Here is a 140312-nt window from a genome sequence, read left to right as displayed (position 1 = left end):
GATGGGAATTTTTAACTGGTACTCGAATTGGCCATGAAGGCTAATGTTTTTCCCCCCAGGGCTAGATATATAAGAAATAACCCCTTTTATAGGTCACAATGGTGGGTAGTGCAAAAGATAAGGGTTAGATGAGTTCTGAAGAAGGCACCCCTTCTCTCAGGAGGACAGCAGCAGAGGTTTCACTGAGGGGAGGGGAAGCTGGGGACCCCAGGGGATGCCAAGCAACTGCAGTTAGGAGGCCCGGATGGGGCAGACATGGGGTACCACAGTGGAGAAACGGAAGTGTGCTGTATGGTGGGACAGCGCGCTTCTGGCATAGGAACTTGATTGGCGGTCTGGACCAGAAGATCAAGGTTGTCGCTGGTTACAGACCAGTTTGGTGCACTACAAGAGGCCCCATTGTAAAAAGGGAAATTGGAGTAGGCATCCTTCAGTCTCGAGAGACTATGGTATCGTGCTCTGTATAGAGGTCTTGGAACAGTGTCTTGTGTGGCTGAGAAGGCCAGTTCGAAAATGACAATCCCTTCCACACTGAGGACAAATCCAATCTGTCCCCTGTCCAGCTCCCTGGTTTTGCTTGTTTCGGGACTGCCTCTTTGCCTCGGTCCGCTGTACAAGTGTCTCTTCAAATTGGGAGAGGCCATGATACACCGCCTGTCTCCAGGCTGAACGCTCAGACGTCAAGGTTTCCCATCTGTTGAGGTCCATTCCTAAGGCCTTCATATCCCGCTTGCAGATGTCCTTGTAACGCAGCTGTGGTCTCCCTCAGGGGTGGCTTCCCTGCACTAATTCTCCATACAGGAGATCTTTTGGAATCCAACCATCAGCCATTCTCACGACATGCCCAAGCCAACGTAGACGGCGCTGTTTCAATATTGTATACATGCTGAAAATTCTAGCTCGTTTTAGGACTACTCTATTTGGAACTTTGTCCTGCCAGGTGATACCAAAAATGCGTCAGAGACAACACATATGGAAGGTGTTCAGCTTCCTCTCCTGCCGTGCACAAAGGGTCCAGGAATCACTACAGTACAGGAGTGTGCTTAGGACACAGGCTCTATAGACCTGGATCTTTGTATGTGTCGTCAGCTTCTTATTGAGCCATCCTTTCTTTGTGAGTCTAATGTTAATACAGTTGTGGGCCTAGTTAACCCATATATCTGTGTCTGTCTCTTTATCCTGAACTGGGCGGGCAAAGAAGAAAAGTGGAAGATGGCAAAACAAACAAAAAACAAAACAATGTGGCTTCACAAAAAGCTCAGGGAGGATGGGGGCAGTGGGGAGAACCCATATAGGAATTGGAAGGAAGGCCAGGCCACCGAGGAAGAGTACAGACAGGTAGGAAATAATTGCTGACATGACGTTAGAAAGGCAAAAGATGAGAATATGCTGAGGTTATCAATGGATTCTAAAAGCAACAGAAAAACAGTCTTTTCAATGATATGTGTAGCAAAAGACAGAGAAAAGAAACAGTGGCTCAGCTATTCAATGGGGATGAAAAAATTATAACAAATGACAAAGAAAAGGCGGAAGTGTTCAATTCCTGCTTTAGCTTGGTCTTTTCCCAAAATACAGTCTATGACCCTCCAGGCAAATATGAAGTACAAATGGAGGGCATAGGTTTGGAGCTTGAGATTGATAAATAACTAATCAAGGAATGGCAAAGTCCCTTGCCTGTGGAAACCTCCATTCTTGCAAACTGGAGTCATCACTGTAAGCAGTTAATTTAAGGAAATACTTGTGGCAAGAAACAAGGAGAAGAAAGAAATAGGAAGCATATCGGTTGAAAATGGCATAATGTGGAACACCCATAAATGTAAGACTCTGTGAAATTACATAACTGTCTTCTAAAAGTACCCACTTAATCTGTTTCTTAAGGTCACTCAATCCCACAGTTTCTTCTTATTTTGCTTTCTTAAGAAAAGAGAGGGAGGTTTTGTTGATGATATTGAAAGAGCAAGAGTGTGCAGTGCTTACATTTTTACATCAATTTCCCACACCTAATAAGGTTGAGCGGTTTCTTGGCAAGGTACTTTCCAAATATCCCTCTTCCGGATAGGATGGGCTAGATACTCCCCACTGGGCATAGAACTTCCATTTGTTTTGGACCACAGCTGCTCCCATTGGTGTTTAGGAGTAATGCAAGGGTTCATGGGAGTCTCAAGAGAGCATCAGGTGGATAGTCTACCTGCCTATTAGGCTCTATAGAGGAAGCCGCTCAAAGAACTACCTGTTGCATGTTCCTTGAGTTTCCTATGAACCTTTGCATCAATTCCAGACACAATAGGGAGCACTTGAAAAGCCAGTATAATTAGGGTTGCCAGATGTCCGGCAAAAGGAGGACATGCCTTTCTTTTTAGCCTAATGTCCTCTGTCCGGCAGGCAAAGATAAAAACTTTTGAAATGTGTGGCCTGTGGGCGTGTCACGCTCACGTGGTGGGCATGTTGTGTTCGTGGGACCGTGTCTTAGAGTGCATGATGCAGGCAGGTGGGTGGGGGAGAGAGAGACAGGAGCCGCATGGCTCCCTGACCGACTGGGGCCGCTTCTCTCTGGCAAGCAAGAGACTTTTGGCGACACGCAGCCAGGCCCTTTCCTTCCCACAGGTGAGCAGCAGCAACAACTCCTCGTCCTCCTCCTCTCCTCCCCCTCTGAGACAGCGTCAAGACCCAGTGAATCAGAGTGGTGGCAGTGACTGTTGCTGCCATGTGTGTGGCCACCATGCTCCCTGTTTGCTCAACTTCTCCTCTTTGCACCACGGGAGGAGCACAGCTGAAAAACCTGGCTCAGCATCAGCTCGGAGGGAAGCCTGGTTGCTCCTTGAACTCTCCGGCTTTCCCTGCCGGTTCGTCTTCGGGTGGCTAAGCCCTCCACAAAACCACCGCCTCCACAGGACGCCCCCGTTGCTTTTTCCCTGCACTCTCCTTCCTTGTCTCGAGGTTTCTCCCAGGGATCCTGGAAAGCACCGTAGCGCTCCTGCCTTTATACAGCCGGCGCTGCCAGAGGGTTTTGTTTTGCTTTGAAAAACAGGGGGGAGAGTTGTGTGTTTGTGGCTGAGGGTGGAGGAAAGCGGGGGTTATGGTATGTCCTCCTCTGTCCTCTTTTTTGTCTTTCTATGTCCTCCTTTTGGTACCCATGTATCTGGCAACCCTAAGTATAATGATACTGGAGGCCCAGATAGAGGTGATGATGGCTCCTCTTCAACCTTTTATCTTTGGGCTGAAGCTCCCTGGTTTCTCGCTGGGGGAGTTCTTGGTGAATTCTGGAAGCGCCAGTGCAAAAGGAACATAAACTCCCACCATGGGTATTGGAGATAGCCAGTTAAGTAACGACTGAATAGGCCTTATGTTTCTTTTGAATTCAGGGTAGTGAATATAACTGTTTTGGCCTCATCATGTTTCTAGGCTGGAATTCTTACCCATCATTTTGCTTAAACGAGTTCCAAGGGTCTCGCTTTTAATTCATCTTGACATGACACCTAGCTTCCTTTCCTTGAGCAGCTTAGCCAGCCAGTGGCACATTTCTAATCTGCAGCACTGGTATGTTGAGTGAATCTGCAGGCTTCTGGACCACAATATAGGTATAGTGCCCCATCCTTAAGAAGCGTTGATAGAGATGGGTGTGTTGTTTATTACTGCATTTCTGTTCTATAAATAAAAGGCATACATTGTGTTTGTTTATAGACATCCAATAAATCGCTTGGATGACTATTTTTAAAATACTTCCTTTGAGAAATTAGTTTACAACCTTTGTAATCTTGTTGATTTCATGGTGCGGTGATCACCTAATTGCTTTTATTCATTCCTCACATGTAAACAACTGTAGTTCTGCCTTAATGTTTTACCTCGCCGCTATCCTACTCTGCTATGTTTGTTGCTTAAATCTCAACAGCATTACCCTGCATCTGCTGTCAAGGCAGTGCAGAGTCAGCTGAGACAACATTGCCCCCTCAACCAGCAAATAAAGAGATGAGACACAAGAGGCTGATGTCAGTCTGGGATTTTACTTGATTAACTATTTAAATCCCCTAACCTGTAGTAGGGCCAAAGGTAGTGCACGAACCTGGTAACAGGAGCAGGTGGAACAATCCAGGCTAATCTCCAGGCCACGCACCATCTCTCTGCTCTCCGGACTGGGCAAATCCCTGGCCTTGCGCCCCCTGCTTTATATTGCCAGTCTTGCCCCATCTGACTCAACTGGGAAGACATTTTTGGGCCCGTTTCCAGCCCTAGTCCAATGGTTTGAGGTTGGCCATAAACCGAGACTGCCTCAAAAGGCCATCCTTGCCTCTGTTCCTGAAACCCAAGATCAGGGGACCCAATCACGTAAAGGAGCCCTATGAGGCCCACCACTAGTATCTGTCTCTCAGCACAACCCACCAAATTCTGACTCATTTAAAATGATACTGCCCCAATCTGTGGATTGTTCCCTGTAAGAATCAGGCTGGGACAGGCAGAAATCACATGGACCCCTTTTGTTCAATATGCCAATCAGGGAACATGCCCCCCCCCAAATTCCTATTTGGCCCTTTAAGCAACCAGAAGTTTTTCCCTGCTTTAGAGGGTAGGTGGGCATCCATCTGGCAGCAGCACGCAAGACCCATGTTGCAGTAGACAAGCCCCCAATGCTGTTGGCCCTGTGATGCAGAAATTCAGATCCATTCTATGGATCATCTTAAGGCAATTCAGTGGGGATTTGGACCAGCACTTCCAACAGTCAATCTCTAGTGTCATGACTCTAGTGCCATTAATTCATCAGGAGGGCATGTAGAACTGGATAATATGTGCCTCCTGGGCTGCAGTCTTGGGATGTGAAAAATGCTCATAAAATCCCTTGTTACTGCCTCACCACCACAACACACCTCCATAAGGAATTTAAAAATTCTTTGAGACTCCTTGTTTCCAGACAACAGTAAGGTATGGAGCTTTTCATTTCCCTATCAAGGCGGCTGGAATTTGTGTCAAAAATCTTTGGGCAAAACTAGAGTCTCTTCCCTTTGAAAAGCAAAGCAGATGTATGCGTATAGAGCCAGCCACCCAAAGAGAGAGAGATTCACAGACACACAGACAGATACACACAGAGACAGAGCAAGAGCTGTGTGACTGATCAAATTTTTGCAGATTTGATCTTTGTAATTCTAAAAAGTTCATGTGATAAGACAGTATTATAGCTTCACAAATTTTGCACTATTAGAGTTGCACATCATTTCCACACACACACACACAGAGAGAGAGACAGACAGACAGACAGACAGACAGACACACACACACACACACACACACACAAACCCATATTCCATTACAGTGGTTCTTAACCTTTTTGAAAGAAACGCCCCCTTGAGCCATTGAGGAAGTTATCATCGCCCCCCTCCCCGCGGTGATGATATCTTATTTATTTATTTATTTATTTATTTATTTATTTATTTATTTATTTATTTATTTATTTATTTATTTATTTATTTATTTTATTTTATTTTATTTTATTTTATTTTATTTTATTTTATTTTATTTTATTTTATTTTTTATTTTTTATTTTTTTTAAGACACTTAAATCCAATGACCCCTGAAAACACAATTAAATTCCAAGAAAATGAAATGCCCCCCAAAAAGTAACATTTAATGATTTAGTTGCAAGTGAATTTTAAGACGCAAAAAGAAATATAAAAAGGGCATAAAAACAAATGCAGGAACTAAAAATTTCAAGACAAAAAGTCAAACTAAATTTAAAATTGGAGGAAAATATATATTCATGCACACTGTAAAAAGGCTGCAGCCATCTTCACAGGTTTGGCTTGCTCCAGCGCCCCCTACCGCCCCCTTTTGCTCCAGCGCCCCCACGCCGCCCCTTTTCGTTCTACTGCCCCCCTGAAAAATGAAATCGCCCCCTGGGGGTCATTATCGCCCACGTTAAGAACCACTGTTCCATTAGAAATGAGATTGTGAGTTGAGAGCACCAGGAAATGTTTTGCTGGCCTCACTAGTCGCACCCCAACTTGAACATTTCAGCTGATCCCACTGCTGGAACGTTGTCAGCTGACTCATCTACCCAATTGAGATCTGTCAGATCCTACAAAGTCCTTGTAGGTCAGTCTAAATGCCTTTTAAGTATGAGAATTTTGCTCCCTTGAGTAGCTCTTTGCTTCCCTGTCCTGCCTACCTGTTTTTGATGTTGCAACTACTTCTTCCCTCCTTCAATCCACTATGACTATCTGGGAACTAAAGCTCATGCTTGACCCTGCCATTGCATTCACTTGTCTCTGGGTCCTTGCCTTCCTGAACAACAGTTCAACTCCAGCCTAACTCTGACTGCTTCTTCAGAAACTCATCTGTATTTATCCCAAATTCCTTCAGCTGTAGAGCAAGGTGCAGAAGGTAAATCTTTGTTTATTTCATTCTTGCAGATGATAATTTTAAAAAATGCCTCCAAAGTGGGAAAGATTACAAGTTCGTGTGTGCGTGTGTGCCTGTGCAAGTGTGTGTATGTGTGCGTGTGTTTCACTACTCTGTGAAAAATATCACAAAACATTTTGTGCAAAAATATGCATTTTGCATAACAACGTGCATTTTGCACAAAAACTTTTAGTTTGCATAAAAGAGAAGTTCTTAAAGCACAGAATCAGGGGGTTGCACAGAAAAGGCAGGGTTTTCTTTCTTTCTTTCTTTCTTTCTTTCTTTCTTTCTTTCTTTCTTTCTTTCTTTCTTTCTTTCTTTCTTTGTTCCATAGGTTCCTTCCTTCCTTCCTTCCTTCCTTCCTTCCTTCCTTCCTTCCTTCCTTCCTTCCTTCCTTCCTTCCTTGTTAATGCTTCTGTTGAAGAAACATGTTTGTCTTTTTTACTCTCATTCAAGAGTGAAAAAACCTTGCAGTGGTTTGCTGTTTTCTACTAAGGATGAGAAAATCAGTATGTATCCATTTTGTCTTTAGACCAGGACTCATGATATCCCCTTAGATTTCTTTCTGTCTTTTCTGGTACTTGCAGTAGCTCCTATCAACATCGTGCATATATTTAATCAACATGCATTGTCGCACCCTTGTCCAGATTTTTAATGAAGATGTTAAATAAGATGAGATCCCCATTAACATCTCACTTAAACAACCTCCCCATAATTTGGTGAGGTGCCATTTCTCATTATGTTGTGTTTGGACTCAACCGGCCATTTCCACATCCAAGTGGCAGTGCTCCATGTCTGAGCCAAATTGAATTTAATTTTGCAAGTAAAGATTTCGCATCCACTGCTTTGCAGAGACCTAGATAAATTACACATTCTTTCATCCACTAATTTTGTAATGCTATCAGAAAAAGCAATCAAGCTTTGAAGATTGCTAATACTCCCTGTCTGTTCTCCACTAGGCCATGGAAGATCAGTCACTTAAAAATCTGAATTCCTGTGTTATCAAAGCATTACTGCTTCAACCAGCCTGGGGTCTGATTAACTTTTAAACTATTATATTAGTTTAATTCATGTCCTCACAGATGGGAGCTCCTTTGACCCAGAGCGTTCAGTGGACATCCCTTACCCATTAGCACCAAACAATTTACAAGAACCTCATAGTTTTGGGGGTTTGCTCTAAGCTTTCATCGTATTTTATACAATCGGGAACAAACTGGGATATCAAAATTTGGCATCACTCTGAATGAGGTAAATCAGCTTCTTTGATCTTTTGTATCTATAGCAGAGATGGGAATGAGGCTATGAAGGGCCATGTGAGTGGGAGGAGCCCCCAGGTGATGCAGTCTCTTACACCACGTAAAGGAGCCCTATGAGGCCCACCACTAGTATCTGTCTCTCAGCACAACCCACCAAATTCTGGAAGGTGGAAGGAGACACTGGGCTTCCTCAGTCACTGCTGCTCCTTCTTTTCTTGCCTCCTCCACCACTGCCTCATTCCACTTGCTAAAAGACGGAGCAGACACAGAACACATTCACTGCATGAATGAGACAAGAAGCTCTTCCTCCTCCAAAGGGCACAGGTTAAGATGGCACCAAGGGCAAAGCAAAGTCCTACTAATCCTTAAGTCAGCACAGAGGACACGGAGTCAAAATCAATATAGTTTGAAGTCAATAAGCCACCAAAGAAAGTATACCATCCAGGAGAATGCCAGCTCAATATCATTTCCAAGATTATACACCACAGAGATGTCCGATCCAGTCTCAAGAGTCCGAAGCGTAGCTGGCAATGTTCAAGCAGAGATGGAAATGTCCAGCAGTGCTAAGCTGGACAGGTTCCTTCCCAGAGCCCAACTGGAAGCCCTTTAGCATAAAGTCTCCCCAAGGGACTGCTTTTCAAGGAGATCCCTGTTCAGTGGGAAACATCAGCTCATGGGGGAGACATCTGTAGATGAACATATTGCTGTCCCAACCCCAGAATAAGGACGCAAGACAAAGATATGGGTTCAATATGGGCCACTTTATTGATAACATCAAATACGAAATGGCAATCCTTTGCTCAAAAGAGGGGGCCTGCTATAGTGCGGAAACAGGTGAAAGGAAGGGGTATGCCGATACCCCTTGATCAATAAATGGGCGAGTCCCTGGCCCCAAGTTCCAGTGGTCTCCAGACAACAGGAACCCGGCCACCTGCTAATAAACACCCCCAGACCTCAAGCCATCTTTCGCTGATGACTGTTGGTCCAGAAGTGGCCCAACGCATCATCCCGCCACAGACACTGTAATTGCACGATCCACAGTGCTAGGAAGTTGGATGCGCTGTTGGTTTACCAGATATTACAGCTGGGACACATCAAAAATACCTGTTATTTCCGCACTACCCGCCTGTTGTGACCAAACATTTACCCACCAAAATGCCAACAACCCTCATCCAAGTGTGGGTTAGGTGAAAAATCCTCCCATCCAAAAGCCAATCAGGATGAAGCTCAAAAATTCCTATCTGTCCCCTAAAAGGTGACCAGAAAGAAATCACACTAGAAAAAGGGTGGGCAGGTGGGAGCCCAAAAAAGAAGAGGGCAATGCGAGGGAAGAAAGCCCTTTAAATACCCAAGGCTTTCCCACTCTTCACACAATTCTTGAGAGACTGTGAAAACAGTCTTGCTCTATCCCAGATGGAGAGCAAGGATCGATCGCGATGGCAAAAAGCGATGCCTTGCCAGTGATCGCTCTATTGCTGGGTCACACCTAGTCTTCCTTGTGCCCTTATTTGGCAATACCCTCTTGGTCTGAGAGGGCATCCTGCCATCTTCCCTGAGTCTAGACGGGGATCATTTGATGAGATAATTCAGTGAACCATTCTTGGGGCCCAAGTTTTTCAAGGGTAGTCAGCACCACAACGTCATTAAGCCCTGGCAGCCCTAGACGCTCCTCTGAAAAAGATCCCTGTGGCACTTCAGGTACAATTTCCATCCATAAAACAATGGGATGTGCAGGTGTCATCAAGAGAATGTAGAAGGAGAGGATTTATTCTTGAATATACGATTTGAAAATGTCAGTATTTTCCCAGGATGTTACTGCTTTGGTAGACCTATTCAGTTACTTTTTCTTGCCTGTCACAGCTAAATGTGCACAGCAGTTTGTAAGCAAAAGCTGCTAGCAGGGCTACAAAATTAAATTTCTTGAAATTGCATAGGAATTGAGATCTCTGGGGTCCTGTAATGGTGAAAGCCATTTCCTTTCATATTTTAATGATTAAAACTAGCAACAACCTTCTGTTTATGCTGTTGTGGTTTCTGATGAAATAATTACATCAGAAGAAAACAGGGGCTTTTTTCTCCCCCAGCATGCACAAATTAAGGGGGAAAGAATATTTGATTTTCTTCCCTGCAATAAGGGAATGAAAGGCCATTGCTCCCCAAAAAGTGTCATTCCAGAAAGATCCGTGTTCAGAATACATCTTACATCCCTTAATGAGAATAAAATATGTGGGTGGCTGAGTGAGTGTATCATTCACAGCTCTGATTTCCTGTTGGGAAAGAAAATATCATCTTAGAACATAGTTTAAAACATATTGTAATGCCCTACATAGACTTGAGCCACATGCTGTAATCCTGTCGTGTTCTGTAAGACCAAGGAAGCAATAGCCGGTTTCTCTCCATCTACCTTATTTAGCATTTCATTTTTTAAAAAGCCCTTTGACAGCACATGTTTCCTCAGAAATACCGTATTTTTCTGTGTATAAGACGTCCCCATGTATAAGACACCCCCCCCCCACTTTTCTAACCCAAAATTAAGAAATCTAAGTGGGGCTTAGCAAGTGGAGGGGAAATCAGAGATCAAAGTCCTGCAGGATCACTTTGATCCCTGCTTTCCCCTCCACTTATTTTTGTTCTTTCCTCAGCTTACTTCCATGTATAAGATGATCTTCAATTTTTAATCTAAAGATTTCAGACAAAAGTATAGTCTTATATATGGAGAAATATGGTATGTTCTATTTCATACAGAAGGGCTTGTTTCTAAGTAAGCATAAATGGGACTGCACTGTAAGGTTCTCTGGGCAATCAGCTATGTATGAGAAATTAAAGTAAATTTTTATTGACAGATTGGTCCCCAAGACTGTGGCTCAATTGATAGTTACAGTATGTAGCAGGAAATGGAGAGTATGGATGTATCAGACAACCCTTTTAATCAGTGGGCAGCGGCCAAAATATATTGACATGATCAATACTAAAGAAAATCTCTGGCTGTCCAAAGGGAAAATCATTGAATTTTAGGGCTTTGCAGACACTTCTGTATCCTTGCCTAGCATTTGGATGAAGCCAGAAGCAAAAATTAAAAGCCAAACTAAATATAACATTAGCCATCTCGCCACACAAGGTTTTGCTATTGTTTTTTAATAGAAATTGCAACAGATGGGAAATTATTGTTGACAGCCTCAGAACCATCACTGGGGATGACATGCAACCCTTTACCTCTATCAGTTTTGAGAAACACCCCTCTTCTGAAACTAGTGTCTGCTGGAAAGATTCCCCTATTAAAGCCCATTGTTTAACTGGCCACTAGAAGGCAGCCAAAATTATGATATATACAGTATAGGGTTTTTATATCCATGCTTTCTGGCATCTGCAGGGGGAGGACCTTGGAACCTATCTCCTGCAGATACTACGGTCCAACTGTATTTGGAGTACATGAGAAAACAACAAACCTTCAGTGGCCTTAGATTCACAGAGTGATCTTAAGTTCATGCCTTTATCCTATTCTGGAATGAGGGGAACCTAAGTGTTGGTGCACTCACTTTTCACACAGAAGATCCCCGTTTCAGCTACTCAGGAAGAAAGCAACTTCTATCTCTCCTATGGAAAATAAGGATATGGTGCAAGTGTGTTTGTTTAGTGTGTTGAAAGGGAGAAAGGGAAAGCACTTGACAATGACTTACTAAGGCTATTTATCACAGCCGAGAACAATCAGGGATATCCTGCCCCCTCCTCACAGCATGACCTTGGACACACTCAAGACCTGGGAAAGACCAGACAGCCATCTTTCCCATAAAATAATGACACGCAATGTATTAATGTAAGCAGTTTCAAACAGCATCTCGCAGGGTTTTATTCAGTATAAAATAGCAGTATTGTATTAGCATGAGGAGCCACAAAATGCTTAGCAAACTTCTTTCTGGGTAGTCAGAGGTTTCTATTGCAAACTTGCTACCCTCCAGATGTACTGGACTGCAACTCCTATCTCCGCCCCTGATGCCACTGGACATGCAGATGGGGGGTAGGTGATGAAATCTCATACCTCTGTTCAGCACTAGGCTGGGAAAGGCTGTTCTAATGCATTAGGGAAGGCAATATACAACTGAAACATGACAGTTTCCCAAGAGGGGAAAAAGCTGAGAGTGTTAAGGACTGCATAGCTACCTTTAAAATAAAAGGTGTACCAACAGCTGAATATTACATGAGATGCATAAAACAGAATTTCTTTCCTACAGCCTCAAGCTCAGCTATTTCATTCAGGCTATCCAAATTTCAGTGAAAGAACATGAAAAAACTCCCTTGCTTCTCCCTACAAGCAGCACAGAAGGCTTCTCAACACTAAACAACTGTTAGGCTTTCCCCTCCAGTTAGTAACACAGGCTGCAGGACCGCACAGCACAATGATAGAGACATTAATACTTGAGCATCAATGCAGCTCCAAGGAGGCTATATTTTAAGTGCAAATACTGGTTTGTGGCTTTAATCTGAAGACAGGACTTGTTTTGGGCTACTGTTAGCCACCTGACTTATTTTAAGGTGAAAATGCCTTTGAATTTTATGGGATCAGGAAGTATTCTTCACTTGGTCCTTCATCTGCCACCATCCTTTCCAACTGAAAAAAATGCAAGTTTGGGTCTTGACTCTGCATTGAGGCTTTGAAACCAAAGGCATCCAAAAGTACTCATTCCCCCTTTCCTTTCTCCTCTTCTGTCTCCTCCAAGGCACTTCTGGACTTGCACAGTTCATGCTCTTTGGCTACTAGGTCAGTAAGAACATACAAAGTTCTTCACTCTTCCTCTTTTGTGTTACTGGTTTCACATTCCTGCTTTTTTTCTGCTGCTTGATCAGGGGACTTTGCAGAACTTTCGTCATATGCAGACAGACGACTTCGACTCCGAGCTCCAGGCTGATATAGCTGCATGGCTGGACGATCCTGAAACAAGAAGGATCCATATCAGTTGTGAGGCTCCTGTTTCGAGTTAAGCCTGCTTTGGACAGATTAGGGGTCATCTGTGGACCAGAAAAACTGGGTTTCCAAAAGCCCAGACGGAAAACTGGTCCAGCTACACCTACAGGGAAACCCTGAGTCAGCTTTCATAAAAATAAAAAAATGAGATGCACCTATTGGCATAAATCCTGAAAGCCTTAGAAAAAAAGTGCAGCATAAGTATTGGTACTAAATAAGCAAAGCAACAATTCCTACAGCCAACAGCAGTCTTCTGTGATCATGTCAAGAAGTCCACTCTAGCTAAAACAACTTCATTTGTAATAAAATGGATTGAAAATGCCTTCATGGTGATACTTCTACATCTATAATGAACAAATGACTACATACCACACCTGACAAGGTGAGAAAACATATTACAGAACTGGTACCTTGTTTCTAATGCGATCCCTCTTGGTTGTATCATCTTTTTTATCTTCTTTGGTTACTTTCTCAGGTTTCTCAGTGCTGCCCATGTAGTCCGTTAATTCAGCTCTCTTTCCTTTCTCACGCAAGGAGTCTCTGTCCTTCTTCACATCTTCCTCCTTCCTCCTGAAAACCTTCTCTTTCTCAAAACGCTCCTTTTGTCTCCGACGTTCTTCTTCTTGGCGTCGAAATTTATCTCTGTCTCGCTGGATTCTCTCATATTCTCTGTCTCGGTCATATTCTCTCTCTCTCTCCCTGTAATCTTTTCCACAGTCATCTTCTAATCTGTGGGACAGAGATTTAGAGATTTGTTTTAAGAACAAAGCAGCTTAATAAACTAAACATCTTGGCATATTTGCATAAGATATAAATAGAATACTACAAACTGAACACAAAGTAAAGCCATAGCTAAAGACAGAACAAAGGCCTTTATAATTTATATGGGATTATGAATCAGAATATCTGAAGGCTTTCAGATGTCACATAGCAACAAACAGAACATAAATTCAGCAGACAGCTTCAGTTACTTTCAGTGACCCAACTGCAAAACACATGCCATTTCAAAACTGAAGGAAAACCAAAAGATGAATCTTCTTATGACCTTCGTCATACGGGTTAAGCAGATTCAGCCTGCACAGCTTTAAACCAGAATGGTAAGCAAGCGTGATTTAGAAATGGGCCTGGGATAAGGCAGTCTTATGAAATCAAACTTTTCTGAGAAACAAGGATAGGTATTGCAAAGAGAACACGAACCTTTTGGCTTTCTCCTCTTTCATTTCCCCATCGCAGAGCTTGGCTGACACACTGCTGACTGAGCTGGCACCCTTTTCTTCCCTCACACACTCTTTCTCCAGTTTCTTGGCCTTGTCCTTTTTTTCGAAGTCTCTTTCATCTTTTTCTGGCTTCTTAAGTAGCTAGGAAGAAGGCCAATTTAGTTTTCCATACTAAATGAATCCTAATGCTATGCTATGCACCAGCCTACTAAAAAGAGAGGAGACTGGTAGGCAATACTCTAATGGGAATATATTTAAAATTAACAAGTGATTTTCAAATACGTGAGCGTCACTTAAAGCAAACTTCTTTGCTTTAAATGACTGACAATGCAATTTGATGTATGTATCAGTGACATTTCTTCCTAGATAAGGGAATACAAGACTGCACCCTTGTTCTTTTTTCCTTCCTCCAACTCTCAAGCAATTGCCACGGCCAAAGGGGAGGGCGCATAAAGATTATGCTGCCTCGTCTTGCCAAAACTGTCATTGACTAATTTTTTTTTTTTTATACAGTGCCATCAAAACACACTGCTGCCTAAGGAGTAATATGTTAATCTATAATACATGCAAAAGAAGGGTTCATGCCTGGAGCACAGAGTCTAAATTCAGACAGGGAAGAGAAGGGCAAAGAAGTGGAAGTACAAAGGAAGGAACCCAAGCAAAGGTGCTCAAGACGATCAGGTTGGAGGCGCTTCTGAACTCCTGGTTTCTAGAAAGAGGGTTGCATTCTAGGATCTCTATATGAGGTTTTTATGCTGTGAGGCATACAGCACCATACTATACATTCTTCCTCAGAAGCAAGCCTCATGGGAGTCAGTGGAACATATTCCCAAACCTAACCCATATACAAAATACATTGTTTGCCTTGGTGTAATATTCAAAAGAATGCATGAGAACTGAGAAGGCAAACATAAATGGCCAACGCATCCTCTAAGAACAAAGTGATACCTTAATCTTTGGTTCATCCTTTGATCTGTCCCTTTCTTTTTCTGGACACCTCTCCACTTTTTTTGTTTTTTCAGCTTCTTTTCTCTTCCTTCTTTCTTCTTCTTTCCATTTCCTCCTTTCTTCCTCCCTTTGTCTTTTCCTTTCTAGTTCTCTCCTCCTTCTCTCCTCTCGTTTCTCTTCTCTAAGTCTCTGTAACAAATATATATATATATAATATATATATAGTAAATAAGAACTTGTACCTCCAAGCTCTGTATTAAGAAAGCTTTCCATTCAGAGGCTTTTTAATCACAAAATATTTTCATGTTAATTGAATAAAGCATTAGGGGGAAAACCCATTGCTAAACTGAGAAAAGTTATTAGCACATAAATATATATAGCAAGATTTGACCACCATAACTGTAAGCGCTACCATCATGAAAATGACAACCGGGATAATTCAGAGCTAATAACTAGGATGCAGATGAGAATAATGATCCTTTTAAAACATGTGCTAATCTTTGATTCTCCCCACCCCAAAGAAAACAGCTCTGAAACAGGATCTGAAAGCCAAGTACCATGTCACTTAATTACTGTTATGCAGGCAAGTTTTACTGCACACCACAAATAAAAATATGCATACATCCAACTTAGACTTAACAAAATATTGGAAGAATTGTTACCTGCTTGTTCTTCAAGAAGTTCAACAGAGGCGTTGTTTTCTTTGCTAGCAATTAAAAAAGAGAGGGTTTGACTAAAAATATTTGAAATATTTTTAAAACCCTAATATTAAGAAAAATACATAAGAGTAGACTTCGGTCTAGATGGGTCGGGTATAAACTTAGTAAATATTTGTTTCATCAGCCTAACAGGAGGAGAACAACATCTGCCTACACACTCATAAGGTAATATAATATTTTAATTGGGTGCAACTGTTAAAATAGCGATGTCCATGCATATTCTCCCCACCTCCGAGCCCTAAAGGAAACTTGTTTTCCAAAATACAGGCAATGTTATGGTGGCAGGAGGCTTATGCAAAGAGATGGGCTGGCTCTGTCTGAATACTGAGTTGGGCCTGGCAATTTTTGCTCTTAATTTTCAGGACATTCACTTTTATATATAATAATTTCCACTACTCACAAGTTACTGGTGTATGCCTGAAAAAATGGATTTTTATTCCATGAAAGCTTGCATTAATTGTTTGATTTTTAGTGGTCTAATATTCTTCTTGATTTGTATTGTATAATGACCACACAGTTTGGTTTGGATTTCTTTTTTGAAAGAGAATTACATATTCACAGACACAATCTAATTTCTCGCTGTTTTAGACAGGTTAAAAAATGCTTCCCTCCACCCTATACTTAATTAGATAAAGTTCTTCATTAGTACAGCCATGTAATCCATTTCAGCACACACTCATAAATAGATTCATCCAGATTCAGAGAACAAGCAAAACATGCACAACATTTTGTTGCAAGTTTGAAAAACTTCCTCCATGGTGAAAACAACTGTGATGGTCCAAAAGGCCATCTTAAAATTATACCAGAGTAAGCCCATTTGAATCAATGGAACTTACACAGGATCCGGCTATCTAAATTCCGATTCAATGGGCCTACTCCAGTGCAATTTACTACACTAAGCAACAAATTCAGCCAATATCTTGGATGTATTTGCACAGCCGCCTACTAAGCTATTTTGTCAGAGGCTAATATATTTTGTTGTTCCATCTCTTTTCTGATAATGACTGTTTCTGAGAACAAGCCACGGTTATGTCTTCTTCATTCTTCTCTGCATATTTATCTGTCATGGAACATAGCTCGAGTTGTTTAGCTTAGCTCCAACTGGAGATTCGGCTGGCTACCTGTCAGGATCATTTAGTTGTGAATTTCCTTTACCAGCAGGGAGCTGGACTTGACGATCAATAGGGTTCTTCCATGCTCTACAGTTTTTTGTTTGCTTCTGAGAGAGTTTAAACTAAGTAACAGCAGCAAAGAAGGCTGTTCCTTCATAGTTTTGAATAGTTGACATATATGCTGCTGCTATCCCTTGAATTAAAAAGCATTAAACCGTTCAGAAAACACAAGCATTTTAATAGTAGAAAGAAACAAAAGTGTATTCAGAGACACAGATCAATAGAGTTCATACCTATTAATTCTTTGTTTCTTGCCTCTATTTCCTCTAGTAACGTCTCAGGAGTAGATGTTAATTTTTCATCATCAGCACTATAGCTTTCCAAGAATTTCTTGTACTCCGGATCTGGTGAAGAATCAGGATATAAACATAATACACTTAAACAATCTAATTTCTCTGTTTTAGACAGATTAAAAAAATGCTTTCCCCAGCCCTATACTTAATTAGGTAAAGTTCTTCATTAGTAGAGCCATGTAATCCATTTCAGCACACACTCACTTATAAATGGATTCATCCATATTATGGACTGTCTTGAGCATGTACAAAGTCCTCCACCAAACTGTAATTCTTCGCTAACTGAATTACAAATCTCTGCACGAGATAAGCCTCATGGTGTGCCATTTGATCCCTGCCCCCTTCCCAGAATTCTATAAGAATTTCTAGGCAGAAGTCTGACAGTCGACACCTACAGATAGCTACACGTCACTCTCCTGGAACAGGGCTTACTCTCCAGCTGTCTCAAGCCTGCTTTCTGTATAAAAAGGAAAACATCCCAGGCTTCCTGGGAGGCCTAGGACTTTATGGGAGATATACATCTTTACCCATATCCTCTAAAAAGCATCGCAGATAGTAGGAATAACATGCAGGTGTGCACAGGTTTGTGTCTGTGGGCAGGAACTCCCAAAATTCTGCCTGATAAATGCTCAGAGAATTCTGGTAAAAGGAATTTAACAAAACCAACTCAAAGCACAAATGGCAAACCCTATTAAGTACCTCTTAATAAGCAATGCTTAATATCTGAGTAAACTCTCTTAAGTATTGTCCTGTGTCTACAACTAACGCTATTTGTAAATGTAATTTTAGCTCCACAGTCCTGCATATGTTCACCAGGAAGAAGGAATAGGCAAGCTGCTTAATCATAAGGCATGTCTGTCTGTAGCTATCATTTGTGACATTCACTGTTGCCCATACTAGGGCAGCCATATTTTTTCAATTTTGCTTACCCCATTGCTGCCACCATCTGCCGTCTTAATGCTAGTTGGTTAATGGTGCAGTGGTTCCTAACCTTTTCAACTTGCAACTCCCTTGACTTATAGGCTGTGGCTCCCCTTGCTTGGAGGAGCCATCAGCAGCAGGTGAAGTTCTGCATGCCTCAGGCAGCTTTCTTGGTTAAGGTGGAGCCTCCTGGAGTTCTCCCACTGGTGGCAGGGGACAAAGTTCATCCTCCTTGGGGTCGCCTCCAGCCACGGCACCTTGCAAGCAGGCAGAGCCAGAAAGGGCAGCTCTCACCCCTACCTGTCATCACCCCATGTGGCTCAGGCCCTTCGCCTGCTGCACAAGGCAAGTGGAGGGGTGTGGGGGTGGCCCAGGTCATGTCTTGTAAGGCCAGTGGCGTGGGTGGGGGACCTATCTTCCTCCCACAAGTCCCTGCTGATTGACAGTCCACGGAGCCGGGCTGGGCAGAGCCACTGGATGGGATCAGGGACAGGAAGCTGTGAGGACAGCCGGGCAAGACAAGGCAAACAGACAGCTCAGGAGAGAGCCCAGCCTGCCCACAAGTGAGCAGCTGAGATGGTGCCAGCACCAGCCAGGCCAAAACAGTGCAGACCATGTAGGCAGTTGGGATCAGGACCATCAAGCGCTGCAACTGGGGGACAAAATCCTTGCTCTATGTTCATTCCCCTTTCCTGCAGTGCCCCTTGCTAAGTTTGGTGGCACCTCCAGGTGCCACAGCACACACTCTGGGAACCACTGGTGCATTAGAACAGGCTTCTCATTGGAGTGTGCTCTCTCACACAATTGCCAATAGTAGGATTGCTCCCCTACACATTTCTGACCAACTGGAAAGAAGGGAAGGTGGGTCTTTAGAAGGATGGGGACAAAGCCAGAATTACTTGGACCTGGTTCTGCCTACTATTGGCTCTGGCTCTCTTTCGTGCTTTCTTTGTCTGCAACCACATTTTATACCATCCCTCCACTCAGTGCCTACCCTGATCAGAATTAACTGACCGCTTTCAATGTGGCTTGCTTCCAAGGAAGTGCGCACAGCACTGCAGCCAAAATTTCCTAATTCTGGTACTATATCTTGTGTCATCAAATGATACAACAAGCAGCTTTGGCTACTAACCATCTTCAATGGTCCCCGCTTTGGCATCCTTTTTCTTATTCTTCTTTTTGGCAGCTTTCTGAAAGGGTGCAAATTCCACTATGGCAGGATATTCTAGACCTGTCCAGATGCAAAATTTTCAAAAACCAGAAATTATTAATATAAAGCAAAGGTTACTCTTTAATTGCAGTATTTCTCAAAAGCAAGCTCTAACCAAAACAATATTTTGAGAGTTCAGTTTCACACCATTCCACACAATCTTGTTGCTTAGCACAGTAAATTGCACCAAAGCAATTCACCCATTGAATCAATGAAAATTTGGTGAGTTAACTCTTTAAGTCCCACAGTAAGTTACAATTAAAGTAGGTCCTTTGAATCAATGGAACTTACAGAGGAGTCATATCACCAAATCCCCATTGGTTCAATGGGCCTACCTTAGTGCAATTTATTATGCTAAGTAACAGGATTCTGGCCAGTACCTTTCTTACCCATATGAGCTTTTCACCTAGGCTTCCTACAGCAGCACCTGGAAAACATATTGCTATAATTAGGAGGTACTGCTACCAAGAATGAGGACTGGTTGACTGGATCCCATATTACAACAGAACTGCAATGTTATTTAAGTCTTTTATAAACATACAGCAAAATCAACTTTTATAATTAGCACAAAAATATAGTTTTGATCATATTAATGCACACATAAAATGGTATCTGAATATATTGTTTCTGAAAAACAAGCTACTTTAGTATAAATGGCACAAAAAGAAAATCTGATATGAAAAATGGTAAGGAAACAAAATAATATAAATAAAATGATCTTGTAGTGTCACTCCAGCAGTTGCTGCTCCAGTAGTGTTCATAAATATCAAGTCATTCAATTCTGTCTTACTTGCCACAAGAATGAAATTCCCTATCAAGATTATAATTCTGGATTTTTTTAGTGTGAGTTCCAGGCCCTGCTTTCTCAGCATAAAAAAACCCTAGACTTTCGGAAATGCACAGCAAATTACTTATCTAAAACTGATGAAACATTATTTAGAAAAGGTGTATTAAGGATTAGGTTAACACACAGCAACTCTAAGCAAATTTGTCTCCAAATTAATACTGCTAAAATAAATTATATTTTCTTCTAAATAATCATGCACAGACTTGGCCAATAATCCCTTCTTTAGAAATTTAAATTCAAACATAGTACATAACTGGTCAAAAATTAGTTTATCACATAAATACCTACAAAAATATTTTAAAAACTGAGATATGATATATATGTATATATACACACATAAGCATACACAGAAAGAACCAAGTTTTAGGCTTACTTGCCTTTGTGATCAACAAAAACATAACCATCAAAGCGATCCCTGAACAGAACTATATCTTCTTGGTTTTTAAAGTTGATGTATGCTCTGGAAAACATGTGAGGGTACAAACTGCAGAAGGACAGAAAATGGCAATGTATAAGGAAACGCTGCTGAGTGATGGTTGTAAATATACAAAACACAGACAGGTGTAAAACTGAAAGACACAAATGACATGCCGTTGTTACATGCAATACAACAAAATATGAAAAATTTCTCTTACCTGGAATCATTAGCAAAGAATTCAAAATAGTCATGTTCAGGCAAAGGCTGAAGATGTTCTTCAAGTTGTTCCTTAGTCAAACTGGGAGGCAGACGTCGAATCACTACCTTAAAGAAAAAGTTTCGATTTTTACAAACAGGTCATTTTACCAAAAGCATTTAATTTTTTTAAATTCCCAAACAAAGGAGAACCTTAGAGGAAAGCATTGTCTACATCCTCCCTACCCTTGATTTCATGACAAATGCTAACTTCCCAGATATCAGAATCTAATACCTAAAGGTTTATTTATTCTTCCCAAGGAACATAGTTGACTGCTACAATCAGTAACAGTCAGTTTGAATTCTTATTTCCACATATGTTTTGTTACACTAGTGATTTCCTTCCAATTATAGAATGCATGCCTTGCATGTGTACAAAAGACCACAAATTCAATGGCTGACTTCTCTAGGTGGATTAAGAAAAGAAACCTTGATGGGATGCTACTGTTATCTCATGTAAGCAAAACAGAAACAGACTGATCTGTGAGCTGATTTAAAGCAGCTTCCTTATGCAAGTTTTCAATTAGTCTTCCATTTCTCATTCATGACCATTATTCCCACATTTGTGTGTGTTCTGTCAAGTCAGATCTGATTCATAGCAACCCTAATAGTGCTTTCAAGGCAAGTGAGATATTTTAAGGAGTGGTTTTACCAGTGCCACTGAGTTTCCATGGCCAAATGGGGCTTCGAACCCTGTTTTCCAAAGTCCTAGTCCATCACTTTATCTACTATACCACACCGGGAATCCCATTCTAATATTTAGTATGATATACTTTTTGCTGCTACCAATATGCATTGGATAAAAATGTTCATTGATCAGGGCCAACATTCCATAATAAAGAGAACACGTATGGCCTTCTAAGTCTTGTTCGAGTACAAATCATATTCCTGAGCACCAGCCATACTGACTAGAATTGATGGGAACTGCAGTCCAACAACATCTGGAGGAAGCAATTCCTCCAGGCAATCTAAAACTTCCTACAAAACACAGACACACTAAACATGGATATTTGATACCAAGGATTGTGTGATTTTGAAACACTGGCCATTCCTGCTTTTCAGAGCAACTTTTTCTTGTTTAAGCAAAGACTGATTTGGAGTTATACCAAGACACCTCTTAACCAAGAAGGTCCTACACTCAGATGCTGCTACACAGCCTGTATAACTCTGCATTATCCGCCTGGCAGGAGCCCTCCAGAATTTTTAGACACTTGTCTAACCCTACCTGGGGAGGGCAGGTAGGTGCGTGCAAATCACATGCTCCAAAATCCAGAGCTTGCTGCTTGGGGGCAACTGTCGCTTCATCCTCAACACTGAGGCGTGGCAAACAAGGTGCTGTTGAGGCCAGTTTATTTAACTAGCCAAATTTAACCAGTAAGGCCCTTTTAAAGTGCACACTCTTAAGATAGCAGGAGGCACGTTTGCATGTCAAATCCTCCCTCACCTCCACTACCCCACAACCAATAAAACTAAACCAGCACAAGCTTAGTGTATATATAAGGAGGAGGCAGATCCGGCCTCGACCCAGCCGTCTTTCAGGTGCTGTGAAAAACCCAAACCAAAAAAAGGGGCACCTCCAAGCCGCCCGCCCCCCGCTCCTTGTCAGCATCCTTAGACAGAAGCTGCTCCTGCTTCAGGCCTCAGTGGGGGGGGGGAAGGTGCTTGGCTGAAACCTCGCCCCCCCCCGCCGCCCTTAGTTTTGCCTGTACCTGCAGGAGGAGGAGGAGCAGCAGCACGGGGGGGGGGGAAGGAGAGGCCAACCAGTCGAGCGCAGCGTTTTTCTTGAGAGGCTAGCTTTCTACGAGCGACGAGTCAGAGGCAAACACACACACACACAACCCGTGGCACGCAGACAGGCTTCTTCTTCTCCCCCCCCCCCCCAACCCGGCGGTCGAGGGAAGGGCCGGCCGTGAGGGAGGCCGTGAGGGAGGCACCCCACACCCCCAGCCGCGAGCGCACCTTGCTCAGCGTCTCTTTCTTGTCCTTCGGCCGCTCCAGCCGGTCGGGCTCCCCGCCCCCTTTGGCGTCCGCCGCCGACATGGCGGCCCCGAGCCCCGCCGGGGTCAGAGGGCCGCCGCCGCCGCCGCCCCGCTTCTCTTTCGGCCTGGCGTTCTCCTTGTCCTCCTTCATGGCAGAACAACAAGCCTCCCTCCGCCTCAGGTGAGCCCCGCTCGCTCATTGGCCGCCGCTCCTCTCGCGAGAGCAGCGGCAAAGAGGGGGGGTTGCGTAGAGACGTCACAACGCTTTCCGCGCTACCTCTGGGCCGCAGTGGTTGCCACAGAAACGGGCCTTCCCGGCATGCCTCAGCACAGCCTATTACCGGAACTACCTTTTTTTTTGGGGGGGGCGATTGTTTATCTGTTTCTTTGCTGGCATGCGCTGGTCTCTTAGGGATGTGAAAGCTGCTTTATTAATTTTTTTTAGTTCCTCCCAAATAACAAAAAATAATTAAAGCCGAGACTTGGCCGCCGTTCCGTTCACGTGTTAATAACCCCGGAAGCGATCTGAAAACTGCCATGGAGCTGACGCGGTGCATTGTGGGCCAGCCGGGGGGGGTCGAGAAGGAGCCGCCGACCGGGCCAGTGGCGCATGCGCAATTGTGCCGTTCCCTGAAGGGGAGCCAGAGGTGGTGGGGAGTTCGATTCCTTCGCTGTCGGGATGTGGTACGAGATTTTGCCCAGTCTGGGCGTCATCTATGCCTTCCTGGTCATGCCTGGAATAGCTCTGACTTATATCCAGAAAAAGTCAAGCGGGGACAAGGTGAGTACGGCAGGCCTCGGCGGCGGGCCTTTTGGAGCGTTTAAGTGGCTAGTCCACATGGAGGTGCGCTCTCTGCCTCGCTCTCTGTTGCTGTGAGAAAGGAGCATGGAGGGGGCGTGGGGTGCCCGTTTGTTTGAGGAAGTCGGCGGCATTCAGCGCGTGGAAGATGATGCCCAGCAGCCTTTAAGGGTTGGGCATCACAAGACCCATTATTCCTAACCAGGTGGAGGTCAGGTGAGGACTGTAGCCCGCCCTTAGAAATAATCATCCTCTTTCTTTTTAAAACGGAAGAATTCAGACAACAGGGCACGTGTAGAGGATCCTGTCATCCACCGTGAGGACAGATATAATATTTAACTGTTATAGTTAGTAATAACGAAAGAAAAGTAGGAAGGGAACCAAAGTCTTGGCTGAAATAAAAAATCTTTGGATGCAGAACAGTGTCACAGTTTAGACCAATTGCATTTGAAATACAAACTGTATAGCTAGTCTCTGCTAGGCAGTGCTCAAGAAGACAATGTATACTTATAAAAACAAAATAAACAAGAATACTGTAGTGTTTCTAATGTATAAGCAATTCAAAATTATAAAATATGTTTTACTTTGTTTATAACTAACATTGTGTAGTATCAGGACTTAACTCCCACCTTTACCTATGAGAACATGTACCTATAATTCTAGATAATGTTTCATGCGCCTGATGGAAATGGGCTGTTATCCATTACAAGTCATACTATAATCAATTTGTTGTTCATTGTGCCACATGCCTCTTTTTGCTTTGACAGATTAATGTAGTTGTTCTTTTAGAAAAATTAAATAATTGGAATAAATAAGGTTTAGCACTTTTATATAGGGGGAAAAAGCAAAAGGTCCTGTAAGGTTAAACAATTAAAAAGTACGGAGCACAGACAGAGGACAGATTCCTGTCCTCTGAAGATGCCGGCCACAGAGACTGGCGAAACGTTAGGAAGAACAAACTTCAGAACATGGCCAAAGAGCCCGAAAAACCGATTAAAAAGCAATTTAAAGCTGAAAAGCTAGTACTCTTGTTGTTTAGGAGTTTGAGGGGCAGGGGAATGTTGCAGGATTAACACTTAATGATACGGCCTTACTCCTTAAGTATCAAGGTGTGTGGTCCAGAGACAGTTTGAGTTCCACATTCTTTTTGGAGCTGTACCAAAGATGTGGACTGTGTTCTTTGGGTTATTCCTTTAGCTGAAATAATCTAAATTGAGTTTATCTGAGTTGTATCCAATCTAAACTATTGTACTTTGCTTTGTATCTAATCTTACTCATACTACCATTTTATTTTCTTTCTCTTCCTGTCCTCCTTGACCCCTACATGTCTGCACACTTACTACCTTTATTCTGTGCACTCAGCCAAAGAGGATTGTTCGGACTCCCAATAGTTTTTTCATGATGGAAAGAGATGTGCGTGTCTCTAAGACCAATCGCTACTATGATTCTAAGGTTAGTTTGACTTCTTTTTGAAAGCAGTTCATATGCAAAATTCAAACCACTGCCATTTCCCCATCCCTGAGAATTAAATACCTCAGCAGCTCAAAACTTCCTTGGACCCTTTAATGAATTCTGGCTGAATCCCATACCCTCATTTCTTCCCGTCTTCAAAAATTTTGAGCAGAATCTAATAGAGAATTTGACACTGATACAGTGGCCAGAATCTTGTAAATACACAAGGTTACGCTAATATAGCTACATTGGTGTTACTTTTTTTGTTTGTTTAGTCTAGCAATATCAGTTGCTTGGTAATGTGAACTATGGGAATCTGTTTCTCATAAAATAGTCTCAAGTCACATCCAGCCTCACAAATATTTAGTGTTTTCTCCCTCTTCTTTTCTCTCTATAGTTGCTCGAGCCAGTGTTCGTAAGACCTGTTTCCTTTAGGATATTCCATATGTGCATATATACCTGAAATGTTAAATGGTTATTCCATCTAAACAATCTGAGCAGCATCCTCGTAGATCTAAATTAGGGATGTTTGAGGCAACTGGATCCAGCGGTTAGTTTATGTATTTTATTTGAACACATACACAGAAAAGTAAATTAACTAAAAATAATTTAAGGTGCTTTAAAGACAAGATGGTGGAACAGATAATATAAACGCTGAAACAACCACTGTGTTATGAGGTTATAAGCTCTGGGAAGGCCTGTCTGAAGAGCCATGTTTTCAATTATCATTTAAAAATTCCCAGTGAAGGGGCCAGGCGAATTTCAGGCAGGAGATTGTCCCAGAGATGGGGAATGACTGCTGCGAAGGCCTGTTGTTTGATCTTCTTTTTCCAGGCCTCTCTAGGGGTCAGTATTCTCAGCCACCTACCCCACTGTACAGAAGCTGGGCAGTGTCATGAAATCTGGATATAGTCTTCTGGTGGGATTAGAGAGGCTAGTTACAGCTGATTACATGTGGCAGTTTTAAGAACTTTTTTTGGTCTATTCTTTGTTTTTCAGGGTTTGGAGAATATTGACTAAAACCATGGAGTGAAGAGTTCTAATCCTCTTGAAAGTAATAATAAACATGGATTTCGCCAAATTGGCCAGTATGCCAGTCATGCAGCTGAAAGGAGGAGGGAAGAAATGATTCGGCTGCTTATTTTTATTGTAATAAAGAGAACATGTAAATTGGAACAGCATGATTATTGGAGGGAGGGCGGAACACAAGAATACCGAGTCTTGTTCTCTTTGCTGAGTTGCTTCTGCACTGATTAAACGAATACTCTTATTCACAGAGACTCCAAGGTGTTGAAGGAGGCTTTTGATTTCCACGAGGCTTCTGCCTTTGGAGGTGCCAGAGGATTTCAAGGTTGCCTCCTGTTTTCCGGGATATCAATGGGCGAGATTACCCCTGTTGATGCAAGCACCGATTCCTCACATTCACAAGAGGTTGTAAGTGTGATACTACAGCCTGGTGTAGCCGATCAGATTTGAACACATCCGTGGGGGCTAGTGAATCTGAAGGGTTTCGGCCGAGTTGTCATCAGCATGCTGCTGACCACGATGTAAACTCTCATTTCAATCATCTAATCAAGCAATGGCGAACCCATGGCATGTGTGCCACAGCTGGCACGCGGAGCTCTTTCTGTCTGCACGTGAGCCATAAGTTGCTGGATTGCTACTCCCCACCCCCACCCCTGCACAGCCAAACCTGAGAAGGCGGCTGCAGCCACCGTGCTGGCACTTCGGCAGGTGGATCTGAAGTAGTTGGCGCTGGTGGCAGATCCGGAGTGGGGTCTCCATGCCCGGGATTCCCACTTCCAGTGTTGCTGCCGACGCTGCCCACTAGTTTTTTGTTTTGTTTTTTCAGTTTGGGCACGTGAGTCCCAAAAGGTTCGCCACCACCCAAAGAAGGGTAAACAATGCTTCCACAGCACCACCCCACACAATGTCTTTGCATCACCTTTTTTTAAAATGGGATTTTAAACTCTCGTGTCCTCTGAGGGGCATGGGGCAGGGATCTTGCCATGCTTTGGTGGGCCCCCTCTGCTTTTTTTAAAAAAAAATCAAAGTTAGCCTTTTTGTTTTGTCTGCCACTTTAGCAAGGGGTGGTGGTCATTAAAGAATCCTCAATTTTTGTAAGATGAATTTCGAGGTACAAGTTGTGGGAACAGATGTCGCCCTCAAAGGTCCCCTGCCCCCTGGTGTTTGTACATTGCCTGTCTCAATCTAACCATAAAGAAGGAAGAGATACCTTGGATCAGAATTGGGGATGGCTGTTGTGGTATGCTGCAATCTATCAAATACAGATACACAAATTGAGACCATATCTCTTCTGAAGGAACCAATGTACATTCTGTGGGGGATTTGGTGACAATGCTGATAGAGTGCCTTCTGACACTATCTGGTTCTCGGGTGCAGATGTATCTAAAGCAGAGTTGGAAAAATTGTTGGTCCAAGCTGTGATCTAGAGAAAGCAGATCTGACCTCACTTGTGTGTGTGTGTTTGTTTTGCCCCGCCTTGCTTCTTAAAAAGGACCTAAGGAAATTTATACCATTAAAAGACAGCATTTAAAAGTTAAACAGTACATATACAAATATTTAAAAAGAAACAAAATACTACACTAAAAATGGAAACAAAATCAACACTATAAAACCACATTTGAAGCAACAGCACTCAATTTAAAAAAAACCACTCAGACAGCCAATCAGTAAAGGAAAGTCTGCCTGGAGAGAAAGGTGTTTGCTTGTGGAAGGACATCAAAGATGGGGCCAGTCGGGCCTCCTGTGGGACGGAGTTCCAGAGTTTGGGAGGAGCAGCCACAGAGAAGGCCATATCCTGTGTCGCTACCAAACACACCTGTGAAGCTGGTGGGACAGAGAAAGGCTTGCCCTGGCAATCTTAACATGCCTTAGTTGCTATCATACTGATATATCACCTTTGTCTTAAATGACTCTGCCTTTAAAGATATCTTTGAGTATCCCACAAGCACAACATTTGGCAGCTAGGATGTTAGCGAGTGACATCTGGAAGGCATGCCAGTGTTCTTTTTAATCAGTTCCACTGGTTTCCAGTTTCTGAGCTCTGTTTAAGACATTGGCCTGAGATAAGGTTCCCTAGGGAGCCTTTGCTGTATAAGCCTGCCCAAGTCTTTGAGCTTTACATTTCTTCGATCTAGCCTCCCTCCCTTGGCTGTTTGCTTGGTGAGTACAAGCCTGTGAGCCCTGCTGGCCCTGCCTGAAGGCCCTCCTCAACCATTTGCTCCACTGATTTGACACCAGGTGTTGCAAACAGAAGAGGATTCATTGCAAAAGCGGTTGGGTTAACATCACCGATCCTGGGTCAGTCCGGTCTTGGCCCAGTCCCCTCATCAACAGCACCAGGGAGTGTAAGTCCAGGCAGGCAGGCAGGCGCTGTGGCCTCCTGGAACTGGAGGCTTGCAGAAGCAAGGGCCTGTAGACTTGTAGTGACGACCGGGTACCAATGTCACGTGTTTGGAGTCTAATTGGGCTTTGGGACAACGCCGGGGCTGGGGGCCCTCTTGCTGGAGGTGATGTTGGTGTTTCTTCTGATAACTTCTGTCTCCAGCACTGCAGTGTTGTAGGTGTCAGTTCCCCCAGCCCAGGCCCCGACCTCGGTTGCAACCCCTGTCTTGGTTCTCCTTCACTCCAGTAGGAGTTGGGTGTGAGTTCCAGTCTTCCTTGGCCTCCCCTTTTGGCACATGCACTTCCACCTGAAGCCCCACCCAGGGGTCCTCCTTCACCACGTGCTCTCATTCCCCCAGTGGTACCTTGACTCTCTAAGAGCATCTCCCAGTTCCTCCTGGGCATCCCCCCCCCCAGCTCTGTCCTCCTCCTCCTCCAAGGGTGCCTTGCCTTTCCCTCTCCGTGGTTCGCAGTCTTAGGTCCCCAGATATTCTTAGACTACAACTCCCAGAAATCTTGGCCAGCAGATACGGTGGTGAAGGCTTCTGGGAGTTTTAGTCCAAGAACAACAACTGGGGACCCAAAGGCTGGGAACCATTGCATGGTCTTCATTCATTCTTACCTGTCACTGAGTAGCTAAAGGGCTGGAATCTGGTCAAACAACCTTTAGATTTACCATAAGCGGGGGGGGGGGAGTTTTTTTTAAGTGACATACACATTCTGACACTTTTGCAAGTCAGGTAGCTGAGGATTCTATGGTATGTTCCGTAGACCTGGGAGTCATCAGGGCAGAATCTGTCTCTTAGCTGGGAAAGCTTTAAATCCTCTTAAGGTCCCTTTCTAGTACATTACAGGAAGATGCTACTATTTATCTAAAGAGAGAGAGAAGGCTGAACTACAGTCTTGGATGGAATTACTGTACATTGCATAATTTAAGATAGTGAAAGGGACATCTATTTAAGCTTCAGAGCATAGGCAAGGTAAATCCTGCAAGGGCAAGATAAACAACTGCCCCACAAAGACACAATGTAAAAGTTCTATTTATTCATACTTTCAAAAATTGCAATGGCTGTTTCAATAGTAAATTGGGCAGCCTGGAAATATTATGTTTTTTGGACTATAAAAGTATGCCGGCTGGGGATTCTAGGACTTGTATTCCTTTCTTCCAAACCTTTTCAAACTGTAAATGAATTAATGGGAGCCCAGATAATCGCATAATTAAATACACAAAATCCTCTCCTGCTTTCCTTCCTCAGATCAGCAGTTAGAGAGATCATAGAACAGCAAAAAATCTGTACATGAGTACATGGAATAGCAGGCACATCTTAGGAAGTTTTAGTTGTGAGGACTGGGGGGGCCTCTGAATTTGTTTGTGTGGGAGGGGGCAGGCTTTTCTAAACTGCCAAAAGAATCAATTCAGATTTATTTGTGAGTAGAGATTTTTATCCTATTTCCTAAAAGTATTCCAGCAAATGCAGTAGCAGGCAAGACAGAGCTGCAACAGCTGATAGATTCTTCAGAAGTCGCTCTGCTCCACACGTCGCTCTGGGGTCTGTAACATTGGAAAACAACATTCAAGGTCATACTCCAGAATGTCTGTACTACAAGTAAGAAAAATCTTAATCCGGGAACGAGAATTCTTAGTTTTGTCCTGCCTTCCGTCACACAACCATTAGAAATGACATCGTGAATCAGAGTAGAGAGGCATCTCATTCAAACACTGATGAGTCACGTCCTTCACGAGCAATGCACCGAAATGATTGACTATCTGCTAATTTGGAATGTAGGTTGCTTGTGGCCATCCAGATACTGATCTGTAGTTCTCACTATCTTTCACCCTTAGATATAGTAGCTAAGATGGATGGGAGTTGAAATCCAGTGTCCTTAGAACCACATGTTCTCAGGTCTGCCTTAATTGTTAACTCCAGCTTCTGTTATCTAGACAGAGGTGGGGGCTCTCCAGAGGTCCAGGGGTTGTAAGCATCCATTATGACACCATTAAGAGCAGGTCTTGCAACCCCTACACACATATAACATATTTTCTTTTCTTATGAAAATAGTTTTTCAACTGAAAAGGCTATTTTCGCCTATCGAATGGACATAAAATATTTTTATGAGGAGCTGGGCTTCCTCAAAATGTGGAAAAATTGCTTCCTGCATCTCCTTGGGTGTGTGTGTGCAGAAGGGGATTTTGTTTCAGAAAGAAAGTACCTCTGTCTTAGGATCCTCCTAACCATTATTTGTTATGGCTACTATCTGTTGGTAAATCTACTTTCCACTTATTTCTCTGAGACTTCTAAGCCCCATAGATATCAGTGCAACATGCTGTTAACATCTTAAGTAAACAGTGTTACTCGAGCTGGTTCCATGAAATTTCCGGGTATTAATTAAAGCACGCTAATGCTTCCAGATTCTTGTAATAGATTATGGAAGATGAGAGGGTCGCTGCTATCTGTAGGTAGAGTGACATCGGTGCCTCGGATGGGGACACTGGAAGTCTAGCTGTGGCAACCTCTTGTTATTGTCGGCCACGTAGCTTAGCCTGGGACTCCTAAATTAGCCTGGTTACCTCAGTGTTGAAAGACACTTTCACATGGTCATTGTTAAAGTAAAACTGAACCGGAATAAGGTGCCATCTTGTCACCTAAACCAGCAAAATACATTAAAATAGCTTGGTTGACTTTGGGTGTTATCCACCTAGCCTTGGCGGTATGCACTTTTGCCATTTCCAGTTCCATCTCAGGCAGCAAAATGTTTGAGACAAGCCCAAGAAGTGACCATAGTCTTCATGTCTTGCTTGTTCTGTTCATGTCCGGCTGGGAAATACTGGAAACCGTGCTAGACCACAGAGATATCTTGTTCTTATCCCAGGCAAAGCTGTTCTTAACAGGGATGAATGAACCGAATGACAATATGCACCAGAAATTCTTACGGCTGCTAAGTAAAAGAGGAATATTTACTTCTGGCCCCAGGTGAAGTAATCAGATTCTGTGTTCGTAAGACGTTTTGATGTTTTTATCCATCTGTGCTGTCAAGTCGGAAGCCAATTATATTGACCCTAATCGGGCTTTCAAGGTCAATCAGCCATTTCAGGAGTGGCTTTACTGCTTCCACTCACCCAGTGAGTTTCCATGACCAAGTAGGGATTTGAACCCTGTTCTCCAGAGTCCTAGTCCATCACCCTGTCCACTACACCACACTGGGAATAATTTTTCTCTTTGCTTGTTTTTACTTTGTTGCGCATTTCCTTTGTCAAGGGATGACCGTGCTTCAAGGCGGTCCTGTCCCACTCCTTAGATGCTTTCTTTTCTCCTCTTCTCTTTTCTACCCTGAGATCAGGAGATGCAAGGAAGGTGCAAGAGGCAAGAGAAGAGAGCGAGCGAGCGATGGCAGTCCAGACCGTTTCCTCTCCACTCCCTGGCACGAAGCCCACTTTCTGGAGCTGTGCCTTTCTAGGGAACATTAGTCATCTGTGCTTAATGCACACAGAATCACTGCCATCACATGCCCCATATCTGCTCTCCTTCTCTCAACAGCCAAGTAGCACAGTGAGACGCTGGAAGGATTTTAAGTATTTGATTAAAAAGCAAGAGACATAAGCAAACAACAACACCAACAACACCAACAACACCGAGAACAAGAACAAGAACAAGAACAACAATAACAAGAAGAAGAAGAAGAAGAAGAAGAAGAAGAAGAAGAAGATGATGATGATGATGATGATGATGATGATGATGATGAAGAAGAAGAAGAAGAAGAAGAAGAAGAAGAAGAAGAAGAAGACAGGTGGAAGTTACTCCAAAGATTAGGATGTAAAATGCAACAAAGTTACAGCAAAGTTATAAAACCAATCTTGGGCTGTTTCAAAGAAGCCTAATGCTCTTACTGATCCCTAAACTATAAAGGTACAGAGAATGAGGTAGACAGATCCATTCTGGGACAAAGTTTGAGGATGCTAACTTCTCCAATACTCAAATTTCTCAGGCTTACTTTATAGACAACAGTGCTTGCTGTTACAGATGCTTTAATTAGTTGTCATTGCTGTTAATCCCTTTCAAGTATCTCCAGGCTAATCAATTGTTTCCATAATGAGGCGCCATCCCTCAACCCAAATGGCCATAGCCTGGGGCAGGAAGAAAGTCCAGCACACCTGTCAAAGCCCTGAACTGATGGAGGCCAAGGTGTGGGGAAAAAAGTCTCTTTAACTATTTATTCTACTCCATTTGGTCCTCACAGCAATAGAGATGGAAAGGTCTGAGCAAAAATTGGAAAATTTGGGGGGAAAACAGTTTTCCCCTCTATTATTTCCCAAAGCCATTTTTTGTTTTGTTTTTCCGGGGGGGGGGAGGGGAGGAATGTGGAATATGTTATTTTACAATGATATGTCCATGGCATGGTATTCAAAGAATATAACGTGAAGACCCTAATGAAGGACTTCTGAGACTTTATGTATATAGGTTCTCTTTCGAGATGTAAAATTTATGAAAAGTTCCACTTTTTTTTCCCGGGGGGAGGGGAATGAACATTTCTTTTTCTGGAAAAAAAATTGAAATTTTTGGAAATTCTGCATCTCCACACAGCACACACGCCTTCCCGTGTTAATGATATTGCCCATACTTTATAATTCAATGTAGCCCCACTTCTTCACAATTTCTACATGCCTTGAGTCCAAGGTTTGGGAGAAAGGTGGAATTTAATAAATGAACACTGCCTTGTTTCCCGATTGGATAATGTTATTAGGATGTGTCTTTTTCCTATCTGGTATTACGTGTCTGTCAATGGCCAATGGTATCCCATGGCACAGATTTACAGTTAAATGGGCCTTAATTTTAACCATAGAATTAATGTGTTACTCACCTCTCCAGATCACTTTGGATTTCACGTCAGTCCAGTAGACATCATGGGATTGTGCAATGGTTGCCCTGAGTTAATAGGGGGGAAAGCACACCATGTATTCAAGATGCAGTGGAAGAGATATTCCTCTAACAGCCAGCCTTACAACCTTAATTTCAAAGAAACCTCTTCAGGCTGTAGCTGCTTTAATGCAGTCTTTGCCATTTCTTTGTATTAAATCCTTGCAAAATCAAATCAATGCAAAATTCAGTCTAGAATTTGCTGGACCTCAACCCTCCTGATCCCTCAGCATTGTCTATGCTGGGTAGAGCTGATGGGAGCTGCATCAAAACAACATCACTCAACTGCATATTTTCCTCCCTCCCACCCACCTTTCATTTAAGGGAAGGCAGCAATAAAGAGTATATATAACTTACACAAATCTAACTACTTTAGGACAGCCAGAGGTGGGTGGGAACCATGCATAAGTTGTATGTCCAGTTTTCACATGGGTGTTAGAATGTGTAATTGCGCCTTGGGGATTTCCAGAACACTATAAAAGGGAAAAAATAACTTTAGATCAATTAAATACCCTTTCTTGCATTTACCTGTGCTGTAAAAATTAAGAGCTGGTTGCTCTTTCCAAATTAAAGAATCCTGGTCAAGACATACTGTTGGCCTATTTCATGTCAGTAAATGCTCATTTCTTTAGGACCCTTGCTCTGATTGCCGAACTTTCAAGTTATTAAAAAACCAAAATTAAAGGGTAGCCGAGATTTGAAAAATATGTTCTTGGACTACTTTTCCCAGAATCCCTCAGCTAGCATGGGCACTGGTGATTGTAGGAATTAAAGTTGAAAAGGACCTTTTCAAACTCTGGTCAAAGCTACACTAGGAGCCCCATATCTGTGGGATCCATATCCTATGATTCACTCATCCACGGATGGAAAATATTAGAAATATTAAAAGAGAAATCCTAGAAATATAAATATCTACAATGTCATTACCAGAACTGGCCACTAGAAGGAGCCAGGGACCATGCTAGATATACTGTATATAGCATATAGATATAATAGGATATAATATATACCCTATTATAATAGTATTTGCTATAATCTGCATTTTTCAGCATCTGCAGGGGAGCTTGGAAGCCACCCCCTGTAGATATATGTGTCTTACTATAACATGAGACAGTTGCTAAGATTTTTTCATTATCCAGGACAATTAGACTCTCCACCACTTTTCTGGACCGTCTGAGTCCACCTGCCATCCTCTCAATAGAAGCGGTTGAGATGGATAATCCCAACAATAATATATTGTGAGCTGCAGATTTTGGAATGACACTGCATAGGCAACGAAGATCCATTATCTCTCTAAAAAGCCATGCTCCTTGTAGAGACTGAACACAGAGAAATGCTTTGTATGTGTGGCTCCAGAGTTACATACAATGTTGTACCATGTTTCCCCTGAAATGACAGGGTCTTATATTAATCTCTTACCTGTAAGAGTTTAGTATTGTTGGGTGGAGCCTCCCAAAAGCCCAGTGCAGTGGGGGAACCAAATGATCGCGCCTGGAGCAGTAAGCCTTTGTACGTTGGCCCAAGGATCTGAACTGGAAAAAGAAAGAATGTGTTGGAGCAGGAAAAAAAAAAGCCTGATTTTTGTTAGGTCTCATTCCACTGATTTGTGAAACCATTATGCTTTTTAGTACTTTTCCAAGGGGCAGAAAAGGCATGGCTCTCTGTCTTGAAATTTTTCCTTTAACAGTCCTGCCGCACTCAAAAGCACACCTGTTTAGTTTATTTTACCCTGTTTCCCCGAAAATAAGACCTAACCTGAAAATCAGCCCTCGTATGATTTTTCAGGATGCTCGTAATGTAAGCCCTAGTCTAAAAATAAGCCCCAGTTAAGTGACACCCTGCACTTCACCCTTGTGCAGCAACCAGAAGATGACATGACTGTATTTGAATAAATATAGATTGTTGTACATGGAAAAAATAAAACGTCGCCTGAAAAATAAGCCCTAATGCATTTTTGGAGCAAAAATTAAAACAAGACCCTGTCTTATTTTTGGGGAAACACGGTAGTAGTAAAATAAAGCTATTATACACTTCTTTCCTTTGCTTTTCGTATATGTGCCCTACGAGTGTTTTTCCTTTTGATTTGAATATGGGAACTACCCAAAAAGGAAATGCAGAGCAGAATTTAAAATCTTATTTTTAAAAAAACTGTCATCACTTAAGAAAGGACCATGCCAACTCCATTTTCCTTGACTCAGTGGGTAAGACCAACCCCAAAACACCTTCAAATTTGGCTTCAATTCCTTTTGGGAGAGGGGCCCCCATAATGTGCCCCTTAATTTAATCTGAAGCATTTCTGAGACAGAAATTGCCATTCTTATGGGTGCGGCTGATCCTTCAGTCTAGGGCCAGGGAAGATTCAGTGAGTGGCTGCAAATCCTTTTTCTATAGGCGTGGAGAAAATGAGCTCTAGATCCGTTAAGGTGAAATCTGATATGATCACACCTCAAACTGATTCTTCATCTTGGGACTTTAAATTAACTGCAGATCCTGAATCCACCACACAGAACAAGAATGATTTGGGGACTTTTCTGGGGGTTTTCGTCACGCCAGCTTGGCAAAGCTTACCCAACAGCAGTAAAAAGCTTGCCAGTTAATGAATTTTGAGCATCCCAGTAAAGGCATTGAGAGCCAGTGTGATGTAGTGGACGGAGTGATGAACTAGCTCCCAGGAGACCTGGGTTCAAATCCCCCTTGACCACCGATACCAGTGGTACCCACAAGTGTGGGGAAAATGTATGCTTTTACAATGTATGTATCTGTGGTAATAGCAGACATTGTGCTAAGCGCACAAATCATGTACACAGCGTACTAGCTTCCAGTAAAGGATGATTCATTAACCTGCCTTTGTATCTAGGATAATTACCTGTCTCTGGGTAAATTGTATTAACTTACTTGTGTATTTAAGGTGTTATCTGTCTCTGTTTACCCTGCTCGTGTATTCAGGAATGTTTACCCTGCTTGTGTATTTAGGGTTTACCTGCCTCTGTTTACCGGCCCCTCTGTTTACCCTACTTGTCTATTCAGGATATTACCTGCCTCTGTTTTTAGAATGGTACTTGATTAACTTGTGCAAAGGTAGTAGAAAACAATAAAAGAGGGTGTGGCAAAGGATCGAGGAATTCCCGCTGAACAGTTGCTACACGGCATGCTGTTGTGTTCATCCGGATCCCGTCCTGAAGCTTCGCCTTTTCCTTTTTCCTTGCTGGTCAAGAGGGGGAAAAGGCTTCATCTGCAGATCCCTACAACAAGGCTTCATCTGCAGATCCCGACACACAAGAACATCTCATACACTTCAAAAGCTTTGTCCGGGTTGCCATAAATTGGAAGTAATTAGACAGCACATAAGAAGAATGATGTTACTCGCTGCTGGTATGGGATTTTTCAAACTCGAGACCCACACTTTTAGACTGAACAGAGATTTGGAGACCTCCTTCTGCATTTGTCGCCATGCAGGTCACAACCATTTCTAGTTCAGGATGCAACCTCCAGAGTGCATCCCAAGCCACCCATTCTGAATTCAAGATCTTAACTTCTTCTTAAGTTTCTACAGGCCCATAGCCGTAACAAGAACAAAACAAGATCTTACCGTAAAGTGGCTGACCATTTAGGAAGGAAGGTGTACTGACCAGGAACCCATAGGGTGCCGGAGTTGATTGGGGATGGGCTCCCATGTGCAAAGGTAGCATCGTTTCGCAGGCGGTTGCAGGAGCGCCCGTCGGAAAGGCTTGGCTGACGCTGAGCGCCACACAAAGAACGGTGAGGGGAAAAAGGAAGGTGAGATTCCACTGAGCCATGGCAGCAAGAAAGAGAGGCTTGTTCTGCCTCCTTGCTTGGAGGCAAGAGCGAATCTTCTGAGGCTCGGCAGAATCTCTACCATGAACGGGTGGGCTTGGCTGAGTCACTCACCCATAGCAGATTGATTTTCTCTTAGTTTCGGATGACATTCCCTCACCCCTTGCTCATATCACATGCCCTTTTTGATACAGGGAATACGTCTTGGGTTTGAAAGTCGGCTACACGTCAGCGTAGAGATTAGAGTCCTGAAATTCAAGTCCATCCTGGAACGCCTAAACCTCACGGGATGAGTTTGGTCCGGTCTCTCTCTTTCTCCCTTCCCTTCTCCCAAAGCCCTTTCTACCACACAGGGCTGATGTGAGGATAAACTGATTTTACTTATTTAAAATATCTTTATTTATTTATTTATTTATTTATTTATTTATTTATTTATTTATTTATTTATTTATTTATTTATTTATTTATTTATTTATTTATTTAATATGCCGCCCACTCTACCCAGAGGTCTCTGGGCGGCTTACAATAATTAAAATTCAGTACAATAAAATAAAATGATTAAAATACAATTAAAATTGCCATCATCAGGACCCGCAGTTGATGTTATTTCAATTAAAAGCCTTCTGGAACAGGAAGGTTTTGACCTGGCGCCGAAATGTCATCAACGTCGGCGCCAGACGAATTTCAGTTGAGAGGGCGTTCCATAGTCTGGGGGCAGCTGCCGAGAAGGCCCTTTGTCTACAAGCCATCCCTCTTACCTCCTTGAGGGATGGCTCTTTCAAAAGGGCCCCCTGGCTAGATCTTAACTGCCAGGTAGGTTCATATGGAAGGAGGCGGTCCCTCAGGGATCCAGGGCCCAAGCCGTTTAGGGCTTTATATGTCAAAATAAGCACTTTGAATTGGGCCTGGGCAGCAACTACTAGCCAATGTAGCTTAACCAGAATCGGCTTGATATGTTCCCTAGTGGCCGCACCACTCACCAGCTGCGCAGCTCGATTCTGTCCCGGTTGCAGTCGCCGGACTGTCTTCAAAGGCAGCCCCACGTAGAGCGCATTGCAATAATCTATATGAGATGTTACCACACGAGGCTGCTTAAATAATTAAAAGACAGTATTTAAAGTTAACAATGAGTACACAAATACAAAAAGGATTAGACAAATAACATACTAAAAAAACCATTGCAGGCATCCTTCAGTCTTGAGAGACTAGGGTCACGTGCTCTGAATGGAGAGGTCTTGGAAGAGCATCTCGTGTGGCTGAGGAGGCCAATTCGAGAGTGACCATCCCTTCCACCCTGGAGACCAATACAGTCTGTTGAGACACATTCAAGTAGAAAGGTACCACAATCCGTTTAAAACTCCAGTCAGGCAGCTGGTCACTCAGGGAAGGCTTGGCTGAAGGGAAAGATGGATGCGGTCCCCGAGACAGCTTGACCCCAAGCTGTTTAGGGCTTTATAGACTAGATCCAGCACTTTGAATTCAGCCTGGATTGGCAGCTAGTGGAGCTGCTGAAACTGGGCCGTAGGTGATCCCTTGGTCCAGCCCCAGTCAGCAATCTGGCTGCTGCATTTTGGACCTGCTGAAGTTTCCTGGCACTTTTCATAAGCAGCTGGTGTGGAGTGTGTCACAGCAATCCATGTAACGAAGGCGTGTGTTACGGCAGCCAGATCAGACCTCTCTAGGAACGGGAACAGCTGGTGCACTACTTTTAATTGTGCAAAGTCACTTCTGGTCACCACCAAATACCTGGGCATTGGGGCTCAGAGATGAATCCAGAAGCAACCCCCCCCCAAGCTGTGCACCTGTGTTTTCAGAGGGAGTGTAACCCCATCCAGCACAGGCTGCATCTCTGTTCCTTGATCTGCCTTTTGATGGACCGGGAGCACCTCTGTCTTGACTGGATGTAGTTTCAGTTGATTCATGTTCATCCAGTCCATTAATGACATCAAACACTGGTCTAGAGCTGAAATGGGCTCACCGGATTTAGGTGGGAACGAGAGATAAGGTTTGGGTGTCATCTACATACGGGTGATACCAAACCCCAGAATTCCAGACCACCTCTCCCAGCAGTTTCATATAGATGTTAAATACCACAGGAGACAAAACAGATCTCTGAGGGATCCCACAGGCTAGCGGCCAGGGTGTTGAACAGGGGCTGATGGGGGCATTTTCTGCTCAAGTTGCAAAATATTTTCAGTCACCTCTTATCTTTATTTTTTTAAAAAAAATTATTCCTCCTTGCTTCCACACTCAGAGCAGCTATCATAAGTGCATACAAGATGGAATCAACACAATTGTCATCCTAATTCAGTGGGGTTAATCAAAGCTACAACAAACAATGATAAAAAGGCAGGGCATTTAATAGTCAAAACAGGTTGTATATCAAAAGCCTGCCAAGGCAGTAATGTCCTCGGTTCCCACCAAATGCCAATAAGAATAATGTTGTCATTCATCATAGGCATCCTTCAGTCTCGAGAGACTATGGTAACGTGCTCTGTATCGAGGAGTGTCCTCTCCAGAGCACGAAGCCTGGGTAAGGTAATATGGAGGATAGGCTGTTACCCAAGCAGCAGATCCCCCCTCTCCACGTCACTGAAATAGTCCAATGGAAAGGCAAGAGCCAATACAACTGGTTCCAGCAACGTCGCAGGAGTTGGCAGAAACGTTCTGCCAATGTTGTCATTAAGAGCATCATAATCATCACTGTTGTTGTTTCCAGACTGTAACTTTGTGTTACGGGTTCCTGTGTGTGTGTGTCTCTTTTCCTCCCTTCCTCCCTCTGGGACAGTAAATGATGGCAACATTCTATCTGCATATCACGATTTAATTGGTAATAATCCCCAGGGCTATAGTTAAATTGAAAGGAAGAGTCCATTTTTAAATACATAAATAATGGATTTAATAATCAGAGCTGACCCAATACATGTTTCTGTCAGAAGCAAAAGGCAACATGCACACATACACCTGAAAGAGATGATGGATAAGTAAAGTAACAGAGAATCTGTTGTTAGAAACCATTGTGGCTCAAATATATTATTCAGGCAGACCTGCTTGATTAAGAACTTACAAATGAAATATGTGCTGAGGCCCTCACTTCCTTGCTGCAGTGATGGGTTAGCTATCAGTTACAGTTTGACCATGTTGAGGAAATAATTGTACTAACAGTGGGATTTCAGGAATGGCCACTACGCTCAAGGGCTGTGGGCTTGCTCATGTGCCCCACCTTCCTTTACCAGCCTGACTTTGCTTCCAGCAAACCATTAACTTCTGCCACCCAAATGGCCATCTCACAAAATAAACGGTAGAGATTTTCAGGATGTGATGTTTTGATCTGTGATATGTATCATGCTTTCTTTGTGAGCATGTGTTTTTTTTAGGGACTGACATCATAACTTTTCTTTTTAAGGGGGGAAAAAGGAGCATGAAGAATACTATTGAAAAGAAACTGCTTTGAGCATAGAAATTGATTAAATCAGAATCCAGATTTCCTGTCACAAGCACCCAAAGAAAGGGTGGAAACAAGTTATGGACTGAAATCATTAGTTGAAAAAAAAAACATGAGAGAAATTTGATGCCTTAAAATGTTTACAAAACTTCTAAGATGTATTATCTTTTCTTCTGAAGTTAAACTGTAACAACCATCAGTTCATTAAACCCAGAAATAGTCACTTTTTCAATATGTAAAAACTGACCAAAGCATGGGAACTTCCTTTTTTAAAGTAATTTGCTCCCTTTATCCTTTATAACTTTTTAAAAATTAATTCATAGGCAGTGCTGGCAGCAATATTAAAAGTGTTTAAAAATTTATTCATAGTAATTCACAACAGTCTTGAAAAGGACTGTATTTGCTATATGACTTCTTACTTTAAGAAAGACATTACAGGAGTGCTGACATAATGGTGTAGCTTTTTTTTTTTAAAAAAAGTGTCTCTGTATTATCCTGAGATGCCATCAAAATTAACTAGAAAATGTAATTTTTTACAGGAAAATTGTCCCTAATTTTGTCCTCACCTCTCTCTGTGTGCTGGTCAAGTTGGAATGGACTTATAGTAACCCTAATCAGGCTTTTCAAGATAAATGAGAGCGCTACTCTGAGCTATATTCCAGAGAGAACGTAGTAACCAAAGAGGCACTAAATAATGCCTGTCTGTCCTGGAAGAGTTGGACAGCAAACCAACCTTAGCAGAAATAAAAGCGACCTTGGATTCCCTCACCTCCGGCAAGGCACACGGGAAGGATAACATCCCTGTTGAAGTGCTGAAGTGCTGTAAAGAGATCATCACCACCGAACTGTATGAAGTCTTTTGTCTCTGCTGGAGGGAAGGTGGAGTACCACAGGACATGAAGGATGCAAACATCGTCACATTGTACAAGAACAAAGGAGACAGGGGTGACTGCAACAACTACCGTGGCATCTCTCTTCTCAGCGTTGTAGGGAAGCTGCTTGCCCGTGTTGTGCTGAAGAGGCTCCGGGTGCTTGCAGACAGAGTGTATCCAGAATCACAATGTGGACTTCGAGCTAATAGATCCACCACTGACATGGTATTCTCCCTCCGACAGTTGCAGGAGAAATGCAGGGAACAACAACAGCCACTCTTTGTGGCCTTCATAGATCTCACAAATGCAAAACATCTTTAGAAATGGGATCAAGGTGTGTTTGTGTGACTTTGGGAATACCAGAGATAAGAAGGAGAAGGACGTTCCAAAATGACAGGTTAGATGATTTGAATGGTTCAAGCCACAAAATGCCATGTGCTTCTTTTCACAGAAAATCATTCAGTATGGTTTCTTTTTTTAAAAAAAAATGTATCTAAATGTTTCCATTCTGGTTTATATTTGGATCAGATATACTTCAATACAGTTTACAATAGTTAAAAAGAAACAACATGTTTCAATCCAAAATCCAACAATTTATCCAAAGTGAAAGCAGAAGCTTAAAATCACTCTGCAGAAGGAAATTTAAATCCATATGTAAAATCTAATGGAACAATGGTTTTGAAACTCAGCAGAAGACTGCTAAGGAAGTGGGCATTCTAGGGTGAAAGAGTTCCTGAATTTACGTGTTGTCACTGAGAAGGCCTTGTTACTCATCCCAGCCAGACAAGGCTTTAAAAACAGTGGGGTAGAGAACAAAATCAAGGCAAGTTCATGTGGGAGAAGGCCATCCTGCTCCACGATTTTGTGTTCTGGCAAGGGAACAGCAGGGATACACAGGGAGTAATAAATTAACTCCTTCAAAGACAAATAATTCTGCTGCATCTTTGAAGAGGATGTGAAGTGTATGATTTCAATGTTTCAAACTGAATTTAGGACATACACCAATGTTAGTAGGTTAATAGAGTCATATACAGCTGTCTGATTATTGTTGTTGGCATTTTGTACCATTAAGCCACCTCTGACTTATGGCAATCATATGGATGAGCAATATCCATAATGTTCTGTCCTCCACAGCCTGGCTCAACCCCTGCGAACTGAAGTCTGTGACTTCCTTGCTTGAGTCAATCCATTTCGTATTGGGTCTTCCTCTTTTCCTGATGCCTTCAACCTTTTCCAGCAATGTTGTCTTTTCCAGAGAATCTTGCTTTCCCATGATGTGCCCAGCCTAGGACAACCCCAGTCTGCTTCCCTGTTGGTCATTCGGCACTCTTAATCTAGACTTAACTTTGCTTTGGATTTCTTGGATCTCTTGTTTTCCCCCTGTAAAGAGATCAAAAAATTGCAACATGGGCTACAGGAAATCATAAAACGTGCTGGAAGAAATTGCAACGTGGGCTGAGGAGTCCGAGTGGGAAAAAAATGAATTTGAAGAAAGAAAGAAAGAAAGAAAGAAAGAAAGAAAGAAAGAAAAAGGAAGGAAGGAAGGAAGGAAGGAAGGAAGGAAGGAAGGAAGGAAGGAAGGAAGGAAGGAAGGAAGGAAGGGAGGGAGGGAGGGAGGGAGGGAGGGAGAGAGAGAGAGAGAGAGAGAAAGCAAGCAAGCAAGCAAGCAAGCAAGCAAGCAAGCAAGCAAGCAAGCAAGCAAGCAAGAAAGAAAGAAAGAAAGAAAGAAAGAAAAAGGAAGGAAGGAAGGAAGGAAGGAAGGAAGGAAGGAAGGAAGGAAGGAAGGAAGGAAGGAAGGAAGGAAGGAAGGAAGGAAGGAAGGAAGGGAGGGAGGGAGGGAGGGAGGGAGGGAGGGAGAGAGAGAGAGAGAGAGAGAGAAAGCAAGCAAGCAAGCAAGCAAGCAAGCAAGCAAGCAAGCAAGAAAGAAAGAAAGAAAGAAAGAAAGAAAGAAAGAAAGAAAGAAAGAAAGAAGAAAAGGAAGGAAGGAAGGAAGGAAGGAAGGAAGGAAGGGAGGGAGGGAGGGAGGGAGGGAGGGAGAGAGAGAGAGAGAGAGAGAGAGAAAGCAAGCAAGCAAGCAAGCAAGCAAGCAAGCAAGCAAGCAAGCAAGCAAGCAAGCAAGCAAGCAAGAAAGAAAGAAAGAAAGAAAGAAAGAAAGAAAGAAAGAAAGAAAGAAAGACGGACGGACGGACGGTGGGGGAAAGCAAACAACTCAAAGTTTTATGTACTGGTTATGAAACATTTTGTTATTCTCCAGCCGGATTGTGCTGTTATTTTTCTGTCTGATTCTGTTGTAAACCACTTTGACCATATTTGTTACTGAAAGATGGCATGTCTTGCGACACAGGTATACCACAATTTGGAAATGCCTCTCTTCTTTGGGAATCCCAGAATCCCCTCAGTCACCATAGCTACGTATCACAACAGATCCTTCTTTACATCTTCTATGAGACCAACATTCTGATTTGTTGAAGATTCAGATCGATGGTTTCCTGATGAAAGAGATTGATGGGTTCCGACGGCTGGCATGGGAACAGCCCAGGCCAAACAGAAAGAGAACTCTCTGATGTCAGAATGAGGTCACTACCTGGAGAGCTTCTGTTTTTCTTCCAACAAAATGACAGTTAATAGTCAGGCTGAGCCTTCGTGTGGTCAGGAGGACTCTTTGTGATGACGGGTAAAGAAGAAGGAGGGTCTGTATTAATCTTTGAGGGTCCCTTAGGGTAGCCCATGACAATGACATTAACCTTTCCTGGATGGGAAAAGATTGCAGAAGGATTTGTAGAAAGAGTGTTGGTAGCGGTTGTCTGTCTTGTAAGGCAAATGGCTGGCATTTCAAAATAGGGATGTTTTCCAAAGATAGCATTTTCCCGAGAGCTTGCAAAGAGGTTCCCTTTTGGGCCAGAGCTCTAAAATTCTTGAGTCAGGATGAATGTGGGATATCAGGAGACCATAAGAGCCTCTTGGAAAAGTAGGAGCCAGTCATTGAGAGGACCTTTCACCCTTTTCTAGATGACGAATGTCTTCCTTCTTTTCCTCTCAGTTCACAGGTCTGGGGCAAGCAAAGACAAAACCATTATTTTGTCTTAAATTTAGGATCCCAGAGAGAGGTGGGTAGATGGGTTTTCTGCCTCAGGTGTCAAAATAACTTGGCCAGCCCTGCATTTTACACACTTTAACTTAATACAAGGAGGAAAGCCGATGATTTGAAAGACTCCTTCAATACATAAACAGTAACAGATATGATTACTGAGATATTTGATGAAGGAACAAGGCTATATATGGTAGATGTTACCATGGCCAAGAAAGAAGAGGGGACAGGACCACAAGGTAAAGAAATGTGATGTCTTCTTCACTGGCAGGAAAAAGCAACGAGCCACATCCATGGGAGGAACTATATAGTATTCAAGCACCCTGTCCTGAAACCATTTCTAGAAATATTCAAGCACAGCTTTATTTGGGATGATTCTTCTTCATTTCAGAGGACAGAGCTTGTTGGGGTATGGATTTGTTTGCACCCCCTCTTCTTTTAAGAGTTAAATATTCTTGTTTAAGCTTTCGTTCTTTTTCCACATTGGTCATTGTTGGAAAGAGTTGTGTTGGAGAGGATATTCTCTGCATGACACAAACAGCAATCATATCATTTATTTGTATTCAACAGAGCTTCCCCCAAACATCTGATGATGAACAATGTGCTCCTGCAGACCAACATTTTATAAGGACAACCAGCAACACCAAAGGATGTATGTTAACAACAGGATACCTTGTGTGTATTTCTGACCTATCTACCACCCCAGAGTGGTGCTAGAGGACAGTTTGCTCTGGACCGTTTGCACCATGTTGGAAGTCACTCATCCATAGGGTGGTCCTAAGTCAAATGCAATGTGATGGCTCATAAAAACATTCCAAGCAGAGCTTGGTAACTGTTTCCATTTTGGACTACGGCTCCCAGAATCCCCTGTCACCCTAGGCATAGGTCAGTATAGACTGTTCTTCAGGTCGATTACAAGACCAACTCTTTGCTTTGCTGAAGGTTAATATTGATGGTTCTGTAATCACAAGGATTGATGGGTTCCTACAGTTGCCATGGATACAACCCAGACCAAACAGAAACAGAATTCTCTGATGTCAGAATGAGGCCACGATCTGGAGAGAATCTGTTTCTCTGCAAACCAAGTGACAGTTAACAGTCAGGCTGAGCCTTAACATGGTCAGGCTGGATCTTCAGGACAGAGAAAGGAAAAGGTGGAATGGGGGGGGAGAGTTGAATTAATTTTTCAGGGCTGATGTGGTATAGTAGATAAAGCGTTGGACTACGGCTCAGGAGACCTGGGTTCAAATCCCTCCTTGGCCTCCAAAACTTTCTGGAGAATAGCAAAGGTAAACCCCTCCTGGAAAATCTTAGGTACTTCACAAATCCTATCAGGGTCACCAGAAGCTGGAAATGCCTTGCCAGAAAAGGACAATAAAATTACTCTTTTAAGAGCACATTTCCCTCGTAGCTTTTTTGGACCACAATTCCCAGAAACCTTGGGTCAGGATGGCCAGTGGCCATCCCCATCTGGGAATTCTGAGAAATGGAAGTAATTTTCCCAAGCTCTAGCTCAGCCTATGATATTCAGTAAGTAGATGACTGTGCCTAAGGAAGATAATAAAACCCAATATCTTTAATTTTTATCTGATTGCAAATAGATGGTCATGAGGAATGCCAGAGAACAGGAGAGCGCAAGTTCTTGAACGAGGAGTCAGTCATTCAGGTGACCTTTCGTTTCTGCTTTCTTTCCATCTTTTGCTGTAGAAGTAACGTTTTTCTCAGTTTGTTCCTGATTCACAAGTCTGGGACAGCCAAGCTACAATGCAGGGAAAGGAAGCCCATTCAGGTGTCAAGCGGGGACAAGAAATTGTTTTATGTGGTGATACCTTGGCTCCCAAAGAGGGAGGGATGTGTAGGATGTTCTGCCTCAAGTGTCCAAATAATCATGTGGCCTGTCCTGCATACTACGCACCTTGATTTAACACAGGTGGGAAAGGGGATGATTTGAAAGACTCCTTCAATGCATAAACACAGAGAAATATTATTATCTACAGATGAGGAACAAGATGATAGGCAGTATATGTTTCCACAGCCAAGGAAGAAGGACAGTCACCAATATCGAAGGTTGTGTGGCAATTTGAACAAGCCAGGGACAATGTGAAGAAAACTGTCCAGAGAACCTCAGCAAGGAACCTACTTTCTACAATTAATGTGAAGCCATGTTAGTTTCTGAAAGGTGAGGAGGGTGTGGATTGTAGATCGACTAAAGCCATTCCTGCAAAATGTTCAAGCACAGCTTTATTTGGGAGAGGACCACTTCACTCCAGGGTTTAGAAGTTGTTGGGCTGTTAATTTCATTCTCCCATCCTTTTCTAAATGGGTAAATATTTTGTTAGGAGCCTTAGCTCTTTTTTAAAATTGGTCGTTTTTGCAAGGGGCTGTGCAGGAGAGGACATTCTGTCTCTCACACATACCTTTCAAGAGAAGAGTCCACAAGATCCATGGCTGTGGGGCAATTTGAACAATCCATGGATGGTGTGAAGAAGCCCACACTAAGAACCAAAGTGAGGAGCCTGCTGTAAAAAACGAATGTGCAGCCATGCTAGTTTCTGAAAGGTGATGAGGGTGTAAGAAGCAGGCATAACACCCAGAGTCAGAACTAGGACTTGAGAGAACTGGGTTCAAATCCCAGAGTGACCACAGAAATGTTCTGGAGGTATGGCAGTGGTAAAGCCCCTCCTTCAAAATCTCACATACCTGAAAAAATTGATTTGGGTCATTAAAGTTAGATAAAACATGATAACACATAAAATGCACAGATTTTTTTAAAAAGATAAATATATTACACAAATATCATTTAGTAATCCATAACAGATAGAGCCATCTATTTTCACATTGCATTTCCTAATACTGTATTTCGTGACCCTGATTTCTGCAGAACTAATCACCATAATGTATTCCAAACTTTACCTACATAGTATGTAGTAAAAAAGTGTAGATATCTTTCACAAATTTGCTTTTCTCCCCCCCCTCCCCCAAATAGGTCTCTGAAGAATGTGGTGAGCCCTCCTGAAGACAAACCACAGTGGACTTGCCAGAAAGATGGAAATGAAGATCAGGAACCATTTTGCACGAACGGTTATTGGCCTCCGTGTGGCCATCTCTGCTCTCACTCTGCCCCAGGATCCTGTTCCCTCTCAGCAGATCCCTCCCTCCCCAGGAGTCTGACTTGCTGTGTCTCCCAGGGCCCCAGTCCTTATCAATACCTGGAACCGGAGCCCCTTCCTCTAATTGGGAAACCAAGAGGGAAATGCCCTGGGATGCAATGCTCCAGATTGGCAGATCTCTCTGAGCCCTCCCCCAGCCCCCATATCCCACCCCTGTGAGCTCCATCCTGTCCCCCCACCTGTGGACCCCCAGACACCCTCACCCGACGGCTGTAGCTGCTGGGCTCCCGTGAGAGTGCCGGAGGCCATGGCAGAGCAGGAAGGAGGGTTCTCTCCCTCTCCCCCTCCTCACCCCCCAGGTTTTCTTTTTTGCTCCCCTTCTCTCTGCCTCTCTTCCCTTTCCTCCTCCGTTTCCCTCTGGCTCTTCCAACGCTCTTTGGGTAGCCTTGGCAAGGTCGGAGGGGCAGAGGAGGAAAAGGAAGAGAAAAGAGAGGAAGGGGAGATGGGGAGGGAGTGGAGGAGGAGTGGGAGAGAGGAAGGGAGGGAGGGAAGCCATTGCCCTTCCTTCCTTTTCTGCCATCTGGTGATGTGTGCCTCTCCCCCCCCCCCCAATATATCCTCATTTGGGCTGAATCAAAGCCCACGGCTTGGCCTTTTCCAAGCAAATTGGACTCCGATTGGATTGAGTTGCCCCCCAGTGGGGGCACCAAACTGTGAGAGGCCTCCCCCAGCCCTCCCTTGAGTCTCCAAGTGTTTATCCCAAATAAGGTGGACCAGAAGAGGGCTGCGGGATGGAAGGGAGGGGGGCTCAGAGGGGGTCAGGAAGAAGCGAAGGGGGGAACGGAGGGAGGAGGATGGGAGCCTTGGAGACTCAAGAGAGGGGACCAGGGAGTTGAGTTCTTCCACGGTTCGGATGGGCATCCCAGCCAGGGAAGAACTCTGGGGGGGTCGTAAAGCTTCCCTCATATTTGAGGCGAAGATTACGATGCACCATCGTTGTGATCTGAGCCAAGCCATGAGAAAGCTTGGCACCTCGGCACCGTCAGCCGCACAGCACAGCCCAAGTCGGGTAAGAGGAGTGTGAGTGGGAGGGAGGAGCAGCCCACTGCCCTCCCAACTGCCCTCTGGCTCGGAGGGCGAGACGGGCGCCAGGTACGAGCGCACCACAAGCCTGCTCCGATAACAGGGAAGCAGGAGGTTCGGCAGGTCTTTACTTTCCCTGGCACTTGAAACGCTGCTACGGCCAAGGAGGAAGGGCACGGAAGAGGGGTGGGAGGTCGAGAGGGAGGTCGAGGAGAAGCCAGGGTCTGACGGGGGGGTGCAACATCCTATCTGTAACTAGAAGAGGAGGTGGTTTTGCAGGCTCCCTAATGTAGGAAAGGAGGAGGGTGATGAGGCGGGAGTGGCAGAAGATAGAGCAGGATCTGATCCTCCCTTCCTCCTTGCCATCACTGTTGCTGCAGCCAGAAGCTCCAGAGGGGGGGTCAAAGGAGGGGAGGGGAGTAAGGTTTTCCCTCCAGAGCTTCTTCAAAATAAATTGCATTCTGTGGTGGAGAATCGTTGCGTTGATGATGATGAGAGAATAGGAGCGTTGATGTTGATGAGAGTCCCTTTATATTCTGATTAGATTTTGGATGGGAAAAGGATGGGCATGTTTTCCTTCTGTGCTGGGGTGAGGCTGGAGGGAAGATCTCCCTGGCATGGAGGGGGCAGGAAAGGGATGACTCCAATCTCTTCCTGTGCTGGGCTGACCCTGCAGGGTTATAAGGCCTCCTTGACCACAGGATCTCACCACTGGGCAGGCGCAATCACTCTTCCATTTCTCTTGTACAGTCGTGGACTTTCTCTCTTCCTCCAGAAGCTCCTTGTGATTGATTCTGCAAATAAGGAACTTAGCTCACATTTCTTCACCCCAAAAATTCTCTTCCAATCTTTATGAGGATTTTTCCGTGCCTCGTGAGGGTTCTGCTCAGAACTGATCGTCCTGTCTTCTTTTCCTGAAGGGAAAGATTCTGCTTCTCTTAAAGGCTGCTTTTGCCTGATGGATCAGATTTCAGGGTAGCTGCCCAGAAAGGGCAAAATGCAGATTCCTTTGCACTGAATTGAAGCGTCCAGTTCAGAAAATCTGTTTCCAAGCTTTCTCGCCTTCATGGAAAGGAGCACCAGGGTCGTGGCGGTCATTGTGTCCTCCTCTTCTTGACTTCTCTCCTTTGCTGAGTGTCTCCACCTGCTTTGTGGTCAAGGACCTGGTTTGAGGGCCTCAGTAGAATTGAGGGTGCTCTGCAGTCCATGAGACCAGGGAGGTGTTCCAGGCGTCAAGAAGTTATGACCCATTCTCATGATTAGATGTGGTCCAGTGATAAAATGTTGCATCTGTTCCCCTACCTGCACAATGTCTGGTCTTTTGTGTGACCACTGGTGCAATGCATCCATGCTGCTGAATATCTTCTTCACAAACAAACAAAAAAATAATAATAATGAGGGAGGCTTGATAATGACCCAGACATTTTTTGTTCCTGTTCCAAGCCTATGAATGTCGTTTCTTAGACTCGTTAGATTTGACCTGGATCTGGCCCTTGTGATCAGAGTAATTCTGATCTCCTGAAACACCTTCTTCTGAAGCTCATTTGTGGCAGATGATTTATGGGCTGCGTGAAGGGTTCCGTATCTTCCATTATAGTCATCTTCTTTTCTCGACTTTGTCTACTTCCTCTTTAATCGCATGGGGAACCCCGTCCAGCTCAGATCCTGCAGAAGAACAGTACTTTCTGTGAACTTGGTGTTTAATGCCACACAACTCAAGCACTGAAACAACCTAATGACTTAACATGATGTTCAAAACTCTGGAGCCCACATTTCATTCCTCTGATTTCTTCCCTTGCCTTCTGTACGTGGCGGTTTTAACTCTTCCCACTCTTGCCAGTCCCTTTCCTGGTAGTTTGTTTCAGGCTCATCTCTAACTAGAAGGCTCTGTCTTGAACGTTGCCCCAATACAACAAGCAGAACAAGGGTGGTCTCTGTCTCCTAGTCTAGCTTGAATTCCATCTGGTATCCATCCTTGATGATTCCTGCCATCATGTCCAGTCTTGAGTATTTCATTGGGCAAATTCCTGTGGGTCCATTTGGCCGGTGTAAACCATAATTAGCTTCAGAGGCTCCCTAGGGATCCCTTTTGCCCTGAGGAAGCCTTTATTTCCAGAACTCCTATCTGGTTTACGCTGGAAGACCTACAGCAACAGGAATTTGTCAATTATCTGCTAAGTATCCCAGACAAATCAGATGGATTAGTTATAATTTATCGTTTTGCTGTGGTTCCAAAGCTCCCCTTACCCCACCCCCATTGGTGCCCAAAGCATCCTCTTTCCGTGCGGGAAACCATCCTTTGCTGTTTTCCTCCATGACTTTCTGTTGCCTCACTTTCTTTTCTTCTTCCTTCCTTTGAGGGCTTGGTCTTCTTGGCTGCCCCTGTAGCTCCCCTTCGCCTCCGTTGTCAGTCACTGCTTTTTTGTTTAGACCCTCTGCATGGTTCAGACCCATGCAGGCACCCACATATTCTGCCTCTGGACACCACAACTGGAAAGGTGCTGTATTTCTCTCTCTCTCTCTCTCTCTCTCTTTCTCTCAGTTGCTCAGATCCTTTGAGATCTTTGTCCCCTGCAACAATTCTGCCTCTAGTCATCTCAAGAAGGAGGATGCTGTATTTCCAGGACTCTGATTGGGAGTAGAGCAGAACTGCCCACCAATCTGTTTTTCCATGGGTATGTGACTTACACTTTGCAGAATGGGTCTCATGGTGGACAGCTGTCAAATCTTTCAATCCTTTCTCACACTTCTTTTAATCCTCCTCATTCCAATGATCGTGGGATACGGTGGGCCTGATCCTTTCATTACTACTTCTGAGTTTAGTTGCTCCTCTTCTATTCTGTTTTTAAAGTCTGTTGCCTCTTGGATCTGTGCTTCTCTTTGGGTTCTTACTGGGGGATTGTCTGTGGTGAAGGCTGAGGCGATTAGGCATCAAGGAACGCTCCTGGCATTCTGTGTCCACAACCCTTCTCCCACCTTGGTTCTCCAAAACGTCTCTTGCTTCTTTTCTGCTTTTTGGCTCGCCGTTGGTGGATGGAGGCGTGGAATCCATAGTGCGGCTACCACGGACCGCTCGGTGTCCACCTTGAGGAAGAAATTCTACAATGAACAAGCCTTGTCTTCACTCAGCGACATTCTATTGACGGCGCGATGCTTTCTCGTCTCTTATTTAAATCTGTTTATATTTCTGTTTTGTTCTTTTAACAAGAACATTCCCTCACAGGACAGCACAAAAAGAGAAAGAGTCTTCTTGCTTTCCCTGCTGTGGTCGGAGTCTCACCTCAGCACTAGAATCGGGGAGCGTCCCCCTCCTGTGGGGAGATTTCTTCTCCTTTCCCATCCTGGGGCGCAACACAGTCTGAACAGGGCAACAAGGAAGCTCAGCAACACCTGAGCCCCTACCTTTCCCAGGCTCCCCCATCTTGGAGCTCAAGGCAGCTCTGGGGACCCTGGGAAAGGTAGCTGCCATCGCAGCCTTGCCTGTGCCTGAGGATGAGGGGCAGGGACGTAGAGGGGGAGGCCTCCCTGCCCCTCCCTGCCGCAGCCCGGAGCCGGAGGGAGTTCAGCAGGTGTGAGAGGGAGGGAGGGGCCACATGGGCGGGAGGGGGCCATCAGGAATACGGGCGCCAGTCAAAGAGGCGTCCCCTTGACATTCCTGAATTGGGGGATTCCAGGGCTCAGAGGCATAAATTCTCCCAGGGGCATCAGTTATCCATGCCTTGAGGAAGACTTGGGTGACCAGGATGAGAGACTGGGGCGGGAGACCGAGCTCCAGCTGCCTGTGAGAGCAGTGGAGGAAGAGGTGGAATCTGCTGGGAACATACAAGATCCTCTCTATGCTGTGTTGATGTTAGGCTGGTGTTTTCCTTTCTTGGGCTCCGTGATCACTGCAGATGGGGACAGCAGCCACGAAATTAAAAGACACCTGCTTCTTGGGAGGAAAGCGATAACAAATCTCGACAGCATCTTAAAAAAGAAGAGACTTCACCTTGCCAACAAAAGTCCGAGCTGGACCATAAAGAGAGCTGGACCATAAAGAAAGAATTGATGCTTTTGAATTGTGGTGCTGGAGGAGGCTCTTGAGAGTCCCCTGGACTGCAAGGAGATCAAACCTATCCATTGTGAAGGAAATCAACCCTGAGTGCTCCCTGGAAGGACAGATCCTGAAGCTGAGGCTCCAATACTTTGGCCATCTCACAAGAAGACTCCCTGGAAAAGACCCTGATGTTAAGAAAGTATGAAGGCAGGAGGAGAAGGGGACGACAGAGGACAAGATGGATGGACAGTGTCACCGAAGCGACCAACATGACTTTGACCCAACTCTGGGGGGCAGTGGAAGACAGGAGGGCCTGGCGTGCTCTGGTCCACGGGGTCACGAAGAGTCGGACATGACTTAATGACTAAACAAAACAAAGGCCACAGATGTGAAAAGACATTGTATTCTGAAAAACACTAACCGGGTCATTGAGAAATGTACTTTTGAATTTAAATTTTTTTTTGTAAACTTTCAGATCTAAGAACTGGAGGACCAGCTTGAAGAGGAGTAAGGGGATCATCTGGGAAAAGCCAGAGCCAGCCTAGCCCAGGGGATTCCTTGCCCCCAGATGGAGAGAGGGGCTGTGCTAGCTGTCTCGTTTCCACCTGACAACGCCTGCAACTCCCCCGGCCTCCCTCTGCTGTGTTCTGGAAGGCCTTTGCCGCTATTCTTGCATTCCTCCTCATTGTCAAAGAAGCCATCTAGGCTATGGCATTAACTGTTTTGATATTGTTCCTTTGTTTACGTATTTGTAATGTCATGAAGGCTTGTGATATGATTCCTTTGATATTTTGCTACAGGGACAGAGTACACAACGTACTCGTCACAAGTTTTCTTCAGTGGGATTATTTCGTTGCCTATTTCCATCTGACTCTTTTGTGGACTACCTTGACCATATTGGTTATTGAAAGGTTTAGAAGCTTTATTGCTATGTTCCATGTGCTTGAGTCTTTGGAAGTCTTTGGCTGATTTTTTGAAAGTCTTCAGTCTTTGGGTTGATTCTTTGTAAGGATTACCTTATAGTAAGATACCTTGAAAACTAAATAAAAAAATTAAACATTTGTATTGGAAAAAAGTCAAATTTATCTTCAGTATGTTTTTAAAATAATTATGGGCACTTCACACACTTAGCATAAGAAGTGGGTGTTGTGAAATAGTCATTCTGAGCAAAACAAGGAACTCGCTTCCAACCTAGACATGTATATCAAGATGGAAAGAGTTCAGACTGGACATAAATTGAGAATTCAGGCTTTCAGCCTGAAAACTGGGCTAGGTTTCGACAAGCTAAGCAAAGACAGGACTCCATCAAGCACAGCACCATTCTGGTATGACAGAGACTGGACACCAGCTTTAGGAAGCTGGTAAAGAGCACTTTCTTTGGCCACCTGCTTTCTGGGATCTATAATTCGGTTGTCCCAAAACTTATATTCACCAAAATTCACAGGGTGGGGAGGAGAGACAGCTGAAGATTCTTTGTGAGTTTGGAAAGTTTGTGAAAGTTTTGTGATGAACCACGAACCATCACGAACCACCTTTTTCCTGGTTCATGCCCATCTCTAATATTAAATATTAAGATGTAAATAACCTTTAAAACACATGAATAGGTATTATGCACATTTTTAAAGTCCCAATTTTCAAGTCCCTCAGTTGCAACAAATTCATCTACATAACACAGCAACAACAATATCTCAGAACTGAAGAGCTGGAAGAGAGCCTATGGATCATGAAGTCGAGCCTCTGTCAAGGAGGCTCAGTGGGGAATCGAACCCCCAACTCCCAACTCCACAACCAGAAACCTAAGTCACTGAGCTCTCCAGGAATTCCTTGTCTGTGCACAGAAGGACAACAGGAAGGGGCCATCCTCCTCGCCCACCCTTGGAAGAATCACTGGGAAGGGACACGTCTGATACTCTTGTTCTAAAATAAAAGGGGCAATAAGAGTTGTGGGCCCAAGGGAAGGGGCTCCCCTTAAAAAAAATCTCAGAACGTAGGTATGTAAGCCATTATCTCTTTGGGTTACCATATTATCTGTCTGACCAAGTTTTACCTGGATGTTAGGCGTACTGTATCACCCTGTTCCAGTTCAGACCATAAGCTGGCCTGGGTTCCAAGTTTCCATTTTTATTTTTCAGCAAGCCCCTTGCCCTTATAGGTACAAGGCTGGCTGAGACCAGCTCCTTTGCAAGAAATGAATGCAAGCTTTTTTAAAAAAATGCTAATGCTGCAGATGAGAAAAGCACTGTGCTTTTCATCCTTATGCAGGGGTGAAAAATCTAAGTGACATCTTAAAGCATGTATTTGCAATAAACAGATAACTGGCTTCACTTCTGTCCCTGATGTATTTTTAAAAAGTATTTGGTTATGCTCTGTTCCCTGCTTTTGCATTGCAGTCACCTACAATTATAAGCATGTTTTGGTGTGTGACATACTTCCTGGCACAGACGCTTTCATCTTCTTCAACATTGGCAGTTACAGCAAAAGTTTGATTGATCATTATGTTGATAAGTTTGCCACAGAGCCTGATTGGTATTACTGTAGTTGGTCAGACTTTGGTTTATAGCCCCAACCGCCTGTGCTACATCTTGCCTCAGTATTAGAGCTATCAATTTCTTCTGTCATTTCCAAAATAGAACACTTTGTAGTCAACTGACTGGAAATATTTTGCTCCAGTCTACTTTAGTTTACTGACCCGAAGCACTATTTTTTTTACATTCTACTTCTTGCTTTATGGTTTCCAGTTTATCTTGGTTCATACTTCTCACATACCATGTTCCAATTTATGTATTTTGTAGAATCAGACTTTCCTTTAACTTCTGTGCATGCCAGCCACTAGACATCCTTTCGGCTTTAATCCAGTTGTATCATTACCTATTTGTTCTTGTCCTTTGCTCTTCCCTAGTAGGTGATTGAGTGCTTTTTGACCTGGAAAAGCCAACTGTCTAGTAGGGCTTCTATAGAAGCCTGCTGAAAGATTTTCCTTAAGCCAAGGGAAAGAGGGGAATAAGAACCTGGGTTGTGCTGGAACAATTTGCATTACATTTAGTAAGCCCATCTACAGCACACCTACCAAAAGCTAATTGGAAAGAGGCAAGGCCCAGAACAGTTAATCACTCAGAGATGCAATGGGCACCCTCCTTGGTTTTTAGACCATGAGAACTATGTATGAACTATTTAATGATTCCATGACTATTGACTCTCATGATATCTTCAGAACAACCAAGTATGTTTCCCAGCTGGACTGCAAAAACAAAACATAACAAAACAAAAACATCACAATCAAATGTTTATTTTTCCAAATACAGAACTTGGTAGATTCCAGCCATCATGCGCACAGAAAGCACAGAGAAGTGGAGAGGCTGAAAAAGCCACCGTCCTCTCCTCCTCCCTGTTGTGAAAATACAGCCCGCTTGGTAATGCTCAGCTCTTGGTTTATCGTGGCCTAATGATGACATGGGACGTGCACACTATGCATCACAAAGAGCCAGTCCTTCTCTTTTAAGCATGATGGAATGCCTGTACATCAAAGCAACAATTCAATTGGCTGAACCGGGGTTGCCTGGGTGATGATTATGACCAAACATTTGTCCCAGGAGGCTGGAAGCCAGCAGCTTAATGAGCCCCAGAGAAGCTGCATCTCAGAGGAAATCAAACAGACCTGAGCAAAAGGGAAAAGACGCTCGGCAGGTGCTTTTAAGCAGGTAATTGAGCTTGTAGGGCTGGAGGGAATGCTGAGAGGGGTCCAGGGTTCCCCAATGACCATCATTTCTAAGAGTCGTCGGCTGCCGGCTGTTTTGTTCCTTTTCGTGTCCTGGCTGGCTGCAGATTTTATTCCGTGCACCAGGAGCAGAGTGGGTGGGAAACAGGGGACGATCAGGGTGCAAAGAAATAGGTTCCTTCCTGCTTCTCATTTTCCACGTGGGATCGTTGTTAGGGGTTTCGAACTGTGCACTACAATTAGCGTGTGTGAATGGGGCAAAAACGAGTTTGCAAACATAACGGACACTGCAGGAAGGGTAATCAGGTGGTGAGGCAGTATATGCTAAGTGGGCAAAAGGCCCCGCCTTTAACTCCTGGCATCTCCAAGAGGGCCTGGGAAAAACCCCTGTCAGGAACCCCAGAGAGCTCCTGTCAGGCTGGGGGGGGGAGAGTGTCCCCTGACAAAGGGGCCCTTGCTAAAGGCAAGGCTAGGATGAATGGGAAATGCAGTTCAACACCATCTGGAGGTGGACACAGGTTCCCATCCTCACTGTAGGCAGTGCAAACCCAGATGAGAGTTAAATTACTACCCCCTTAGCAATGGACCTCAACAGATGGGAAACCTTGACATCTGAGCATCCAGCCTGGAGGCAGGCGGGGCATCATGGCCTCTCCCAATTTGAAGACATCCTTGTCCAGCAGGCCGAGGCCAAGAGGCAGTCCCGAAACCAGCAAAATCAGGGAGCTGGACAGGGGACAGATTGTATTTGTCTTCAGTGTGGAAGGGATGGTCACTCTTGAATTGGCCTTTTCAGCCACACTAGATGCTGTTCCAAGTCCTCCATGCAGAACACGTTACCCTAGTCTCTCGTGACTGAAGGATGCCTAATCTAAGTTTAACTCTGTGTGATGTGCAGTTCAAACAATTAGTGGCCTCCAGCAAAGTCAATGAACAATAAACAACTTTGGCAACTTAATGAATGTTTTGCTTATAAGTTGTAAACACAGAGATAAGAATTTATTTTCCTTCATAGATTTTAACTGGCTTGGCTGGATGAGAACATGATCTAATAATTTTTCTTTGTGATCAAATAGAGGTTAAGAAAGTCTTTTTATTTTATATGTTTTTACTTTTAACAACTGTTTTATTTTTCCATGCTTTTAAAGTACATTATATATAATCCTTTTAACACATTCTTACTTTTAAGAACTTTAATATTTTAAGAGATGTTTTATCTGAATGTGATTGTATTTGCCTTTTAAAGCTATAAGCTTTTTTATTTAATTTGTACTTGCAGCTTAAGTTTTGTATTTGAATGCCTGCCAATTTCTCATAGTTGTAAGACTGCTTGGATGGAAATCACACCTGTAACTTTTAATAAGTCGAAAGGAAGAGTTTCCAAGTATCTGTGCCTACAGTTTTTCTTGTAACTGTAAGACTGTACAGTAATGGTCTTCAGTACATTCTGACTTGTCAGTTTTTGAATTAATTCTGCCTGTATGGAACATAAAACTAATGTAGAGTAAAATAATGTTGTAGAAAGTCAATAAATTATTGTTGCCTGGAAATATTGCAATAGTGTACATACTTATACTTTGATACTCATATGAATTTTGATATGATTGTCTGTGATTGTTTGGCTTTATTCTGGAATTAACCCTTTATTAGGATAAAGATTGAACTTGGACCTCTGATTCCCCCCCTCCCCCGAGGTCTATAGATTTTGTAGGACTCCTTGGGGCATTTAGGTGTTAACTTGACAGAATAATTTCTGCAAAAAAATATTTTCAGCAAGCAACTATTCAGCACAGATCAATCTACATACAGTAGCAGAATTCTGCTTATTTCGGAGCAGTCCTTTCCCTCTAATGCTGATATTTTGGGATGCTCTGCCATTGTCTCCCAAGAGTTGAAAACAATGAATGATAACAAATTTGTGGGAGATGATGGAGATCTGGAAGCCATCAAAGAGAAAGCTCTCTTGATTGTCACAAATGCCATCCAAGGAGCAACGGACGCCGTGGGAAACCTGCAGAAGGAAGAGGCAGGTATTGTAAAACAAAGCTTGTCATGTTTTTAAAGCCTCTTGGGGGGTTTGCAGTTCATCTGCCGTGGGAGGCTGGGTTTCATCCACATCCTTCTCAATTGCAGGAGCCAAATATGAAGTGCCAAATATTGCGTGGATGAAATGCCAAGACTTCACCATCGGAAAAGGGCTATTGCAGATTGAGGAGTATATGAGGGTAAGGCATCTCTGCTGTTCACAAATTGGGCTTAAGGGCAAAGGGCTGGCCTCGGGGGTGTATGAATGGTTAGCACAGTCAGATGGAACAGGTCATACCTATGCAAGTCATTCAGGAGAACAGGTTCGCAATTTTGCATATTTACTTGGGAATAAATCGCAGTACACTCACTGATGCCTCCTATCTAGTAAGAGGCTTTCTCTGCCCCACAGATCAAAATAAGGAACTGGAACTGTTGTGATTAAGAAGCCATCTGTCTTAGAAGAAAGAGGAAAATAGAAAAGAAGAATAAAACAGCCACGTTGTCTCTGTGGGGCAACAATACTCAGGGTTTTGTAATAGCTTTATTACAATCTTTAAAACTTCACAAACAAAGCAAGCTTTTAGGTTCTCCAGAGCCCTGATTCAAGATTAATTTTACAAAATTTAGTAGAGAGGGAAAGCACTTGATGGCTACAGCAGAAGCTCCTCTCACCACCTCCTGCCACTTATCTTGTTGTGTTTTGTGATAGGTCTTTGGACATAAACATAGAGTTCGTCCCAATTTATGAGATTTCTCAGACATGGGTCTGCCAGAAGCATGTTTCTAGAGCACCAAAGTGAATTCTTCTTCTAAGGACATATTATCTTGAAAGGATAGTTTCATTCTATGGATGCTCCTCCTACACTTGGTCCATACGTGGGAGATGGCTGGGAGAGAAGACTGGACGGAGGGAAGTCATCTCAACATCAGTCTGCATCAGGGGTAGATGTTGTTGGATTGCAACTCCCATTATCCTAATCCAAGATGGCCAAAAGTGCAGAATTCTGGGAGATGCAGTCAAACAACAAAAGGACAAACAACACTTTGCCCACTTCAGGTCTACAGTACCAGAGGAGATAGATCAGATAGACCGGTGAGGAGCATCTAGCTGACCTGGACCATCTCTCTCCACTGCTGTTGCTGTCTTTCTTCCCCCCACACCTTCAGCCTTAACGATGCATAACGGCGTGTACGTTGGACCATAGCATCACTTGCATTTATTCCACAGACATGGGAGCTGCATGAGAGCTGGCTGCACTGGACAAATTATCTCGGAGAAGAAGAATTAGAGTATAGCATGAGATACCATTACCGAGTACGATGGAGCATCCCGACGTGCAGGAAGCCCATTCCACGAGCAACAGCCTGTGTCTATTTTGTCATAGAGATTTCCAATGTCAGGCCATCAGTAAGTACGCAGAATCTCCCAGGAACGTCTCCTTTGACTCTGAACGGAGATGAGCCCCAAATCGTCAAGCATTTTTGGTGTGCCTTCAACTATCTGAACGTTCCTGGTTCAGCTACATATTACATTAAATTGGGTCTGTGCCAAATCCAAGGTTCTTTTTCATTTCCGGGGGAGCCTGAAAGGCTACAACCTGGCTTTTAAACTTTCTCCATGTTCCAGTTCATATTTCTCCCCAGATTTACACCTATCACCACCAAAATCTCAATCGATGCCTTTTTTTTTTAAAGCCACCACAGATTTCCCAAGCACAGGGCTTGAAAACCTGAAGCTAAGGTACGCACACTTAATTTGAAAAATTTTAAAATAAAACAAAACTCCTGAGGGTGCTTTTATATGACACAGTTATAGCAGTTTGATACCAAATTGACTTCCATGGCTCCAACCTTAGGGAAACCTGAGCTTTTTATTTCGATGGAGAATGTAGAATTTTCTGCAAGAGACAGAAAATTATATAATATATAATTCAGGGGAAGGTCCTGGAGACCTCTTTCTGTAACAGAGAATTTTAAGTAATTCACCTAATCGCAAATCGCAAGACTCCGTAGAAAGGAGCAGTGACAGGCAAAGTACTATTAATCTGTTGTCACTGTGTCGTGCAGATACAGTCTCATGCACTTACTCGGAAGTAGCAGTTATGTCGAAAAGAGAAGCAGGAAAGAAAATGAGGCTACTGCACACACCACACATAGAACGTAGTGACCTGGTGCTTATTGTAATAAATCTCAACTAGGGTGGCCCTATTCGAATGCATGGAACTTGCAGAGATCTTGACTCGCCAAATCCTCACAGATTCAATGTGCCTACTCTGGTGCAACTTACTATACTAAGTAAAGGGATTTCATCCAGTGTGAAGTTAACTTGCAGATCTTTTTCAGTGGAGCTGAGAGGGACTGTGCTCTGTATGCAGATTGTGTTTGATAGCTACCCCAGGTATACATGCCTAAGGATAGGAAGAGTTATGATTTGCCTACTTACACAGAAAAGGGATTTTTTTTTAAAAAAGAAGAAGACCTTGTCTAAGTTTGGGAGGGGAGGACAACCTCTGGTTGGCATTTCTCTAACTAAAACAAAAACGAAAATGAAAACAACACTTATTGTATCCTCAATGAGTAACAGATTCATCTCAGCATGAGCTTTCATGGATTGCAATCTAGAAGTGGATTGTAATCCACCAAAACTCATATTGAAATCAACTTGTTGATCTTTTAATGTGCTACCATCTCCGTGTGCGTGTACATATGGTTATACGGTACATGCTAAAACATGCTAACAGTATGATCAGATAGGGATATAGCTCACAGTTTGGACTGCTTTGGATGCAGTCCGGTGCAAACTATTTTAAGACACCCCCCTTTTCTAACCCAAAAATTAAGAAAAGCTGAGGATTCAGCCTATGGGCTCAGAAGGGTCAGACATTAGGAATCCCTGTTGAATCTGAGCCTACAGGCTCCACCTCCAATGATGTGTGTTCCAATTGGTTTGTTCAGCATCAGCTGAGGTCAGTTCCATAAGGCTCCTGGTTGGAGACAGCTAAGCCTTGTGACTGAAGGAAGCCTGCTTAAACAGGCAAGGTCTGTTCTGTTCTCAGCTTTAAAAAGGTAAAGGTTCCCCTTGACAATTTTTGTCAAGTCGTGTTCGACTCTAGGGGCGGTGCTCATCCCCGTTTCCAAGCCACAGAGCCAGCGTTTTTGTCCGAAGACAATCTCCCATGGTCACGTGGCCAACGCAACTAGACATGGAACACTGTTACCTTTCCACCAAGGTGGTCCCTATTTATCTACTCGCATTTGCATGCTTTCGAACTGCTAGGTTGGCGGGAGCTGGGACAAGCGACGGGCGCTCACTCCATCACATGGATTCGATCTTATGACTGCTTGGTCTTCTGACCCTGCAGCACAGGCTTCTGCGGTTTAGCCCACAGCGCCACCACGTCCCTGTTGTTCTCAGCTTACTTCCATGTATAACATGCCCCTCAATTTTTAGTGTAATGACTTTAAAGTACAGTACAGTAGTGTCTTATACATGGAAAAATACAGTACCTCTTTAAAAACAGTTAGAGTGGGAGATCTGTATTAGAGCCATCTTATGGATCAGGCAATTCTTACAGAAAAAGAATAGTTTAGAGACAATAAATTGGTCAGGGCCAGACGAGCAGTAAACATGTCCGCAATGGGCAAAAAAATTTCACGACTTGCTCTGCCAAGTCTTCGTGCTAGAGTGAATTCTCCATATTTTACATCAATCCCTACTATTTTTTTTTCCTAAGCCCAGTTCTGCACTGTGAATCTCTCTGGATCCCCTGGCAAAAATCTTTCTTCCCATTACTTGAAAGCACATCATTCGGTTCATCGTTCCAGTTCTATAGAACTCGCTCCTTGGAAACACCACCTCTTTTCTTCCTTGGGAATAAGCGGTTAATTTGTTCCTGAGATATTTTCTGTCCTCTTAACTAGAAACTCATTTTGTTTTTGTGTATGTGTCTTAAAAACAGTTCTAACTCTGATTTTCCATTTAAAACAGACTTTGCCTGTCGAAGTGTTCTTTATAGTGGAGACAAATAAGCTAATTCACAGGTACGTTGTGGGGTTTTATTTCTTGAAGGGCTGAAAATAGATGCCTGAAATGGTAACGGCGAAGATCAGAGGCACCAAATAACACTTTGGTGTAATGACAGCATCTCTGTCAGGAACCAGACTGAATCTGTTGTGGAAGTGCTAAGAAAGTGGATGGGAAAAGAGGGTAGTGCTAGCTGGGTCAGAAGGCTGAAAGCTAGCAGAGTAAGCCGTCTAAGTTTTATGAAAGATAAGGAAGTGCCCACGGCCATTCTGAAGCTTCTCAAGATTTCCACACCTGAGATTTACAAGCCTGCCAAATGCCCATTTTCCATATTGTACATATGTACAGTTGTGCCCCGCTTAACGATTGACTCACTTAACGAAAGTCGCTTTACGATGAGATTTTTGCGATCGCAAAATGTTTTAAATGGGTTTTTTTTTCACTTTGCGATGATCGGTTCCCTGCTTCGGGAACCGATTCTTCACAAAACGATGTTTTTTAAACAGCTGATAGGTAGCTTCAAAATGCCCCCCCCCCTGTTTTCTAGGGATGGATTCCTAGCTTTACAGGCACCGAAAATGGCCGCTGTATGGAGGATCTTCGCAAAACGAGCAGGTATTCAGCCCATTGGAACACATTGAAGGGTTTTCAATGTGTTTCAATGGACTTTTTGTTTTGTTTGATGACGTTTTCGCTCTACAGCGATTTTGCTGGAACGAATTAACGTTGTCAGGCAAGGCACCACTGTATATAAGTTGTTGATGATATAAAATTGATCTTTCTGCCACAAGGAAACTATCTTTTAACAGCCATAACTCTGAACTACATTTCTGGATTAATCTGAATGTCCACTCATGTACTTGTTTCTCTTTACAGGCCAGGGAAATCTCGATTTAAAGAGAAGTGGCTCAAAGAAGTAATTGAAAGCAAAATTAGCTTGATGGAGACAATTTACTTTTAGTTTCTTTAAAGGTGTTACAAGTTAAGCACTCTTTTCTGTATCAGGCTTCTGCTTCTTTTTGTAAATAAAAGCCTTATTTCTTTGGCATCATTTTTGTCTTTCTACCTCATAGGGAATTACTTAATTCAAGAAAAGTAATAAAAACAATATTAACTATCAACTCCACCCCCCCACACACAAAAAGCATACCCTCTTCTTGAATGGTAAGCCACAGCAGTGAGAGAACTGCATTTCTTACAACATTTGAATCCATATAGCAGGCATGCATACCTGTGGCCTTCCAGAAACTGCTAGATTGTAACTCATCACCATTGGTTATGTTGACTCAGTTGATGGGAGTTGTAGTCTAACACCATTAGAAGGGCCACAGGTATACACACTGCTGTACTGATTCAAATGTAATAAGTGCAAGTCTCTCACAAGTTACCCATGCTGGCTTCATAAGAGTAAGCAAGCTAAGGAAAAGGTCTGGCTTTTACAAATAGCACAATTATATGGTTGTTGTGGGTTTTTCGGGTTCTTTGACCATGTTCTGAAGGTTGTTCCTCCTAACGTTTCGCCAGTCTCTGTGGCCAGCATCTTCAGACGACAGGAGTAGCACATAATCCAGAGCACAGAGTGCTACTCCTGTCCTCTGAAGATGCCGGCTACAGAGACTGGCAAAACGTTAGGAAGAACAACCTTCAGAACACGGCCAAAGAGCCCGAAAAACCCACAACAACCATTAGATCCTGGCTGTGAAAGCCTTCGCAAATAGGTAAAGGTAAAGGTTCCCCTTGACAATTTTTGTCCAGTCGTGTTTGGCTCATCCCCGTTTCCAAGCCGTAGAGCCAGCGTTTTGTCCAAAGACAATCTTCCGTGGTCACATGGCCAGTGCGACTTAGACACGGAACGCTGTTACCTTCCCACCGAGGTGGTCCCTATTGATCTACTTGCATTTGCATGCTTTCGAACCGCTAGGTAAGCGGGAGCTGGGACAAGCGACGGGCGCTCACTCCGTCGCGTGGATTCGATCTTACGACTGCTTGGTCTTCTGACCCTGCAGCACAGGCTTCTGCGGTTTAGTCCACAGCGCCACCACGTCCCTTTTCGCGAATACATAACACAATTATACTTTGAGCTTTTTCTTTGTTGATCTATCAAGTCATATCTGATCTTGATTCAAAATACACCCATTGTATAGAAGACCCCACAATGAGCCTCCATGTCAGAATTACGCCCCCAAATTAGAATTAGGGCCTTTAAGATTGCTGGAGTAAGGCAAGGTCAATGGCTTTTTTTTCACTTTCCAGAACTTTCAGATAATTAAGCATGGCTTCAGACTGACAAACCAAAGCTTGAAAGAGCAGTAACAATATAAATCGGATGCACCCAAAGGGAACACTTTATTTTAAAAATATTTTCCAGGCAATAACATACAGTTTTAGAACTGTGCTGAAGGTGTACTCAAATGTACCAAGTAAGACCTGCACACATATATACACATGGTAGAACTTTCCTGTTTTATTAGAAATAGGGAGAAAAAGATGTCCTTTTCCAAACTGCAGTGTCATGCTGGAGGTGCTCCTGAATTCTGGCCATCACCTGTTGAATGGTACCCCAGGGTTTCAAAGTGGAGGTCAGAAGGACCCTTGTACCCACAGTATAGCCCTTTGAATCCTGGCATATGCGTTTTGCCTAGATTAGGAGTTACATTCAGGAAGTTAAAAAGGCAAAAAAAAAAAACCACCCTAGATTCATCCAGGCACAAATACCTACTAGCTCTGTCCCATTGAAACACTGCTGACGGAATACTATCTCACAGAAGCTACTTGAAGAGGTTTCGATCCTTTTGATAAGGAATGGCTCAGCCTCTTCATGCGGTCAAATAGAGAGGATTCCAAAATAAGAAATAAAATCTGTCCTAAGTGCCCAAGGCACAATTCTTCTTTGCACAGTCTCCCAAGTCACAGAAACGGAACTACAGTTTACGTCACTTTGGTCTATTAATAGCAAGCAAGAAAACAAAAAAATATGGTCTGCACTGACTGCTTATCAAGAAGACACCCATCAATTAAGTGGGGTTTGGTCTTGTGGGATGCTCAGGTTTAGATACACACCGGTTTGGGTCATCTTTGACGCCATTCTCGAGTTCAGTAAGGAATTGCCTCCTGTCCATTCTGCCTGTCTCTCTCATACTGATGGCTCAGTAGCCTCACGTTAAAAAATGTATATCAAAGCAACTTTAATCAGAGCCCAGATTTCAGTTGGAGTCTCTATTTTTAAATCTCTGCTGTGCTCCTGCTCCAATTTTAAATCTTGCTTACCCCCCCCCCTAGAAAACCAGCTGGTGGCAGTATCTCAGATTCCTAGCACTATTTTGGTATAGTTCGTAGGATCACTGCCTTAGTCAATTCCTATCTTCCTTTAGATCTAAATGAAGTAGCTCCAAGGTCCTGTAAAACATATGAGCAGGTTTTCCAAATGAAACCTATCAGGGTTGTTATTTCATAGCCGTGAACCAATTTTCAAAGTTCAGGCGGTACCAGGCCTTGTGGGACACTCACTTGCCAATGGCTTTTAACGGGTGGGGTTTGCCAACATCCACTCCAGCCTACACAAAACAGCAAGCAGTTCATTTTTCATCTTTGCCCTTGGTTTTTCTGTACACCATCTCCCGGAAGCTTGCCAGGATCTTGTTCTCTCTCTTCCGCCTCTCCTCCTGGTTGAACGAAGCCAGGGCTCTCTTCTCATCCGCGCTGTAGATCTGGTTCTCTTTACGCAGACGAACAGCCTCCATTCGACGGTGCCTGATGAAGAACACAATGCTCATCAAGAAATGAATTACATTCAAGAGCATCCACCACCAAACCAGCGAAAAATAACTCCCTTACTACAAGGTCAGTGTCTATTAGCTGTAATGGAAACATCTCTCTTCCCTCCTTCCAGCTGTAAGAACCCACTAGAACAGAACAGCATATTTTGTAGTCAATTCCCAGGGGAATCATCATCCAAACACCTACCTGCTGCCACTCATGACATAGCCAGACTTCTCAAAAGATGCAATTTCTTCACTGGTTAGGCCAATTTCACCTCTTCTAGGGATACGCTTCCCAGCTTTTACATACTCCGCCATGGCGGCCCCTTCACCAGGGAGCAGAGCATGTCCATAGCTTGAAAAGAAAAAGAAAATTCCATCTCAAACCAACAAAGTCACAGCCTTTCAAAAATGCAGACACAATCTGCTAAATCTGTACCGTTTCCTGTCCACACTAGACAATCTAGGAAGCTGCATGGCTGCAGCCGGAGTAGGTGGATTCTTTATGTGAATCTAGAAAACTCGCTGTTTCACTTACGCATGGGAGAAGAATTGTGCTGTCCATTTGTGGTTGGAGAAGCGCATGCTATCAATGTATATGGAAACCCTGGGACGTGACGAGGGGGGGTTGCCTCTCAAGAGACTTAATGTTCTTCTCTAGTTATTATTCAAATCCCAAAGTTCTACCAGCATCTCTCTCTAGCAATGGATCTTACAGTGCAAAGAACTTAAAAGTAAGAAGCTTCAAGTAAAAGATTCAGAGTCAGGCCACCCCAGAAGGATGGATAAAATATGAATCTTTCTACCCCTGCTTAGATCATCTCTAGTCCTAGAGGCTTCTTTCGTCCATCTGGGTTTTCCTCCAGTTTGTTAGCTAGGCAACTGAAGCTTGGTCCAGAAGGGCAGGCACTTTTGGCTAAACAAGTGACATGTTTGGAAATGTAGACAAGACTTCTGGCGCCATCACAGATCTGCAAAGAGGGAATGTTGTGGACCACAACACAGACAGGTTTTCCAGCAGCTCCAATGCAACACACCCTTCTGGATTCACACCGGGAAGATGGGGCACGGTGTGGACTGTAAATTTCGTATCATTTGCCCCAATCATGAAGTGACCCATTCTGATAGCATCTCAGGGAGCATGTGGACTGAGAGGAAGCCCACAGATCAGAACATAACTGGGGAAACAAATTAAGGAAGCAAATGAGCTTAAGCAAGCTATTTGCAAACTCAGGCTGCCATCTCTAAACAGCACTGATATGACATGGTGCTTGTTTAAAGGACTGCAGAAGTAGGGTGCACAATGCTGGGATGGTTTGAGTGCAGTGAAAGTGCTGGAGACTGTAATATACTTTGACTTGAATGGAAATCTTTGATTTCTACTGTTTACATAAGCCACCGCTGACTGCACTTACTTTAAGGGCCGGTCATCCTGGGAGGCATGGGTGATGGGAGCTTCTGGGCCAATGAAATCTACAGCATCTGTGTTTTCTGCAATGAAGGAATAAAGGAAGATAAATCAAGACTTCTTTAAAGCATTACAAAAATGATTTGCACATGAAGGCCAACACCCAGCTGGATCATCTTGTGGAGGGAACGCTTCTGTCAGAGACACCAGGAGCAATCCTTCCCACTGTCTTGCACAGGTATAAGGGGTTAGCCCGAGTTGGGAAAGAAGAGGAGAGGAAAGCCCTCCTGGGCTATAGGATGTCCGCTCTACAATGTTGGATTTGTCCTCACATGCTTGTCACTCTGTCTGTTGGTTTGGCTGGCTTAACAATCCCTCTGTCCCCCCCCCCCGTCTCATCTTCAATTCCATTAACCGTCGGCCACTCTGCATGCAAGGGAGAGAGGGCCTTCAAATCACCTCTCTGTTGGGTGCATTTGCCAAATGTTCCAATTTGTTGTTGTTTATTTGTAGTTTTAATAGTACGTGTTCTACTTACTGTTGTAAATGGCCCAGAATATTGCATCACACTAACGGGGCGATATATAAGTCAAACAAACAAACAAACACAGTGGTGCCCCGCAAGATGATGTTAATTCGTTCTGCGAAAATCGCTGTTTTGCAAAAACATTGTCTTGTGAAATGCGGTTCCCCATTGGAATGCACTGAAATCCGTTTAATGCGTTCCAATGGGGAAAAATGGTCATCTTGCAAAAATCGCCCATAGAGAAACCATTTTGTGAAGTGCGGATCAGCTGTTAAAATCGTTGTCTTGCGAAAAACGGTCCCAAGAAAAAACAACCATCTTGTGAAGCACGGACTGAAACATCGTCAAGCAAAAATCGCCCATAGGAAACACCGTTTTGTAAAGCGCTATAGTGATCGCAAAAACTCATCATCTAGCAAATAAATCATTTTGCGAGGTCATCGTCTAGCGGGGCACCACTGCATTTGAAAAACTGAGCTATTTCTTATTTTCAGCATATTTTCAGGATCCATCTGCCTTTTAGCAACGGCTACATCTGCGAATGGGTTTTTGCCAGGGATGCTAAGCAGCCGAAACCTACTTGATCGCTCAATCCAGAGCTCATCCCCTTGTACGGCCTCATCACTGGAATCGTCACTGCTCGAATCGCTGGTGTCCTTCCTGCTTTTCTTGCTCTTCTTTTTCTTGGACTTCTTTCTGTGGAAATGTGGGCAGGAAAAGGGGTGGATGAGTGTCTAAGTGTTAAAGAGAGAAGAAAAAATGCAAGAGAAGAAAAGACAAATGCAAAAGAAAAACATTTTTGGTCTTGATTCTAACCGGATGTTAACCATGTAGGTATGGGTACAGGAAAAATAATTAATATAGTAATGAAGACATCTGCAGGACTACAGAGAGGGTGCCAAAAAAGGCTAACAGTTTTTTTAAAAAAACTCTTCATATAATACAAGGATGGGCAAGCGTGACTAGTCTTATTTCCCAATATTTCTGGCTATGACAGTCAGGACTGATGGGAGCTGTAGTCTGACAGCATCTGTAGGTCTGCGCCCGCCCACCGCTACGGTAGCAAAAATGATGTGAGCAGCTCAAAGGGAGCCACTCTGTCCCTTTGCCACCCTGTGAAATCATTTTAAAGACACTGACAACATGAACCGGCCACTTCTTCCAGTCCCCACTGGGTGTAAATCCGAGGTCTGTGTAGTTAAAATTAAGTTCAGCGAGCCTTATTTCCAGGTAAAGAATTGCTGCCTTTTGTTAGCTTCTGCCACAATGTTAATGTAAGGGCAAAAGGAGGACAAAAATATAAAAACAGAAACACTAACAGATCTTAAGAACAAGCACAGCAAAAACAGTTCTTTATCAATTCTCTTGGTGACAACACAGATTCTCAGCATTGTATAAAGTAGGTGAGGAAACAGGATTTTGAAACCATAAAAGCAGGATTTTGAAACCACTCCCACAGAAATATAAAACTGAAAGATGTTAATATATTAAAAAGGTATCTTACTTTCTGTGCTTCTTCTTCTTCGATCTCTTTTTTTCCTCATCACCTACATCATTTCAGAGAAAATGATTTAAAAACTGAGTAAGGTCAATGCGGGAGCAATTTGAAAGCAAAGAAGGCAGAAAACAACAAGATTTAAGGGTTATGTTAGACAACCACTCCCTAATCCCATTGTTTAATGCAGTCCAAAGAGAGTGAACACTACCCAACACAAGCTCACACATACGTGAAGCAGCTTTCCTCTTTTTCTTCTTCTTCTTCTTCTTTTTTTCCTCCTCTGAAAAAATATTTAAAAGAATATATATTACAATCAAAGCAAACTCTTAACATATCATTTTGGGAATTATCACTTCCTAATCCTGTTATAACAGACTCAAGGAGGAACAGCATCATTACTGTCTTTGGGCTGCATGGACATTCTCCCAACAATAGGGTGAAATTACACTCTTGCCTTATATAGTGGGCAAGGCAGATGACCAAACTTTTGGAGCACACATCCTTTGAAAATCTGATCACAGCTATTAAGGGAACAGAAATTATTCTTAAGTCAGAAAGTGCCAGGTTTGTTTATACCTTCTAATGATTTTAGTATAACTAAATTCTATGATAACTTAATTCTGGGAGAGTTCAGTTGGCACTTAGTTCTCTACTGATCCTTCCTCCTTATGTCTCTGAACAACATGTGATCAACACACATTACCTTCTGAACTGGAATCAGAGGAGCTGCTCTTTTTAGATGTCCCATCTTCATCTTCTGCAGGGGTATGCTCATCAGAACTAGATTTAAAGGCAGAACAGAAGTAATCTTAAAACTAATGGAACAAGTCCAAAGAGATCTTAACTTGAACATCTCTTCTCACAAGCCCAAACTATCCCCTCTCCCCCCCCCCCAAAAAAAATGCTTATGTGGACAGGCCTTTGGTGGAATTGTTGCAAGTAAAAACATCTATTAAGGTTTAAACTGTTAGTATACTTTGGACCAAAGGCAAAACATGCCAGGAGGTTCTACATTTGCTTATGTATGATGCAATCCTTCTCCCAGCTTGAAATGTAAAATTATATGCAAAAGCAAGACAGGGTACAAGAGAATATATATTTTACATCACTCTGAGGTTAAAGAAGAAGAAATAAAACTTAAAAAAAATATTTACTCTGGGTCAGGAACTTTTGGTGACAGTCCCCAAACTTCAGGTGCTCCTAGTTCACCTATTCTTTCTCTTTCATTTAATCGCCTGTAAAAGATACAACGTCACTGTTAAAATGTACTTCATATGTATAGACAGTGGATGATGGTAAAGTAGCAATAGGAAAACATGGTCATTTCTTAGATATAAAAAAAGGATGATACAGAAACATTTGACACTTTTAATATATGATTACAACATTTTTGTGCTCAGTGTTATGCATCCTTATTTAGAAGTAAATCTCTCTCTGAAGAGAACTCCTCCAATTTGTGTACATATATTTCTGCAAAAAAAAGTAAACTCAAGAGTTCAACAACGTAAATTGTTTATGCTCCACATCCTGGAATTATAACAATCCCTCCTAACTTGGATAAATGTAACAAGGATAAGGAACACAAAGCAATATTTGCAGAAAAGCTGTGCTCTGTGTCTTTAACAGTAGCCCTGTACCATATATGCAACTTTGCTGTACTACATACAAGAAACAGTTCTGCATAAAAGCTTTGCCAGCTACTTTTATGCAACAGGATGCAGAATTGGCATCGCTGGAAATCGGACCTTGGGGAAATGGAGAAACAACAAATCTAACGGGATGCTTGAAGAGTAGGGGGAAAAAATGGAGACAACAGAAAGCACCCCCGCAGACGTATAGATCTCATAGGCGCCTGGATGGGCGCAGGTCCTCAACAGGCAGCGAACGTCTCTCGTGTGTGTGTGTGTGTGTGTGTGTGTGTGTGTGTGTGTGTGTGTGTGTGTGTGTGTGTGTGTGTGTGTGTGTGTGTGTGTGTGTGTGTGTGTGTGTGTGTGTGTGTGTGTGTGTGTGTGTGTGTGTGTGTGTGTCCCTCTCCCCCTCGCCCGGCCTCCCTCCCTCCTTCCCCTCGCCTACCTCTGCCGGAGGGACTCCTCCTGCTCCTTGCCGGCCTCGGAGTGCCACAACCCTCGCGGCGGCTTCGGCTCCAGGCGGTGAGCGAAGTGGTGCGGCGGCCTGGACGGAGGCCGGAACCCGTTGCGCTCCCGGGATCGCGACCTCGACCTCGAGCGGGACCTTCGGCTCCGGCCGGACCGAGAAGCCGGGAGAGGAGGAGGCGAAGGAGGGCTGGCCGAGCCATCCCGCCGCCGCTCTCGCCGGGAAGGCGGAGACTCCGCCGCCGGGCTCCGCGAACGGGACACCGGAGCCATGGCGGCGCCCCTGCCCTGCCCTGCCCTGCCCTGCCCGCCGCCGCCGCCTCAGCTCCCTCCGGGGCCCAAGCAGCGACGCCCGACGACGGGGAGAACGACAACACGACGACTTCCGGCAGAGGGGCAACGTCACTTCCGGCCAGGCTGCCGCCAACGTTGATCCACCTCACTTCCGCCTTGGCCTTTAGAACAACAACAAAACAAAGCCTGGATTAAGTTTTTTTTTCCCTATCCACACGAAAGATGGGTCCCGGGGGACAGAAATCAGTTTAGGAGGATGAGTTGTGAGAATCAGATCTCGCTTGGCCTGCTGTGGGCTCGAAGCGGCGTCTCGGGCGTCCCTTCCCCCTGGCTTTATTCTGAGAACAACAACCCTGTGAGGCAGGTCAAGCTGAGGGAACGAGGACCGGCCTCAAGTCACCCAGCTTGGTGAGGTTGGGAGGCCGTTTCCCAGCCTCTTGCGAAGCAGAGCCAGCCCCGGGTGGCTTTGGGCAAAGCTGCACAGTCCCAGGGCAACCCCCCCAGAAGAAAGGAACGGAAAACCACTTCTAAGTACTCTTTACCGATAAAACACTGAGAAGGGTCACCATAAGTCAGAAAGGACTTGATGGTACATAATGATGATGATGCATTTTGAGCACCATTCTTCCCCTTTCCTGTTAGCCTTTTCCCTCTTGCCGTTTGTCACTCATACAAGGCTCCTTGTTTGTTAAGCCCCTATCAGTCCATTCAAAATGTCCACAGCAATGCCGCAACTGTAGACTATCTGAACTAGTCTTCACGGCAGGAATGCAATGGGACTCCTTTTGAAGTCAGCAGACCTCCATACTCTTTCCCAAGAAAATGCTGAGGAGGGTCGCCATAAGTCAGAAGGGACTTGATGGGATTATTACTTGTTCCGTGGTTCATTTTGGGAACTCGGACCCAAATCTCTCAAGTTCCAGATCAAGAGCTACTCCCCCCCCCTCCTAAATCCTGACTCCGACTTTCTGAGCTGCTTTTTTTTCCCCTGGGCGTTCATTAACCCTCGCCGGGTGTATTCAAGAGTGTTTTTAGTACGGAAAAAGTCTCTTATCCCCTCAGCTCATTTTGATGGGAGACGCGGTTCCCCCCCCCCCCCCACTTCCAGCACCGCTCTCCTAACATTCCTTCCTACACGGCCGTTTTCCAAGGTCGGAGGCTTAGGCGCAGTACTATTGATTTCTAAAGCCTGCGCTGCTCTCCTCTATGGGGACCGGGGGTCGCTCCTTTTCGGAACTCTATGGTCCGGTCCTTCCCCGCTCCCGCTCCCCCTCCCCGTTCCGGGTGCCCGCTCTTGGGGGAGCCCGTGTGGCAACAAGGCGCCCCTCGCGAAGGGTTCCTGGGGGCGTTTCCTTTGTGCTCGGATGGGCTGCAGCCCCTGAGAGAGAGAAACGATGGAGCTGGGCGCCATGACCGAGGCGGGAGGCAAGGCTCCAGGTAAGAGCATCCCTCCCCGTTCCCCGGCCCTTGGGGCGGTCGGTGGCCAGAGGGACGCCCCGGCAGTTCACCTCTGGAGGAGGAGGAGGAGGAGCAGCTGCAGGAGGAGTGGCTTTATGGTGGCTCCTGGATCCCAACTTAATTTGGCTCGAAAGGAAAGCCCGGCGGGGCCTTCGTGCTGGGAAGCCGAGGGGGGGATGTGGCTTCCTCCTCCTCCTCCTCCTCCGTGGGATTTAGAGGTCCCCGGCTCTGGATCTGTTCGCCCTGGTTAAGAAAAGGGCTTCCCGTTTTATTTCGTGCATCTATCTGGGTGGCAATAATATGCCAGACCTCACTTCTTTTTAAGAGGTCAACATCAGCCTCGATCCTGCGGTCTTCCTTCAGTCGAGATGCAGGGAAAGACCACAAAAAAAGTCTTGGGACATCAAGATAATCAGCATTTTATGACGTGGCGCAAGCTTTCAGCAACTGGCAGCTCGCTTCGTCTAAGAATACATAGGCTTTTGCCCAATAAAATCACTTAATAAATCGTATTCCGGTTGTTCTGCCACTGTGACAGAAAACGAAGCTCGCACACTCACAAGACCTGTTGTCTCTCTAGATTAGAGGATTTAGTACTATTGTTTGCAGAATTAAGCATTATTTTTATTAGTTTTGAGCTTCAGATGGTAGAAGCTAGCAATCTTGTCTGTTTCAGCATTCTAGCATCTTTTATAGCAGCGATTTTAACAGGTTTATTTAATGAAGCAAGATGCTACATGGCTATTCCAGGCTTAGATGGTATGCACCCTTGGTAAATGTACTGTGCGTTTCCCTAGTTGAGGAGCTCTGCTGATTTAAGTAAAAGGACCTCAAGCAGGGCCACCCAAGCTTGGGGTGGGGTTGGATCCTAAAGGGGTCTGGGGGCGTTGGCAGTAGCATTCATTTCAAAACTCCACTAGGATATTACGGCACCATAGTTTTCTTGTATGGGTTTAGAATGTAGGGTGTTAACTTTTAAATGGAGAAGTTACAGTTTTTGTTTGAAACAGCTGCTTTTCCTTCCAGTTTTGCGTGAGTTTAAATACCAGCACTGTAGGCAATTGAGAGCTGCTTTGTTTGAAACCTGTCTTACAGGGGTAGCGTAATTGCAAGCACCATCCAGTGGGAAGAAAAACAGGTAGAGCCACTTGTTGCTGAATGCAAGTAGCAGTGGAGGTACACATGCTGTGGATTATTTTTCTCTCCAAGGAAGTGTCACTATTAAAGTTGCCCATAAAAAAGGATGTGGATAGGAAGGAATACTGGGAATCCTAATGTGGACAGAGGAAGAACATGTACACATTCTATCATCTCTTCCTTTAATTTCTTCCAGGGAAGAGTGAGGTGGAATGGATACAGCAGCTGTGAGGGGATTTTAGCTTTCTAGATGTTTTGGATTTACAATTATAACACTCCCCTACCACTAGCTGTACTGAGCAGGGCAGATGGACTGCTATAAAGTCAGCTCTGATTTGACAGCAGATAATAGGAAAGTATTCCAAAGTTTGGATGCTCTTAGAAAACAGGATAGGACATTTGTAGATTTCACTTGCATATTGTGCTGGAGACCATTCAAATTGCAAGGTTGTGCTGCCTACAACTTGGTAGAGTTCATTAGGAAAACAAGAGCTTATGGCTATTTTAATGAATAGGCCTTTGACTACAATCCACCAGTTTACAAATGAATTAAATGACAATAGGTGATTAAGCAGCAGGACTCCAGATTTGGGCGAGGGGGGAAGACACTACTTAAGCTCTGTTTTAAGCAGCCTATTGTCCTATCCGGCTAATCAACAGTTTTGATATGCTAAGGAGTTGACCCTTCATCTAAAGTGGTAACACCTTGCACTGTTAATTCACTTTCTAGCTTGCAGGCAGCTTAAGGGCTTTTAGATACAGTTTAAGTTGCTGATGTTAGAGGAAATCAGTTTATCTCTGCTAGGCTACCTTGGTTAGAGAACAAATATATTTCTATTTTTATTCAAGAACAAATAGGAGGACTCTGCAATTTCTCTTACCATCTTAAATGCTCCAGTGATGCTTGCATTGCACCCTCTGGTTCCTAGAGACTAAAGCATGCTTCATTCAGTAAACTTTTTTTCTTTTGTTGCTATTAGTTGCAAAACACCTTTTGAAAAGAAAGGCAAGAAGGAATTTACTTGCAGCTGTTGTTTGACATACTTGATTGAGATGAATCTGGAGTTTTGAAACATTGTCTTAGAGTAAAGAAGGTCACCGGATCTGGCCTTTAAAGACATTAAGCCATTTCCCTTTCTTCCTCATTATTTTGTGGCTATTCAGTAAGACTCGCTCGGACTTCAGCTGGCCCCTTTACAGTATTTGTTGGGCATCTGATATGACAGACGAAAAACACCTGCATTCGTGCAACTCGGGCACAGTTAGAAATGCAAGTTGCATAGAACTAAGACGTTTTATTTCTGACCGAGATTGTGCGGGTTTTGGAATGAACGATGCAGATTCCTTAATTTGTTGCCCCTAGTCTGAGCTTGATTGACTGCCCAGTAGAGGATGCCTAGGGTTGCAAATCCGATCCTGTTTGCACCGAAGTAAGTTTCCTTGTGCCCCAAGGACTTTCCAGCCAAGGTCCGGAGCCATGCTTTCCCCCGGTTTCGGAGCGCACGTGGCTTCAGAGCTTGCAAGGGCTGGCCGGCCTGCCTGCCTGCTTTCCACGTGGGCGGCGTTCCGGCTCCTGCCCCGCCCGGAACGACGCCTTCGCCGCCGGCCTCCTTGGAAAAGGAAAAGATGGAGCCGCGAGACCTCAAGCACCCGGGACACCCGAAAGCCGAAAACTCCCGAAGCGCCTTTCGGTCTCGCCTCCGGAGCCTTCCGAGCGTGTTCGGACCCTTTCGCTCCTAGCCCAGCCGTGGTTCGGAAACGACCGAGCCGTAGCCCGAAGAATCCCGAGCGTGGTGGGACTCCCCCGGTCCCTTGCCTTCACCTTCCGGGCTAGCTCGGAAACATCCGAACGCGGTCCCGAAGGGGGGGAAGGTCGTTTCGGAACAGGCGCCGAAAGTTGCCGACCGGGTTTCCGGAAAGGGCCGAACAAGTGTCTGCGCGGCGGCCCTTGCCGCCGCCGCCGCCGCCGCCGCCACTGTTTCTGAGGCAGGAGAGGAGGGGCGACGCCGGCGGTCCCTGGCGGCCGCCTTGACGGAGCTGCGCGGCGGCGGCGGCGGTGGTGCTTGCGGGGGCCGGCCTCGCCGTGTGGCGGAAGAAGAAGAAGAAGCGCGGAGGTAGAGCTGGGGCGGGCGAAAGGGAGGCAGGCGTTGTGTGTGTGTGTGTGAGAGAGAGAGAGATGGGGGGGGGAAGAAGAGGCTCAGCTCGTCACGGGAGCGCCTGGGCGCCGGGCGGCGGCGGCGGCGGCGCTTCCTCCATTGTGTGAGGCTTCCCGGCGCTGAGGGGAAACGGGGGTCGGGCGAGGGGGGGGCGCCGTCACGCGCCCTCAGGGGCAGCCCCCGCCCAAAGCATCCCGGGAAGGAGGGGGTGGGTAGGTGGGGGGGTTGGGGGGGCGAGGAGGAGGAATAGAGGCAGGCGGCCCTTTGGGGGGGGAGAGCCGTGGGAGACGTCTCTGCATCCCCCCCACCCCACCTCCCTGTGTCCCCGCTCCCATCCGCCCCCCTCCTTCCCCGCCCCCACTTTCGTTATTGTGCCCCCCTTTCCCTCCAGCCCCCTCCTGGTCCCTGTCCCGAGGCTCCGTCCCGACGGTGTTTTCCCCGCTCCCCCCCCCCCAGGGAGGATCCCTCCCTCCCTCCCTCCAGAAAGATCCCTCCCCGGTTTTCTCCCCAACGGGTTTTCCTTCTCTCAAAAGGGCTTCTTCTCTGCAAAGAAGGCTACAGTGTCAAGCTCCGCTTGGTGGTGGTGGTTGCTGCTATTATTATTATTATTGTTATTATTGTTATTATTGTTATTGTTATTGTTGTTGTTGTTGTTATTATTATTATTATTACTACTACTACTACTACTACTACTACTACTACTACTACTACTACTACTACTACTACTACTACTACTACTACTACTGTATTACTATTACTATTATTGTTACTACTACTACTACTACTACTACCTCCATCATGTCTGGTCTTCAGATGCGTCCCTTTTTTCTCTCTCCAACATTTTTACTTTCTTAAAATCTCCCGCTTTTTTCTTTTCTTCAAAGCACTCACAGCTATCAAGGGGTGCCACCCTGCAGCAGGGGAATATATAGGCCCAGATCCTTTAGATCCGTTGTGATCTGCATTGATCAGCTGTGTTCTGCAGTATTTGAAAATGGGGGCCCCTGTTGGTGTCCGTGGTGTTCAAGGGCCTCCTTGAAGAGGGGCTGGACTCGAGGATCCGCAGGGTCCCTTCCAGTTCTGCAGTTCCGAGATTATAGGAGTATTTGTTAAATTACTGCTTCTGTTTCTCATTCCTCTCCTGTCTGTGGTTAGTCCTCCAGATGATAGTGGTGTCCAGCAGGATGAAATGGAATTTCCTCCACCAAAGCTTGCTGTTTGATATTTTAGTGGTCCAATAAAAGGTATCACCTTACTCTTACAGATGACAAGCAAGTTTCACTTTCTGTCTGTCTGTCTGTCTGTCTGTCTGTCTGTCTGTCTGTCTGTCTGTCTGTCTCACACACACCCTGTTTCAGATGCCTTTGATCTGACAAGGTGCTAATTATCATTTTAAACTTCTTTTTAAAAATAATTTTTCCAAAGTGGCTTAGTGGTAATTTGTTTTGGTGATGACTTTGGAAAGCTTTTTAAAAAAAAACACTTTGGAGACAAGAAGCTCTCGGTTGAGGGGAACAGACACCCCACAAACGCTCCTTTGTATCACAGAGCAGAAGGCAGAGAAGAGAGATGCCAGTGAATCAGAGGAAAATTAAACCACCATTGCTGGCTAAACTAAAAAGAGACAATTCCTTTGGGTTTCCCCACAGCTAGCTTTGCATCAAGTAATCACTGGTTTTTAATTCGAATTTGTTCATGCCAAATCTGATGCAAACTCTAGAGTAAATGATCAGTGCAGATGCCCTCTCAGAATCTTGTTTTTTTCTCTGAAGTGGTGGTATCTTTCTTTCTGTCTCCGAAATTTAAACCAAATAAAACTTGTCTCTTCCCCTCCCATAATAATTACTAAACATCTGCTCAGTTTTTTCTTCAGACTTATCACTCTCCTAAATTTTAGTCTACTCTTCCACTCTCCAGTTTGTTCTTCTCAAAATTCATTCTCTAGTTTCTCTCTTTTCCTCAGTATTGTTATCCCTGCCATGGTTTTGTGTAGCTCAGCAGCTAGCAAGAATACTGCTTTGTGAGGCCAAATATGCTAGGTTTAGTCCTCCCCTTTTCCTCCATTTTGGCTTGGGAAAGATCTTGAGGGGGAGGGATGGGATGTCACCCCAACATGATAACAATGACCATGGGAACATGGATGTTGGAGCCCAGCAGAGTTGGAGGATATCAAAGCATTCATATAAATCCATGGCAACAACCCAGTGGTGTCTTATTTTCTTAGCAGAATAAACATCTGGAGATCACCAATTTGAAGATTGAATAGTTCAGATTTAGAATTTGTGATTTAGCTGTTTTGATTATGTTATAATATGATGCTGCTGCTTCTGGCTGCCATCATCTTTGCCCTTCCCTGATTATTAATGTCATTGTTCCTTGCCTTGTGCAACTAGCCCTCTGTTTCACACTTTTTCCTTCTGGTCTGCCCTCCTTCCCATTTTGCTCTCATTGCTTCTTCCCATTTTCCAATGCAACACTCTCCTACTTGCTCACCCCACATGGCTTCTTTCATTCACATAATTTCCCTCCCGGCTACCCCCTGTGGTCATTTGTTTCACTACGCCCTTTAGTTTCATTCACTCTGCTCTCATGGCTTCTTCCTTCCTTCCTGCTCAACTCCCAGATCGCTCTTGTCATATCTTTCCCTCCCCCCACTTCCCCCCAAATATTCTTATAAATGATGCCTTAGGTTTTTTTTTCACCTGCCACAAACCCAGTTTGTATATCACACTTTAAGTGCTTCTGTTTTTCTTCCTAAAGTATATGACAGCTGCATTCACTCTTTACTCCTCCTAGCTTAATCGGTATTCTTGTTTATGCTTGTGATTCTTTCTTTTACTATATGTTTGTGCATGTAAAAAGCCCAACCCAGCTGAAGAACAGCCTGAATAGCTGATTCCCTACTCCTGTTTTGGCACAGTGAGATGGTGAGCAGCGTTGAACATAACCCATATCGAAAGCCAGCAATGATTTCCCAAGATTTTCTCCTCTCCAGTTCTTTTCCCAAAAAAAACCTGTTATTCTAGTTTGACAAAGATATTCCGTATGACAGTTTTTTGTGTGCTTCACATCTAAAGTTGCTTTCTTCTTTACAAGCTATGTTCTGATGTCTGTGAAGATCAGGGAGAGAGAATGAATGCACTTCCTGTCTGGATCAATACAATATGGCATATCAGATCAGAATTATTATACCTAAGCCAGACCTGTGTGTGAGGCTACTTTTAAAGCTAGCAGATTTAAAGCTTTGAAATTAAAGGCTGCAATGTATATGCTCTCCAGTGTCCCCTTTGTAGGCCCCTATTATATTGATCTATCTGAAGAGTTTCTTACCTGTTTTTATTTTGGATCCAGAATGGCCAATATGTGACCCTCCAGAAGCTGTCAGTGTTGGTCTGCGGTTCTCACCATCTCATATTACAGCTTTTGCTAGCTAGGATGTTGCAGTCCTGCGGTATCTGATCTAGATTACGATCCATCCTTGGATTTATTGGGGTGCTGGTCATATGTCACTAATACTCCAAGTCATGTACTTGGCACTACATTAAAATCTTAGCAGACATCATGTCTGTTTCCCCCGTTTCTCTTTCTCTCAGGCTTCCTACTACCAAAATCCAGTTAAAGAAATACATGGAGCAGATAATACAAGCTCAGAAAGAAAGGCGCATTCTGCAAAGAGGTAGCCCCTTCAGTAGTACCGTCAGGGTGGGAGAAGGCTGAATATAGTTCATAGCCTTTGGACTAAACAGGAACAGAACATAGAAGCCAATCTTCCAGCAGACGTCAAGTGCTCCCACTTTTTCCTTCTGCAACTGCAGCCTAGAGTAGGAGCAACGAGGGCTAGTCCAAACCAGTTTGATTTCTAAGCGATGGTGGTTGAGCAAGCTGAAACGGAGGGTTTTGAAAGTTTGTCTGTTACATTCTTTCCTCTCACAGGTTGGTTGCCCCTTATAAACCTGAAGCTTGGGATGAAAGGGTGCTATTCCAGAAATGCGGCAGTTGAATTAGCTTTGGACCTGCAAGTGACTCTTTGCTAGGCTTCAGGATCTTGAACACTCACTTCTGCTGCCCTACTAATCTATAATCCTCCTCTGTAGCTTATTAGCATATGGACATGTCTCACCTTGCTTATGTGGGTTAACCAAGCTGTCGCTCTTATCTGCAGCATTTGCAAGTATTTTGCTTTTCATTTTAATCGTGTTTCATTCGAATGCACTTTTTCCACATCCCTTTTTATATGCTGCAGGAGCTGATCCTATTTTTAATACCACAATGCACAGGAGTATCTTTTTGCTGTATGGTTACCACTGGGAGCCAGGCTCCTGTGCCTTTAATAATTGTGCAAAAGGCAGAATTTCAACAGATGCCACTTACTAAATCATAGCATTACTGTACAACTATGGGAAACTGGGTATTGCCAAAATTCTTCCTTCACACTGTTCTTAAAGGCATCAGACCTGAATGATTTGATCATGGTTGCAACTTGACTATCACACATATGTAACTGTCTACCACTTAATGTCCAGCTTTTCGTTCTCTACAGAATGCCACACTCTTTTTCATTAAATTGTAGAATGATTTGAGTCAAAAGTGGCCTATACGTCAATCTAATCCAACCTTCTGCTCAGTATAAGAATCCAAATCAAAGCTGATCTGACAGATGTCCAGTTTTCTCTTAAATGTCTTGAGCCCTGGAGCACTCACCACCTCCCGAGGTAGTTGGTTCCACTGTCATACTGCTCTAACGGTTAGGAAGTTTTTCCTGATACTCAGCCTAAATCTGGCTTCCTGTAGCTTGAGCCCATTATTATGTGTCCTGCACTCTGGGATAACTGAGATCCGATCCTGCCCCTCCTGTGTATGACTACCTTTCAAATATTTGAAAAATGCTAACATATCTAACGTCAGTCTTCTTAAGCCTAATATTTTTTTTAACTATTAGAATTTATTTTCTTTGTTGCTTGAGGAGAATAAAACTGACATTGTTATTAAAAGAGACCTTTGGGTAGTGTGGGTGGCATATAAGTTAAATAAATAAATAAAGAAGTGAGTAAATAAATAAATAAATAAATAAATAAATAAATAAATAAATAAATAAATAAATAATAAATAAATAAATAAATAAATAAATAAATAAATAAATAAATAAATAAATAAATAAATAAATAAATAAATAAATAAGCTGTTGTAATATTATAAGTGGTCTCAGTGAATGGGATTTGCACAGACCAACATCTCAGCTTAGAAATATTTGTAAGTGTCCTGCAAGATAGTTCTAGGGAAAAAAGATTTACTGGAAGTGTTTTCTTTGAGATTTCCTGAAGCTCTTTTCTGACAACCAGGGTTGTTGTAATGTTGTGAAACTGGATTTGCTTGGGAGGTGGAGGATTGCTTGGGTCCCTCTTCCCTCCTTTGGCCCTCGAAAATGTGTAAAATATATGATGTGGCATTCATACTGAAGAGTTTGTGGACCCCTGCCCTAGAGGAATTAAAATGTTGCATAATCACTTAATTAATTTGACATTCCAGTTTAAAAACATCCATTCTTGTTTGAGATGCACTCTTCTGTAATGGGGGAAAAATGAACATACTTCTTTCTCATTTTAGGAATGGAGACCAGAAAGCTAATTACGGCAACAGACAACCAGTACTCTGGTATGCTCTTAAAGGCTCTGGATGAACAGCGTGGCCATGGACTTTTTTGTGATGTCACTGTCATTGTGGAGGACCGGAAATTTCGAGCCCACAGAAATGTCCTGTCGGCTTCAAGCACTTACTTTCACCAGCTCTTCTCGGTGGCAGGGCAGGTAGTTGAGCTGAACTTCATAAGAGCCGAGGTTTTTGCAGAAATTCTAAACTATATCTACACCTCCAAAATAGTCCGAGTGAGATCTGACTTGCTCGATGAGCTCATTAAATCAGGGGAGTTGCTGGGAGTTAAATTCCTTGCTGATCTGGGAGCTCCTTTGCAGCAAGTGAAAAGCATGTCTGGGACGGTCACGCCTAGCACTTCAGAACAGCCAGACCCGGATGCAAATGGCCTTGAAGCACCGAAGCCTCCGGTCCACCCTGGAAGTCAAAATTTAGTATCTGGGAACCCAGTGATAACCGAATCATTTTCATTGTGCGGGGTGGACTCTGACGCCACAAAGATCACCATTAGTGATTCGGATGACGACGACGACGTCATCTTCTGCTCAGAGCTTGTGCCTCCAAAGGACCGTCCTCTGGAGACCAAAGTGCCAACACAAAACCAGCCTTGCCCAAACCCTGTGGGTGCCTCTGAGCAAACAAACTGTAGCAACAGCAGATCCCCTCCTCAGTCGTCTGCAGCACCACCACCACCAGCTCCTAGGCTTGACCTGCCCTCTGCTCAGACAAACCCAGCCGATAGCCATGCATCTCTTGAGCAGCCTATCCCCTCTGCTCCAAAAACGGTGGCTCCTAATGTCCTTCGGCTGAATTCCGCACAGATCCGTGCTTCGCCACATATTGGTTCGTCGCATGAAATTGAAGTTTTGCCCATACCTGAGGAGAATCATCAGCCATCTACTAATGATTCCTTAACCGACATGGACACCACTGTCATTGATGAGGAAGAAGAGGAGGAGGAGGATGTGGAAGACGATGATGACATTCTTGGTTTATCTAGTCCAGGTTCAGCAAGCAGCAGTTCTTTGGTGCAGCAGCCTACAACTCCCAAAGCTGCCGCCGCCACTACCACCACTGTTGCTGCTGCTGCTACTACTGCTGCTACTGCTACAATTACTGTTGCAACAACAACAGATTGCACAGGCGTAGAGAAAAAGCCCGTGGTTAACTTTCCACCACAGCCAGTCTCTCAACCCGTTGAGTTCAAAATAAAAATTTCAGACGTCGTTTCTGGAAGCAACAAAGATGCTCCAGCGGGGGTTGCACCAAAGCATGTGACAGAAGGCCAGAAGACCATCACTTTAGATACAGCCACCGAGATAGAAAGCTTGTCGACGGGTTGCAAGGTTTATGCAAATATTGGCGAAGACACGTATGACATTGTAATCCCCGTGAAGAACGAGGCTGACGGGGAAGTCCGTCTGGATGACGTGCCTAGGACGTCGGCGGACGATCCTGCCAACAGGAAGCGTTTAAAGGTAAAGCACGATGATCACTATGAGCTCATAATGGATGGAAAAGTCTATTACATCTGTATTGTCTGCAGAAGGTCCTACGTTTGTCTTACCAGCTTGCGGAGACACTTCAACGTTCATTCCTGGGAGAAGAAATATCCCTGCCGCTATTGCGAGAAGGTTTTCCCTCTTGCCGAATACCGCACCAAGCACGAAATACATCATACTGGAGAGCGAAGATACCAGTGCTTGGCATGTGGCCAGTGTTTCATCAACTATCAGGTCATGGCAACACATATCAGGTCGGTTCATAGCCAGGATCCTTCCGGAGAATCAAAGCTCTATCGTTTGCATCCTTGTAGATCTTTGCAGATCAGAAATTACGCCTATATTTCAGGGAATTCCAGCAATATACCTATGGGGAATGACAACGCTCTTACTTACCCGGTTGCTCCTGTGAAAGATGCTTCTCAAGAACCCGCCCCTAATCCTCCGGCAAAACCAATGACCTGGGATGATATCTTTGTTCCACAAGGGAATGAGTCGCTTTTTAAGCAAAATCCCTCGGATGGTAGTACTGAATTTGAGTTTGTGATACCAGAGTCTTATTGAAACGGTTCCTTGCAGAAATAATTTGTTTTATAAAAAAGGAAAAGGAAAAAAAAAAGTAAAACTCTTAAACAGACTGCTTTAAAAGAATTACAGAACATCTCATGTTATGTAGTAACTCAGTGTTTGTTGTTTGTTTTCAACCTAGCCAGCAAAGGTAGTATTTCCAGACTAGGATACCTGTTCCAGTGGGATGATTTTATGGAAGAAAATTGATCAGGAAAAATGAAACTTGAATCCAGGAAAAGTAATTTAGGAAATTAGATATTAAATACACTTGGCTCATTAGTACGGATCGAAATCTGGAAAGTTACTGTGTGGAAAGGTGCTGTTTCTTTCCAGTGATGCGAAAGAGCTCTGTAGAAATAATGGAAATAGCCCTTGAACCAGTGGCTATGTAATCTTTCATACTAGCACTTTAATACTGAAAATTGTTTCATTAACGCTTGAGATTACAAAAGGACAGTCAGGACTGGTTTTGGGCAATACTTAGAAGTTTGCTTTGTTTCAGGTAGAAATTAATAAGCTCCTTAAATGTAGTGGATAACCAGTGCTGCCCATCCATCATGTTCTTTTCAAAGCTGCCTTTTGATTCTCTTGTTCTGCTCCAAAATCACTATTGCAAATTCACAAGAAAAATTTCATGCTGCAGGTTTGATCTATTGGAATTAAAATAGATCTCTCCCTCTGAAGGAAGCAGGACAAGTTTTACCTATATCTGGTATCTATAATTATCTGGTGGCTGGGCCATTGTGTTATATCCTTTTGGTGGGGCTCTGTTACCCAGAAAATCGAGTCACATTGAAGAAGAGCAGTCTGCTCACATTTTTTTTAATTACCAAGAAATCATGCTGGATCCTCAGAAACAGTTCTAACAAATATAATTTTGTAGGTGTTACGGTTTGAAGGGTGCCGAAGTTGCTCCTCAGATCTATACAAGTGGTAACTTTTGCTCTATAACTGAGCATATTTAGAATTTTTAAGAGTATCCAGCCAGTGCATTTGAACATCAACATAACGATGTTATGGTAGAAACATAGTGGGCCTTGTTTTTTTTTTTCTCTCTCTCTCTCTTTCTCTGTAGCACTCCTTACCTCTTTCCGAGTTGGTACAGATGTCTGAAAATGCTGTGGAAATAGCAATTTATGTTGAGCAAGATATGTGTGTTCTCAAAGCAAACTGGTCAGCAGTCATTGTTTCATGTCAAGTAATGTCCTGTTTTTTGTTTTTTTGTAAATTATAGTGTGGGAAATGTGGGGGAAAACTTATAAAAGACTGAAAAGGACTGTGATGAATAGATCTAGTTAGTGATCAGTGGTATGTCATTAAAATCTCTTTCCATCGAATAATTTTTTCTTCTGTTTTCCATTCATTTTATCTAAAATGTACTTATTTTTCAGATTGAAAGCACTCATTCTGAGAACTTAATTTTCAATCTGTCATTCTAAAAATACTTGGCTTTGGTCAGATAGTAAAGTGGCTGGAATATAACAAGCTATGATGATGAAGGAGCATCAGAAATCAGTGTGTGTAGTGATGAAAGAAAAGTGATGTCATTTGTTTAGATGTATAAATGCAGCTTTTCCATTCTCTAGAATGAGAATAAACATGTTTATGGGTGGAGTTCTTTTAAAGTAGTTTTGTAAACCATGTGTTGAAATTGGCACTTCAAAGGTATGTCAGTGATCATTAATGTTTTTAATAATTCATTGTTCATTATGTATGCTGTCAGGTGTAAGAGACATCATGATGTCAAAGAGTTTCATTGACATTTTATGCTATAACAAGACCTTTAAAAAAAGAATATTGGCCACCCATTTCAAATGAAACTATTTTGTGCAAAATAAAGATAACTTGCTGTTGATTTATTCTACAGCAGATGTTATATTGGGGGTAAAATATGCTATTATTCAATACCATTTTTAAACCCCCCCTTTTTTTTGGCTAAATTTAAAAGAAGACTGGAAGACGAGGTTCAAAGCTGGTTTTGCTAGAAGAACTTACGCTCAGGTTCCTAGATTTTCCAAGGAAGAACGTTTAAGTATCCAAAGTCAGGAGTTCATATAAAGTATGTTACATACTGTATTTGAAATCCTTGCTTCTAGAATTTATGGGACTGGAAATATGCTGGATATTTTCCATACCTTACCTTTTTTAGCAACACCATATTGTTTTTATGTTAAGCACCTGGCTGTTACTTTTTGTAAGGCTTTATAAAAACTTTAGTTTTTTTGTCTCATTGTTCATCTTTCTGTAAATATTAGGATACTGGCTTTGAGAAGAAAGTGTTTTAAGTATCCTGCTGTACGAAGCAAAACAAAACTATTACTTCACAGCTTTCAGCAGAAATTCCATAGCAAATATACACCCCAGGCTAAAAGAGTTTTAATAAGAATGTCTTGACATAACAGTTTCAGACACCTACTTGGAAATAAGCATCCTTGATTTTGGTTCAGCTTGTTCCGAGTGTGTTTTCCTGGAGTCATTTTAATCCAGAATGAGGTGCCACGATTCTGGAAGCAGAGCTTCAGACTGCATTCATATTTGAAATCCTCTTGCATAAAGGCTTTTGGCATGCAATAATATACAATGGGAAAAATTGTACAGTGTGGCCCTTTTTGTACTCATTTACGTTTTGCACTTAGGAACCTTCAGAGACATGATTCCCCTGCAGACTTAACGAGGTGCAGTCCAGAACTGTGTCTCCTCATTCTGGGCAATATGTCCAAACAGCTCTTAGTTTCAAATTAAAAATAAAAAAGTACTTTGTGGTAGTAGTTGCAAATGGGGTGTATTAATTTTTCCTTAAATGGTTCCTTTTGAGAAATTGTATCACAGCATTCCAAACTATGGGTATAACAATACGAAGAAAATGAATGCATTGCTTATTTATTTCCTACAGAAGCATAAAAGTATAAAAAGTGAATGTGGTATATTCCACACTGGGTTTTACAGTAGAGAGGGGGGATCACTACAGTACTGTAATGTATATAACATGTACAGTCTTTTCGTTAACATGCCTTTTGGAACTGTGTTTTGCTTTTCATTAACCAATACTTGACCTTTAGTCCTTAGAGCTTTGTATGGCAAAAATAAAAAAAACTTTTAATTCTATCATGGTGTAAACAGTTTATTCTTCAGAACAAATAGTGCCTTCTATATTCCAGACCTGCTCTGGGGGAGCATGTGGCTTGGATTCTTCCAAATATACATATCTGGCAAGTATAAATTAAAAAACAGTGGTGGTTATTTTAAAGTGATGTTTACACGTCTGTGTCCTGGTAGATAAAAATTTGTGACCAAGAAGTGTTGATTTCCCTTTCATTTGTTTGCGTAGATTACTGATTTTCAATCCTTCCTGTGTATTTTAGGAGCAGTTTCCATGCCACCTTCTTTCCTGGGGAAATACCGCATACCTGCTGAGAAAGCCCTCTGTTCTGTGGGCTCTGGGGCATTCCTTTGGGTTTACACAGAGTTCATGTAAAGGGCTTGCAAAACTATTTCGGTCTCTTGGCCCGTGTGAGCTGAGAATTCACTCTAAAAACACGGCACGTTGCAGCTACTTTTTCATGTTAGCTATTTTGGAGGTTTTCTGAATTTCACAGGACCACTCGTCGGGAGTGTCTTTCCCTAAAAATGTCCACCTGCAGCATCCATTCCTCGCAGGCCGTGCTCCTCCAGGTCATCACACCAAGGGAGGCTAGGAAGCCATCAACCAGGAAGCGGGGCCTTCTCAGTTGTGGCCCAGGGAGTCCTCCGGAATGGGCTCCTGGTGGAGTTAACACTTGGCGTAGAAGGATGCTCAAGACGACTGCCTACTGAAGCTTTTGAGAGTTTTCTCTCTCAACATAATATGATGGATTATTTTTAAATTGCCTGTTCGCCATTGCTAGGTTTTTTTCACTGATTATTTGATAATTGTTTTATTGATTATACATGTTTCTTACTATATTTAAGATTTGTTTTACTTTATGTTCCTGAACTCTGGATGTAAACTGCCCAAAGTAGTGTTTATCACTAATCACTGTGGCATATAAGTTAAATAAATAAATAAATAAAACCCCGTAGATGTATGATAGATACAAAGGCCAGCATCCTATGGCAGAAATGTGGAGTAGAAGGCCAATCCTATCAGTGTTCCTCTTGTTCCAACAGGTTCTCTTGTCATGTGACTCTCACAATCGGTGAGAGAACAGACACACAATACAATATCAGCTGAGAAGATGCTTATTACCCTTCCACTTCACATTCCCTAACAGGGTTCCATTGGAGACATTTCTTTGTCAAGGACTGGCCTGCTTTCTCATTGGCAGGTAAGCCCTTGCTCACGTGTAAAAATACTCAATCCTGCCAGTTTTTTTTCTCTTTTTTTGGTATGTCTCACAGATAAGAAGCCATGTTGCAAGATAGACTGCCGAACTGCTGCTATGTAGCTTCCGTCCATTTATCTAGTTCAAAGAAATATGAACTCTCGTCAACAAAACAAGAAATGTATCTTCTACCAAGTTAGGTTACTTGTCCACTTAGTCCCCACTATCAGCTATTTGGACTAGTAGCAGCCCCGGCAAAGGTGTTTCAGGTCCATTATCTGAGCCTTTACTAGAGAAATTTGATTAAGGCCAAAACACAAAGCATGTGCCTTCCCACTGAGCTACGGTCACCTTTTTTCCCTATTGGCATTTGCAAAAACAGTCTTTTTCATGCTCATCCCACCTCCAATTCTGCTGCCTTGCCTCCAGAATCTGGAACTCCAACTGCTGAAATTGCCTTCCTTTTTTTTTAAATCAACCTCTACTACACTTGCCACCTTTCAGATTTTCCTCCATAAAACTTCACACTTGCATTACACTGATCTATACTACTTTGCTAAATCTGCAGTCTGTGAGTAGCTATGCAAGCAGAAATAATGGCTGTAATAGCCGACCACATTTTTGGATATTTATTTCCTCTATGCACCTCTAGATTTTGTACCATCTAGCCTGTTGACTCATGGATGACACAGCAACTTGGGATTTTTAAGTCTATCCTTAATATATTTTTGTCCGTATTTTCAGTAACTAAAGATTATGTCTGGGTAACAGAATGAGCGGGGAAGACGATGCCTTTGTAAACAATGTTCATTGTTTCACCCTACAGTGACCGCATCTTAAGCCATATTGTGATTTGTTGAAATCTGGTTTGGGAATATACCTCTGCTAACAAGCTGCCATTGGTTAGCTACCCACCAACCAGTCTTAATCCAAGCTTTGCTGTTGTCTTACAAAGTCTGGTTAGTTTAAACGATGGCTTGTCATGACACTGAAGTCTGCAACTTTGGTTTTAAAAAAAAAACAGCTGGGGGAGAGACCAGGAATGAGGAGGGTGGCTACTACCCTTTGTTTGGTCGGATGCTGTTCCATTTTGTGGGTTTAGTAATAGAATATAGTGAGCACAAATTGTAAGTTGTGACTCCTGAACACAACTTATTTTTGAGGCAGGAACAAATTCTTCTTTTATATTGCTCACCAATGAGAGAGCTAGCCTTGCTTGGTATCCTTTTTGGGGTAGAGCCTATCTTAGACTTACAGTTGGCACACTGAAATCAGTAAGATATAGTCCGTTCCCTTGCTCTGTCCTGAGCATGACAAAGTATAGATGCAACACAATGATTCTGTTCTATGAATTGCATAAGCATTTGGGAATCCCAGATCCTGCTGAAAAAGTAAAATGTAAAACAAAATTCTTATCACTTTTATTTGGGTTTTATAAATTACTGAATGGGTACATGAATCATGTACACAGTAGATTTCCACCAGAAGTGGATTTCAAGGAAGGGTACAGTGCGTGTGATATCTGTATTTACATTTATATTCAGTGCCTATGCTTCTACCAAACCCACAGAAAAAACAGTTGTCATCCTTACATTGTGTAAATCTATCCTCTTAGAAAGCAATCCATATGCCATTGCTTAGCTATTCCATCAGCACAAGTCAGTGATCACAAAAGCCAGGTGTCTTGTTCTGTTTCATAAAATCCACCACCCTTTTAATATATTTACAGAATACTGTAAGAGGTTAGCCCAATTCATGTGACTTTTACAAGAAAGCTAAAATATCAAAAAGCTGCTGTCCTAGGATTTTTTTGGAGAAAAGGTGGTGGTGGGTGAGAAAAGAAAGCCGTCTAGTTGTTTTAGAAATGAAACTTTACTCCAAAGCAAAAGCCACCGCAGTGTGAATGAGGATGACACAAAACTATCCTTTACAAATCTCAGTGGGGCAAATGCAAGGGAGTGTTTGTTCTGGTGGCCTAACCACGTTTGGCAAATGAGCTAAAGGCTTTTAAAAACAGCTGCATGTGACGTGTCTGTTCTTAAGAGCACGAAGCACAGCACGATACTAGGACAGTGGCCTATATAGCTGAGGTTTTGGGGGAAAAGAGTCAAGCTGTCTTGCTATCTGTGGGTCAGGTGTTGATGAAATACACTTCCCATCAGGCTCAACCGGCAAGGACTGTAGTTGCTTGATGAGAATGGGGAACAGCATCTGGAGAGGGAAGGTAGAGCACAGTATGGCAAGAGTTCGAGCCCTTAAATCTTCCTTAAATCCAAGGTTTTCCCACTCTCTGCCTTTTTAAACTTTGAACAAGGTCGGCTGATAACAGAGAAGAACCAATCTCATCCCTCCTGCAGAAGCATTTCTAATAGAAGTAGCGTATTTTTCCATGTATAAGACTATATTTTTGTCTAAAATCTTTAGACTAAAAATCGAGGCTCGTTTTATACATGGAAGTATACTGAGGAGAGAAAACAAAACAAGTGGAGGGGAAAGCAGGGATCAAAGTGATCCTGCAGTGCTTTGATCCCTTTCCCCCTACACTTGATAAGCCCCACTTATATTTCTTAATTTGGCGTTAGAATAGTGGGGGCGTCTTATACATGGGGGTGTCTTATACACAGAAAAATACGGCAATACTTGCATCAAATAGTTCAGACCAGCTGTTGTCACTGAAAACTGCCTTAGACCAGGATCATGGACTGGTAGCTGTTCTGGAGTCTCAAACAGAGAAGCATCCATGGCAATATGGAAAAGTTACTACTTTGGACTATACAGTGGTGCCTCGCAAGACGAGTGCTTCGTTTTATGATGAAATTGCATAATGACGAAGGTTTTGCGATCGCAAAAGCAATCGCAAAACGATATTTCCTATGGGGTTTCTTTGCTTTGCGATGATTGGTTCCCTGCTTCGCTAACCGATTATCGCAAAACGACGATTTTTGCACAGCTGATCGGCGGTTTCAAAATGGGACTGATTCCTCGCTGCATGGGCAGTGAAAATGGCAGCACTATGGAGGATCTTCGCTGGACGGTGAGTTTTAAGCCCATAGGAATGCATTAATCGGGTTTTAATGCGTTTCTATGGGCTTTTAAAAATCGCTTTACGATGTTTTCGTTCCGCAGCGATTTCGCTGGAACAAATTAACATCGTAATGCGAGGCACCACTGTAATTCTCAAAAATATCCTTGGCAGATGACCAATTGGTACTTTTTTGGACGATAACTCCAATTCTAGTCTTTCTGGCTGGGCGATCATGGGGGGGAGGTTTGTAGTCCAAGACAAACTTTTCCCACTGGTCCTTCACACTTCTTGCTTCTTGATTCTTTAAACCAGAAATGCAGAAAATTGTCTCCTCAAATTTAGTGATCGAAGCACGGACACCTCCACTTTAGCTTCAAGACCAGACTGGACTAGAGTTTGCTAATGATCCAAGTTATTTAATTCATCTAAATCAATTTGCACAGAAACACAAATAATAAACATAGTTGTCTCAAAAGTGCAATGGCATTGCTCAGTTTATAATCCTGCATATAGTATTTACTTTCGTTTCTTCCTTGCCTTATCCTGAGGGCTCAAGAAATCCTGCAGTCAAATCTTTGCGTGCTCTCCAAATGCCTATCAAATAAATTTAGCTGACTGCTCAGTGCACATTCTCAACATAGTTGCCCAGGAAAGTACACTGTGTTGCTTCCTCCTCCAATAAACAGCTGAATTTCCAAATTGCTGTACAATCTGAGAACATCGTGAGTTGTTTTTAAAAGATCAGCATTATCTGAGTGTCTTACTTGGGGGACCAAATTTTCTTCTTTCATAGGAGCTGTATGGGCTAAATTTCAGTTGGCATCAACTCTCTGTAATCATTAGTGCCGGTAGGGGGGGGATTTCTATGACATGACATGTTTTTTCCTGCAACCTATGTTAGAGCTTGTGAGCGGGTTCGAACATGTTTATGAGTAATCTGGTGAGAAAGGCCAGATTACTCAGAAACATGTTCGAACTTGCTTATGGGTTCAAATATAGGTTGCAGAGAAAATGTGAAATGTCATAGAAATTGTCCCTCTAAAATCATTATATGGCAGCAGGTTTTCTACAAGGAACGGTATGAAAAGCCACCTGGATGCTTGTGGCAAATAGAGATGGGCCCAAATAGCTGGTTCAGCAGTTTTTTAGTGACCCAACAGTGGGTTTGGCACGTCCCAGCCCTTTCTCCTCCAGCGATGCCCACTCAGAGCCAGTGCCCAGACAAAATGGGTGAGGGAAGCTAGGGGGTTGCCTCTGCGTGGGTGCCCTCCAGAAGAGGTGGGCTGGGAACCGGCAAACACCTGTTTGGCCAATAAACAGACACAAAATGCCAAACTGGCTGTACGTGCCCATCTCTAGTGAGTGACAAACATTTAAAGATGCAGCCCAGTGGAGCAGGAACACATCTCTACAAGCTGAACTTGAAACTTGCTTTTACAACTATTCCTTTCAAATACGTTCGTCCTCAAAAGCTCCAATCCGCCCTTGACATCCTTAACCGTTGCAGAACAGCTGAATATTTTCTCCATCCTTTTAAAGCACGGATGGGAAACATGTGGCCCTCCAGATGTTGCTGAGTTGCAGCTCCTCTCAGCCTTCACCACTGCCTGTATTTGTTAGGTCTAATGAAAGTCACAGTTTAAAAACAGCTGGCAGTCTTCACTCCTGTTATACAGCAAAAGGGGAAAAATCACATTTGTACAGAAACTCCACCGAACGGTGAGCTATGCTGTGATTCAAAAGAATAAAGTGTCCGGGATGGCACAAGTTGTATTAGAAACATAGCCGGGGGGGGGGCGGGGGGAGAAAATTCATATTTTGCCATTTTTCCTATGGGAAATCTGAAGATAAAAATGTGTGAAGCAGCCTTTATTAAGCTGCAATGCGAACAAATTTGCCACGAGGTGTCGCTGTAGACCTATCTGCCCAGGAAACAGCGCAACCATATTGGCACTTAGTGACAACATAAAGCATTTCTTCATTAAAAATACAAGGAGAGACTTCTTTAAAAAAACCTTGATTATCTTTTGTTACTTCCCACTCAAAACCCCATTATGCCTTAGGGCTCCCTATGACACAGAACATTTCCCTTCCCACCAATTCAAACAATTTATCTAAAACACTCAAGCTCTTTGTTTCTTACATCAAACTAGACATGGGAAAATGTGTGACCCTCCAGGTGTTCCTAGATTGCAACTACCATCATCCCTCACAGATGTCTGGGGATGATGGGCTATAGAGTCCAAAAGTACCCAGGAAGGCCATACCTTCCAACTGGAGGTATACAGATGTGCATTTTGCTGCCTGGGGGATTCTAGGAGCTGTAGTCTGCAAAAACAATTTTACTTCCAACCCGTTTTAAGCCTAGGTTAGGGAACCTCTGAACCACCACATGGTTTTGGACTCCCATCTCCCATTAACCACAGGCCATTGATAAGAGATGATGGGACCTGTGGTTCTACAGCACCTGGGCTAACACAGGTTCCCATACATTTGCTATTAATTGCCAGAGAACCCACCAGTTTTGCCAAGCAGAACAAGGGACACACTTTGGAAGCACTTCTTTGGAGAACTGGGGTGGGCTAAGGCAACTTTAGGTCATGGTTAGACATTTATCATCCCTAAACTGTCTGCGCCAAACAAGAGAGAGTGGTGATGGCAGGGCATCCAAGCAAGATGATGTTCTGTAAAAACAGAGTGCATCCCATGCCTCCTGAGAGACCAGCGCTGGGCCAAGCCTGCCCTGTGGGCCTCGGGCAGCCCCCGAACATCCCTTACGCACCATTTGTTTTTGTCTCAGAGCCCCCTCGTGACCGCCAGGAGGTGCTGGGGTCAACAACGCTCCACGTGTGGATCTCCTTTTTGACCTGGAAGGAGCATTTTGTAAAGATGGAAATGGCCTGGGGGATTTTCACTTTTGAAAAAGCCCCTTAGGCCTGAAATAATTTGGGAGAAGACAGGGGGGTGACCTGGCCACCAGTGCTGCTTAAATGGTGCAAGGGATCTTTTGCAGTTTTTTTTAATGGAGAAGGGGAGCATGTGTAAGTCCTTTGACCTCCAGATGTGGCTAATGCTTGAAATAGGGTTTTAAAGCAAAACCAAGCCAGCGGCTGTCAAGGCCAGAGGCCCACTTTCCCACTCCTGTCCTCGTAGAGGATGGGCACAAACCACACGTTGGCATTTAAAACATGCTTTAGCGGATCGGGCCCAAGGGGATTACATGGGTGCCCCAGATACCTCCCCCTGTCCCCTTCCGTGGGCACCCACTCAGTAGAGGAGGCAAGGCAGGGAAGCCCAGGGTGTTGCCCCTGGGTGGGTGCCCGTGGGGGGAGTCAAGGGCACCTGTGAGTCGGATCCACTGAACCGTGGATTGTGTCCATCAACCTGGCTTAAGTCCAGGGCTGTGCAAAGAAGACGCTTCAAGATTCTGCTTTACCTACTGATGTTTGCTATAGGATGATGTATTCTCTCTCCTCTCTGCCACCTCCTAGTAAAAAAGGATCGATGGCCATGAGTTCCAGCAGCAGTGGGGCCCCATCTTTCCCCCCGTCTACGGTGTATATGGCGGTGGCTTTTCAAAAGGCGGAAAGTAGGGCGGCGAGTAACGGGGAGGCGCGGTGGGGGACCACACGTAACTCGGCGATGGCGATAACGACGGCGGCTCCTCCGAGAGGCCCGAGGGTGTGGAGGCCGGGAAAACGCTGGAATGCTGTAGCAAACGAATGGGGGAGGAGACGGAGAGGAGACGTTGGTTAGGGGTGGACACCACAGAGAGGAAACATTACCCATCCCTTCCTTTTCTAAATGTGGACATTTTCCCCATTGAAGGACCGTGTCTCTTGAAGAACACAGGAAGTGGGTCACAGCTGTAAACACCCTTTCTCTGAATTCTAATGCGATGAGGGCTGAGCGGAATCCTGCTTTATCCCCCCACGCTCCTTTCTGAAGGAAGTAAAGAGGATCTCTGAGCTGCCACCGTGTCCTCTACGGCCAGTCCTCCTGTCATGGACCTTTTCTTCTCCATCTCTGTGAGAAAAAGATACCCTGTGCCCAATTGCTGAGAAATCCCCCCCATCCTTGACTAGTTTTAGGCTAAGCACTAAACAGCTGCTTAAAAGCCACCTAGATTTATTAAGCACACCTCTGTCCTTGGATGCAACTGCATATAGCATAGCGTTCAGGAGCACTTTCTCCTGGGAATTACGTAGGCAAAGTCTTACCGCCAGGATCATCTGGCTAGAACAGATTCAGTGAAATAAACACAACATCTTACATTTTACCGGTTTTCCTTGTTTGGAACCTGGGAGGTATCATCTTTCCCATTTCTTCTGTCTGGACAAGAAGCCATTAACCCTCTCATGCGCTGCCTACTCAGATCTTCCCCAGCGCATATGAATGGCTGGCTCCCGCTGATCAGTGATTTCATCAGCACTCGTTTTTAAAGCTATTAGCCTTGCTCGGTATTGAATCGAGTTGTCAGTTTGGAAGGCAAAGATACACAGAAGACTGTTATGCAGCGCCCCATAAGATTATAACAAATGACAATATAAGAAAGAACGGAGAGGTAATGGCCAGGCATCAAGGTGCTAGCCTGCTGTAATCATAACCACCCAGGTTATCCACCCATCCGACCTTTTGCAAGGACCTTTGAAAATCAGATCCAGGATGGCATGTGCTGTCCTTGGTTTGACTGAGCATGCTTTTAATTAAGCATGTTGTTCTAAAAGTGATGGCTATTGGGCAACTTACAAAGAAAGAAAGAGCCAGTCGGTAAAAAGACAAAGGGCGCCGGAGGCCTTTATGGCTGCAGATGGGCAGATTGTGTCTTCTCTACAACGTATGCAGCCCAAGGGCCAAACTCAGCTCCAAAGAACTTTCTGGGGAGCGATCTCAGTGGTGGGCAAGACCAGCATCCAGAGGTGGGGCCAAAAGTAATGTTTAGCTTCAAGCAATCACTGCCAGTAACTAAGCGTTCAGAGGAGTATTTTCATCTTTAAGAATGTGGATTAACGGCTGAATAAAAACTAAGAAGCCACTAATTAATGGTGTTGAGAGGAAGAAACATTGCTGTGTGGTAAAGCTCAAAGGAATGGCTTAGGATCCCAGAAATGCCAGAGGACTGCCAGCTCGGGGTGCGATCAGATGACGGATTGCACCAGAAAGCTCTCGTTTAAGTGGAGGAACCTCCTTTGAATAATCCCTCATCTGCCATGGAATTGCTCCAGCCCAACCCCAAAAAGTGGAAACCAAAAGGGTCCTGCTTGGACCTACTTCCCTGCGTAGTCATATCTTCTTTAGAGTTTGAAACAGAAACCAAGAAATTCCAAAAATATTGGTTGTTGTGGGTTTTTCGGGCTCTTTGGCCGTGTTCTGAAGGTTGTTCTTCCTAACGTTTCGCCAGTCTCGTTAAATCAACCGGATACCTTGCATTGTGTCCAGGTATATATTGGAACCACAAAACGAAGCATCCACACCAGAATCAAAGAACATGAGAGACACTGCAGACTAAAACAACCAGAAAAATCTGCAGTGGCTGAATATGCCCTGAAACAAACTGGACATGAAATTCTATTTCAAAATACTGAAGTACTGGACAACACCAGCAATCATTACGTCAGACTGCACAGGGAAGCCGTTGAAATCCACAAACATCAGCAGAGCTTCAACAAAAAAGAGGAAAGTGTGAAGCTCAACAAAACTTGGCTCCCAGCTCTGAAAAATACAGCATGCAAAAGGTCAACGAACTCTACCCAGCCACAAGGACAGGGGATCACTACACACAAAAGAACAGCTAATGACACCCATCAACTACAGCTAATGACACCCATCAACCACAGTGACAGATAGTCTCTTCTCCTTAGCACAACAATACACCCACAAAAACACACTAATCACTCATCTACAAAAAAGACAAAAGCCTATCTCACAGCCATAAATACTGCACTCCCAAGCCAACTACACCAGAGCACAGAGTGCTGTCCTCTGAAGATGCCGGCCACAGAGACTGGCGAAACGTTAGGAAGAACAACCTTCAGAACATGGCCAAAGAGCCCGAAAAACCAACAACAACCATTAGATCCCGGCCATGAAAGCTTTCGCAAATCCAAAAATATTATTTGCCTGTCCAGTGCAAAGAACTGAAGCCAATCTCCAGCAAAGTCTCCCCTCCTGAAGGACAGATTCTGGAGCAGGGCTAGGTAATCGGTGGCCCAAGGTCAAGGACGATGGTATTCAGCATCCCTGATACCCAGAAAGAGAGTGGAGCTGGCTGACGAGTTCGCAACCTTTGAAAACCAGTCCTCTCTTAAATGAAGCCCCGCCTCCACTGGGAGCAACCTACCTGGAAGTCGTATGCTGAATACGGGGGCAGGTGTGGAGTGCTGTGATAACATGCATTGTAGGATGTCACCTGGGGTCTTGAGTAATAGGACACTGCAGGCCGTGGGCTTTCAACGGTACAATTAAGGGCTGGGAGTGAAGGAATCTGTGGAAATAACGGAGAACAGAAAACTCAAACCAGGTTGCTGTCTGCCTATTCAAAGGGCAAATGGAGACAAAAAAGTTGCAGGCCAATTAATGAGCCAGCATGAACCACAAAACTGGCAGTCTGTCCCCATATCTCGTAGTAAATCACTGGTTTGGACTACAGTTGGGAAAAGTTACTTTCCAAAAGTAGTTCATTCCTGCTTCTATCTTTCCATTTGCCAGGAGCCCTCCTTCTATGACAAAATGCTCAAACCTGGGACCAACGTTCCCTTTTCCCGTCCACCGAAATCTGCTTACCATGTCTTTAAATCCGCCCAAAATAGCCGCGGTGATGATCCCCAGGAACAAGCCAATGATGTTCAAGATGGTCGCCGACCAGAGCAAATGGTAGAGGTGGATGATGTCTTGGCAGCTGCTGACGTCAATGTACTCGTAATAGCCGCCAGAAATCTCCACTCTGCCAAAAAGAAACATGGGTGTTTAAATAAACTGCATGGGATACCAACAGGCTCAGGGGCCCCAGAAGGCAGCGCGTCATGCAATGGACTGCCTTCGATGCTGGACGAGAGAACCTCTCGGCTTGGGCCCTCTATGCTTTTCTCCACAGGATTTAAAGTTTGCCTCTTTAATTATTTATTTGATTTATATCCTGCTTTTCCTCCGAGGCTGTTACAAATATGGGCCAGATCTGGTTTGTGGTAGGGCACTTCGCAGGTTGGATAAAACTTTGTGGGTCTCTATGAGCCATGAAGTTCTGCATGGAGCAAAAGGGGTGGGGGTGGGGAAGAGGGGCAAAGACCATCCCACAGCACTCACCCGCCCTGCCCGAGGAACAACCTGACTCACTAAAGTTACTGTCAAGCACAAAACCCAAGCTGGCAATATCCTTTTCCCCCACCATGGACAACATCTTGTTGCTTAGCATAGCAAATGGCACTAGTGACTCGCTAGCGTTAAAGGCCGTCAGGTGAAAACAAAAGAGAAATAAAAAAATAAAGATGACAAAACCGTGGTGGCATCTTAAAGACTAGCTGTTCTATTTTAATGTGTGCTTTCATGGACAAGAATCCACTTCTTCAGGCTCTAGATAGCATTTAGGCTTTCAGGTGCCACAACATTTTTCTCTTCACTTTTTATTTTTGTTTTGTTTTTGTCTTTCTTCCATTTGCTCTGCTTTTTATGTGATTTGTCTGTGCCATCTGTAATTTGTAATGTTGCTTTTAATGCTTTTTTTTGTTTTGTATTATATTTGTTGTAACTGTCCAGAGTAGTGTCTTGGCACTAATGGGAGCGGGATATAGAAGGGAGGGAGGGAGGAAGGGAGGAAGGGAGGAAGGAAGGAAGGAAGGAGGGAAGGAAGGAAGGAAGGAAGGAAGGAAGGAAGGAAGGAAGGAAGGAAGGAAGGAAGGAAGGAAGGAAGGAAGGAAGGAAGGAAGGAAGGAAGGAGAGGGATGAGGAGAAGGGAGGAAGGAAGGGGATGAATGAGAAGAGAGGGAGGGAAGGAAGAAGGGAGGATGAGGAGGGATGAGAAGGAAAGGGATGAATGAGGAGAAGGGAGGGAGGGAAGGAAGAAGGGAGGATGAGGAGGGATGAGAAGGAAGGAAGAGGAGGGATGAGAAGGGAGGGAGGGAAGAAGAAGGGAGGATGAGGAGGGATGAGGAGAAGGAAGGAAGGAAGGAAGGAAGGAAGGAAGGAAGGAAGGAATGAATGAATGAATGAATGAATGAATGAATGAATGAATGAATGAATAAATAAATAAATAAATAAATAAATAAATAAATAAATAAATAAATAAATAAATAAATAAATAGCACAGACTAACACAGCTACCTATTCTAAAACTGCAACTATGTTAAAGTAAGCTGCAGCTGGAGAAGGCCCCTCTGAATCAATGGAATTTACAGTGGAGTTGACTCACAGAATCTGCACTGATTAAATGGGCCTTCTCTAGTGCAACTGACTACAATAAGCACCAGAATTTTGGCCAATGATTGCAGGGTCAACCTGCAAAGAACTGAAAAACAAGAGGTTCTTTTAAAGTATGTGTGTTTTATGCCTATCTCCAGCTCCACACTGTTCTTGTGACCCTCACCTTCCACAATTGTACAGGTCACAGCAGAAACAGGTGTTGGTTTTGATCTTCGGCATGCAGGCGCTCCAGTACTGGGACTGGCAGATGGCCTAGGTGAACAAGAAACATCTCAGAGGTGTTTTGGGGAATGGCCTTCTCTGCTCCTACAGGAGGAACATCTGCTAAACTTCTTAAAGAACCCTTCCACAACTTGGGAACCACCCTAAGTGGATTACAACTCCCATCACCCCGTGTTGATGATGGGAGTTGTAGTCCAAAAGTTGAAAGGCCCTCACTTGGGGAAGCTTGGCTTAAACTAATCCCACATTCACTGCTGGCCAACCTCCGCACAGAGGGTGAGGAGCCCGGGCCTGTTTCTGACACTGTTCTGCTCAAAGCAGGAGGTGGTGGGTCCAGGTAGATCAATACAGCTCCCTCTAGGAAAATCATCATCATCATGATGTTTTCATCCCTGCATGCAGACATCTAGCATGCCAAGGAGAAGATTAGACTAAAACACTTTCCCTTGAGATCTCCTTTCCAAGCCAGCGAACCTCCCAGCTTGCTTCAATGATGTAGAAAAGAAAATGTATTTCTTCATTTGCTGTTTGTAAGAAATGGATTTCTTAAGGACTAGATGGGACTATTTCTGCCGTCCAAGCAGTGGTGTAGTCCTCAACTAGGAGTGCAGGAGATAGATCCTCATGATATATTCCTTCAATAAGGTAAATCCAAAAAATGCAGGGAAGCTAGATTCCATTTTAATTATTTATTTATCCAATTTTTTATTTACAATATTTTTATCCTGCCCGTCTCCCTAAAACAAATAAAACAAGTAATATGATATTTGTTTGATTCTTTTAAATACGTGAATACAATGTTTTTAGCTTTTAAATGTTGTATTTTAATTATGCAAATTGCCTTAAATGCTTTTTAAGGGGAAAGGCAGGGTAAAACTATTTTGAATAAATAATAAAATAGATCTGCCCTCTTAACAAATCTGCAGCATGTCTTTTGTGAAATTAATGGCTCTTGATTGCCTACTCAAGGCTAAATGGTCTCCGGATTAGAGGTGGGCACAAACCGCCGGTTCGTTGGATGGCCAAACAGGTGCTTTGCAGCCCTGCCTCCTCCGGCAGGAACCCACTCAGGGCAGCGCTCAGAGGAGGCAGGGCTCCAAAGGCCCAAACACCTGTTCGGCCATCAAACGAACTAGCACGAATCACGAAAACAGCCATTCATGCCCATCTCTAATCCAGATACTTTGCATAACAAGAAGAGTAGCTTGCAAAAATACAGTGGCCCTTGGAAAATCCATTTCTCTTCCCAACTACAGCAAGCATTGCCACTACCTTGAGGTTTCTCTGTACCCAAGTCTCTTGTAGTCAAGAGACTCAGAAGGTACAGGGAAGCCTCAAGGTAGTGGTGGCTGATGTCAGAGACCCTCTTCCTCTGATTGTTCTGGGGTTCTGATCCAGCCAGCCTTGGCTCCATCACACCACTCAGCCCAGACAGACACAAGTGTTCACCCGGGTCCCTCCTGTTCGGCACCTCCAACGGAGACTTTCAGCTCATCATGTACTGCATGCAATGAAACAATACAATTACCTACCTCTGGTGAAGCCATATTTTTCGAATAGTAGTGGCACCGTCCTGCATAGAGTGGCCTAAGATCCTGTAAACCAAAAAGGGGGAGAAATAAAGGGTTTTTTAATTTAAGGAAATTGGGGGGGGGGGAAGTAATGTTCCAACCAGATGCATTTTCTATCAAGATGTCAGAGAGAGAAAAAGGCCGGCCCCACCATTGGGCAGAGGGAGAGAACTGTCTTAAGCAGTGGATACAGGGAGGGAGGGAGGGGCTACAAGATGTTGGAAAGGAGAAGTTTGTGCCCGTGGTCTGGCTTTTGCCTTTGGTGCTTTATCGGGAGAGACTGGGAGCGGACGAACGTTCTGAGGCCCCCGTCAGGATCTCTTCCCAAGAACGTTCTGAGGCAGGACCCATCCCGTCCACAGAACGTCCCATCCGCCCAATGGCAGAGGGAGCTTCTGGGCAAGAGCAGCCTCCAGAACAGATCTGGGCTGTTCTCAACATAAAACACATGTGAAGGATAGCCTTAAGGATTCTTCTGACAGCTACCTCCAGAGGGAGGAACTATAAGCATAATATATCCCTTAGCTTAGCTTGCAGCCATGATCAGGGTGGAGTACACCCTCCGTGAGTCATCCAAGTTCTGAAGAATTATTTTTCTCCACCTACAGACATGCCCTCAGCAGCTGCTCAGGAGGAGCAACGCTAACAGAGTGGAAAGCAACTGTAGTCCAACGAAGTAACTTTTCCAGTACCCAGACTAGATCTGACTGGACTGCCACTCTTTTCTTCTCTCATCATTAGCTGCTGTCTAAGTTTGATGGGCGCTGCTCTTTAGCAACGTCAGGAAGGTCCCAGCTTTCCTGCCCCAGATTTATACAGGTTGGAACGAAAGGGCTGGACTTCCTCTCCAAGAGTTCAGTGGTCACAAACCCAGTGGCTGTTCCGATTGTTGTGTGTGTGGAACAGAAACAGTTGTTTTCAATTCTGCATCCAAGCCATTCAATTTTCACATCAAGGAAAACTGAATTCTGTGTCTCATATAAAGTAAGCAAATTGACACAAGAAAGTTGCATTTTATTTTGATTAATCAAACAAACCCAAAATATTTATCTTCATAATTTATCACCATTCTTCTAGTTAGAGAAAGAGACCAAGAGGAATGCTGGAATGACTGGGCAACTCCCAAAAGTATTAGTCTTCTGTCTGACATCTTTCTGAGTTGTTCCTGTGAATGAGGTAGGAGGACAGTCTGTAACACTTCCGAGCATCTATAGGGAACCTTTTCTTCTTTTCTTAAGAGGGCCCTCTTAAAAACCTGCAAATGTAGAATCGGCACCACTGACTAGATGGTTGCCTTTCTTTCTTATGTTAGCTTGGGAAAAAAACCTTTAGGATATTATTTTAAAAACAGAAAACCTTAAAAGCTTACACTGTGTATAATGGCACACAGCCCTATAGCCTGGGTTGGAGCAGCTCATTCTGCCTTCTCCTGCTGCTGCATGTGTCAAACAGGCCTTGTTTGGCTTGCTAAAATAATCATGCATGTCCTGCCGTGTCCATGCACTTTCAACTTTGTTGTTATAAAGACCAGGGCCTTGCTTTTTTTAAAAAAAGCCAAAATGGAGACTATCAAGACCTTGTAATCTACACCCAGATGTCTTACTGTACATTCACCCTCCTGAAAAGGGTGGAGAAAGCGGAGACTCTCCCACAAACCTAGTTGGGTACTCACTATGTGTCTGGCGGCAAAGACCCCATCCACAATGGCACAGCAGAAGGCAGCGATGACACCAAAGCTGATGAAAACGATGGACGCGACCAGCTGTGAGGAGACAGAGAAAAGTCTATGCAACCATCGGCTTCCATACAAATTGTGTAAGAAAACCTATAGGTTTCACCAAAAGCAAGGGCTCTGAGCTAAAAGAAACCTTGGTTTTTCCAGAGTTGGGGACCCCCAGTTTTCACCTCACAAGCTGAGCTCTTTCCATCCTTGAAATCAGCAAATCGGAACATTCCCATGGCCTCAACATCTAGCAAAACTTCCATGCCTCTTCTCTCTCTCTCTCTCTCTCTCTCTCTCATACACACACACAAACACACCCTTTAAAGCAGTGGTCCTCAACCTTGGGCCTCCAGGTGTTCTAGGACTTCAACTCCCAGAAATCCTGGCCAGCAGAGGCAGTGGTGAAGGCTTCTGGGAGTTGTAATCCAAGAACATCTGGAGGCCCAAGATTGGGGACCACGGCTTTAAAGAACCACCTGTCCTGATGAAGGCTTCAGGAGAACTTGAAAGCTTGCACCCTATTGGGGCACTACAGTCGGTCCTTATGCAAAGCATTCACTGCCCCTGCCTGGAACTCCTAAGGAATGGATAACCCCCATCAATGCAGAGGTCTTCTTGGAGAAATGCTAAGGCCTTCTTCGAAGCTCATAAGGAGCGCATTCTGAACGATGCCTGAGGTTGCCCACATGCTTCCACATGCCACTTTGCACATCATTCAATGTGCATATTTTGCTCCTTTCTCAATTACACATTTTCTGGGCAACAGCAAGTTAAGTATCCGGCTGGGGAGTCAAGGCTGGTGGTTCTGTTTCCCCAGAAGAACCATCCTGGGTGGCCTTGGCACAGTCCCCGAAGAAGGGAAAGGCAAACCCCTTCTGAGCACTCTCTGCTTAGAAAACCCTGAGAAGGGTCGCCATAGTTCAGAACTGACTTGACAGCACAGTTATTTACTAGGTTACAACACATGTTTGATTAGATATGCTTGTCCCTTTTTTTATTATTATTATGGTGGTGGCCAACCACCACTGACACCTTTGCTAGAAGGGCAACTTTTCAAGAATCTCAGACGATATGTTGATGGGGAAGCTGGTGCTTAGGAGCTTTCTCTTCTACAAAAAAACCCCCTGCAGAATGACCGGTGTTCTCTTTGTCCCAACCCCGCATGGCCAGTGGGGGCGGGTTGCTGCTGTTCCTGTTGTCCAGTGTGGGGCTAGTGATGGCGGGGACAGAAGGTTGTGTGCCCTGACGTTGTAAGACAGAATCGGAATTCTGGAAGCACAACGGAGAATGTGACACGGAATGGAATGAGAAGCGAGCCACTCCTTCCGGACGGGACTCCCACAGCCTGGCCGACTGGTCACAGAAGGAAGATACTAGGCCCCACCCTTGCCTGCCCCCCCGATCTACCAGGACTCCCGCTGTTCCACCTGACAACCTGGCGGCTTCCCCCAAGGTATTCTGAGATCACGTTTATGCTAAGTGTGGGGAACCTCCAACCAAGGGCCAAATCCTGCCCTTTTGGGCTTCCAAACTGGCCATCTCAGTTTTTCCTGACGGCCCCACCTCCGTTCCCAAGACACCGTTCTTCGGGGGTTGTACAGGATTTTCCCTGCCCTGAAAGACTAAACACTTCTAAAGATGCGTTGCTGGCAGCAAGAGCTTTTTATTAAATTATGCTGGCATTTTTGCCCGCCTTTTTCCCCCCAAGCCTGGCCAGCCACAAAAAAGTGCTCCCTAAAGCCCTCCCTAACACCCAACGTGGCCCTTGGGTAAAAGAGGTTGACCACTCTTCATTTATAAGCTGCTTTTCTAGAATAATCAATGGTTTGTGACATTTAAAAAAACTGCTAAGAACATGATTTTTTTTTAAAAAAGCGAGCAAGCAAGAGGGCAGAGAAAGTTAATCAACTAATTGAAGGTATCAAATATTTCATGGCCATCTGATAGAGACTGAAGTTACATAATGAAACTACAAGATTTAGGTTTGGGGAAGTAAGAAGTAAAATGACAGGCTATTTCTCATTTGTATACTGTGCTTTTCGGCTGAGGCTCAAAGCAGCTGGCATCCATTAAAATCTAACGGCAGCCTTTTCTGGATGCTCCAAAATGTCGGTATGGCCCTCGACCCTACCTCTCAGTCCACGGCAGTTGATGACATAGCCCAGGTTCTAGGCTTTTCCCTGTGAAAGGGGGGGAGGGGGCTTTGCAGGTAAACTCACCTGCCTGGGGACTTGCTGATCATCAAAACAGCCAACCCATGAAAGCCTTCCCTTCACAGAGTCAGGCTGACTGGTGCGAGGGTCACTATCATGTCATCTCTTCCTGAGATGCACCCAAGTGGAATGGCTGCCTATAGAGGGAGTTGGGTTGATGATCAGCTGAGCTGATGGATGGGGAACCTTTCCTCTGATGCAACCAGGTATGCATTTAGCGCCGTCTGAGTGTCTAAATAACCACTAGGCTTGGAATCATGCTGGACTCCTTCCTTCTCTAGCTTAGGCTTTCTGGCCTGAGAGGGTGGCAGCTCTTTTGAAGGAGCTTCTGTTTGAAGTCAGTATTCTCAGCTTGAAAGGATGCTGCAGCATGTGAGCCAGTGTGGTTTAATGGTTACAGGGTTGACTGTCACCCTTTGGCAGGGTTTGGTGGAATCTCTCAGCCAACACCACGTATGGCTAGGTGAGGTAGGCAATTCTGGAAGATGTCATTAACTTTTCTAAGCTCTGGACGACATAAGAACGTGCATATGTGCCAACTCAGTATCATTGGTTTAGCTAGCCTAAGGCTCTCAGCTCTGAAGCAGCATTGGTTTTTCAGCACCTGAGAGAAAAACTGAACATTTTTCTTCCACTGTCCACTTGACCCTTTGAGTTAGAGAGGCAAGAACTCAACTTGACATTTTCTCCGTTCACATAAACCAGCCATTCTACCAGTGAAGTAACCACAGCTCAATACAAATGCTAGTTACTAGACTGGGACTTTAGTCCAGTAGCCTTTCTTCCGTCATGGACCGTGTATGTGGGATTTTTTTGTACACAGTCTACTATCCAAATAATGACTGAAGATGTTCTTGGCTTCACCAAGCTTCCAGTATTATGTGTTTTGAAGCCACGCCTAGGTCTGATTCGACTACATTTCTGCATCTCATCAGAAATGCAGGTCAATACACTGCTGGCAAAATTCTCATCAGTTTGCAAAGCAATAACAGAAGGAGGGTGTACCAAGTGGATTATACTTGTGATGGCACTGAGACCCTATCATATCTGTTCCAAGTCCAATAATCAAGGTCGCTTCAAGCGGTTTTCAGCCCTCTGAGCTAATGTGCTTCCAGAACAAGGAAATGCACGGCAGCCATAAACATGTTTTCTACAAGGAGAACCTGACAGAACTTCGCCGCTGTTGAACTTACCATTTGCCTTTTATTTTCTATCAGATTTGATCCAATAATTCCAAGAAATGACCCAAAGCCAAGCTGAAAGGCAAAGATTTAAAAAGTTTTTAAAAGCTGGAAATCATTTACTTTAGTCAGATAGCACAAGACAGAAAAGGAGAGGATGGAGAAAACACACCCACACTCACAAATACTTCAGATAAGACTTTAACTATTTAAAATGTTCCCCCTTCTGCCCACACACAAATGAAAGAGGGACTCGGGGAAAAAACACACATCACCACTGAATTTTTATCACCATTATAAATCACTCATGCACGATACAACCAGGAGCATTTACAAATCAGACAGTGGACATAAAAATGTGTGGGCCTCTGCAGATCGAGGGATGTAGCAAGGATCTTAGGGATGCTTTACATATTGGGAGCAGCCCAAGTTCACTACCAACGGATCTCTAATTGAGCCAGTGACTAAAAGCATAATAAATCTTTGGGGGAAAGCAGAGATTCACCTTTAAATCAGTCTAATTCAAGGACAGTTATGTGTAACTCTTTACATTTCACGGATTGGAACTTCCACTGTTTCTTACCAGATAGTTCAGTGGTTTAAGTATCTGGAGCCAGAGGCCCAGAGTTTGATTCCCCACTGGCCCACTCAGGGATCCATATAGGTCTCTTACTCCCTTTACAAAAGCAAAAGGCAACTGCTGAGATACATACGTCTACGGAAAAGTAGACAGATCTATTTGTTGACCATGGTAGCTGGAAGCCACTGTGGAAAGGGACTTCAGCCTTAGGAAACAGATCAAAGCCTGTTATCTAGTTGCTGTTCCCCATCCTGTACTCCATGTCTCAATTATGCCAGTGCAGTGGTGGGGAGGCCTGTGAGCAACCCAGTGGGGCTCCATTGTGTGGGCCGGAATCAATCTAAAAGCTAAAGGCACTGTGGTGGCTTGAGGTTTTCTTTAAATAACCCAGAGAGAGTGGAGGGCATTGTCCACAATTCTGTCCTGTGCACTAGCATTTTGAATAGAGCCAATTCAACTGAAATGGCTCGTAGCTTGAAATGGGCACGAACTGGCAGTTCGTTTAACGTCCAAACCAGTGTTTTGGTGCTTCAAAGCCCTGCCTCCTCAGGTGGGCAGCCACTCAGGGGCAGTGCCCAGAGGAGGCAGGGCAGGAAAGCCAGAGGCAGGACCACGTGGATGGCCATCTGAAGAGCTGGGGGTTATCTGTGGACCTTTTAGCCCCTGCCCTTGGAACAGGGACAATTAAACACAGTGGGCAAAATCTGAGGACCTCTTCTCCAAACCCTGGGATCTAAACCGAGCCAATGAAAGAATGAGTAAATAACTCACTCCCTGGGGGGTGAGGGGGGAAAGGTGGGAAATCAAAAGTGGCTGGATGTCCACCTCCTGTTTGGTTAAAATAGTTTTGCTTTATTTTCCAAATGGTAAACCTTTTTTAAAAAATGTGAGACGCCAAATGGCAGGGTTTTGGGGTGTGTGTGTGTCATTTTTCCCTATGGGGTGGATGACAGATAAAGCTCAGTGGCTGCCCTATATGGCAAGCTTTGGCCACATGAGGCTCACAAAACTATTAAGGCTTGCCCCTGGCCTAATTATACATGAAGCGATCAACCTTCTAAAGCTAAGCAGGTCTGGCTCTGGTCGGTGCTTGGATGAGAGATGTGTATGGCCTCGAGCTTTTAGGGGGTTTGATGGTCCATGTAACAAACTAAGAATGATAGCCAGCATTTTCCGTCAGACCACACCCACCTACCAAATAGCAGGTTAAAAACAACGAGCAAAAAAACATTTCAAGTTGATCGTAGCAGAACAAAGATGCTCCCAAGTCAGAATATATATTTGATCCAGGAAGGATATGGGGAATTCACAGAATACCCTTCTATTTTAAGCATGTGTTGAGCCACCTAGCCCCTGACTGGTGCGTTCTCACATGTACGAAGTCAACTCAGGTCACCGTGCCTTTTCAGACAGCTTTCATTATTTTAAAAAAGTGGATTAAAGGAAGTTGTTGAGACACATTCAAAGTCTTTAAGTGGACCTGATCCATGCACGGCACAAAGGCAAAGATGTTGGCACTCACAGTTTATTGCAGACGTGAACACCCCAAGTAGGTCTCCCTTAGCATTCGGCACCCACCCAGATGCAACCCATTCCACCGAATCCGTTCATTCAGCCAGTGGCCAAGGATCCCGTAGCTAAAATGCTGCACATGCTTGATGGTGCCAGGCCAGTATCTATTACTGTAATGCAGATCTTGGGAAAGTATTTGGGGAGGGCGAGTACAACTCCGCCTCTCCCCCCCACTGCATATCCATACCATTGGCTCAAAGGTGTCATATTCACACAAGCAAGCTGACAGCTGGGTTGAAAAAAAGCCACCGGAGCCATCTTGTTCCACCTATCCCAAGACAGCTAAGGAAACAGACTAGATCTTGCCCCCAAAATCTGTATATTTGCAAGACAAAGTGGCCTGTATTCTGGGCAGTGGACTACCTAGAGAGGCTCTCCGTGTTAGGACTTACAAGCTACCCCTGTCTGCAAGGCTTCTAGGGCGTTTTGGAGAAAGCAAAATGCATGGGCAACAATCTACCAATTTAAAAAAAAAATTGCTCACAACAAACACATTCATTGGAAAAATGCACCCAAGCACGTTCTAATCAATGCAAAAACCTATATATATCAGAATAATCACATGCAAACAAGCATACATGTTGGGGAAAAATAACATTAATTTAAATTCATATCTGGGCAAGAAAAAAACCTGTCACATTCCACAAATACAAGAGCAGGTGATATTTTTATTGAACCACTCAAAATCAAGCAAGTTGCGAACTTTTGGAGAGAAAATTCTACTTCTTCAGGCTTTATGGATAGTGCAGATAATTTGTACTTTGTTTTTCATACAGTTCTTCTGCACTGTCCATAAAGAGGCTGTGTTAAGCCTGAAGAAGTGGTATTTTCACCACGAAAGCTTGCAGTTTCTTTGATTTTGAGGGGTCCAATAAAAGGTATCACCTCCTCTTGCATTTGTGTAACCTTGGTGTGTAACTTGAGGCTTTATACAGCCTTCTCCTTCTTCTGTCACATTCCAGTATAGATTTTTTTAAAAGGCTCACACAGTAGTATAAAATGGTAGGAAATCAAGGAACACAGTAAGAAAGAGATTGACCATTTTTCATATCCCTGGCCTTTGGGGCACAAGACACAGAGTGTTGATTGTGCTGGCGTGATCCAGCCTCTGTCTCTTAAGACAGGAAAGAGAATCGTGTGGGATTCCAGATCTTAATGGATCACCACTCCCATCAGTGGTAGCTGCCAAGAAAAGGGGAGAGGTGTCGTTCAACATGACCTGGAGGACCACACATTCCCCGCCCTCCCTTGCCTTAAGGTGAGAAAATAGTTAATTGCAAAATGAGCAGAGAGGAATATTTAAGACCCTCCTGTGTCAACCATTTGAGGAAGCTGCAGACATGTCATAAAGAGCCACAAGGGTTTCCTCAACCTACCTAGGAATTCTATACTTACAATGACCCCGGGGTAATAACCTCCGACCGACACATTCTGGGTCCGTGTGGTAGCTGCGAGGCCAACAGTGAGAATCAGCAGAGACACAATGAGGAGAGTCACCGTTACATAGAGGGAATTCTTCTTCCTTCTATTGAAAGACCCTAAAGACACAAACACAGAGAAACACACATATGTTAGAATCTGATCAGCCCAAGAACAGAATCGTTGAGGCAGACCAGCTCCTAGATATTCTTCACATTCTGCAAAGCTTCTTCGGTTGCCTCATGATGGCTCACTTTTGCATCCCAGCTGTAGGAGCACAAAAGCTTTTGACCTTCTTCATGCACTTGAGAAACTGGGCCACCGTCCAGGAACACCTGGGGCAAGTCTAACATGTTAGTCTAATTTGCTGCTGTTTCAACAGCCCGTGCTCTTGGCACAAATCTGGATATCTGTTCTCAGAAGGAAGCCCTGTTGTCTTTAGTCAGACTTGGTCCTGAGTGTGAGTGCCTGGGAGGGGACCTGCCAGCTGCCACCCAAACAGATCCATTTGTGGAATGAGAAATCTCCAAAATCAGGGAGGCTTCCTCTGCCAGAACAAAGGTGCTTAAGATCAGACTGCAAACTGGAAATGTTATCTTTGGGGCTACCAGCTTCAGATTCACCACAGAGGCCCATTCAAGGATTTAAAAGAAGGGGAGGACTCAACAAGCATAGACCCTTGGAAGGAGAGAGATCGTGTGGTGCCTTGGTTGTGGCAGACTAAAGGAGTACCCACAGAGCCTTGCAATTCACTGTGTGACTACTGGGCAAGAATGGGTACCGTTCCCCCGAACCCACCTCACAGTCAACAAACGGGCTTGATCAGTGCCTGGATGGAGAGTCCTTCTGGGCACCTGCCAAACCTTTGAGGTATCAAAGTCTGAAATAAGGAGCAAGGAACACCAGCCTCTGCTTCGCCTGGACCCAGTCTACGTCTTCCCTTGCATCGGCACTCTCTAACAACGAAGATCTGCCTTTTCCAGCCCAGCCTTCTCCAGCAGCATAGGACCACAATTCCCATCCACCTCTTATACATGTAGACACTGGCTATGGATGATGGACACAGCAGTGCATCTGGAAGTGCGGAGGAACCCCGTCTAGGCTGACAGGCAGAAGCTTTCCAAATCCCTTCTCATGGATAAAGAGTCTTATTCTACCTTAGGAGGAAAGGACAAAGTCTGGATGAGGGTGTTTGGGCAGGCAAAGAGTGTGTGTGTCCCCCCCCCCGCTCCCCCAAGAGAGCCATGGCCCGCGCATCCGAGGAGAAAGGCCGGGGGGGGCACTAACGGTTAGTTCATCGCTCTCCTCCGCTTTTCCAGCCCCATCAAAAGGAGATCGGGGTGGCAGCTTGAGCCTCCTTCTAGCCCCGCACCTGCTTTTCCACGAAGAGGGCCTGAAGCAGGACAGGCTGCCAGGATGCCGCCCACTGCGAGGCAGCTGCTCGAACAGGACAACCCGGCCCGGGTGGGGCGGCTTTTAAACGAACCCCCGAGCCCAGCAGCGATGGCTTTTCAGAGGAGACGCGCCCGGATGGGAAGCGCCGGGGCACCTCTCGCTCCTCCGGGACCCACGTAGAGCAGGAGGCCGGGGCGGGAGAGGGGAAGGGAGGGGAGGGAGAGCGGCCCGTCCGGGCCATCGGCCACCCCCTCCTCTCGCCCCCCAGCGAAGGCAAGCGGGGCGCCTTCCTCCTGCCCCGTCCGCTCCGCCAAGGGCGCACAGAAGCGCCCCCGTTGCGCACGGCTCCCGCGCGCACAGGGAGGCTGCGCCGGCGGCCCTTTGGCCCCTCGGGGGACCCCCGTCCCCTCCGGTCCTGAAATCCCCCCCAGTCCGCAAGGAGGGTCCCCGCGCACGCCAGGGGCTCACCCACGGAGACGGAGAGCGGGATGGCGCTGGCGCGGGCGGAGCGCGGCTGATGAGTCAAGGCCTGGCGCATGGCGGCGCGGCGCGGCTCGCTGGCTGGCCCCTGCCCGGCCCGCTTGCTCGCAAGGTGCGCCGCGGCTAGCCCCTTCCCCGGCCCCTTCCCCTAGGGGGGCTCCTCATGCTCCGGGCGGCCGGCAGGACGGGGCCCGGGATTCCCCCTCCGGCTGGCCACAACGCCGACCTTGGGCGCTTGCGCAAGCCGGGGAGGGGAGCCGCCCGCCCGCCCGCGCCGTCCAGCGGCGTGCAAACCCCCAGGAGAGGAGGGAGGCAGGCAGGGAGGGAGGGAGGGCGAGCGGCCAGGGTGCGGGTGGGCGAGAGACCCCCTCCCTGCAAGAGGGAGCCCGGCGCCCGCCACGGGTAGGGGAGCGTCGGCGGCCTGCCCGCGGGATGCTGGTGGTGCTGAAATCCCCGCTTCCTCGCAGCCTTTAAAGGCGCAGGAGCCCCGGCCTCTTCTCCAGGCGGTGGCCGCCGCTCGCCGCGGCTTGCGCTCCTTCCTCCCGAGCTGTTGGGATGCGCGGGATCCTACGCTCGCGGGGACCCGCGCTCCGAGGATTCTTAGTAGTAGGGTGGACTCTAGAAAGCAAGAGGGAGGCTCGGGCGTCAGGCGGTGGCATGGTTAAGACTAGGATCGTCCCCACTCGGTGGGATCCCGGAAAACCGCGCCAGCAGAACCCGATCCTGACGGAGAGGTTCACCCCGCCCCCCTCCCCACCGGACAGGCTGGAATCCCGGTCACGTTTAGTAGCTGCTCGGCCTTCAAAACGTTGCGCGAACGCGCGTCACAGTCCGAACAGCCGGAGAAAGAAGGATTAACAGGGTTCACAAAGTCAGGGAGCGGCGGAGCTCCCTTGGGGGGTTGTTAGCAGTAGAATGAAAGGTTCCGTCTTTAAAGCGCAGCAGTAGTTTTCTTTTCTTTGCTTTTCTCCCTTTGGATTTTGTCTGCGTAATTTTTGTCCAAAACTTCACTCCCCCAGCTGCTCAAAAAGTCTCCCAAGTCGATGGGATGCTGTTATAAGAATAACCAAGAAAACAGAAAACAAACAAAAAACACAAAACTCCAAAACAAAGAAGCATCGTAGCATCTTTAGGGTGAACAGTTTTATTTCCGTATCACTTTCCGGGGGGGCTGAAGAATCTGGATGGTAATCCATGGGAGCGATTGGGCAATTTCTTCCTTGCAAAGGTGACGCGATTCTTGTGTTTCTGGGTCTTCTTTTATTTCAATTTTGCTTTGTTTCGTTTCGGGTTTTGCTTGGTTTTGTTATTTGATGAAACAGACTCGCCCTTACCTCTCTGAAATCGGCTTTTGTAGGATGACGTGAATAGGCCATCTTCATTGTTATCCTTATTTTAGAGTCTCCAGCGTTGAGCAGTCTTGAAAAAAACCTGGATTTGCACATTGATCTGTTTTGTTTTTTATTTTGGAAATTCCCAGTTGATACTTAAAAAGGATTGGCTCTGCGGTAAGAATTTGATACATTTGTTTGTCTTTCTGCAACTTCTCCCTGAAGCGAGAGACACACACGTTAATGTCGGTGGGGAGAAAACATTGCTCCTTGGTAATTAATTTCTGCAAGGAGCAAGGTTTGCCAGCTGAAGCCCATGTAGAGATTCTGCTCGCTCCTTCCAGAGGTGGTAATCCAGAAGTAGAACCAAGTGTCAAAATGTTGTTGTTGTTTAGTTGTTAAGTCATGTCCGACTCTCCGTGACCACATGGACCAGAGCATGCCAGGCCCTCTTGTCTTCCACTGCCTCCTGGAGTTGTGTCAAATTCATGTTGGTCGCTTCGATGACACTGTCCATCCATCTCATCCTCTGTTGTCCCCTTCTCCTCTTGCCTTCACTCTTTCCCAACACCAGGGTCTTTTCCAGGGAGTCTTCTCTTCTCATGAGATGGCCAAAGTACTGAAGCCTCAGCTTCAGGATCTGTCCTTCCAGTGAACGCTCAGGGTTGATTTCCTTTAGAATGGATAAGTTTGTTCTCCTTGCAGTTCAGGGGACTCTCAAGAGCCTCCTCCAACACCACACCACAGCACAATGTCAATGATAAGGCATATTTAATTGGAAAAGCTGCCCCATCTCAAAGCCACTTACATCCACTTTTAACCTGTATTAAGAATTGGGCTCATGTCCACCTAAACATAAATGTGTCAATTTCTCTCTCTGAAATTGACTGACATTGTCTTTCTTCCTATAGTGTACTATATTTACTTTTGATTTCCAGTTGTATACATAGATTTAAAAACAACAACCCTGTTCTATGAACAATAACAGAATTATACATTAAAGACCACGGTGGCAGTGAACAGCTAAAGGGCCACCAAAAATAGAATTCATTGAAGACAGTCTTGTGAGACTGTGTGTTTTAAAGAACCCAAGGCTACCGTATTTTTAGCAACTTTTTAATTTATCATTTTTTTAAAAGATTTTATTTATTTATTTATTTATTTATTTATTTATTTATTTATTTATTTATTTATTTATTTATTTATTTATTGGACTTATATACCGCCCCATAGCGCTACAAGCACTCTCCGGGCGGTTTACAATTTAATTATACAGGCTACACATTGCCCCCCCAGCAAGCTGGGTACTCATTTTACCGACCTCGGAAGGATAGAAGGCTGAGTCAACCTTGAGCCGGCTACCTGGGATTTGAACCCCAGGTCGTGAGCACAGTTTTAGCTTGCAGTACAGCGTTTTAAGTTAAAAATAATGAGCAACAAAATAAACATTTTAGAATACAACAGTGTAATGAAAAAGTTATCTACAAGATTCAGCTATGAAAAGCAGCATTTAGGGTCCAGTCCTATAAGCAAGGTCTCTGTTCAAGAGGAGCAAGTCCCACTAAGCAGGAGAAGAAGATACAAAATTGCAGATTTTTGTAGGAATTTGGCCCACTGAAGCCAAGCCAAGCCAAGCCAAGCCAAAAACTGCAAAAGCAATGTATCACCTTTATGATTAACAAATTTATTTCAGTGTGAACTTTCTTTAGACGTGTGGAACTGAAAGAGATTCCCTTCTGAATAGACATGTACGTATATAAAATATATACATCCTATGTATACATACAGTACTGTGAAGCTAAGAAGTCAGCTCTAGAGAATGGAATCAGGAAAGTTATTATAAGGAGATCTTCAAGTTCCCAGTGTGCATCCTTCTGGGTCACCGTGCATAGAATTAACCTTTTAGGAAAGGAGGCTGAGACAGTTTCTTTGCAGAATTGTGGTTTAAAATATATATATTTACCCTTATAATTGTTTTGGGTCTCACTTTTCGTTAGATTCTTAAAATAAATAGCACAGTACATGCCAATACTTTTTAAACAGATGTGGACAGAAGAGAAAATAATCAGGAATTAATAATTTCCAGTTTGTTTGTTTGTTAGCAATCTAATACTACTAATAATGGACTGTCAAGTCAGTTCTGACTTACAGTGACCGTTTTGGGGGGTTTTCTAGGTAGAGAATAACTATTCCCTTCTTCTGGCAATGCCCTGGGACTGTGCAGCTTGCCCAAGGCCACCCAGGCTGGCTCAGCTGGCAGGAAGCACAGTGGGGAATTGAACACCCAACCATTGGCTCCAAATTCCTAAACCACTTAGCTATCCAACCGGCCTATTAACAAAAGGAGCAACAAAATCACACACACACACACACCCCATTATATGGCTGAAGAGAAGAAAGCTTGGGGTAACGGAAGTGCTTTCAGAAGTGCTTCCAATCCTATGGAAGGATTGTGACCACCGTTCATTTCTAGGATTCACAAGCTCTGAAATTTGAAGATCTAAGTCTATGTCTTCGGAATCTCAGGATTCTCAGAAATGTAAAGTAGATGCCACCAGCTAGACCTCTGTCCACCATTGACTCAAAATAATATTTTCCATCCAGAAGAGGGCAAAAGAGAGCTTAAGAAGAGAAGAGGGATCAAACTTTGCTGGCCGGCCTTCGTGTAACATGAGGTGGTGAACCGGTGCCAAGAGGACTCAGACCAAAATAGATTACATTTTGGAAAACATGTCCCTCTCCACCCTACGTTGGAGAGAGTGTGCTACTTCTCGTGGCTCTGCACCAAATATATTTTTAATGGAGGCAATGATCTATTTGAGGCTTTCATGTTGGGGGGGGGGTGAGGATGGCTGTAAAGATACCACGGTGGGCTGGAAAATGACCTACTTCAAGCAACAAGGTTGGTGTTTGGCTGGCAAGGAGAGAAAAATGTGAAGCCATGTTTTTAGGAGGTGAAGGTGGAGAGTGAATGTTTGGGCTGGAAATTAGCCAAAAAAAAAAATCTGAGCCTTTCGACAGCTGCTGTGATGGGGCAACCTACCTTAACAAAAAAAACAACAAGTGATTCTGTCAAAAAGGTCACAGGGGTGTCACCTAAATGCCAAAGTCCACACATCAGTTGATCCTGTGGGGAGGGATGTCAGAGAGACCCAGACGTGGTAGGGGTTACTTTTGGCTTGTTGTTGAGTTTGCTATTATCAGAATTTTGAGATATTCCTTTCTTCGATTGCACTGGCTAAGGACTTCTGGGGGTTGTAGCCTCTCTTCCAGTTGCATTTCCAAGGTCTGATGCTGTAAGTGTATTTTTATCTTGAGGTGCACAGAGCGGTGAATTAGCTGCTTATGGATTGCTGTTCAAAATGTTCGGAAGCTAAGTAGAATGACATATCCCTCTGCTCCTAGAGAATTGACATGACAGCACATGATGGTGATGATTGTTGTTGTTGTTGTAAAATAGGAGGCACAGTCAATCAACATTATAAAAAACATTGATTGGTATTGTATAACAGATACTGTAGAAGTTTTAACCAGAAACCTAAGTATCTGTTGAGTATCAGCAGAGTATGCTGTTCCTAGTACTGCCGTTTTTTGTAGCTCTGATGGTGTTATTTCTGAGATCTGCAACTGCTTATAATACTGTGTGAAATGTCTTGATATTGTTCCCAAAGCCCCAATGACTACGGGGACTGCTGACGTGTGTTTCATCCACAAGCGAGATGTTTCTATTGCCAGGTCTCTGTACTTTGTTAGTTTTTCCAATTCTTTATCTTCAACTCTGTCATCCCCTGGAATTGCAATGTCAATGATCCAGACATTTCTCCATTTTATTACTCCTATGTCTGGTGTGTTATGTTCAAGGTGTCTATCAGATTGGATCTGGAAATCCCATAGGATCTTGATGTCATCAGTTTCTGACACCTTCTCTACCTGATGTTCCTATAGGTTTTTGGAGGCTAGGAAGTTCTATTTTTCACATAATGACCAGTGCACTATTTTTGCCACCTGATCATGTCTGATTCTGTAATCTGTTTGAGCAGTCTTTGGACATTCGCAGTTCAGGTGTGACACAGTTTTATCTTTTTCTTGGCAGAGCTGACATTTGCTGTTAGCATTAATTCTTTGGATCTTAGCTTTCATCACATTGGTTTGGAGTGCTTGTTCTTGTGCAGCAAAAATCAAACCTTCGGTTTCTTTCTGAAGGGCCCCCAGTTTTAGCCATGCCCACACTGAATTATAATCATGCTTTCCATCAATATTTCTCAGGTGCTGTCCATGTAGTGGTTTATTTTTTTCCAACTGTTTAATTGGTTTTCAATTTATTGTTTCTTACGATGAATTTTTCTTTCTGTTGTTTTCCATTTTCACTGCCTTTTAAATTTTTTTCTCTACTTATACTAATATAATCATCTGCTTTTTCTCTACTTATACTAATACAGTGGTGCCTCGCTTAGCGAGTGCACCGTATAGTGATGTTTCTGTATAGCGATCCCTTTTTCGGGATCGCCATACGGAAACATACCCGATCTTCGCAATGGGGAAAACCCGCATTGCGAAGATCGGGTATTGCGGCGGCCATTTTGGAACCGCCGAACAGCTGATCGGCGGTTCCAAAATGGCCGCCGGAAGCCCGGAAATGGCTGCCGACAGCCGTTTTCGCGCCCTGCCCTCACTTAGCGAGGGCGCAAAAATGGCTGCCGGCAAGGGGAATCCTCGCTGAACGGGTAAGTAAGCAAGGTATTGGAACGCATTAAACTAATGCGTTTCCCCTACCCGTTTAGCGACGATTCCGCATAGCGAGGGTTAATCCGAAACGGATTAACCTCGCTATGCGGGGCACCACTGTATAATCATCTGCTTTTTCTCTACTTATACTAATATAATCACCTAGGCTTCTTTTTTGCTCCTCTACTACCTGCTGTATTTGTCGTAATCCACGGCCTCTGATTTTTTGTGGTAAATATAATCTGTCCGCATCACTTTTTGGATATAGTGTATGATGCATGTTCATTAGTTTCTGTGTTTTCCAATCCAATTCCTCTCATTCATTTCGAATCCAGTCTATTATTGCACTTATAAGTTTAGCCACTGTAGCATCTTCAAGCATTTTCTCTTTCCAATCTTCTGTTGATGGGTATGTCCCCATTTTTCAGTTCTTAGCCATTATTGGGTATTTAAAATTTTCATTACTTGATAGTGATTCTATAATATTGCTATTTTTAAACTCTGTTCCATCTAGTTTTTTGAGCTTGCCACGGTGTATAGACAGAGCCCATTTGTCAATTCCAATTTCATTTGGATATCTTCACTAAATATTCACACTGTGTTTAGCAGTGATTCTGTCTCTGATTTTAGGTCATCCATGTATAACAGATGATTGATTTTGCCTGCTTGTACTGAAATATAGTACTCTAATCCAGTTTTATTTAAAATTATTGACATGGGAATTAATGAGACGTTAAAAAGCAATGGTGACAAAATCCCCTTGGAATATTTTCCTTTGATGCTCACTTGGCCAATTTTTTTCACCAAAGCCTGTTAAGACAATGGTAACTGTGCTATAGATAAGCTGGTTTATGTCCTTTGGCGTGTTGGTTGGGATTGTCATGACTGCTCCATTTGCATCTGTCAATAGATCTTTTACTGGTTTACTTTGTAATTGGTGCAAAATGGGGTGCCTTTGTCTTTCTGTGTTTTGGTTAATACAGGTTTCTATTTTTCCCCTCAGCAATGTCCGCCGTTCTGTCAACTCATGAATTTTAGGTTGTTCCATAAGTTGTTCCTCTATTGACACATCTTCTTTCACTATTGTGTCTACCTCTACCCTCCATTTGTCTTCCATACTATGGTCATTGTTTTGTGTTGATTTTTCTTTTGCCACCTTTTCTAGTTCTTGAAATTCTAGTTTTGAAAACATTTTCCTCCAAATGATAAACTGTCTCTGGTCCATTAATTGTTGTTCAGTTATGTTACTATTCAGGTGTTTTCTTTTCCAAATATCTATCATTCTTTTTTTGAAAACCACAAGCTGTTGGGTTTGCCTTGTAATAGCATTTCATAATTTCTTGATTTTTGATGGTAGTTCAAGTTTTGCATTTACGTTGTTCCAGTAGCTTTGCAGCAACCTGCACTGGTTCCTCAACAAGGGTCTGCTGAGTCCTGTAGCCCATTTGTTATCAGATTTCCAGGGACTATAGCATCTGACATGATCCTTGTTGACCCAGATGATGACCGAGCTGGTATAAATTTCTGTTTATTTCCTCTCATCGTAATTGATGGTTGGTGGACAAAATTGGTCTGGCTTCTCAGCTGAGACCTGTCTGGCTTGGGAGACCCTTCAGTCAGCAACACAACCGCCAACATAGCTCTCAACCTCACTGAAGCATAAAAGCCCCTCTGCCCCAATGAGGCCTGTATTCTTGGAGGGGACAATGATGGTGGTGATGATATGGCCCTGCACTCTATTTCACTCCAAAACCACAACTCCTGGAGCCTTCCAAGAACTGTGGAAAAGATCATTATTTAGTAGCTGATTCCCAGGTTTGAGGAGCAGGACACATGCGGCCCCTCTGTTATGTCTTGCCCGTCCACAATATAGACTCCATCTCTGTATCATCGAGCTAAACATCATCACATAGGGAAATGGGGGGTGAGGGAAAGGCTAATTCTCAGAGGCTAATTCTTGGAAGGCTAATTCTCAGAAAGGCCCTTCTCAGAGCATGGCTGTGAATGATGGGACGTAGTCCAGCGAGTCCACAGTGCTGCTTGGCTTCTGGTCTGTGCCGTCCCTCTTGGCTTCTCTCCAGGGACCTTCCGACGATTCTTGGAATTGGAGATGGTTGGGAAACATACCCGGCAGAATCCCATCCCTGGTCTGTCTGGGAGCAAAGTCGTGTATACATATATATAGCAACTCCCTGACAGCTAAAGAAATTTTGCAGGCATTCAGACAAGCCCCCACCCACCCACCCCCAGTGACTGACAGCAACATATTGCTATATCTCACCTGTCCCCTTGCTTAGGATCTGGCTGTTCTATAATACCTCTTTAAACTCCTCCCCATCCTCTCAAGGCAGAGACAGCTACGATTCCTTTCACTGGGAGATTCTCATCTGTACCAGGGAACGGCTGCCATGGACCACAGCCTTCGTTTGTGACGGTGATCTGATTGCATGCCCTCAGCTACCCGATGAAAGCAATCTCTTTATTGGTCTCCTGCCTCTACGCTCCTTCTTCTCTGCAGCGTCGGAAAAGAGACAGCACTCCTCACCGGGCAGAAGCAGGGAAGTCCCCCAAAGAGGTCTTGGCCCTTTGTGCTTGATTTCCCTGATAGCAGAATCTGCTTTTCGGTCAAAAAGCAATTGCCGAATGTCAGAAGAGAGGGTTTATTCCAAAGCGGTGGAGGGGTGGGGGTTGAGTGCAGCTTTTTGGGGTTGGCAAACATATGTGGTAGAGAGAGCGTGACTTCAACCCACAAGTGGATCGCCTGCCATACTAATTACAGTATCCCCTTTCCCCTTCTCCTGCATTTGGTGCAAAGCCATGGAAGTGAACACCACCTCTGGAGGTGCCAAGGCCCACAGTGGGAACTATCAACAGAATCTGGTGAGTAGGCTTCCCTTGATGGGATCTGAGGGACAGAGGCACAGAAGATTTACCCAGTGCAGGGCCAGGCTAACTACGAGGCAGAGTGAGTCATTTACTTGAGGCAGCAAATTGTGAGTTTCATGGAAAGAGAGCAAATGATTATTTCTTGACTTTGCTACTATGGTATTGTTGAGGCCAAGGAAGGCGAGAGTTTTGCACACAGGATTTTTGACCTCATGTGTCAAAGGAACTCTGTGCATTTTGGTGGGGGTGGTCTTCTTGAGGAAGACCACCCATTTGCTCCTCAGGACAGGGCCAGTGCAGAATGACAGTGACTGCCTTGGGCCTTTAGCATGCAGAAAAGATTTTCCACTCCTTTCCTCCCAGAGGCAGAGAAAGAAGTGTAATAACGCAGTCGGCAAAGCTCAATTTTTCAGCTCTCAAAAGGGAAAGGCTATCGAAGAATCCGGTAGTTCAAAAAGAGAGAAGGAGCGAAAGCATGAACTGATTCGTTGATACAAACAATTCATCTGCCCATCATCGATTCAATCAAGGATTTGCACAGGGTTTGTATCAAGCAAGCCTCAAATGGAAGAGTGGCTCACTCAGATGTTTTCCCCATAATCACCCATATACATCCTTCCCTCCCATGAGCTCGGTATGGTTTGTAGGAAGATGCACCGGGGTTCTGCCCCATCTGGCGTCCGCTGATCATTTCTGCTTGTTGGGTACCGGTCTGTATAGGTCAGAATGGGACACGCAGAGGCCCTAAGCTGTGTCAAGTTTGAGATGCTGCCGGGATGTATGATTATAAAAGATCTGGGGGAATATTGGGATATACGGTATGTAGATATACCAATTTGTTAGTTAGTTATTGGTGTCTTGCAACATTTGCTTAGTGGCCTCTAAGTAGATATTTGGTGGCCTCTGAATGGTCGTTTCTTCAGCTTGTGCGTGCTTCTGGCATAGCATCTGTACTGTAGAACATCTGGTTTCTTGCTAGAAGAGTCTTTGAAGCTTTCGTGTGCGTGCATGAAGTTCTAAGATATGAATAATAAAAATGTTTTTTATAAAAACCATACTGCTCACACCAGTACAGCCTGATGTGTAGATGACCAAAGATGGAATCAAAAAGAAAATTCCACCCTGCAGAACCATAATGGGTAATAACTTAGGGTCCAAGTGTTTTATACCTTCTCCCTGAAGGAGATGCCTCGACTCACTTCTACACAAGTGACAGGAATGTTAAGGAGCCCCTCTCCTTTATCCGAGCATCTTGATCTGTGGTGGTCAGGTTGATAGGTGTCTCTCGTGCAGCATCTTTGTTGCTGGTTCTAGAGGCTGGTTCCCTGGATGCGTTTGCTGTATATCACATGGGCGGTTCATTCCTGGTTTGATGACTCAGCGTTTGGCGATTTTTTCGGGATCCTCTATGAAGGGATACCACGGAAAGGCTGTGTTGTTTGAGGTCATCTGAGGTGATGCGGATGGTGATCTCCTACCAGTGGTGGCTCCTTCACACATCCGAAACATCACTTGTCGGCAAGCAATGAAGATAGGTGTGACCCCACCTGCCCACTCCCCAAAATAGTACTTTGGACTGCATTTTTGAAATAAAAATGAATTGTCTGCAGGAAAGCAAAAAAAAAAAAAGGAATTTAAAAAATGCCACATCGGATGGCTGTGGAAAGATTCTGTTTTAAGAAATGGACCTTTGTTGGCACCGATTTTGACTTTCTAGGCTAGAGAGAAGGCTGTGGAAGGAGATAGCAAACCTTTGGAGTGTTTGAACAAGATATGATTTTTTAAATACATTGTAAGATCATGCTTTTCCTGTTGCAAATGTCAGCAGGAAAGAAGATTCTAACCCCGCAAGCATGGCACAAATGCACCCCAGAGAGGTCAGGAGGATTGGAGGTTCTCTAACCTGTCCCTCTACAGCTCTGTTAGCCTGCAGCTTCCATCATCCCCAGATTTCATGACTTTAAATCAAGCTGCTTCAGGCTGGCAGAAATTATAATCCAATGCAATAAAATGCTAGTAGGTTGAAGAACGCTGCTTTAAATTGTTTTCTATAAAGACTAGACTAGAAGCAGGAAATATTAGAGTACAGAGCCCAGAATCCTGGTACCATCCAGTGGAATTCTTTATGTTACATTGACATTAAACTCTTCAGTACAATGGCTAATTTTTTTAAAACCAAAAACCCCCTCTACACTTGAAGGTTATGCATGTTTAATGCAAGGCTCCACTGAGTTCAATGGAATTTATGCCAAAGCAAACGTGTGTATGGGCTGCAGTTTTCATTTGTAGTCTTAGGCACGCTTATTGGAAGCGAAACTCCACTAGATCCTACGATACCTGATTCTGAACAAATATGCACAGGATTGATCTGAATTATTTTCATTTAAGGGGCAATCCTGCTAGGATTAGACTACAGTCCTGTTCCGACTCAACCGGAAGCAAGACAGAATGGAAGGGGCATAGATATGAACTCATAGATGTTCCCATTGATTCCGTGGGTCTACTCTGATGAGGCCACTGAACCCAATGGGGTTTGCTAATCCACATTCATGTGTGCGATTGCTCTGCTAAATGGCTACCTCCCTCTGCCAGTGCCGTCATCAAAGGCACCAAACTATGTCTCAGTATGTTTCTATTTTAAACTTTCCTTTCTTTCCCGTCTCATGTGGCCCTTGCACTTTTGATCCGCTGATGGACAGAATGTCCCTCTCTGAAATCTTTATTTAAGTGACAGGAAGCTGTTCTCAGGCCAAGCATGCCTGGGCAGATCAGGTTGTCCTGGCTTGGCTCTGGCATCCAGTCCGAGAGGCTTGATTGACTAGTGGCAAGTTCAATGCTCAGAGGTAACCGGGCACAGCTCAGAAGGAGGGTCAAAGCACTGCAAGATGTGCTCCTGCAAAGGTGGAGGGGCAGTGCAGAAGGCTCTTCACATTAGATGATCTCATAGGGGTCTCTGACACTGACGCAGAATCTTTCTCTCTGGCCTGCTCGCCTACAAGAAAGGGGGGGGGGAAGAAACCGAGCACCTTTAAAGACCGTCACTCGTTCATGCATTCAGCCATCAGTTGGGATCACTCGGTGCTCTCCATCTTAGAAAAATTGCCTTGAAAAAAAATAATGAGTTACAGCTGGAATTTCCCATTTCTAAAAACATAATTCTGGAATCCTCCTCAGGGTTGATTCCAGTCCATGCCTTGAATTAACTCCACTGCACCTCAAGAGGCCATTGCCTATATCTGAAAATGATAGATTACTTAACTTGGAAGGACATGATTTACAATTAGGCTGGCATGCTTATCTATGGTATAAACAGGATAAAGAGCAAAAGCATTTTAATTTACATATGATAAGAAAAGCTCTATTGGGAATGTGGAGAAAGATTATACAACAAATTTACTACAAAACACCTGTATGGGTGTCACCTATAGAGGCCTTTACACAATCTAATCTCAGGACAAAAGCAAAACTTTTAAGATACCAAGATTTATCAAAAAAGGATGGTGAATTAAGGTCTAAAGAAGAGCTGGAGTCACAGAATATCTATATAGATTGGTGGCCTAGAGCACAGCTAGAATCTAGATATACAAAAGATAAAATAGAAGGTTTCTACTTAGAACAAACGATGTTTGATAAGCTTTTATTAGGTTCAAAAGACAAAAATGATAAGAAAATGTGTAACTATCTGTTAGAAATTAAAATGCAAGATGAAATGGTTAAAGAATGTATGACTAAGTGGGCACAAAGTATAGGGCATAATATTGGTATTGATCAGTGGTTGAAAATATGGCAAAATAATATAAAGCTTACAAGATCAGTTAATTTTAAGGAAAATATATACAAGATGTTTTATAGGTGGCATATGACTCCAGAAAAATTGTCGAAGATGTATACAGATGTATCAAGTGTGTGTTGGAAATGTGAAGCACATGTGGGAAGCTATTATCATATGTGGTGGTCATGTAGGGTAGCGAAACAGTATTGGAAAAGAGTACATGTTATGTTACAACAAATATTGCTCTGTAAGGCGCCATTAACCCCAGAACTGTTTTTATTGAGTATGATACCTGATAACATAGATAAGTCAAAGGAATATATAGTTATATACATAGATACTGCAGCCAGAATTCTCTATGCCAAAATTTGGAAAAGTCCGATGGTACCGAAACAAGAAGATCTTATAGAGAAGATACGGGAAACAGCGGAAATGGACATTTTATCAAAAGTGATGAAGGACTGTCCTTTACAAAAGGCAACAGAAAGATGGGACTTATTCTACAAGTGGATTGAATCAATAGGCAGTGCATGAATAGTATATATTGAAATGAGAACTTAAACCTGGAAGGCAGAAAAGAGTAAACAGAGTAACTTGGAATCTTGATATGGCAATAGGTATAGAATGGACGTTAGTATGTTATTGTTTCTCTTCTTCCCCATTAACCTCAATTCGCCTTTTCCTTTTTGTCACCCCTTTGTTAAAAATAAAAATTAAAAAAAAGAGAGGCCACAGCCGATATCTGAAATGGCTCCAAGGATTATCCCAGCCTGCTTGGTCTAAGGGGCCAAAATCCGACTGGGAAAAGGGCGATCGTGAAGGGTTTGATCCCTTGTTGCTTGTCGCCTGTCCTGTGAGTGGGTGTACAACTGCTTCCCTGGTTGTGTGGTAGAGGAGGAGCACAACAATTGCCTGGCATTTCGGGTAGGCTTGGTTGTGCGATTGTCTACTTAACACTGTGTCTGTGTGGGATGAACTGGCTTCTGACCTATCAGTTTAAATTTAAAAATCAAACATTACTGTTAAAAAAAGGTGTCGTTGCTAGAACTCACTTGCTCTGTGTACAGAACATGTGGTAGTCCTGTTGACCTCATGGTTGGGTCACCGCTCGCAGGTGAGTAGCAAGGCAAAGTCACAAGCTAGCACTTGAACTACGGGTTATTTGGTGAAACCACATTCCTGTTCCATGGGGTAGGAAAATAAGGGCCAGTTTTGCTGGAGAGGTGATGCACGATAGCACCTCTTTCAACCAGAGACAACTGGTGCCTTTTTGAATATATGGCCTCCTTCTATTCTAGCCTTGTTTCATGTCACTCGGTGAGGATCAAGTGAAATTTTGACCATAAAATAAGCGGTGGAGTACAAATTATTGAGCTTTTCACCTCTCGGCACTGTAAAGTCACTCCTAACTTTTTAAAGCATTCGATTACTTAAGTGTTTGGATTCAATTGTTTACTAGAATGTCTTATTTTCAGTGGTGTGCTCAGTTCTTGTAGAATCTCGATGTGAAAATACTTAATTTAATCTCTCTGCATGGTTGTATATTACAAACAAATTGTAAAGATCTATTTTCTTTCTAAGACAGTTTTATGGCAGGTGTAGATTCCAGGAAAAGATGCACCAGGGGAAACCCATACTTTTACACCGCTATTAAAGGTGAAAGAACTTTATCGTTTTCCCTCATGAGGGTACCCTTTAGTCACATGATAGTGTGAGTTTCTTTTCTGTTGCCTCAGAGAGGAAGTCCACGTCCACATTTATAACTTGTCTAAGCTCTGAACTCATTGTAGACCAGAAAGGGGCAGAAAAAAAAGGGGGGAGGGAGAAGAGTGCCTTTTTATGTTTGTAACATGAAAAGGGCGAGGAGATGGAAATTTGAATCATCTCCAGCTACTAAATAGACTAGCCTTTATTTTTGGAATATTTTACTGGAGTGGGAAAGAAAAACAAAAGCAAGACCCGACACTGCCCACAGGATGTGCATGAAGGGGTGTTTTGTCCCTGTTCCAGGAAAATAAGGATGAGGAGAGAGCTCAGCCATACACAGAAGAAGAAGAAGAAAAGAAAAGGGGAGCCATGGGCAAGAAAACATGGCATGAATGGATCAAGGAAATAAAGGTCTTCCTATGGAATCCGGAGACAAGGCAATTCATGGGCCGAACAGCTCAGAGTTGGGGTAAGTCCATCGTTGCTTGCCTCTTCTTAGTCAGTGGTTGGTTTGTGTTCCTCCAGCTGCCTGCCTTTCATGAGGCATCCACACCAACATCTTCAATGAGGATGATGTTATGGAGTTTTCAGCGGGCTTCCAAAACTGGGTCATTCCTTATGACCCTGTTTATTGTACATTTTTTTTGGAATGGGCTTATATTTGTTTTTAGAGGGACGTGGTGGAGCTGCGGGTTAAACCTCAGAAGCCTCCTCAGGACATTGTGATTTGAATAGTAAAGAGCCTCGCCACCCCCTTGCAGACGCATTCATAACGATATCAGTTGTCATGGGCCTGATCAATGTCATTGGCTATAGCTCTCTGCAGTGTGTTGAGCAGGGGAAATGAGGTCTCTCTGTGTGTCAAAGCCTGTGCAGAAAAGATGGGTTCGGAGGAGGCCTTTGAAGGAAGACGGGTCTGAGAAGGCAGTTTCACACAGAAAGGCAGAAAGGGAGGAAATCTGGAGGGTTGCTAAATGGTTCTTCTTGTCAAATACTGTACCTTCGTGCATTTTACGGTGTGTTTTAAATAGGTTTTATAAACTCTTTAAAAATTGTGAGTCTTTATAATATTATCAGCTAGAATCCTATTGATTAGTTACGCCACCATAAGTGCAACAGTATAAACTGCACCAAAAAAAAAAAAAACCCTGCTAGTTTACAAGTTGTTGCTTATATATATCCCTTGTGATACTGGCACACAATGAGGGATTACGAGAAGCGACCTGTTGTCTAGCAGTCACTTGCTACTGTGCTTTACACTATTGCGCTCACGCCACCCTTAACTAACCAGTTGGAGACTGGCCGTTCCCTTAATTGCTTCTTTAATGTTATTGTTTATTGTGTTTTTAGCAGTTTCTGGTTTTTAGCCATCTGTCAGCTACCTTGGATTCCTTGACTATGGGAATAGGGGCATAAAATAAAATAAAATATGTGAAGGACATAGGACATGCATACAACTGAGAATGGTGGAGTACAGCAAGTGAAAATAATAGTCAGAGAAGAGATAAATAAAGACTATGGTGGGATTTGAAGGAAAGATAAGAGGTTATCTAGGTTATGAGCATGAAAACGGAGATTACACTGACCCTGTCCTTAGAAGCAAGAGAAATTATTTACCTGTGTCCTTTCTTGGTAGGAGGTTCTCAGCTCCACAAGTTGCAGATAAACATGAGAGACAAGCACAGGCTTTATTTGAAGTTGACTGGGTCAACACAGCAGCTTGGGAGAGGAAATGTTTTACCACCTTCTAACTGTGAAGCTAGCATTTTGACTAGTTGAGCCCTAAGAGCAGAAGCTCAGATCACAATATTCAGGCTAAAACTCTACGCATACCCAAACTCTGCTAAGCTAAAATGTATTGATTTCTATAGGCATCTGTCTTGCAATGTGGACAACGGGTATTAGAATTTATGATAATTATATAATGTTTTCTCCATACTGTTTCTCCAAGGAGCTCCAGATACAGTGGGGTCTTGACTTAAGAACGGCTTGAGTTAAGAACATTTTGACTTAAGAACCACTCTCATAGGAAAATATTGACTTGACTTACATACTTAGATTTGAGTTAAGCACTGAAAAAACCACGTGGGAGGCAGGGAAAGTGCAAAATGTGAACTTTCAGTTAACTGTTGGCCAGTGAAAAGGGTGCCTGTCTGCTTCCTCACTCTTCCCAGCGTTTAGAAAGTGGACTGGGAGACAGTCTTCGGACTGCCTGGTACTGTACTGCCTGGACTGTATTTTCCCTGCCTTCCCTGAACCTTTCTTGACCTGCGAAAAAAAGAAACAAAATATCCCCCTCTAGTGGTCGAAGGCGGAATAGCAGCTTCCCATTAGTTTCTATGGACGGAAAAGAGCAGATACGGATCAAATGGTTCTCAATGCATTCCTATGGGAAATGCAGATTTGACCTGAGAACTTTTTGACTTGAGAACCGCCTTCCAATACGGATTAAGTTCTCAAGTCAAGATCCCACTGTAATCTGCTGGTGTCTTTCCTCTACATACCAAGCATGTAGTGGAACCAGGGATCAGAGGGTCAAAGCTCTGTGACTTTGTGAGCAGCAGGGACTATGACATCACCCACCAATCCCCTTAGGCTCCCCTTTCCCTTTTGAGCTTTGTTGCAATCCTCACAATAGCTGGGAGAGAAATGGATTTCTCCATGAAGAGCATATCATTGCAATCCATTTCTGTTGCGATGCAAAGTACTTGAGGGTGACTTAGTCTTGAATGGGCAATTCAGAGCCATTAACTATATAAAAAGCTTGATCTTCATTTGTTGATGTGGACTGATCCACCAGCCTACACTTTGGAATCTTTTTATGGAGAGCTGGCTGTGGGGGCTAGCGCAAGGAACAAGGTGCTTCCAATTTTATCTCTCTGCCTCACACCAACAGTGCGATGCTTAGACCAAGAGAGAAAGACAAAGTTCACCAAGACAGATAATGGGTGAAAAAGGTCATTCTGGATTCTCAGCTTGAGTAGTGACACTCTCTAGCTCAGAGATTGGGTTCCTCTTTCAGGGCAGAGGGCAAATCCCACCTCTGGGTGGGGCCAATGCAAGTGGGTTGGAAGAAGGGAAAAACAGATGGGGGGGGGGAACCATAGAACAACTCAGTCCTGCGCTGCTAATTTGATTTTAGTTTCATGCAACACCTTCCTGAGCTTTCAGATACCTTGTATTTCCAATAGGATCATACATTATATATACAGTACTTCAGTTTTCTTTCTTTCTTTCTTTCTTTCTTTCTTTCTTTCTTTCTTTCTTTCTTTCTTTCTTTCTTTCTTTCTTTCTTTCTTTCTTTCTTTCTTTCTTTCTGCACAGATTTGCTTGCCCTTAAGAATGATTGCAAACATTTAAAATACACCCAACATTTTAAAAGCAGTCACACATTTCTTTCCGAATTCAAAGCTCTCCCCCAGGCCCCCATTTGCTGTGTGGCCCAGTTTGTTCTCAGAGCTAAAAACGTCCCTTTGCACAAAACACCTCACCAACAGGAGGGAGGGCAAAGGGGGTAAAGGGCACAGCTGTGTTCTCAAAGCTTGTCCTAAGTTTGGGAAGTAAAACACACACAGGCCTAGGAACATGCACACACGCAAGCTGTGTGAGGCTTTTGCTTCTGGATCATCTCCATTTTTTTTTAAATGACAGCTTTTAAATGACACGCCCACAGCGTGGTGGCGCTGTGGGCTAAACCGCAGAAGCCTGTGCTGCAGGGTCAGAAGACCAAGCAGTCGTAAGATCGAATCCACGCAACGGAGTGAGCGCCCGTTGCTTGTCCCAGCTCCCGCCAACCTAGCGGTTTGAAAGCATGCAAATGCAAGTAGATAAATAGGGACCACCTCGGTGGGAAGGTAAAACGGCGTTCCGTGTCTAAATCACACTGGCCATGTGACCACGGAAAGATTGTCTTCGGACAAACGCTGGCTCTATGGCTTGAAGAGCGGGATGAGCGCCGCCCCCTAGAGTTGGACACGACTGGACAAAAATTGTCAAGGGGAACCTTTACCTTTACCTTTACCTTTATTCTCTAGGCCACAGTCTCCTCACCATCACAGGTGTTTAGCTGGGGCATTGGCAAAATGCATTACCTATTGCCATTAATCCCAGGAAACGGTGGTGACTTTAGTGAGGAGCATTTTGTAGCCCACCCACATAACTCTTGCTTCTGTGATTTTAATGTGCCCAGCAAAGGCAGAGATACACAGAGTGCCTGATCTAGACATACCTGTATGGGTGTACACCTGTATTTAAAGCCTCTCTATTCCCACATTTTACCTCTGAGTTTCAGACCCAGTTTACAACTGTTCCATGATGAAATAAAAAATAAATCAACTATTAAACAATATGCTTAAGAAGAAGTAAAGATAAGGGCAGATTAAAATTACTTCGAGTTCCCTACATAGGCTGTGTTAGCAGGACCAAAGTCAACTTAGAAAAATTGGGTTTTGGTGCTAACAGAGTCCGTTCCAAGGAGAATGGACAACTTCACACTTACATCTGTGTACTTTATGCCTTTCAATATGTCCTGTGGAGGACTTGGATATAAGCAGCCCCCAATGCTCTGGATGTTGCTATTGTTGGGTTAAGATGATTTGATATCTTGATTATAACCGTATCGTGGTGCTTCTGACATGACCAAAGAACCAGCCCTTTGGGTTGGTTGGATGGATTGAAATGGGGGTCTCTCTAAGGAGGGCATGGTGTAACGGGGATCACTGCTGGCATCTGGATTTTGTAACTTAATTCCCTTTGAGTCTTGTGGCATAGATCTGGTGGTTTGCTTTACCATAACCAGCTGAAGATGTTTTTATTTGTGCAAGCCCTATAGGGGTGGGATAGGGAGAGACTACATTTCTTTCATTGTTTCTTATTGATGATCTCCATTTTTGAAACATTGGATTTAATGATGCCTTTTATGTGTGTTGGATGATGTTTTATGAAAATCATTAGCCATTTAGGGAGAGAGGGTTGGAAATAAGTATATGAAATGAAATAGTTTTAATTCTCCAGATTGTCACTAATGCATTTTCTTGTTCTGCCAGGCCTGATCCTCTTGTTTTATCTTGTTTTATACACTTTCCTGGCGGGAATGTTTGCCTTTTGCTTGTATGTCATGTTGCTCACCCTGAGCCCCTACACGCCGCGATACAGGGACAGAGTTGCTCCACCAGGTGAGTCTGGTCAGCTATCTTTCCCTTTACCTGGGAACTACCTGAGTCCATGTGCTGTAGGTGAACATAAACGTTCCTCCTTGGCATATTATGGTAGCAGCGATCCGCACTCCCAAACGGTCCCTTTTTATATACTACAACTCTTCAGAATCTTCTCTGGCAGCAAGGCTGGTGGCTTTTGCCTTGTTCATCAGCTGAGAACCCTAAAAACGATGCTTTCCAGATATGGCACATTTGTCCTTCCTTCGCACATTCTGGTGGTGGGGGACGGGAGCTTAGAAAAGTTCCTTTTTGACTGAGCAAATAACTGGAGAGAAAAATGCAGCCATACTGGTTGGAGGATTTCGGGAACTGTCGTCCGAAAAGCAACTTTCCCAGTATCTGGGGAGGAGGCAGCACTGTCTGCGGGGAATGCTTTAAAAAGAACAAGAGGCTAGGTCTCAACTCCAAAAGGTCTCCACTGAAAAATAACAACAAAGAAAGATTCGGACAAGTCGTTTTATGGATAACAAGTCCCAGAATCCCCCCAAGGAGCATGGGAATTAAGGAGATTGTAAGGGAGCATTGAGAGCTATACTTTTCCAATACATATGGGAGGTGGAGAGGGAGGGAGAGAGAGAGAAGGGAAATGAACACAGTGGAAGATAAAGGATAAACATTTGTTTCATTCAAACAGATTTAAAGAGGTAGACATGGCTAAGATGTAGACTTATTTCATTTAAGCAGATGTAACTTTGGGTCCAGTTGTAGGCCTTCCTTCCCCTCCCCTTGAGCCAATTCTCAACTGGAATCTCAAATCTCTCTTTCTCTCTCTTTTCGCCTTTTGTTTTGCAGGAGTTATGATTAGACCGTACGTGAAAAACACAGTCAACATTGCCTTCAACATCTCCCAGCAAAGCTCGTGGCAACCTTATGCCGAAAACTTGGAGCAGTTCTTAAAAGGTGGCATTAGTCTCTCTTTGATACTGGAGATGGGTTTTTAGAAGATAAATCACATGCCCCCCTCTGTGCCCCTAGCTATTAAGGAACTGTGATTTTTTTTTTTTAAAGACAAGCTAGAAAGAACAGCCAAGAACATTACTTCAGAGTTTTGCACCAGTTGAAGTTTCCGAACCGTCTTCAAAGGCAGCCCCACATAGAGTAAATTACAGTAATCCAAACTGTAATTTACAAAAAGTACAAGCTTTCGAGATCTCCGAACCTCTTAATTAAGCTCACAAAAGCCTTCATGTTTTAATGACTTTTTAAGCTGGATTTAAGAACTAGTCTTCTTCCCTTGGATTGAAGACAGCAAAAATCATTTGGGGTGCATGCTGTAGTCATCAAGTTCAAAACTGTGCTTAATAAACCAACCACTTAATTGGTTAATGAATTTTAACTTGATAAATAAACAACATTTCTCAGAGTAAGTTTACGCAAACCCAACCACCCAGGGGCTTGAGCCTCTGATCTGTATTTATTTATTTAGAAAGTTTGTTTTGCTATTTATTGAAACATTTTAAGCAGTTTGGGATCCTTGTTGATCCCAAGTGGTGTACAGATAGTCTTCAGACAAAATTCTCAAAGTGGGTCATAAAATCCAAGAAGAGAACAACAAATCCATGTTAACTATTTGTTCATGGTCATAAAGAGATTAGGCTAGTGCTCTTGTTAGTAGAAGCTCTTCTAGAGATACTAGAAAATTCAAGCAAGTTATACAGTCCAGGTGGGACACACACAAAAATCAGTTTGGCAGGTAATGCCAATGAGGAGAAACAGGCCATTCCATCACAGCTAAAATCTTCGGGGAGAATTATCCCCACAAGACCAATTTATAAACATACGGATTTCCTTTTTTTACAATTAGATAAATAGATTTCTAAGCTGACTTCAGAGCATATTTTTTGCACAGAGGAGCATACTCTGAAAAAAACAATTTATTGGTGTTATGTCCCATGAAGTCACTTTTGACCTGTAGCAGCCGCATGATTTAGTGACCTCCCAAAGGTGTCATTAACTGCCTTACTTGGACCTCACAAAACTCAGGTCTGTTGCTTCCTTTAGTTTGCTGATCTGTGGGAGAATTGGAGGCTAAAGTGAAAAAAACATGGCTAATATAAATCATGTCTTAATGTGACATGGAAACTTGTCCAATAAATACAGTTGCAGCGTCTTTCTAACACGATTGTACTTAATGACCATTTTTGTGTAGCACAGTAAGTAGTGGTTTACATGAGCCATGACTTCTTGTTTTACTCTTGAATTCTCCCACAGATGACCAAAAAAAGCAAGGGAAAAAAAGCTTGTTTTCTTGATTTCTAGTTGTTGTTTTGTCTTTCGTCTTTATTGGCTTCTGTTTTAGGGCGAATAGCATGGTTTTAGTGGCCTACAACACGGCTCTTCCACATCTTTGTCTACCACACAAACCACTAGACAAACTGGCTCCATATTGGCCCTTAAACAAGGAAAAGATGCATTGATATCACTGACCACTTAATCTGCACTAACAACTTGCTGGATACCCACTGTGGTGTCGTGGGCAGAGTGATAGACTAGGATCCAGCAGGCCTGGGTTCAAATCCCTGTTTAACCATGGAAGAAGCTCACTGGGAGTGTGGAACCGATAAAACTACAATTTAAATACAGTGGGGTCTCTACTTAAGAACTTAATCCGTATTGGAAGGTGGTTCTCAAGTTGAAAAGTTCTTATGTTGAATCTGCATTTCCCATAGGAATGCATTGAAAACCATTTAATCCGTATCTGCTCTTTTCCGTCCATAGAAACTACAGTGGAACCTCTACTTAAGAACTTAATCCGTTTTGGAATGGTGTTCTTAAATTGAAACGTTCTTAAGTTGAAGCAAAATTTCCCATAGGAATGGACTGAAAACCAATGGCTGTTTTTTTGTTATGTAGAGGTGCGTTCGTACATTGAAGCATTAGTTCCCATAGGAACTAAGGCAAAGCTGGTTAATACGTACTCTACCACTAGGGGGAGAATTTTTTTTAACCTAAAATGACCTAAGGTTAAAAAAAGAGCAGGAAAGGTTTTTTTTTCCTGTTCTTATCTTGGATTTCTGTTCTCAAGTAGAAGCAAAATTTAGCACATGGAGCTGTTCTTAAGTTGGATTGTTCTTAAGTAGGGACGTTCTTAAGTAGAGACCCCACTGTATCTTACTTACTTTGAAAGCCCTGTTAGGGTCACTACAAGTTGGTTCTGAATTGATGGCCTAGAACAACAGCAGCAGTTTATTGGTGCAATAACAGAGAAAGCATTGGAGTGAAAGATGGTCAGAAAGTTAATTTCCTTCATTCTCTTTAGATTATGATGACTCTGTTCAAGAACACAAAAATATTCCGTGCACACCTGGCCAGTATTTCACTCAAGAGGACAATGAGAGTAGCGTGAAAAAGGCTTGCCAATTTAAGCGATCCACGTTAATGGATTGTTCTGGAATAAACGATACAACGTTTGGTTACTCTGCAGGACAGCCTTGCATCTTGCTGAAGATGAATCGAGTAGGTTCAGATTCTAATTTTTCTTACCTTGTTATGCTTACTGGAATTGGGGGGGGGGGAAAGCCCATTATTAAATCCACAAAGGACTTTCGTGGCTCCTTCTACACAAGGTTTTATTATGTGCCAAATTTCACTGCCCGCTGCCTGTTTCTGAAGATGTAGGGTTCAATCCCCAGAAGCGTTAGCTTCACACAAGCTGGTAGGTAGACCTGCCACAAACCTCTTTCTTTCTTTCTTTTTTGGTGTAACAGATCAACATCCTTGCCCTGCTAGGAATGGAGGTTAATAAAGAAAACAAAAATGGTCTTCCTGATTTGGCCCAACTTTCTTGTAAACAGGGACTCTGTAGGCAACCTGAAGAATGTGGAGGTTAACATTTAATGGTTGGCTGGATTTCTCCCTTTCTGGAATTCAGCTGCAACTAGAGCAGACCCATTTAATCATGGGTAAATCAACACTTAACATAAATCCCATTGATTCAGTGGATCTACTCTAGTTGGCATTAGCAGTGGAATTTAAGCCGTCCTTCTGGATAGAAACAAAAGCATTTAGTGCAACTTTCTGCTTGTACCGAAGGCCTTATTGGGGGTGTTGTTTTTACACGCATTGAGCCCAAAAGCAGCACCACCACTGAGAATTATTTTGTTCCATTCTTCCCTTGTAAGTCAAAACATACCATGACATTCACCCTGAGTCATACAATTGTTCCCCACCTGCCATCAAATGCAATTAAAAGGATCTTGTTTCCATAGATTATAGGTTACAAGCCTGGATATGGGAATCCAGTGACTGTGAGTTGCAAAGTTCAGGTAAATATTATTTCATATTATTATTATTGTTTCAGGCACGGACAACGTCTATGCGTGTGGGGACCATTTTTGCCCTCCCCTGGATTTTGGAAGTCTGTTCTGACCACTCCAAATGAAAATTTTTTTTCTGCCTGAAAATGCAACCCACACCCCTAGAGATCTGGATGTGTGTGTGAGCAGCTTCCTTTTTGGGGCAAACCAGTTGGGGTTCAGCAAGGGAGCTTTGTGGGGTGCTTAGGGCAGCCTGCAGGCTGCAGCACAAGCTGTGCCCGCTCCTGCTTCCCGTCTTGCAAACTGGGATCATCAGCATCCTTGCAGCTGGTCTTTCGCTGATCCCTTCCCTGTCCTGAAATCTTCCTTAGAAGGGTCACTTGTGCATCCCCTCCTGGAAAAATTAACTTCCAGAAATTACAGTTTGCAGAACCACCTAATGGGATTATGAGAATGGTAATCCTAGAAAAGTAACGTTTCCAGGCACTCATCTCTTACTACTCTTCTATTGCAGAAAGGCAATGAAAGCGCTCTCCAAGGGATAGAGTTCTATCCAAGTGAGACATTTGACCCCATGTACTTCCCTTACTATGGCAAGCACACACATGTAAGTAGAAATACGGCCTGCGGCCTCCAGGATAGTCGTGGGCTCATGGCATCATTAAGCTTCCTGGTTTAAAAAGAGGAGGAGAATGGGAGACCGTGGCCCTCTCAAAAGTGCTGGGCTTCAGTGCCCATCAGCTGCTGGCTGGCGGGAGGCCGAAAAGTGAGAACAAAGTGCTAGAAACAAGGACTCGGGTACCCTGAGGGCCTCTAGATAATTTATTTTATTTATTTATTTAACTTATATGCCATCCACACTACCCGAAGGTCTCTGGGCGGCTTACAGCATTTAAAATACGATAAAAAGGCAAAATAAAAGGGCAAAATAATTAAAATGCAATTAAAATAAAATTAAATGGCTATTCCCATCGATTCTCAGTGTTAATTGAGCTGCTGGGAACAACATCTGGAGGGGGGTTCTCCAGCCATGCTTGAAAGTCTGCTTAGAAGCAGAAGACCTTGGGCATGATCCCATTTGCAAATGCAAAGTGCTGCACGGATCGTAGGTAAGCACCTCTTGTTTGCTTTGGCAATGTTTTGCTGGCAGTGATGTAAGATGGGACCCGCTCCTTTGAAAGTGAGTGGGACTTCAGGGAGTAGGCAAAAAAAGAGAGGAACTAGGTGTGTGGAATGGCCTTTTCTGAGCCTGGCGCAAACAGGAGAACCCTGGCCATTGGGCTTAGCGGTACTTATTCCCAGCTAAGCATGTACAACTGGAGTAGACACTCATTTTTTAGTCACAATGGCTCCATTCGCTTGCTGTTAAGTTGTTGAGGGCTCTGGTCTACCGTGGAGGAAGCCAGAAGCCACTCTCCCCCCCCACCTTTGTACATCTTCTCACTCCCTTTTTTCCTCTTCCTCCACATATAGTCAACTGCTGGAGGTGGAATAGATTGACCCTCTCAGAGGGTTTTTGAAATTAGGATCACACTCTCTGCCTTTGATGTAAAGTTGTGTGTTTCAGCCTTTGGCTCACAAGCCATAATGGACTTTAACCCTCAGGATTCCTGACCACTGACCTGTGTTGGCTGGGGTTTTGAGAAACTGATGTCAGTCTAAAACATCTGGAGACCTAAAGGATGAGAAGCACTACAGTAGGGATAGGTTTAGGGTGGCCTTTCAGATGCTGGTTGGACTGCAACTCCCACCAGCCCTTGGCAGTGTAGTCAATATTGAGGAATGCCTGGAATTGCAGTCCATCAAATTTGAGAACGTTGCACTTCGCTCACCTCATTCAAGTACCATATTTTTCCATGTATACGACTATACTTTTGTCTAAAATCTTTAGACTAAAAATTGAGGGTTGTCTTATACACGGAAGTAAGCCGAGGAGAGAACAAAAACAAGTGGAGCAGAAAGCAGGGATCAAAGCGATCCTGCAGCGCTTTGATCCCTTTCCCCCTACACTTGCCCCACTTAGATTTCTTAATTTTGGATTAGAAAAGTGGGGGTGTCTTATACACGGAAAAATACAGTATACCAGACCGCTGCTTGGTTCTGTATAGCGCTATTGCAAACCAGTGTCAGAGCTGTTCTACTATGTCTCTTACCAGAATCTGTTTTCTCCAGGTCAATTACACACAGCCAGTGGTGGCTGTCCATTTTCCGAACGTGCCAAAGAACCAGATTGTAAACATTCAGTGCCAACTGAACGGGAAGGGGATCATCAATAATTATAACAACGACCGGTTTCTGGGGCGAGTGGTTTTCATGCTGAAGATTGGAAACTAGATCCAGGAAATGTTTGACAACACTGTTGTTGTTTTTCAAAAGGCAGGTGGATGTTTTTTTCACCAGGGGGGAGAAATGTCCATTAACCACAAGTGACAAGAAACATTCAGATCTGCTTTTTTGGGGACTGTACTTTCATTTTCTTCACAAACAAGCAAACAACAAAAAGAAAGAGGAATAGCTTGTAAAATATATAGACTGTAGAACAGGCAAAATGTCAGAATCGTTCATCCTGCTGCACACAATATGAGTCACGTAAGAAAACTTTTAAAAAAGTATCTTAAACATACAAGATAATTCAATGAGATCTTTCATGGATGCATCAGCTAGATTCAACAGAACACAGGCAATTGAGCCATTGCTTTCAAGTACAAAAGAAACAGCTTTTATTGTCTTCCTCCCTTTTCTCCACCCTGTACATTGTTCATAAAGAAGTGAATCAACTGGTCACCTATTAATAACCCAGAATGTTAGGTTGGCACTCTTAATGCCTGAGTAAATAAGTCTACAGACTCCTTCTGGATTTTTTTTCAAGGAGACAATTAATAAGACAATCTTAAAAGAGTGTTCCAAGATGGTATCTGCCTGGTTCAAAAGCCCAGCGTGAGCCATAAACATCACATAGATTGACAAGGTCTGTGGCTTCGACTGATACCGACAAGCTTTGATCTGGGAAAACACAAATGCTCTCCGGTGCCAATTCCCCGTTGCTTTTCAGGCTCCTTGCCACCACAACAGCAATAATCTCCTAACAGCGTTGGGCTCATCATTTCTACTCCTCTGTTCCCCGAAGGACACAAGGTTGTCGTCCTGCTTGCCATCGGTGTGCTAAGCCAAGACTGAAAGGGTGTACATACAGATGGGTGTTTCCTGGGGCTGCCCCTTCATGCTTGGACCCCCCTTTCTCTCTAACAGTTCACCTGCTTCAGTGTCAAGATGCCTTTGGGAGGTATTGTCAACCCAATGACTGTGGGCATTCAAGGAGAGGAGACGGCGGGTTTAATCATTGCGATTGGAAGTTCTATTATTAACATATTTTCACTTGACCCCATGCTCTTTGGACAGGGTGGCCTGTGTATCGAAATGGATTAGTAAAAAGGAAAAAAAAATCTACTGTGCACTGATCTCATTTTGCCCCCCTTTCTTGATGCAGCATCTCAGACCTGGAAATTTGTGTGGGATGAAGAAGGGAAGGCTTCTCCTGCGGTGGGAGGCGCCGGAAAGAATTCCCTCCCAGTGGGACCATCTTGTAACTTATCTCCTTGGAGAATGGCCTGTTCAGATCATGCCTGCAGATTTGTGGTTGGAAGTGTGGCCTGGATATATTGTTGCTGGTGTACAATTGTGCAGTACATACAAGATGCATGTGTGTGTGTGTGGGGGGGGGAAGCAATAGGAAAAGCCCAGAGGTGGTTGTAGGTCAGTTGTGGGTCTCAAACATCATATACAGCAGTGGTCCCCAACCTTGGGCCTCCAAATGTTCTTGGACTACAACTCCCAGAAGCCTTCGCCACCACGTCTGCTGGCCAGGATTTCTGGGAGGTGAAGTCCAAGAACATCTGGAGGCCCAAGGTTGGGGACCACTGATA

At 44.0% G+C, this 140312-nt stretch overlaps 8 protein-coding genes and 2 long non-coding RNA genes across 26 annotated transcripts; 4 read left to right on the top strand and 6 right to left on the bottom strand.

The window, feature by feature from the left end:
• Positions 1-11452: 11452 nt before the first annotated feature.
• UPF3B (UPF3B regulator of nonsense mediated mRNA decay) lies at positions 11453-22797 on the bottom strand. 3 transcript variants are annotated; one of them, XM_072981282.2, is made up of 10 exons: positions 22563-22797; positions 20566-20668; positions 20308-20414; positions 19006-19104; positions 16893-17003; positions 15431-15474; positions 14769-14957; positions 13801-13961; positions 13014-13332; positions 11453-12570 (listed from the first exon to the last, which is right to left on the bottom strand). In XM_072981282.2, exons 1-10 carry the CDS (start codon positions 22780-22782, stop codon positions 12424-12426), a joined length of 1500 nt encoding a protein of 499 aa, XP_072837383.2. In that variant the 5' UTR covers positions 22783-22797; the 3' UTR covers positions 11453-12423. The 3 variants fall into 3 exon arrangements, with proteins under 3 accessions (XP_072837383.2, XP_072837384.2, XP_072837385.2); XM_072981283.2 differs by having other exon boundaries at positions 13801-13952; XM_072981284.2 differs by having other exon boundaries at positions 20566-20672; positions 22563-22777.
• Positions 22798-23157: 360 nt separating this feature from the next.
• NDUFA1 (NADH:ubiquinone oxidoreductase subunit A1) lies at positions 23158-26009 on the top strand. Its single transcript, XM_072981286.2, has 3 exons — positions 23158-23363; positions 24744-24833; positions 25833-26009. Exons 1-3 carry the CDS (start codon positions 23262-23264, stop codon positions 25851-25853), a joined length of 213 nt encoding a protein of 70 aa, XP_072837387.1. The 5' UTR covers positions 23158-23261; the 3' UTR covers positions 25854-26009.
• A 3653-nt stretch (positions 26010-29662) lies between these two features.
• On the bottom strand, positions 29663-37144 carry LOC140702308 (putative defense protein 3). Its single transcript, XM_072981292.2, has 5 exons — positions 36744-37144; positions 34574-34686; positions 33512-33627; positions 33099-33163; positions 29663-29793 (listed from the first exon to the last, which is right to left on the bottom strand). The coding sequence occupies exons 1-5, from the start codon at positions 36949-36951 to the stop codon at positions 29696-29698; spliced, it is 600 nt and encodes a 199-aa protein (XP_072837393.2). The 5' UTR covers positions 36952-37144; the 3' UTR covers positions 29663-29695.
• Positions 37145-55958: 18814 nt separating this feature from the next.
• Positions 55959-63398, top strand: AKAP14 (A-kinase anchoring protein 14). 2 transcript variants are annotated; one of them, XM_072981156.2, is made up of 6 exons: positions 55959-56281; positions 58188-58328; positions 58432-58523; positions 59555-59734; positions 62315-62367; positions 63227-63398. In XM_072981156.2, exons 2-6 carry the CDS (start codon positions 58199-58201, stop codon positions 63309-63311), a joined length of 540 nt encoding a protein of 179 aa, XP_072837257.2. In that variant the 5' UTR covers positions 55959-56281; positions 58188-58198; the 3' UTR covers positions 63312-63398. The 2 variants fall into 2 exon arrangements, with proteins under 2 accessions (XP_072837257.2, XP_072837258.2); XM_072981157.2 differs by lacking the exon at positions 59555-59734.
• Positions 63399-64672: 1274 nt separating this feature from the next.
• On the bottom strand, positions 64673-71951 carry NKAP (NFKB activating protein). Its single transcript, XM_072981236.2, has 9 exons — positions 71614-71951; positions 70695-70775; positions 70244-70320; positions 69770-69820; positions 69547-69589; positions 68623-68738; positions 67524-67599; positions 66314-66463; positions 64673-66100 (listed from the first exon to the last, which is right to left on the bottom strand). Exons 1-9 carry the CDS (start codon positions 71904-71906, stop codon positions 65926-65928), a joined length of 1062 nt encoding a protein of 353 aa, XP_072837337.2. The 5' UTR covers positions 71907-71951; the 3' UTR covers positions 64673-65925.
• Positions 71952-73237: 1286 nt separating this feature from the next.
• On the top strand, positions 73238-87504 carry ZBTB33 (zinc finger and BTB domain containing 33). Of its 4 annotated transcripts, XM_072981235.2 has the most exons (3): positions 76571-76636; positions 77834-77922; positions 82283-87504. In XM_072981235.2, the coding sequence occupies exon 3, from the start codon at positions 82285-82287 to the stop codon at positions 84391-84393; it is 2109 nt and encodes a 702-aa protein (XP_072837336.2). In that variant the 5' UTR covers positions 76571-76636; positions 77834-77922; positions 82283-82284; the 3' UTR covers positions 84394-87504. The 4 variants fall into 4 exon arrangements, with proteins under 4 accessions (XP_020634293.3, XP_072837335.2, XP_072837336.2 ...); XM_020778634.3 differs by lacking the exons at positions 76571-76636; positions 77834-77922 and adding an exon at positions 73238-73364; XM_072981234.2 differs by lacking the exon at positions 77834-77922 and having other exon boundaries at positions 76498-76636.
• Positions 87505-93945: 6441 nt separating this feature from the next.
• TMEM255A (transmembrane protein 255A) lies at positions 93946-112616 on the bottom strand. Of its 2 annotated transcripts, none has more exons than XM_072981247.2 (9): positions 112485-112616; positions 110598-110740; positions 107063-107125; positions 103606-103695; positions 101895-101957; positions 100304-100392; positions 98509-98668; positions 98066-98209; positions 93946-95434 (listed from the first exon to the last, which is right to left on the bottom strand). In XM_072981247.2, exons 1-9 carry the CDS (start codon positions 112552-112554, stop codon positions 95276-95278), a joined length of 981 nt encoding a protein of 326 aa, XP_072837348.1. In that variant the 5' UTR covers positions 112555-112616; the 3' UTR covers positions 93946-95275. The 2 variants fall into 2 exon arrangements, with proteins under 2 accessions (XP_072837348.1, XP_078236704.1); XM_078380578.1 differs by lacking the exon at positions 112485-112616 and adding an exon at positions 111994-112065.
• ATP1B4 (ATPase Na+/K+ transporting family member beta 4) lies at positions 112480-139807 on the top strand. Of its 10 annotated transcripts, none has more exons than XM_020813413.3 (9): positions 113441-113724; positions 121368-121432; positions 127221-127386; positions 131963-132091; positions 132926-133033; positions 135393-135589; positions 136342-136398; positions 136904-136996; positions 138562-139807. In XM_020813413.3, the coding sequence occupies exons 1-9, from the start codon at positions 113691-113693 to the stop codon at positions 138721-138723; spliced, it is 1011 nt and encodes a 336-aa protein (XP_020669072.3). In that variant the 5' UTR covers positions 113441-113690; the 3' UTR covers positions 138724-139807. The 10 variants fall into 10 exon arrangements, with proteins under 10 accessions (XP_072837345.2, XP_072837343.2, XP_020669072.3 ...); XM_072981237.2 differs by lacking the exon at positions 113441-113724 and adding an exon at positions 116394-116729; XM_078380576.1 differs by lacking the exon at positions 113441-113724 and adding an exon at positions 116724-116988.
• On the bottom strand, positions 118146-118750 carry LOC144584446 (uncharacterized). The gene is made up of 2 exons (XR_013538683.1): positions 118715-118750; positions 118146-118237 (listed from the first exon to the last, which is right to left on the bottom strand). It is a non-coding gene; the product is annotated as an uncharacterized LOC144584446 (long non-coding RNA).
• LOC144584445 (uncharacterized) lies at positions 129572-132054 on the bottom strand. The gene is made up of 2 exons (XR_013538682.1): positions 130939-132054; positions 129572-130568 (listed from the first exon to the last, which is right to left on the bottom strand). It is a non-coding gene; the product is annotated as an uncharacterized LOC144584445 (long non-coding RNA).
• Positions 139808-140312: the final 505 nt, after the last annotated feature.

This window comes from Pogona vitticeps, chromosome 11 (assembly GCF_051106095.1).
Source record: "Pogona vitticeps strain Pit_001003342236 chromosome 11, PviZW2.1, whole genome shotgun sequence".
Lineage (NCBI taxonomy): Eukaryota > Metazoa > Chordata > Lepidosauria > Squamata > Agamidae > Pogona > Pogona vitticeps.
Note: the sequence above shows the minus strand (reverse complement) of the source record. Positions and strands in the feature narration are given on the sequence as shown.

Coding starts and splice junctions, on each gene's coding strand:
- UPF3B (XM_072981282.2), bottom strand. CDS start 22,782: ATGAGCGAGCGGGGCTCACCTGAGGCGGAGGGAGGCTTGTTGTTCTGC. Junction 15,475..16,892: donor AAGAAACAAAGAATTAATAG/GTATGAACTCTA, acceptor TTTAATTGCTAG/CAAAGAAAACAACGCCTCTG. Junction 14,958..15,430: donor ACTTCTTGAAGAACAAGCAG/GTAACAATTCTT, acceptor TATTTGTTACAG/AGACTTAGAGAAGAGAAACG.
- NDUFA1 (XM_072981286.2), top strand. CDS start 23,262: ATGTGGTACGAGATTTTGCCCAGTCTGGGCGTCATCTATGCCTTCCTG. Junction 23,364..24,743: donor AAAAGTCAAGCGGGGACAAG/GTGAGTACGGCA, acceptor CTGTGCACTCAG/CCAAAGAGGATTGTTCGGAC. Junction 24,834..25,832: donor ATCGCTACTATGATTCTAAG/GTTAGTTTGACT, acceptor TTTGTTTTTCAG/GGTTTGGAGAATATTGACTA.
- LOC140702308 (XM_072981292.2), bottom strand. CDS start 36,951: ATGGCTCAGTGGAATCTCACCTTCCTTTTTCCCCTCACCGTTCTTTGT. Junction 33,628..34,573: donor ACAATACTAAACTCTTACAG/GTAAGAGATTAA, acceptor TCCCTTTTATAG/TGTTCTGGAAATCCCCAAGG. Junction 29,794..33,098: donor ATCCAAAGTGATCTGGAGAG/GTGAGTAACACA, acceptor CCAATGTTACAG/ACCCCAGAGCGACGTGTGGA.
- AKAP14 (XM_072981156.2), top strand. CDS start 58,199: ATGAATGATAACAAATTTGTGGGAGATGATGGAGATCTGGAAGCCATC. Junction 58,329..58,431: donor CCTGCAGAAGGAAGAGGCAG/GTATTGTAAAAC, acceptor TCTCAATTGCAG/GAGCCAAATATGAAGTGCCA. Junction 62,368..63,226: donor ACAAATAAGCTAATTCACAG/GTACGTTGTGGG, acceptor TTCTCTTTACAG/GCCAGGGAAATCTCGATTTA.
- NKAP (XM_072981236.2), bottom strand. CDS start 71,906: ATGGCTCCGGTGTCCCGTTCGCGGAGCCCGGCGGCGGAGTCTCCGCCT. Junction 69,821..70,243: donor CTCTGATTCCAGTTCAGAAG/GTAATGTGTGTT, acceptor ATATTTTTTCAG/AGGAGGAAAAAAAGAAGAAG. Junction 67,600..68,622: donor GCTCTGGATTGAGCGATCAA/GTAGGTTTCGGC, acceptor CCTTCATTGCAG/AAAACACAGATGCTGTAGAT.
- ZBTB33 (XM_020778634.3), top strand. CDS start 73,322: ATGGAGCTGGGCGCCATGACCGAGGCGGGAGGCAAGGCTCCAG. Junction 73,365..82,282: donor GGCGGGAGGCAAGGCTCCAG/GTAAGAGCATCC, acceptor TTCTCATTTTAG/GAATGGAGACCAGAAAGCTA.
- TMEM255A (XM_072981247.2), bottom strand. CDS start 112,554: ATGCGCCAGGCCTTGACTCATCAGCCGCGCTCCGCCCGCGCCAGCGCC. Junction 98,669..100,303: donor GACCTGTACAATTGTGGAAG/GTGAGGGTCACA, acceptor TCTTTTTGGCAG/AGTGGAGATTTCTGGCGGCT. Junction 95,435..98,065: donor ATTCAGCATACGACTTCCAG/GTAGGTTGCTCC, acceptor CGTTTGCTACAG/CATTCCAGCGTTTTCCCGGC.
- ATP1B4 (XM_072981237.2), top strand. CDS start 116,558: ATGTCCCTCTCCACCCTACGTTGGAGAGAGTGTGCTACTTCTCGTGGC. Junction 116,730..121,367: donor GACCTACTTCAAGCAACAAG/GTTGGTGTTTGG, acceptor TTTGGTGCAAAG/CCATGGAAGTGAACACCACC. Junction 136,997..138,561: donor ACTATGGCAAGCACACACAT/GTAAGTAGAAAT, acceptor TGTTTTCTCCAG/GTCAATTACACACAGCCAGT.